The 131533-nt window shown below is 41.9% G+C and overlaps 2 protein-coding genes across 4 annotated transcripts; both read left to right on the forward strand.

Annotated features, from left to right (window-relative positions):
• The first annotated feature begins 38227 nt into the window (after positions 1-38227).
• Positions 38228-104795, forward strand: shisa6a (shisa family member 6a). 3 transcript variants are annotated; one of them, XM_071896107.2, is made up of 8 exons: positions 38228-38790; positions 43264-43421; positions 56277-56372; positions 58462-58530; positions 95352-95414; positions 96515-96535; positions 99169-99327; positions 104194-104795. In XM_071896107.2, the coding sequence occupies exons 1-8, from the start codon at positions 38228-38230 to the stop codon at positions 104793-104795; spliced, it is 1731 nt and encodes a 576-aa protein (XP_071752208.1). The 3 variants fall into 3 exon arrangements, with proteins under 3 accessions (XP_071752208.1, XP_071752209.1, XP_078140789.1); XM_071896108.2 differs by having other exon boundaries at positions 99169-99297; XM_078284663.1 differs by lacking the exon at positions 96515-96535 and having other exon boundaries at positions 99169-99297.
• Positions 104796-129805: 25010 nt separating this feature from the next.
• On the forward strand, positions 129806-130776 carry pirt (phosphoinositide interacting regulator of transient receptor potential channels). Its single transcript, XM_071896105.1, has 2 exons — positions 129806-129883; positions 130335-130776. The coding sequence occupies exon 2, from the start codon at positions 130369-130371 to the stop codon at positions 130774-130776; it is 408 nt and encodes a 135-aa protein (XP_071752206.1). The 5' UTR covers positions 129806-129883; positions 130335-130368.
• The last annotated feature ends 757 nt before the right edge of the window (positions 130777-131533 follow it).

Here is a 131533-nt window from a genome sequence, read left to right on the forward strand (position 1 = left end):
AAGAGTAGTCCTTTAGAGCGATTGGTAGAGAGAGAGATGAGGACAGTGAAAGGCAACTTCTTTATAGGTTCAGAAAACATACAGCGGATCTAATAATGTATTCATCCCCCTTTACCTTTAGTGCATACTCTAGTGCTACAAAATTACCTCCAATTGGCATTATTTGGGATATTTGGTCTAAAATCTACACAAAATACTCTTTCATCAAAGTGGAATGGAGAAATTTATGCAAAAATATAAAATTCCAATAACAAAAACATTGTAAAGTTATTCCCCCCTTTACTCGCTTCAGTGAAATTGTCTCACACTATTCATGATTCATCTTTAGTTTTTAGTGGGACATTTCGAGTCCATTTTCTTTTTCTAAATCGCTCCAATTTTACTTTTCTCGCTCGAAAGTCTCGTCTACCTGGATCCTTCAATACATCTTACTGAGATTGCAGGTTGTGATGTGTTTTCTGCTTCAGGATGCTGCTGGAGCACAATGAGGAATGTCTTTGTCGCTCACGGTTCACATTTTGATTCCAGTTTCTGTGGTTTCAAAGAAAAACGAAAACACCGTCCTCACATCCCTCCCTGTGACTTAGACAAGCTGTTTGTCTTGTAAATCAGAAGTCTTGTAAAAACGCTTGTTCACGTTTCATTATGCTGAAAAGAACATGCACATCATTTTGACTCTTTTAGTGTCTTAATGTCTTAATCCAAAGTCTTACCAGGATCAAATGAAGTTAATGTTACTGTTACTCATATTTGAATTCCTTCATGTTTTAGTTGCTTTTCAATAAATTCCCAACCCTATGAAATAAGATGAACCCCATTTGAAAACGCTAATAATCCAACAAAATTTGCTTCTTTTTGAATAGCTATTCGTCACAGAGTTAATTAGTTACACCCTCTTTCACCTTGCATAGAGCGCTAGTGAACTATTATCAGGTGATTTAGCTCAGTAACATTAAATATAGAGACTACAACAGGCTGGTGCTCTTTCCAGTGGGATGTAGAGGCACTGTCGATACAGATAAATCTACACTAAACACGTCAGCAGTTTTACCGATTAGAGCTCTCAAGTGGGTTTTTTTTTTAGCGCTGTTAAACTTTCATGTTTTGGAACTTTCTGCAGCACGTCTCAATACATGATTCATGTCTCGAAACAACAAACCCCCCCCCCCCCCAAAAAATGTTTTCAGTACACTTGAAATTGGTCTGTCAGCATCAGCAGTATTCTGGTTTCCACTCTCCTTCAGCTGATTGCCATCTCTGTTTGGGTTTCACAACATGTTCATTTGAGAAGTGCTCCGGCTCTGATGTTACACAGACCGCCCACTGTGCATTCTGCTCTGATTTGTTAGCGCTGTGAGAGGATCCTGAAGCACAATTACAAGTTTTTTTTCCTTTTTTATTATTATTTATTTCTCCTTCCATACTGTTGCTTTGTTTTCCAAACTGACAAACGTATTAGAGCTAATTGAATACTCCCCACTGACAGCTGTCTGAAATAATGAAGCCTCTTTTCCTTGCATTTTCTCGCCCCGGACGGCCTCTCTCTCCTGCACTTCAGTCCACATCAAAGTGCCTTATCAGTGTGGAATCTGGGGCTCAAGGAATTATTGATCAGGCTGAGTGCCCAAGCCTCCGTGTTTACTCGCGCCGCACTGAGAGATATGGTATTATGGAGACCAAAAGCCATGCTTTCAGAGTCAGGAGACCAAAATGATATGTGTTTTGTTTTTTTGTGTGTTTTTGTTTTTAGATGATTCTGTCCGAACATCAGGCCGCATGAAAAGGAATATTAGCCTACTTTCCAAATGTCATCCATCCCACATTACTGCTTAAAACTGTAAGTAGTAATGTAATCCAGTTGATTGTAAATATTTTTGATTACTTGGCCCTAAAATAATCTGAACTAAATTGACAATTTGCTCCAAATCGCAGCCTGTAAATTGGATAGAATTGGTATCAACCATTATTTCAACATGTGTGTAAAAAGTAATCTTAGTAATTCTACAGTCAAAATTTTAACTTGTTTCTGAATGATCAAACATGTTATTCCACAGTCTCAAAAGTATCTGTTATCTGATTTCTGTGATGGGTTTTTTTTCAATAACTACAAACAAACACCCATATCTGTCAGCGACTCACAATAGATGGGTGCAGCTACCAATTTCTGTTATCAGATTACTGTGATCCTGTCAGGGGGTTTATTTCTGTATAATAGACACAGAAAGAATAAGTGGCACTTTAGGAAAGCTGCTCTCTAGCAGACTGTTTGTTTGTTTTTTATATCAGACCAAACAGCAGAAACTCACAGTTACTTTGACAAAGTTCCCCTTTACCTGAATCTGTCAGCAGCAGATGGACTCGAAGAGGCGGTCAGGCCAAGTCAGCGGCGACTTTGTTTCAAATCGCTGGAGAGATGTTTGTGTTGCATCAAAGATGTTTTTCTCGTTTGATCATCCCTTCAGACGATCACAACCACACGGTTGCCAGAACTCAATCCACCTAAAGAGGTACTGATTAGTCAAAAGTCACCACTCCTGACCATTGTAATCCCACTGAACACTCAGCAATTGGAATATGCAGGTGGCTGATCTTTGTTTTTCTCTGTGGTATTACATTACATTTGTTCATATGTACACAAGTGATGTTTCATCATCCTGCAAAAAGATATCAAAAACAGTAAAGTGGAGTCAATATGAGACGCTGTTATAAAATTAGAGTTTGACCAATATGGGTTTATGAAACCTGATACCAACACTGATATTTTGGGTTTGAAGCTGCCAATATTCAATATCTTTAAACTTGACTAATTTCATGCCAAAGAATTATAAGTATTCAGTGTTTCTCCCAGAATTGTGTTCTTTCAGGGTGGAAAAGCCTCTGAAACAGCATTTAGACCATCTTGGGACACTAAAACTCTCCATTAAAACCCAGACTAATGAAATTCTTTTAAGTGGGTTGGCAGCTCCATAAGGCAGGGTTAGGCCACCCAGCACTAATTCAACGGTAGGGTAAACTGTGGGATACATTAAATGAATATAAATGAAAATATAAATGAAAAAATGAATGCATAAATGAATTGTGCAAAGTTTTTCCGGACTGTTTTTCTGTAGCTGCGGTCAGGGAGGAACTTCCATCACATCAGAGGTGGATGGGCGATATTTGCTGTTTAATAAAAAGCCAGTATCAGCCTCATTGTATTGGCAAACGATATAAACGCTACTCATGCACCAGAACTCGAAATGGAGACCAGATAGCTGTTACTCATTTGGCCAGAGTTCGGCCAGATGGTGTGCTGTTCGCTCCCCCTGCCATTCGGCCATGCGTGCCAAACAGCATCAACACTGGGGTCAATGATCTGTCCATATATTCCGGTTCGCCAAGACATTCATAATGAGGTTGACTGATGCTTTCCTGTGTGCTGGATTAATGTGTCCCAGTGTCATTTGTTTGTGAAGTGGAGATTCTACACATGATGGAGCTTTATAGACGGCTGAAGAGGCCCTTGACATCTTACAGAGTAATGAAAATGTAAATCTGCAGATGATTAGCTATAGTGCTGGGTGACAAGGTATTATAATGGCCTTCATATCGTAATGAGATTATGTTAATGGCCTGCTGTATACGCAGCTATACCCAGTAATGATATACTGTTTCTCAAACTATGCAATATATGATTCAGGCAGTTCCTAAACACAGACACGCACACACACAAATTGCATAAAGGTGGAGATATCTTCCAAAGTAGGACAGTATGGTAATCTACTAGTCAAAGACACTGTGAATGTGTGAGTAGCACCAATTCCAACACCGTCTCACAAAATTTAATGAAATGAGCACAAACTCTGTTGTGGACATGAATAATGTGAAGAGAAAAGTAGAACCTGCACACTGAAGTATTATTTAACTCTTTAATGCATGACAATGATCCATGATGGGTATGGGATAGATGAGTTTTACATATGACATTACATATGAAAGTACTGATAGTGATTTAGATTTTTCCTATGTGTATTTTGTCTATGTAATTTCTATATATTCTATGAGCATCCTGGTTACCATGTATATACCTATAAATGCCTATTCACTGCAATGAAAAAGTTGAGTTTCACCTGTCCTATTTACTTGTGGTGACGTCACATACCAGGTGGACAGTGAAACCTATATACTGTATAGGATGAATGAACAGGTGGTTCTAATTTTAATTTGACCGGACAAAGCTCCTTCATGGATCAAAACATACAGTACAGCCTAACAATAAACACTCTAACAATAAAGTTAGAGTTAAATGATACTTGTGTGTGTGGGTTCTACTTTTCAACTGATGTTCGGAGCTCAACCCGGCACCCACTGTCGATGTGCGTGTAGTTAATTCTTATCTGAAGATTACGTTCCTTCACGACAAATCTGATTATGTGACAGCAGCATGAATTGGACACACCATTTTCATACGATCGTCATGTAAAAAGGTTAACTAACGGTTAAGTTTAGGCAAGTAAAACAACTTTCGTTAAAGTTAGGCAACTAAGGCAATTTAAGTTCAGAGTGCGGTTTTGAAATGGAAACTGAAATTAAAATGGAAGCTTACTCAAACGAGCATGAGTTGGGAATTGAAGCAGAGCTCCACCGTGCTATTTCAATATCAAACCACCTCCTGTTTCTAGTCATGCCTCCTCCATGTAATCATAACCTGGTGGGGAAATGCATTTCTCTCATACACAGAATACATTATTTGCATTTTAACACATCATTTCACAAAATTTCATGAAACCAGGCTGCCTGTTCACACAGGATTCAGGGCTTCAGACTAACATCCACACTGGTGCAATCCAAGTCCACATAATACTATATTATGTAATATATAAAGATAGGGGAGAAGACTCACATTAGATACCATGGATTTTGAGTCACGAAGATAGAAGTGTGTTAATAGAAAACGTCCATAAAATTGATCTAATCCATTCCTGAGCTCACAGGAGAAAATGTCAAACGCCACCTTGCTCTTCTTCTCTCTATTGTGTTGGAGCATATTATTTATTGGCACTCTGGGCAAGAGAGGCGTGTACCATGAGAAATACAACCCCATTCTTTACCTTTAAAACTTGAGAAATGTCCCTGCCATGCAGCAGAATTACTTAAGAGAAACCCCGCAGACCATGAAGTGTGTCAGAATGAACAGCAGACGCTTTCTCGCCCGGGAGCGTTTTCAAAGCACTGTATCTTATTTTTATCGATTTACAATAAGACAAATCATTAGAGAATCAGCCTGACTTTCCACTACCTTCATGCCTGGTACGCTCGGTGCAAACATTTGTTTTCGTCCGTCAATAGGACGAACCTTTCATCAGTCCAGATGCCTTTCACAGAAGTTCATGACCGTGTCCCTCGGAAGCCATATTCCTTTTTTGTTCTCATTGCTGTTCACTTTGCTTTTCACAGAGATGATTTTTCTTTTGCTCGGCAGATAACTTGTGCTGCTGCGGAGGGGGGAAAGCAGGGAGGCAAGTGCATAGTCTGAAGCATATGTCTGCAAACATGGCACTGAACTTTAAAAGTAATTTATTCAGCAGACAGGAGCTGAACAAGATTGATGTTCATATTTCATCCATCAATGGTTTTCATAATTCACTAGCCTGGTGCATTGGTGCTAGTCAGAGCTTGTCAAGTTATAGCAAGTACATTCTGAATAGCTGGCTTATTGATAATCAAATCTTGCCAGTAAACATGCCTTGTGGCCCAATATTACTATCAGAGCGAACCTTGGTGCCCAGGGACCGCAGAGGAAAAAGGCAATGATGCCAACGCTGCAGTCAGTGACTCTTCCACACTCCGAAAAATATCGGTTCTCAACTGGTTCTTTAAAAGGTTGTGTGGTTCCACGAAGAACCATCAGCTACTAAAGAGCCACTTTACTTAGTGGATGGTTGTTCAAGATTCAATACTTTATTGACAGGAAGATGACAGACCATACACAAAATACATAAAATACGTACACTACCAGTCAAAAGTTTACTATTTTCCACATTTTAGAATATTAGTAAAGACATCAAAACTGTGAAATAACACAAATGGAATTATGCAGTGACCAAAACAGTGTTAAACAAATCAAAACTATCTTATATTTTAGATTCTTTAAAGTAGCCGCCCTTTGCCTTGATGGAAAGGAAAAGGCTTTGGAAAGAAATTCATACATAGGATCAACTTCACTATTTATATTTGTCTAAGAAACAAATTTCAAGCATTTAAGCAGAAGCCTTTAGATCAAAAAAGCTTTAAGAGAATGAAAAACATAGTACATTCAGTCAGGGGTGTCTGAATTTAACTTTTGACTGGTAGTGTACAAAACAATGGAGATAGATAAAAATAGATAAAATGTTAAAACAATAAACATCCTAAAACATGGAATAAAAAACAGCTGTATTGCCACTCAGTTGGAAATCAAAAGCTCATGTTCCTCTTCTGGTTCTTTGGAATATTAAAAGGTTTTTAATTCTTTTAATTCTTATTTGAGTTAGTTGATGGCATCAATTTGGAAAATAACCAAACCCCTCCATGGTCTAAGACTGGGTACTTACAGTAACTGCCTACTTGCCTATATAAAGTATATATACTGTGCATTTGCAAATGAGCCTATATACAATGAAACAAAAACACAATGCAGGTGTCTAAGCAAAGGATTGTAGAAATGGTTCTTTAATGAACCTTGGTCTTTGTGGAACCAGAAATGCTTCTTCTATTGCATCACTCTGAAAAGCTATTTTCGGTTCGAGTTGGCGCCTTTATTTTTTGATAAAACAGCCTTTACAGCAGCAGAGCGCTCTGACGCCATAAGCCTCGACCACCATACTGTTAATTCTTACCTACAGCAACATTCCTGTATCACTCAGAGCCAGGAATCGCTCATTTCAGGTAAATTGTAAAGTAATTATAAATCAGAAAACCTCTCATTAGTTATTTTTCTACTTTTCAATTTGCATCAATTGAAAATCCTCTTATTGGCATTCCGCAGGCTGTTTGTCTTAACCCGTCAGCCATAAATAATTATATAAATAACAATAATCCAAATGCAAGGAAGCTCAGGCCTGTCAGTTAATATTTAATGAGCAATATGCAGTTTGCGAAGAGGAAAATGGAATTACTGATGGAATTGTTTACCCTCTTCCTAATTTCATAAAGGGCAAAGAAGGCAGGCGGGAGATGACGCTCCACAACAGAAACCCGGACGTTTGGAAAATGAGAAAACTTTGCGGGGGAGTTGTACTTTTTTTTTCCTCCGCAGGACTCCGGACTCTCGGAGGTCACCGTTCAAACTGGAGTTGTCATTAGTTTGGCACAGCCCTGGACACAGTTTCATATGCCCACCGGCCTGCGCATGCCGGTGGGGTCTCTTTTCCTAACAACCAGCAGGTTTCCAACTATCTGGGGATCCTCACACAGAAACATGCCTCTCTGCAGTGTTCAGCTGCACCTTTCTTTGACACTCTATGACTAATTGCCGCCCAAACGTTCTGCATAAATGCTTGTTTCAATTCGTAACAGGGCTGATAAAGTCTCCCCACAGTACAGGCTCAAACAGCACGCTGCCTATAGATGACCACGGCTGACAGCTTATCATGGCCTGCGAGTTTTTGTTTTCCAGTTGTTCACAGTTTTGACAGGAATGGATGTCTCACTAAAGCATGGAAGACAAATGATGACAAATTCTGTCCAGAAAATTGAACGTCTTGCAAACTGCCAAGCTTTCTCTGGCTTTGCTACCCAGGTCTTTTATTTGCTTGTTGCAGACTAAACTTGATCTCTTGCCATAGATAAATATTCTTACCTCACTCCACTTGTAAGAGACGGCTTTTGTAGGACAGCTTTCTATGATAATATCCCTCTAAATGTAACTATTACACTCAGAGATATTTAGCGTTGGTTTGCTCAACACTGAATCTCTCTTCTATCAGCTACTATTCATTTTCAACAAGGACTTGAGAGTGAAACAGCTATAATACGTTCCACATAATCTTTCTCATTCTCTAGTAATAACCATTTGAAAGCCCAGTCCATTCAGAACCGTTTGTAGTTTACAATAATACCATTATGAATACACCAACTTTTCTATCAAAATGTTCAGTTGTTGAATACCATATGCAAGCTGCCTTCCATATTTGACTTTGTTTATCAAAGAAAGAAAAGCAAATTGATTTTGACAGAGGCTTAAATCTTTTTCACTACTAAAACTGCCATAGGGCGGCTGTGATAACAAAGTAGCTTAGGCCAGAGGCGTGATGGGATCCAGCAACAACATGTTTGTGCTTGTTATGGTCAAATAGCCTCCATTACAAAGCAGTGTACAGATTGGAAGCTTCACAAAGCTTCATTTGCACATTCATTCTGGCTGACAAGCGTATAGATATCCTACTGGAAATGGTTCAGAAGATTTAACCCCTTGAATTTCTTAATAGGCCACTTGCATGTAAATATTGCAAATTATTCACCCTTCAGTACTGTGTGTTTCTCCCTCTCAAGCTATGATGCAACATCCAAGGCCTCCAAAACCCTTTACAGAACAGGTGGAACAAAACAAGTGTGTGTGTGTGTGTGTGTGAATGTTGTGCTGCGTGTCTGTTTGTGTCAGTCAATGTAAATAATACAATTTATTGGAAAGGTTTGATTCCAAACTCTAGCAAAAATAAGAAATAAAGTAAACTTGGGGGCCATGGGGCCAAAACTTGTTGGGTGCAGTTTTTAAATTACAATTATGACTAGACAAATAGAATATTAGCTTTTCTACAGATTTTTGTCTTGGTCCTCTCTTTTTTCCCCCACATGATTACCACAGGACACTCTGAGAAGAATTCCAGCCTCTTATCTGTTGATCTGAAGTTTCGTTTTCATTATTTAAAGAAACACAGAAGCTTCATATCCTCCAAAATATGTTCAAAGTTCTTCAGATGGCTAATAATTCATGGTTGGTGTGCTGTTCAATGAATGGTGAAGGGTGGATTTTGTTATTTTGTTTGGAAATTAAACTCTGTCTTGGTGTATTTATCCCTTTTCCAAGTTCTCAGGTTGAGCAGCAGTTTGGACCCCGGGGCTGCAGCCTGTTCATGGATCTGGACCAGACTGCACTTCTGTTTGCACAGTGGCGACCGCTGCAACACCAACATGAGACTCACTGCAATATAATGTAATTATTGCTTCATAATTGAAGCGTAATGTAGTGTGTTTCTCCTTTTCTTTTTAAACTGTCGGTAATTTATAAACTGCGGCACATATTGTGCAAAAAGCCATTGTATTAGCCATGCTTATTACGCCCACACATTACCTATTCATAATTAAACTGCATATCATAATAGCTCCAGTGCATTGTCTTACTTCACTCTGTGGGTTTTTTATGGGAGCGGGATGTGGGTTGGGGTGGGACTTCCTTTATGTTTCATCAATATTTGCTTGTTTGATGACTTCAGTGAACTGGAACATGGATGATGAATTTAGCCAGTTGTGTGTGCATGTGTGCATGTTAACAAAAAGAGGGAAAATAAAAAAAGAAAGGTTGAAAGATTAAAAAAAAGAAGAAAAATGTGCATGTTAGAACATTAGAAAGACGAGGCGAAACGGTTTTAGTCTTTCAAAATGAAAAGCTGTCATGAAATTCCTCTTTCCCTCGATTTAACATATTCAGGATTCCTTTCTGCTGATAAATAAATCAGCGTGTTTTCCTGCGGGGTGCTGAGGGTGCGGCGGTGCAGCACACTATAACAAAAAACCCTATTGTAAATATGGACTGTTTGAGAGCCTCTCCTTTATTTCCCTGTGGTTAAAAATTTATCTGCGCTTGTTTGTTTGTCTACCTGCAAAGTCACACTGAATAGGCTTTTTCCTCGGCGTGGCAGCTGGAGAGGCATCAGCACAACAGTACATGAATACTACGAGTGAAGTAGAGATTTGGGAGCGGAGTAATAGTGTAGGAGGGGAGCAGCCCCGGGCCCCATCCCCGCATTCATCTCTCCGCTATCAGTCTTTGGAAGTTGCCCTTCAAAGCTCTCAGAGGGTGAAGCCGAGAAGACGTACCGATAGATAAAGCCGGCAGCTCTATTGCACCTGTCATCCACGCCCATCACCCGTGTGCTTCCTGGAGCAGCGATAAAGATGGATGAGGTTGCCACGCGCGATCCAAGCCGGCCAAATCACACGTCAGGACGAGGCTGAAGGGAGTTTGTGGAGGAAGATAGGGCCTCCGCGTGTCTTTTATCTCTACATCCCCTGGTCTCATATGCATACACACCAGCTGGAGCCTTCCTGGATTGACACCAATGCTTTTGTTTGTAGCTTCCCCTTTCTATGCAAAGGATCTACTGTAAATGTTGGGTGTGTTTCTAAATTGGCACCCCATGCACTGGTCTACTATGGCGGCAAACTGGATCATTTATCAATTAAGAGCGCCGTATTCTTGTTAAGATATTTACAGCAGCATACTCTTAAAGCAGTGGTTCTCGACGTGGGGCCCGGGGACCGCCAGGGGTCCTTGAGGGGGTTCCAGAGGGTCCCCAGCAAACTGATGAATTGTTAAACTTAAGTGTTATTTCATTTTCAAGAGGTTAACACAATTAGAGAATGTAGAAGAAAAGAGTATTTTCATCATAGTTTCACTGTGTCACTTTCACTTGTTACCCAGTGGGTTGATTCACTGAAATGTATGACTGACAGTAATTTAACACTTTATCACTCCCGTTTCAGAAATTCCAGAGCACTTTTTTTTTTTTTTTAGAAGCATCATCAAACTGAATTATACAACAAACTAGTTTTAACCCAAAACGTTGAAGGGCCCTTGTTTCATTATGAGATGAGCCTGGAGGGCTAAAAGAAGCCATCAAGTTGGGTTGAAATGTGTTATGACACAGCCCATTAAAGTGATTCTTTTGTGACTGAGAATCACAGGATTTTGTTAACTTGCCAAGTAGTTTTTGATGAACAAATATGTAAAATTACTTTTCCCGCATTAGTGTCCTCCATGTAGCTGAATGCATTTATCCAAAATAACCTGGAGCGCTCCGTTTGTCCTCAAATCAATCAGCTCCATGGGGAGGAATGAAGCTGAGTGGGAGTCAAAGGCATTTTTTGTAAATATTGTAGCAATGCTAGAGATGAGCTTATTGTTTTCCAGGAAATAACTCGATACTAATTAATCCAAAAGACCTTAATCATGACTTGGTTGACTGAGAGTAGCTTTAGTATGCGTGTCTGTGTGTGTACAGCACATTCCTATCTAATAATGAGAATCCACCACTATTGATAAGCTGCTTTCTGTCCACTGAACATCTGGCCTGACCTTGTATTGTAGAACCAACTAAATAAGACTGAATGATAATGATGTTTTACTGGCCCCAATATCCACATTAATCTTTATGAGCAGGTGTTCACACAGGCCTGTGTTTACCTTCATTTTGTTAGCATTGCCCTATGTGGTCTAACTACCGTCTTGGGGCAGTGTTGTTTATTCTGCTCACATAATACACTGTGTAAGCTGCACTGTGGCACTGTGGAGCAAGGAATAAATTAGAATCCAATTCTTGGGAGGGAGAGAAAGCGGTAATGAGGAGAGAGCTGGAAAGCATTTCATTCACTAATTTCCAGTTCTATGTAGGGGTGGAAAAAGTACAAAAATATCCTGTGCTATTACTTTGCTGAAATTTGAGTGAAAATCTATATAAGTAAAAATAAAAAGTAGCTTATTGAAAATGTACTCAAAGTTACTCAGTTACTTAAAAAAAAAAATGACATTGCTATGATCTTGAATGATAGACATGAATGATCTTTTCCATGCAAAAATACACTAGGCCTAGTGAAGAGAATTCAGTAGGCTACCGTAAATCCTCTAATATTGGCCCGGGCCTTTATTTACCTCTCTACTGCAGAGGGTACCAGGCCTTTATTGGAAGCAGGCGTATATTAGAGACAGGCCTTTATTTCTAATTCCCTCTGTTTGATAAGTACATTTGCTCATATTTTAGTACGAAGCCTCCTTGTTTTCAGATCTGCTTCTGTTGGGGTACGTTAGGTAGCCGTTTTTTTGTTAATGCAATGCATTACGATAATTACGGTAATCGACGACAGCATGCTCCAGAGACTTCCGCCGGCCGAGCCATCTTGTGGCACTTGTATGTTACTACAAACTACAGTTACAAACAGGCACCAGGAGTTTACCGGTATCCACCGTTGTTTGCATGTAAGCTGAAGCTAACTGAAGCTAACTGAAGCTAAGAATAGAATCTATACAGTTATATCATATCGCCGTTTATTTCGATGCATATGCGCGAGCTCAGTCCACCTGACAGCCCTCTGTTCTGTCGGCGGAGAGAGAGACACAGACAAGCATGGAGGTTTCGGCGCAGTGCCGATAGCTGGGCGCCGATGTGTTCCCAGTGATCCGGCCGAGATTTCGGCGGGGGTCCGGGTCTTGGATCGGGAGGATCAGTGCGGGCCGTGGACGCGGTGGAGAGGACAGCGGCGGAGAGAGGAGACGGACACGGTCCAGCCATATACTAGGTTTTGACCTCTTGTTTCCTTTGTTTTTTTTGTTTTTTGCCTGTATTTGAGGCCGGCCTTTATTTGTTTGTGTCGACCACGGCCCCGGCCATTATCAGAGACCCGGCTTTTAATTGACTACCGGCCACTATTAGAGGAAATATGGTATGTGATATTATAGGTCTACATGTTTTCATAGACTATGTTGAGCGTTATAAAAATAAGATTATGAAATTCATGTAATTATTTTATCTGTGATAGAAAAAAGAAAATGTCCATTCCCATTACTCAGTAATGCAGTACATTGATGTTTATTTTGCTATTAGCAATTCAGCTAGCTAACAAAGCTAGCAAGCAAGCTAGCAACAAGACAAATGCAAACCAATAACCTGTGGTTACAAATATAAAGTCAATACATTTTTTCGACAAGAGGTTATGGTCAGTAGCTAATTTCATGTGTTTCATGTGTGTCCTTACGGCGAGTTTCAATCGGGATATAATGGTTATAAAACAGGGTTGTTTTCCTAGTTATTGACAGGTCGCCTGTCCAGTGATTGACAGGTCGCTGATTACGGGCCAATAGCAGGCGGAGCTGCGGCTCTCTGGACGACCCCCGGCTTCTCTCTGGCTGCACTGGCTCCAAAAATAGTCAACATGGCAGCGCTCGTAAACCCGATCTTTTGGCTTCAAAACAGCCCTTCAGAAACCAGTGGGTGACGTCACACTCACTATATCCATCTTTTAAAAAAGTACAAGTGCACAAAAAAGCTACTCAGTTACAACAATCAGTCAGTGAAATTGGTTACTTGCACCCTTGGTTCGGGTTCAGGAACCAGCGTCAACCAGAAGCCTCCAGTGTGTTGGGAAAGGGAGAGCAGGGTGGAACAGGATGTGCCTGTCCTGGTTCTGCCAGCTCACTGTGACAAGGAGCCACATTAATCAACCCCATCCAGTAGACAAGGGGAGAGTCCAAAATTAACATGTCACCAAATTTAGCCCGGCAGAGAGGTTACTACCCCCTCCGCAGGAATACCCTGCCCCAAATTTCCCTCTCTGTCTCTGGCGTGCGCTCTCCCTCTCCACTGCCCCCTTTATTGAAGAAACCCTCTTTTTAATGCTAGGTTAAGCTAAGCAACAACAGCCAAAATATGAATTTGGCCACAATGGACTATGCCACTGTGAGTAGAACTGTTGGAGCGCCATGGTTAAGTTGTGCATAATACTGTAAATTATTCAGCACTTAACCATTTTAACAGGAAAGACTAATTCATTTCATTCTGAAGAGTCCATGAAACAGAAATTAATCTACTGCGGCTCCTAGTTTGCCTGGCTGATTGTTGTGGGCAGATAAGGCTCAGGCTTCTCTGCAGAAAGCAGCCTCTTTTCATACAAGGAGACAATGAAGCTCGCTGTATTGATTTGGTATCGATTCAAGGGCCAAGACAGAAGATCTCCGCCCTTAGTTCCCTACTTTTTTTCTGGGAGAGCGTTGCAGCAAAGCAGATAATATTGTCAAAGAGCGAGACAGGGAGATAACCCAGTTAAGATGCAATAGAGAGGGGTTTTGCGCTGGTGATGCTGTGGTTTGGCTCTCATCTGCAGGCCACTGGTCTCATCCCAATGGCTGGTGTGAGATGTAATTTTGTCACACCAGATTGAGCACCTCTCTGCCGACCCTACAGGCGGCCGGCGCTCTGTTAGTTATGGTGAGAGAGTGTGTGGCCATTTATCGGCTCGGGCGATTTCTTAAATGAGGACATATTGGCAGGTGCCCGAGCAGCACGAGAGGGGGATTAGGGTTTCATGTCGGCTGCAGCCTGAGCGCCGAGGTGACAGCAGACTCCTCTCTGGATCTAATGGGACTGGCTGGAAGAAGGGCAGCGCTGGTGGACAAAGACTGATGCACGTGTTCTCAGTGTATTCATTCATTGCACTGTCATCGTACCCTGCATGCATTTTAATGGGATATGAAAATGAAGTCCCGAAAAACAGGTAGTATAGAAAAGTGCAAATGATAAACAAATGATAAACAAGGAGCAGCAAATATTTCACAATCTGCAGGCCGTGTCTCTTCAAATATGATAACAGGACTGTTTTCGGTATATCAATAAAGTTGGTATGTTATCAATTATAATTCATTTTGCCAAGGATGCACTATAGCTTAAGTCAAAAAACAGCGCCTTGGCCACATAATGAGAGATGGGACAAGCTCACTGATTAATTTATAACAAAAGAGTCGACAAAGGAAAGAACATTGTATATTACCTTGTAGAGACAAGATAAGTATGGGGTCTAAATTATATTTGTTGTGATACAAACATAGATGGATTACCTCTGTTCCCAAACAGTAAATTAAAATGCAGTATATTCACTTCAGCAAGCACCTCCTCTGCAAAAACTTTTTTTTTTTTTTTTCGTTTAAGCAGCCAGGATGGAATAATAAATTGTCCTCTTTGGTGGTTGGTTAAGACTCATTAAGAATCTCTATAAAGCATTGGAGCCAAGTGAGGCTACGTACCGTGTGAAGCCTGCAAAATAAATATTGTGCCTTCGCCATATTTTCTTTTAAGGGATTTACATTAATAAGATAGTGGGTGTGCAGTAATCAGCTAATGGCAAGCCTGGCCACAGAGGGCTAATAGTGGTGCGGTTGTGCTACAATTAGCTGCTGATTGCAGGCAACAGCTGAGACGTTGCAGTGGGTTTCTTCTGAGGAGGAGCTAGACTTTTCCTTAATGAGAAACCTTTTTTTTTTTTTTTTTTTTTAAATGTCTGTTCAGTAAAATGTAATATAAATTGTTGTAATTGAATGCACCCTAAAATAGAATTCACAAATATTACACGCTGCAAAAAACATCCATCTTAACCATTTAGTCTCATATTCAGCCTTCAAATCTTATTTTTCTTAAAGCAAGAGAAAATTTCTGCCAGTGAGGTGAGATCACTCCACTTGTTTCCAATGCAGCTTCACCTGTTTCAGGAATTTTCTAGAAATGAGTGTCAGTATCTTAAAACAAGTCAGAATAAGAAAGATCACTGCTCAACTATCAAGAAAATGACACTTGATTCTACAAAATTCTTGAAACGAGTTGATTTGCATTGGAAACAAGTGAAATGATCTAAACCCATTGGCAGACTTCTTCACTTGTTTTAAGAAAATTGTGATTTTAGGACTCAATAATAGACTAAATGACTTGTTCAGATGGAGATTTTTTTTACAGTGCACCTGACAGTTCAGTCTAGATGTCTGAATGTGTGCTCTCTCAAAGCTAGAAACAAGACATTCAAGACTAGTTTCTTACACTGAACAGAAGCCTAAACCCACTGTGTTGTCAAGTTTGAGTTAGGCGTCTTGTTTGTGTGTTGTATGTGGCAGCAAAGTAACGTAAAGGTTGCACATTTCCAGCCCTGTCACTTAATTCTAGTCCATGCAGACGTTTCATGCAGCACTTATAACAAAGAACTTGACTGTAAGCAGAGGACCTGACCTCTATTCAGAAGGACTTCACATGAGCCCTTACAATAGAACAGAGCGCGTAAAAATAGCAGCCTCCTGGTTTTGATATTTTCCATCCCACAGTGCCATGTGCACCCAGCGTTTCTCATCTTCCCAGTGCAAAGTTGGTCAGAGATGCAGAAAAGGTGGAATCCTGCACTCTGCCTTCACCTCATTAGAACATACTGCACACACACAGCAACGCATGCAGCAGCCAAACTGTTTACGCTTCCAAAAGCCAAAACTAATGGCATGAAACGTACAGTTACAGGTATATAATACAATATAAAATGTTTTAAATTTAAACTTAAGCATTACTTGATATTATTTGATGTCAAGCTATTGTGGGAAAATCTGAGGTGGAATATGGGTATCGTATAGAAGGTGAAACATTGTAAGTAAATTATTATGTTATATATATATATATTATTAGTCTTATTATTATTATTGTATTGTGTTTTCTGTTGTTATTTTTGAAGATATATATATTTTTCTATTGTAGTTATTTATTTATTATTATTATGATTACCTGTCGTAATTACATGTGATATTTATGTGTGGACCCCAGGAAGAATAGAGGCTGTTTGCGTAGCAGCTAATGCGGATCCTATTCAATAAACCAGTAAACCTAGAGTATAATCAGGAGTTCATGGAGGAACAGTGCAGGACGATGCCAGAGGTTTATTCTGACCAAATACCCCAATGGCTAAAAAGTGTAGTAGGCATTCTGAGCTAAAAATCATATTGTTGTTTTGCACCAGCCCTGACTGGTTGCTATGTCAGCGTGTGTTTACATGCAGTTTGAGCAGGAACTGGGGTTTACACAGCAAAAAATCTCCATCTTAACAAGTCATTTAGTCCTAAAATAGAAATTTTCTTAAAATAAGTGAATACATCTGCCAATGTGGTTAGATAATTTCACTTGTTTCCAATGCAAATGAACTTGTTTCAAGAATTTTGTAGAATCAAGTGTCATTTTCTTGATAGTAGTGCAGTGATCTGCCTTATTCTGACGAAAATTCCTGCAACAACGAAGCTGCATTGGAAACAAGTGGAGTTATCTCACCTCACTGGCAGAATTTTTCTCTTTGTTTAAGAAAAATACAATTTGAAGACTGAATATGAGACTAAATGACTCGATAAGATGCTTGTTTTTGCAGTGTGCTGTACCTGTGTTAGTGGATGCCGACACGATCGTGTTTTCTCCGTGGAAAATCAAGTCGGTGAGCAGCGGTAGGGGTGATGGGAGCCTGGAGGCTTGAACAGCTTCCACTGTTGAGCCCTTGAGCAAGGCACGTAACCACCAGCTGCTCCGGTGAAGCTGCTCAGTGGAAACCAGTAGAAGCTGTGGTTGTACTGGGCAGCTGCCAGGTGGGAATGTGTCACTGTGATTGTGAAGCAGGACGATGCTGGAGAACAGCATGGTGCTCACTTGACTTTCCCTGGATAAATAAAGGTTGAGACAGATTAACTTACTTTGCACTGAATTACATTTAGATAATCAAAACAAGACTCCAACATATAATTTTGGGCAGCATGTAAATACATTTTACAGATATCTAAGAATGCATCTTATGACAGAGTACTATCAGAAAATCCAACTAATTCTTTATATGTTTGGGTTTCCCACATGGGGATTTGTCTTGTAATGTGTTGAGAAGAGGGGGATATTTGTGTCATGGCATAGAATAAATGCTCAAAAAATCACCAAAATTCACTTGAATCAAATGGAAATATCACAATGACATTCATCTTCCATATAAACGTATTCCTATTCAGGATCACAGCGTGGGTGGAGCCTATGCCAGAATGCATTGGGCAGAAGGCAGAGAAACGCCATGTACAGCTCAGGGCGAACACAAACAAACACACTCCCATTCACATCTATGGGTGATTTAAAGTCTTCAATCCATATCACATTGCATCAAATTGTATATCATACAGTATATCATATCATATCTCATAACGTTTAGTCAAGTTGAAGGAATTAGCTTAATATGAACTCCTTTAACTGAAAAAATCTAAGCCAGTTATCTTCAGTGTTTTAGAAAAACATCTCCAGTATATTTGTTTTGCTTCACTATAAAGAATTGACAGCATCATTTATAACCCCAGCCTGTGTTAATAAAAAGGTTAATGAAAAGTGTCACTGGAAAATTATTTTGTTCCCTCAATTCCTCAAAAGTTTCCTTTTTTATGTTATTCAGGCAAATTTACTCAATCAACCAGTCATATCTGTTCAATAATATTGTGTGTAGATTGTTGATTATTGACTTAAATATGCTATGCTGTGATTTTATGCACAGCGCCTGGATTTCTCTGGTATTAAACCCCAAACGTGGAGTGAATGGTTAATCAGTAACTTTGTATCTGATGTATAGAGTTCAGTACACTGGGAAAAGGGTTAAAACCGTCTCCCTCATCCCGTCTCCAGGGCTTCACAGTCACACATCCAGTTTCCTCATCTAACCCTCGCTTCTGGCCACAACAGTCTCCTGCCATGGAGCCGTCAGTCGAAATTCCTGCCTTTCAGAAGCATATGCAAGCTGTTGGATGCCCCCAAGTGTGTTTGTTTGTGTATGAATGTATGTGTGTGTGTGTGTGAAAAAGAGCGAGAAGACTGACAGACAGACAGACAGAGGTAGAAAGAGAAAACACGAACGAAGAAAAGCAAAAATGAGGATGTGTCTGTTTTTGGTATAGCATTTTCCTTTCTTTTGCAAATCAAAAGCTGGAGCGCACAAGGACATGGCGAAGGGGCTGATTGCTGCTCAGCACATGCTGTCAATATGGAGGACGAGAAGAGTCTGGTGTGTCTGGTAGAAAGGGAGAGGGAACTGTTGACCTTCTCCTTAATCTTCAATTTAGCTTTAAAGATCTTTTGGCCCTGACCTCTTGGACCCTACACATTAATGCTGATCATGAAGATGGCTTAAAAACCTTTTCCAGGTACGCGGTGACAGCTTGATTTAGTGATTAATATAATGAGTGCATGAGGGCATGTCTTGATGATAATTTTCGGTCAACAGAGTTACAGATTATACAGATTTAAAACCCTGGAATCCGCTTCGTTGTGGCTCCGACTCAGTGTTATTCTCAGTGGTAATTGAGGCCAGGGCAAAGTCATTTTTACGCCAGACCTCCAACTCACAGGAGTCGAGGCTGGAAGGGAATTAAAACTATTAGCTTTGCATAGATGAATTATTAAATGGAAAAAAGTTCATTTTCCAGTATTTCAGTGTGCACGTTCTTTTTGTTTCTTTCAGTTTTGGCTTATGCAACTAAGATTGTTTCACCTAAAAACGGTATCACTGATGACAGTTGAGGGGTATGAACACATTTTGTCCTTTTGGGGTCAGAAGCAGGGTTTTGACTGCCTACCTTCACTGGGACCGCTGCTTCCAGTGATGAATAAGAAGCCGAGACGGGGTTATGACCTACTAACACTCAGCCCACATGCTGGTTTTTGCCTTGGCCCGCTCCTGGAGAGCCCTCTAAGACGTTTCAAAAAGGCTCTCTTTGTGTTGTGTTCCCCCCTGTCCAGACTCTGTTTCCTCGCCTCTCTCTTCCTCCAGCGGGCCATGCAGAGGTGCCAGGGATCTGAGCCCCTGTGCCATGAGCCCGGCTGGGTAACTCACATGAAAAGACGTTGCCTTTCCTCCTTCCCCCCCTGCGGTGGATTAATGATTTATTGCTCAGCCTTCTTGCTCTTCTCATCTTACTTGGAAGGGGAGAAAGAGAGAGTTTAACAAGCATGCTCATTTTCTCCCCCAGCCTTCAGATAGTCCCCACTTATAGAGAAATGTGCCATGGTGCCACTGTGTGCAGCACAGCTGTGACCCAGTTCATAGACTTTCACCAGAAAAGCCTCAGCGGGGAGGAGAGAAATCCAGCAAGAAAACCATACCCGATGGGCAGAGCTCACTGATACGCTGCATGTGATGCTCCCCAATCTCAATCCTCCCTCTCTTCCATACAGTTTTATGATACCAGTCTACCACTGATGCACAGAGATTAGCATTGCCTAGGATACTACTGTATATATCAGGTAATTTAAGCAAAGCAATCTGATTGGTCAAAGCCAGGTTCCAGCCATGCTGATAATTCCCATAATGCATGGCTAGCAGGGTTTTATTGGTTGCCATGCCAAGTCTTGAGGTAGCAAGGGAGGTGCGATCTTTCCTGCTTTCTCCTGTTTTAATTTGAACCAGAGGTGTGACCAAGTCAACTTTGCTCGAGTCCCAAGTCAGTCTCAAGTCTTGAGGCACAAGTCTCAAGTCAAGTCCCAAGTCTAAATGTAGAACAGCAAGTCAAGTCAGAACAAATCAAGAGTCCAGTATCAATTTAATATCTTAAAGAAAACTAAATATCTAGGACTTTTCAATGCAATATGGTTTTAATAGGATAAAGGAAGAGCATCATGAGTTTGATTTCTATAATTAGTTTGAACTTCAATAAATTCAATCATTCCATACAAATTCAGAAAACAGAATTTAAATTCAGTCGTCTGCTGGAACAAATCTCATCACTTTCAATCTAAGTCATTTACACAAACACAAGATCTCAAGTCCAGACTTTAGAAACCTTTTCAAGTCATCAAAGCACAAGTCAAAGTTGAGTATTCTCTTCATGCATCAAGTCAAGTCTCAAGCAATTAAAATTGTGACTCGAGTCCAAGTCATGTAACTCGAGTTCCCACCTCTGTTATGTACACTACTAATATGCATACTGCTCTATGTTTACTACTTGGGAGAAAACCTTTCTGACAATGCTCACACATTAGGAAATCCCAGGAGAGAACAGCCTCATGGGTATTATTGCTATAAGCAATAACAACCCATAATCAATACAATATGTGCTTATACTACTAGTTTGCTTCTCAGACACTAATAATAGTAAAAAAAAAAAAGTGAATGCATTTGCTTTCAAATATTGTGCAATGGTGAAAATCTCTGCCTCGAGAACCAAATGTGCCATATTTATGCTTGGATCAAATCCGTCTAGCACTCTCTTTTATGTTTACCCTTTATAATCCCTTGCATCATACTGTATCTATGAAGGGGAAAAAACATAGAGATTGAAGTGCTTACTCTCCATTTTAAAGTGTATTTGTAGGAAGCTTTACTGTTGAATTTGTATATTAACTGGAAGACAAACAGTATACTATATTTTCATCAGATAGGTAGCAATCGTCTATGATAAATGTGGTAAATGTTTTGTGTCCAAAGAAAAAATATTGAAATCGGAATAAGCAACTACACCTTTACATGAATTGGAAAGCAATACATATATGTGTAAGTTTTAAGGGCTTTCGTGAACTTACATCTACAGTATGATATCAAATATATAAAAAAAACATGTAAAAGTGTCATGTACTCAGTTTGTCATTCTAAAATTAGATTGAAAGAAGAAAATTCACTTCTACCAAACCTCACTGTCTCCCATTATAACTATTCTGAATGATAGTTCCAAAGCCGATATTGAAAATTAATTTCATGACAGCAGCTGATAGCAATCTTAATCCTTTAGTGTCATTAGATCTAAATCAATTAGCTCCAAATGAACCGCCCTCTGTTCCTTTTCAAAGCAATGGGGCATTTTACTCTACTGGATATTTCTCTCTCTTTCTCCGGCATACAGATGGTTTTCCCCTCGCTAGTTTATGGTCTGGATTATTACAGCCTTAGAAATAGCTTTGAAACCGCTTTTTATTAACTCATTTTATTCACAGCCCTTCAATCTGCACAATAACTTTACGACTTAAACTGAAAAAAAAAAAGAAATTTCGGCCCCTTGAGATGTCACATTTCATTTTTGAGGGGGTCCTACAATACACATCAATGTCCAGCCAACAGTTCAGGTGGTTCATTGTCCAAAAAAGTGAACATAAGAGAAGCATAAACAATATATATATATATAAAAAAAAAGCTATAAAAAAAGAACAGAAAGATAACAAACAAAATCAAAAAGTACAGGACCATGGTAAAAAATATACAAAACTTTAAAAGCATGAGCAAGTCATTTTCAGATGTGAAAGTAAAGCAGTTTTGAACAGAACAAAAGAGGTAATAGATCGTAAAGGAGAAGGTAAATTATTCCAATCTAATGGTGCCTTAAACCTGCAATAAGTGATATCAGACCTTCTAACCAATCACGAAACTAATGTGTGCTATGTGGAGATTTCATTGAGACGTAATGATATAAACCAATATCCGTTTTCACCTCTTTTCTAAAGCTTGTTGTCAAATTCTGCTCCGGAACGAAGCTCCTCCTGCTCCATTCAGTAGCTTTTAATTTTTTTTAAAACTAGATTGGCTCCTCCCTCGCTGTTTAAAAGCGGCGCTCTCTCCCTACCATTCCTGAAAAAAATTAACATAATGGCGGAATCGAGTAAACTTGTTAAACTATAAACCTGCTACCTACCTCTTCACTTGTCATTGTGGGACATGTAACCTTAAGTTCTGGCAAAGCGAGACTGGTAAGCGGTCAGACTTCTCTGTAGGTACGGTTAGCTTAGCTGTTAGCCTTTATGCACAGTGCTTTGCAATCTTTTACCTTAGTAGGCCTCCGTAGTGCAGTGGCTTTGCTGTGCTTTATTTACAAATGTGTTTCTGTCACCGTCTAGTGGTCAGAAAATGTTGCTTATTACAGCTTTAAATGAAAAAGCTTTTTTTACCGACATACCGATGGTTACTATAGACCCCTCGCTTCTCCACTTGGCTGGCTTTCTGTAGCAACCAGCTGTCAGTTGGACTTTTTCCCCAGACTTCTGTACATTTCATGTTTTGAGAATGAAGACAGAGAGATTTTTGCTCACCATCCTAGATCAACACATCAACCTCTGTTGTTTTCGGCTGCTTTTGAAGCTTCTCCAGTAGCTTGGTGCCGTTCCACCTGGACCATAAGCTCAGTCGAACCAAGCTGGTCATCCGCGCCGATAGACCTGTTGATGCGATTGTCAGATGTTCCCTACCCGCATGGGAAAGATGCCATCGGTGTGGGATAACCTGGTTAGGATTCATGTTCAATCACCGCTCTTGGCTGCTGGTCTTGTTGCCTGTGGCATTTTGATTGAATGTTTTCCATTCACACGCAGAGCTCCCCTTAATGGCCCTTTTTATGTGACAGTGATCTATATGCAGGTAATTACAATTGGCAATGATGGATAGCGCTCTCAGATTTACCATGATTATATTGAGATTAAACATGTTTCAGAAATCCCAAATGTCAAAAACTATTACAAGGTCACAGGAAGAGCTGTTTCTCCAGTTCCTTGGATGGCAATTTATTTGGAAGTGAATAACTGCCGTGCTTAATGTTTATGCTCGCCGCACTTTCCATACTCTCTTGCATTTCTCTTTGTGTCAAATACAATTTTGAATATGCATGATGGGATGTTTGTGAATGGCAATGCGCCTCATGCCATGAAACCTGACAGTATTTACCTTCTAAACCATGCGCCTAGTTTATGATGATTACATCTCTTAGCATGCCTTGCCCGCTACAGAGTGTGAAAATACACTTTAGACACTTTAGAGACTCGTTTGATTTTTAGTCAGACAGGTTTCATAGGCCTGTCTGACTGATTGAAACCTGCCAAAACTGAAACGGATGTGTTATACTGTAGGCATGATGAAGAAGCTAGTGATGTGGAGTCTGAAGTTCAGTGTCCCTGAAAAGAAAAAGGAGAGAATGGAGAAAGTATTGTCCAGTGCCCTTATCTGTTAGTGATTTAATTGTCTTGCTGGCATATATCTCTGCTGCGTGATCTTTTATTTTAATCCAAGTCCCTTTTAGCCCCCTGTCATCGTAAACAACAATTTGTTCTTAATTGACCTCCCTTGTTAAATAAAGGTGAAGTAAAATATGAAAAAAAAAATGTTCAAGGATGTTCACTGAAAGCTTGGCTGGGCTTCAGCCAGCCGGTCAGGAAAGACTTCAGAGGAAGCCAAAGAGTTTCCTGGACTGAGAGGACATCCGCTGGAAAGACAAGGCCTTAAAGTCTAATTGGTCTGATTAGAAAGAGTCCTAAGCCAGCACTTGTGATTAAGTGGAGTGATGGAGGTGATAAAGGCTGACTGGCAGGTGGCACCGGGCCATTACATAGGCACAGGGAAGCAGAGCTCCTGTTTAAATGTCTTGGCTGGCTGGCTGCTTGGCTGGCTAGATGACTGGCTGGCTGGCTGCTTGGCTGGCTAGATGACTGGCTGGCTGGCTGGTTGGCTGACTAGATGACTAGTTGGATGACTGGTTGGCTGGCTGGGTGACTGGTTGGATGACTGGTTGTCTTGCTGGAAATACAGGTTAGTTGGCTGGATGACTGACTAGATGACTGGTTGGCTGGCTGGTTGAATGACTAGTTGGATGACTGGTTGGCTGGCTGGTTGGCTGGCTAGATGACTGGTTGGCTTACTGGATGACAAATTGGATGACTGGTTGGCTGGCTAGATGACTGGTTGGCTGGCTGGCTGACTAGTTGGATGACTGGTTGGCTGGCTGGATGGCTGGCTAGATGACTGGTTGGATGACTGGTTGGCTGGTTGGATGGCTGGCTAGATGACTGGTTGGATGACTGGTTGGCTGGCTGGTTGGCTGGCTAGATGACTGGTTAGATGACTGGTTGGCTGGCTAGATGACTGGTTGGATGACTGGCTGGCTGGGTAGCTGGCTGGCTGGCTGCTTGGCTGGCTGGTTAGATGACTGGTTAGATGACTGGTTGGCTGGCTAGATGACTGGTTGGGTGACTGGTTGGCTAGATGGCTGGCTGCTTGGCTGGCTGGTTAGATGACTGGTTAGATGACTGGTTGGCTGGCTAGATGACTGGTTGGGTGACTGGTTGGCTAGATGGCTGGCTGCTTGGCTGGCTGGTTAGATGACTGGTTAGATGACTGGTTGGCTGGCTAGATGACTGGTTGGGTGACTGGTTGGCTGGCTAGATGACTGGTTGGGTGACTGGTTGGCTGGCTGGCTGACTGGTGGCTCATTCTGCCTTATATTTTGCCCTCAGTGAGCAGGGACACAGGACCAGATCAGCTTTATCAAAGCCCTGTGTCAGTTTGATGCATCACACTGCTGCAGCCGTCATAGACTGGTTTATAAGTGTGAACAAATCCCAGCAAGAACAGAGGAAAGAACATTTCTGCTACAGGAGTTTCAGCTTTTCCTATTGAGCCATCACTTAATCATTTCATTCTTTCACCATGTGTTTGTGAAAATGACGATTATGCTGCTAAACCAACACATTTTCCCTGCACCTTGGTTTATTGTTTATTGTCATTCCACATATGCATGTCATACATACAGGGAACGAAACATCGTTTCTCTTGGACTACAGTGCGACATAGAACACGTAACATATATAAAAACATTTAATTAAGAAAGTATCTAAAAAATATGTCAAAAACATGGTACAAACACAGCATAGCAGCAGGAGACAGTAAGTGCACTACAGTGTTGTAAACATAGTGTGTAGTGCAACGGGTTATAATGTGGCAACGTGCAGTCATTCATGTGTCATGTACATGCCATTGTTCATGCGGTGTCATGTACAGTCCACAGTGTCATGTACAGTCTACAGTGTACAGTCCACAGTGTCATGTACAGTCTACAGTGTACAGTCCACAGTGTCATGTACAGTCTACAGTCTATTAGTTCATGTGGTAGATGTTGGGATGTTCTGGGGGCTCCGGCTGTTGAGGATCCTCACAGCCTGGGGGAAGAAGCTGTTGCACAGTCTAGCAGAGGTAGCACGGATGCTCCGGTACCTTCTACTGGATGGGAGGAGAGTGAAGAGACTGTGGGAGGGGTGGGCAGAGTCCCCTACAATGCTGGTAGCCCTGCGGGTGCATCGTGCATGGTAGGTGTCCTGAATGGAGGGGAGAGAGGCACCGATGATCTTTCCTGCCATGTTGACTATCCGTTGTAGGGACTTGCGGTCTGAAGCCTTGCAGTTCCCATACCAGACAGTTATGCAGTAAGTCAGGACGCTCTCTATGGTGCCTCTGTAAAATGTAGTGAGGATGGGTGGAGGGAGACTCGCCTTCTTCAGTCGCCGCAGGAAGTGGAGACGCTGGTGGGCCCTCTTCGCGATTGCTGTCATGTGTGGGGACCACGCGAGGTTTTCTGAGATGTGTACGCCCAGGAACTTCGTGCTGCTCACTCTCTCTACGGCAACGCCATCGATGGTCAGATGGGTGTAGCCAGCCCGGGCCTTCCTGAAGTCAGCGATGATCTCCTTTGTTTTCCCTATGTTTAGGGAGAGGTTATTGTCTTTACACCACCTCGCCAGTTGGTCCACCTCTTTTCTGTAAGCAGCATCATCGTTTTTGCTGATGAGACCCACCACTGTCGTATCGTCAGCAAACTTAATGATGCAGTTGGAGCTGGATTTTGCAGTACAGTCGTAGGTCAGCAGTGTGAACAGCAGCGGGCTGAGCACGCAGCCCTGTGGAGCGCCGGTGCTCAGTGTGATGGTGCTGGAGGTGTTATTGCCGATCCTGACTGTGGCCTCCCCACAAGGAAGTCGAGAACCCAGTTGCAGAGGGAGGTGCTGAGGCCGAGCTGGGTCAGCTTGGCAATGAGGTGCTGTGGGATGATTGTGTTGAAGGCTGAGCTGAAGTCAGTGAACAGCATCCTGACGTACGTGTTTTTTCTCTCCAAGTGGGACAGAGCTGGGTGGAGAGCTGAGGTTATTGCGTCCTCGGTGGAGCGGTTGGGACGATATGCGAACTGAAGGGGGTCCAGTGTGGGGGGGAGGCTGGCCTTGATCTGGTGCATGACCAGCCTCTCGAAGCACTTCATAATGATGGGCGTCAGTGCAACAGGACGGTAGTCGTTCAAGCAGGACACAGGAGACTTCTTCAGTACTGGGATGATGGTAGTAGACTTGAAGCACATGGGGATGAGTGCCTGGGCCAGCGAGAGATTAAAGATGTCTGTTAGGACATCTGTCAGCTGGTTAGCGCAGTCCGTGATTACCCGGCCTGGTATTCCGTCTGGTCCTGCAGCCTTGCGGGGGTTGACTCTGGAGAGGGTCCTCCTCACACTGTCTGCAGTCACGCGTAGAACCTGGTCGTCGGGGGCGGGGTGGTCTTGGTCGCCTGCACGTTGTTCAGTCCCTCGAACTGTGCGTAGAAGTCGTTCAGCACGTCTGGGAGGGAGGCATCACTATCGATGTTCAGTGCTGGTGTCTTGTAATCAGTGATGGCCTGGATGCCCTTCCACAAGCGCCGCATGTCTCTGTTTTCTGTGAAGTGGTCCTGGATTTTTAGTGTGTCCTGGTGCTTTGCCTCTCTGATGCCACGGGACAGGTTGGCCCTTGCTGTCTTAAGGACTGCTTGCTCCCCGGATCTGAAAGCCATGTCTCGGGTCTTCCACAGCGCATGGACCTCGGCTGTCATCCATGGCTTCTGATTGGCTCGTGAAGTGATGGTCTTAATGACTGTCACGTCATCAATGCACTTGCTGATGTAGGCAGTGACCGCCTCTGTATACTCCTCCAGATCAGTGTGTTGGCCGCATGAATCTGCCTCTCTGAACATGCCCCAGTCTGAACATGCCCTAGTCTGTGCACAATTCAATATTTGTACTTATATACAATCAGCAGATTGGATTTCATTTTCCCTGGGAGACAACAAGTTACAATTCAGTTTAAAAACAATAACGGAGGAAAGGAGAGAGAAAAAACACCCATGTAGCTCTGCGGGGCATGTGCTGTAACTCAGTTTAGACGCCACAAAAAAGAGTTTGTTCTTTTCTTCCAGTTCTTCCAGTACGGCTGTTTTGTACTCTGCAACTTTGACAGTTGTGCCCCAGTGCATGCAAGTTCACTTTGGCATCTTGAAAGAACACATTTTAGCAATGTCAACACTCAGCAGAATACATACACAGACATATACACACACACACATAAAAAATAATATATGCACACTCACACACACCTACACACATACACAATGTTAAACACAAGGGGCACGTTTCTGTAAAAAGCTTATGCCCCTGTCAGCCTCGCAGTATAATTTTGGGACACAAGTCTTGACAAGGAATTAGGTCGTTGCACTGGTGAGGAGGGGTGAGGGGGAGGCGTGTGTCTGGAAACAGGGATATGATAACTGTAGGTTATATGTGCCTCTCACACTTGACTGCTCGAAACTGTCTACAATTTTCAGCATGGACAACTGGAAATGACCTACACATGCTTCAGCAAACAAACTATTCAGCAATCAAGGTCACCAAAGACTATAAATAGTTCTGTGATCACCCTTAGATCACCCTGTTTTCTTTGGTCCAAACCAGAGTGCAAAAGTGTATTACATTTTTGTATTTGGTTTGTTCACTATAGGTTGGCACTGCCCAGTTACAAGAGAACCAGGGCTTGTAAACAAAAGTCACATGGACTCATAAGAAGCTTGTTTATTGGACAGTTTCGGTAACCGGTCATCTTGCGAGGTCAGAGATTTTGGCAGCAGGGGGAGTCAAAACAAATCTAATTCCAGTTCCTGAAACTTTAACTGAGCATGATGGATTTGTCTGCGTTCTTTGCCGTAATTTACATTTTCTGGTGTTCATAGTTAAGAACACATGAAGAAAAAGATTAATATGAGCATCAGTCCAGACTGCGGTTTGCCCTCGGTTCATTTTGTTATGCTAGACTTTCCAAGCATGAGGAGCCGCTGGTATTAGATGTCAACATCTGTCTTCGGTCGTTTTGGGGTTGTTTCCTGCAGTTTGTATGCATGTTCTAACAAATTGCATTACATTTCTCTTGGAAGAGGACAGAGACTCACATTTTCAGGCGTCTTGGTGCAGTTATTCAGTGCCACCAGAGTCTGGATGGCGTTACTCTCACTTGGCCAAATGAACCGAACTAAAGGAGTAAACGCTCCAGAGTTCAAATAAATCACTGCGAACAGTGTGTTGGTGTGAACGCACCCTGAGACCTACTCTCCGCTCTTCCCAGCACAGCTCCTCTTTAAATGCCTTGTATAGAAGGGGAAAAAAACGAAATAATACCCTGTGATCTGAGAAAGTGGGTGTGGGGATATTTTCATAAGATGATGAACTTGTCAGGATTAAATGACGGGCCTGGCATCTGTATGGGCCTGTATATAGAAGCTGTTCCACATGTCATGATAAGACACTCTCACATGAACCAAGTTACACAGCTCCACTCTCCGCTCCCGAGGCTGGGTATAACTCAAATTGACTCAAATCTATTCCAAACCGAGCCGTCAGAGGCCACACCGAATGCAGCACAGTCCCTACTCTTTTAACAAAACACTGCTGAGCTAAAAGACCCTCTTGTGAGTGAATATGTGAATGCCCACTAAAACAAACTGCACAACACACACACGAGGGAGCAGGCTTAAGAGATCCCCGTCTCATAAAGCACATCAAGTTCTTATTGCCTCTAGGTTATTAAAACTAAATGTTATATTGACATTTCAATCAGTCAACCTCACTGGTTTCTTCAAGGCATCGACGGTCAACGCCTACATCTTAGGGAATTTTCTTTGGACTTGTGTCTCTGTTTAAATACAGAGCTTGTATTGCCAGACCAAAGGTCATCTATAGCCTCTTTGTAGGTTTATATAACCTGCATTTACTGCGCGTAATTAGTTTTTCATAAGAATTTAAGATGGAATTCACCTTTTAATGTCTCCAGAGAGATTAGAGCAACCCACTGTAAAATCAAGTTTGACGTTTTACCATCACAACCAAAAAAAAAACAAAAAAAAAAACACATACCATGGACTGTAACTTAATAACACAACAATGTGGGCAGTGGATTTTTCATTTCCTATTTTCTGCCTCTGCACTGCATATCCAAGTGTAAGTCGATGGCTTAATTGGAAATATGCATTTTTTTCTTTTACTTGTGAGAAAGTGTGTTTGTGAAATTCCTCGGCATTAATCTCCATCCATCCTTAATAAACCACTGGTTTCTCTCAATCTCTGCCCAGTGACAGTTTCTGCTGTAATTCCAAAGCTGTGACATTTATATCCAAATGGTAATTGATTCAGAGGAAGCTGTTAGTATGCAGCTACAATTTAACAACTCTTCTCTTGGGGGGGGGGATCAAGCTCTGGAAAGGAGAGACAAGATTTTTTCGCCGTTGCTGTTGTTGTTGTTGTTGTTGTTGTTTTCGGTGTTTGAGGCAGCTACCCGTGTGGCAACCCCCGGAGATGGAGGTAAAGATTGGAATGCTATGAAAGAGGTTGCTTGTTTTTCCCATGTTTTGCTTCACCAACATACCTACAGTAGTGCAGCTGGATGGTGAGGCTGTTATTGATTGGCTGCCGCCGACAGAACGGACTTTGTCACAGGTAGTACACTCTATTCCGGCTGCAGGCTGTGTTTACTGGTGCGTCATATAGTCTTACCTGCGAAGTCAAGGCAGCAGCAACAACAACAACAACGACGACAACAACAACAGGGACCGACAGGCAACAGTAATCCTCCCCAGATGCTGTCAGGCCTGGTGAACAGAAATAATGGCATCACATCCAGAGTGCTGACGGCGTGCGGTGCTGCAGAATTACAAAAGTTGTCACTCATGATTATCGCTCGTGAGCATTTGCCACGGACCGTTACAATTATGACACACTAAACGAGAACAAATGAAGTAATGATTGGGCATGTAATGTGACCTCTACCGACTATCAGCGGGGGTCATTGTGCGCCATCATCCTCATGACGCTTTTCCCTTCAGCAGCTGCTAACATGGATGAAGGTAATCACTTACCATGAAAGGCACTATTAGCAAAAAATACATCGAAACCCCCGCAGAAAATGAGGAGTTGTAGCACTCCGATATTATTCTGTTCATTAGAGCAAACCAGGAGCACAGCTGAAAACAAACAATATTCCATTCATTCTGATTTAAAGCAATATTCCACTTAGTTTTTACATGGGGGTTGTTTGACACTTGACCGCCATGAAAACCAGAATATAAACTAATGATCAAAATCGGATGCAGCCGGACGAGTTTGTAGCGTTCAGATTTTTACTTCCCATTCATTTGAATGAGCCACGAAAATGGCCTGAAAACTGACATTTAACACGTTGGTGAACAGATTCAACAACAGATCCCCGTCCACAATCTAAGCTTAGCGAGGGAAATGTTCTGTATTCTGCAGTTTATTTTGTCTCACACCCTCTTATTCCCCCAAACCTCGCCCTGATCATTATTGTTGCACAAACTGAGATTAATTGACGACAAGGAGGAACTCTCATCCAATTTGTGGCACCTTACTTTTTTATTTCCTCAGTTATAAAGCCACTGTTTCCCGTGGCATCTTTCATTACACTCCCTTTTCTCTCAGAACAATGGTAACCAGCACGATGAGGATGCACCCCAGTGACAACCAACCTCTCACCAAATAGTCTGTTTTGTTATCAATCATTATTATTATTATTTGTTTTCACATCCCTGCCTGCGATACCAGTATTTGGTAGAACAGAGATATATCAGTGTGCTACAGTGGTCCTCTTAAACCCTGGAGTTATCGCTATTAAAACTGCACTTCATTTGCCAGCCAGCTCCGACTGCCAAATGTCTTCTCATAAATGTTTGTTCTTCACAAAACACCTGTGATAGTGTGATGCACAAACACACACACAAACACACACACAGTCTGCTCTCTCCCTCAACTTGTGTGCATATCTGTTTTGATATTGACTTTGCAATCACTGAGCCTCAGTCTCCTCTGAGTAAGTGTTTTGCGATTTTCACTCCTTTCATCGTGCATTATGTTTCTTCCCTTAAGTTCATACCCAGTTTTTTACTCAACATTTCAAAAACGTACATTCCCGGAAAACGATGATGCTTAAGCTTTAATTTCCCCCGACCCTCCTTTTCATTCTTTAGGAATTCATTAAGGATCCTATAAGGTGTGACTCATCAAGTCGTTTGGGGCCAAATCAGAGGTGTCAGTGTGGCTTGTACGCTCCTCTTCTGCATCACAGAGCAGTGAGGTATTTCAAATAGATGTGAATTCAAGGAATCAACACACAGCACACCAGCAGGCTCTCTGTTCATAAAAAGAGCACTCCAGCAATCAGAGCGCTGGCTGTGCAGCTTTGCTAGGGTTGATGGAAAGAGAGAGAGAGGGGGGGAGAGAAGAGGGGAAGAGCTTCTGAAGCTTTTCTCTCATTTACCCTTGTCTGGCTGGTCCTGATCCCTCTGTCATTCTCAGACCAGCCATGTTTGGAGAGGTTTATTTGAACTCTGGAGCTTTTAGTCCTTCAGTTTGGCTCGTTTGGCCAGGTGAGAACAATGACATTCGAACTCGGGTGGCACCAAATAACCGCACCGAGACGCCTTGAGTGTGGGTGTCAGTGCTGTAGCAAGAGCACTGCAGTGCGGTTCGTTAGGAGTGGAAACGTAACACAGACCAGTTACGGGAAAGTACCCAAAAATGTTTGCCTGGTGTCCAGCCCCATGAATTGCAGTCTTTAGCACTTTTTGAATTTGCATGGTGATTCATAGCGGTCTGGACACAAGCCTATCCACGACCAATCATGGCGGCGTTCACTTCCGAAGCTTTTAAGCATGCTGATTGTTCCTGTTTTAATTCATCGATGCCATTCCGTTTTTTAAGGACTGACGAAATTGCTAACTCTAGCTTGCTATCATCCAATTCCTTTGCTGGCACTGCCATTTTGGTAGTTGTTGTCACGCTCTGTAACGCTACATCGACCGTTCAAGTTTGACGGACAGTATCTGTCCGAAATAACTGCCGGCTTGAAATTTAAAAAGCCTTTATTGTCATGGCTTAGAGACAATGGCCATAACGACTTCATTGATTGAAACGGTTCTATCTTCAATAAAGGCTTTTTACATTTCTAGCTTTTAGTCTCTTCCCTCCTTACTGGACTTTGAGTGCCTTGACCTTTGTGTATACTGCTATTTTCTCAAAATGACATATTCCCAGTATGCAAAAAATTGTTTTTACACTTTAGATATGGCCACCAAATTTGACCTGCTGCTTATTAACAAACATAACTGGTGATTTAAGGAGAATACTTTGGATATTTTTTGGTCATTTCTATTTTAAGGGGTATTTTACATGAACAAAAATGAAATTTTCACCTCATACATAATATTTTGTAGATGATTGAATAAAAAACATGTTTTTGGAAATCGCTGTGTAAATTACCATTCATTGTCATTCATCTGAATGAAATAGGAAAATGCACTCTCATAAAATACACTGACTACACTAAATACACTGAATACACTGACTTTATCCACTGAGGAAACACCAAATTTGCACATTTTTTTAACACTTGCTAATTTCTCATTTGAATGTGCTAATAACAAAATGAATAAATATCCTAATACAAGTGTTTGTATTTGTGTCCATATTCAACATGTAAAATGTAATTCTGATAGGATGAAAGGAAATTTCCTATTCACCCATGGTGCCTGGCCTAAATTTTGAATTGTGAGATGAGCAGGCAACACAGGATCTGCCTCATGTGAAGTCAAGACAAACCCTGATCATTTCAGGACAGTGAATATCTCACCAGGCCTGTTTGTGCTTGTCATGCAGTAAAGAAATGCCAGTGTTGCATATGATCACTTTAAGCTGAGAGGCACACTGCCAGTATAGAGGTTCAGATAGAAATTTAGATAGAAATAGAGACAGAGGACGAACTCTTTAGTGATTCCATGAAGACTGATGATGTTTTGGGAAACACAGTCACATCAACATGCTTTTTAACATTCACCTTGCGTTGGGTGTTCAGCTTCGGCGCAGAAACACGCTGCGACTGCCTGGCCCATTAACAAAGGCAGCCGAACGGACCCTTGAACAGGGCCGATGTCAGAGGAGAGCAATTCCCCTCTGCATGAGAACTGGGGCAGGCATTTTGGTTGGTGCTCTGAGCTAAGCCAAATCAAGACCCACATAAAATCCCTGATTGAAAGACAAAATATAGACCAACCGGATACAGAGAGAATGTGGGGCATATTCGTGATACTAATCAACGTGACAATTACAAGACAAGAGCTTTCGAGAGCCTCTACGCTCCTACTTTGGCGTACGAGAGCTATATTACTTTTCCCGGCGTGAGGTTGTTTTGCACTGTTGGCGCAGAAAGCCGACTCGGAGCTTGAGATCTCTCGCCGTCATTCATTATTTCATTCTTGTGTGGAAATATGGTCTCATTATTCTTCAGCCAATGTCGACCTCGTCGTTACCTGTCAGCGCTTTCTGCTGAGGCCAGCTTTGTGCGCGCTAAGCTGTTAAACGCTAATGGACAATCCCTCTTCCCTTTGTGCTCAACATGCCATCTGATGTGCCATTTTGACTGACAGAGGAACGCGAGGTGGGGGGGTGGGGGGGGGCTAATTTGCAAATGCTGTCTTCTGGAGCATCCGGTGTGGGGAGACATCCATCAAAAGCATTGTGCCCTTTTCTTGTCTCCTTGTCATATTATCTGCACAAGACTGTCAGGGGGGCTGTGGAGTTTATCACACTTGATTTCAAAGGCCTCCCTGGGTAGATCACATAACTTGTGTAACTTATGAGTGTGCAATTAAGGCCCGGCTCTTCCCCTTCTACCTGTCAAGTGCAACAGTGTGAGATTAGCAGTGTCAGGTTAAGACAAATGGGCAACTGATGAGGCCAAAAGTAATATGAGATGGGTTTGATTTGGAAATTTGGAGACGATCATCCAGGAATCTCTACTGAAATTACCATTTGAATCCATTTGTATAAGGCAGAGTACAAGCCAAATTAAATGACCTACTCAAGTATCTAAAATCATTCATATTTTCATTGATCCTACAGGTTGCTATCATCATCATCATCATCACCAGTGGTTGAATCGTAGCCATTTTCTAAAATTATGATATTCTATGCAAACTGACAGGATGGTATACCTCTAAGTTAGTACTGTTTTCACCTTGTTTATTAAAATTGGCTCTACCATGGTTTGGATAATAACAACATTATAGTCTAAATACAAAAAATGTCACTGTCTTCTCTTGTTACCTACAAAAATAATGTATTGTGATTACAGACAGGATTACTTCTGGGAATACTTTTAAAGTGAAAGCAAGAAACTCAGAAGGCCATTTAAGTAGTGGCAGCTGTTCTATGTCTTTATAAAATATGGCAAAATTTGTGTTCGTGATTTTTCATTTTTTTTCCTTATCTGTACCTTTACACCTCACATATGGCAAAGTAATCTGAAAGTAAGACAAAAGTAACACTCGGTGCTCTTGTGGAAAAAAGTAATGAAGTCCTGAAGGTTTATAGGTGATCAGTGGGAACAGGAATCACATCTATAGAAAAGTGAGATACTAGCTCTAAGACTGAAAACCTCCAAAGTCCAAAGGCTCTCCAAGTCCAGTAAGGAGGAGACAAAAAGCTTGAAATTTAAAAAGCCTTTATTGTCATGGCTTAGAGCCAATGTGCTTCGACCATAAGGTCTTCATCAATTGAAAAGCATTGGTTCTAAGCCACGACAATAAAGGCTTCTTAAATTTCTTCTATTACTTCTCTCTCTTTCTCACTGGAGGTTTTCAATCTTAGAGTTTTCTATAATCTGAAAGTAACTCAAAGGAATCAGAATACATTACTGAGTTTGGGTAATCACTTGGATTTCATTACCTATTACAGTTTTGATGAAGTAACCAGTAACTGTAATGGAGTACATTTTTAAAGTAACCGACCCAACTCTGCTTACCACAGAGAATACTTTGATAAAGAATACCTTTAACATAACTGAAGGATCGCTGTAATAACTTCAACGCAGATCAATCTTAAATGTTGCAAAGTGCTCCAATAAAGCTAATCGCCTTGTCCCACCGGAAGCTTCATTAAACTCCTCTGCTGTAAAAAGTAATAACAGCAGACCTTGGCCAAACAGCATTCACCTTGATCAAATAGCGCTCAAGCTGGCTAAAACAAATAATTCTTAGTTTTATCCTGCGTGGATCATACCAGCTGGATGGGCTTTGACACACGGAACAGTGACTGAGCGAATGAGGACATGTGGACTTTAGACAAATGACAGGAAAGTATTTGAAAGTCAGTTTAAATATGGTTTCCTCTCATTGACAACTTCCCTAACAGACGGATTGTCTTAATGCGGTAATTCCCATCCATCTGTTACTGAAACCGGGTTAAAACACACATTTGGCAAATACTATTAAACCAATCACTTGTTTCTCCTTGTCTGTACCTCCATGTAGCCTCTTCTGTGGCAATGGGCTGTTGCATCATGGGATATTTCAGTCAATTCATGCATCTACAATTGCGGGAATCTAGCCTGAAAACAATATTGGGATGGAAATCAAGACGGTATATTGACTCAGTGGTGGAAAGAGTACTAGAATATCATACTCAAGTACTTTTACTTTGCTGATATTTTACTGAAGTGCAAGTAAAAGTAACAGTACAAAGCTAATTTAAAATGTCGTCAGAGTAATCAAATAATTACTCAATTACAGTAACGAGAGTAAATGTAATTAGTTACTTCCACCCTTATGCCTCTCAGAGAGACACAGCCAAAAAAGACACTTTGGCTACTACTACAGTTTACCATGATTCTATAATTAACATTTGACATGTTTGTTTAGAATTTAATTATAACTTCCCCATTGATAAAGACATTTTCAAGCAGCCTCCTAAATCCCTTCCACCTTTCCCCTCACTTGCAAAGCCCTTGATTTATGGTTCTAAAGTAAAGCAGGATAAGCATGTTTTCACATAATTTGCTTGAACGAACACACACACGCACACACACACACAAATACACGCACGCACGCACGCACGCACGCACGCACGCACCACACTGCAACACAAGACGTGATTGGTGACTTGTGAGTGGATGCAGCTTGTGTGTGCAGCGATGCGTGAATTTACACCGGCAGCGCCTTGCTTCTGACAGAGAACTTCTGATGCAGTGTGTGTGTGTGTGTGTGTGTGTGTGTGTAGGTGTGTGTAGGTGTGTGTGCGTGTGTGTTTTTACCTCAGAATTATTATTGAGTGCAGCCTGGAGGTATGACCAAGGAGGACGAGATGCCGATTGATAATTAACTGAGGTACCTGAATTGGTGACGTGGGTATAGGGGCGAGGGGGGGGTGGTGAGGGGGGTGGGGGGACGAATGAGAGAGGGAGAGAGAGAGAGAGAGAGAGAGAGAGAGAGAGAGAGAGAGAGAGAGAGAGGGAGGCGGGCCGGAGAGGAGAGAGAGGTCTTGCCTCTTGTCTTGCTGAGGCTCTTTGATTCAGTGGCAGTGGCTGAGAGACAACCCCGTTACTGGACACTGTTAACCCGGTAAGTGCTCATCATCTTATTTTCTTTTTCTTTTTTTTCCCTCTCTTTACACTTTTATGTTTCTCTCTCACTCGAAAAAAAAAAAAGTTAATTCTCCATTCGGTGGCGAGAAACTTGTAAGATAAAGGGGAATGAGAGTGTAACACGCCCCACAGCACTGTATTTGTGGTTTCTTTGCTGCTGTGTAAAAGGGGATTGTGCGGGTTTTTCTAGTTGAACCATTTGATTTTGATTTGTTAAAGGAAATTAGATGAAAAGAAGCATGCATGGGCCCTATAACTTGGAGAAATGACTTGGAGAATACTGTATATGCGCTCTAAGCAGCCAAATAGAAACCTGTCGGCGCGGCGCTGTCCATGGTGCTGAAACCGCTCACTGCTTTACATTAACTGGATTACCGTTTATTGTTAATTATCGATCCCAAATGGGTTCACCTCTTCCCCCCTAATGCCTGTCTAATGATTAAGTTTCTCATTTTTTGCTTGATCTAACGTAAAGTCCCATTATTATCGACTAAATCTCCCTACACATGCCTCCCTTCTCCACAGGATAACTCCGAATAAGCTTTCACCTCAAGAACAAGAACTTAACGAGAGCTCATGGTACAGTGAAGGCACATTTCTCCTGGAGGACATCAGCTCTTTATCGCGTCTCAAAGAGGACACTTGGCCAAAGCAAACTCCTGTAAGAAAATATATACTGGATGACCATAAAGTCGGAAGATGCACTATGTCTGATCGGTGCGAAAGCCGCCCGTCCAAGTCCCTCGGTGAAAGAGTGACACAGAAAGGAGTACCCGCAATGAAAAACCCCGCAAGAAGCTCCACTCGGTAAGAAGTGGACGAGTCATATTTAAAAAAAAACTGAAGTGGAGTGGAGGCCAAAAAAAAAAAAAAAAAAAAAAAAATCAGCAGTGCGACCTCAAACGATGGGGATAAAACACCTTCTGCTTCTTTTGATTTACTTAGACCCGCTGAATGTGCTGTGCGCCGCCACCAACAAGAAGAGCAAAACGCCGCCGAGGAGGCACCCAAAGGTGAAGGAGGTCAACGGCAGCACCACGGCGGTGCCGCTGGCCGTGGCCGTGCCGGGGAGGATCACCCAGGTCCAGGCGCCCTCGATCGGCGTCGTCTACCACGACACCTGCCTGGGCTACTACGACGTGAGCGGCCAGTACGACAAAGAGTTCTCGTGCAACAACACCGACCACCGCTTCTGCTGCGGCAGCTGCTTCCTGCGCTTCTGCTGCGCGGACCGGGGGAAGCGGCTGGAGCAGAAGATCTGCACCAACTACAACACGCCGGACTGGATCAAAACGCAGCCCCCGTCGCCCGCGCCAACAGGTGATACGTACGATCCGGAGCTGGACCAGACCAACACCACGGTCTACATCACCTGCGGGGTTGTCGCGCTGGTCATTGCCATAGGGATTTCTGCGAAAGTTGCCTATGATAAAGCAACCAAGCCCCCTCAGGAAATGAATGTGCACAGGTAAGTCAGTCAGTCAGTCTCTCTCTCTCTCTCTCTCTCTCTCTCTCTCTCTCTCTCTCTCTCTCTCTCTCTCTCTCTCTCTCGCTCTGTTGCCATACAATTTGCACTAAGTGCTATGCAGTGATGTAGTAAATGTAAATGTAAATAAAAAGGTGGATAAACTACCCCCAGTAGATGACCAGCATCAGGCAAACAACCAGCCATATAGGGAAAAAAGTCAATTATATTTTCAGAAAAGCATGATTTTTTCCCCCTCTCCTCCTATCAGTTTGATACCACTTACAGTATTGTGTACTGTCAATTTACATCATAAAGATGTATGTCAGCCTGAGGAAGGTGGGTATGGTGGGTTTAGGTGGGTTTACCCTCCACTTTGCCCCTGCTGCTGTGTTTGAAGGCCGGTCACTTCATTATCGGCTTATCATTTTAGAGGGAAAAGTTGATGTAGCCTATAATTTGCCAGCGTTCACCTTCGGAAAATTAGGAAAAACAGAGATCTTCAGACCTTCATATAACCCCGAACAAATCCCCAGTTTGGCATGCAGTTAAGTCTGAAAATACTTAAACCACTGCTAACAACCCATCTGTCTGGGTTGAGAGAACATTCAGCATATTTTCCTCTTAAAATAAAGACTTGGCTGTTAAAGACCATGAACTGTCTTGAGAAATTATACTCAGTTGTTATCCTGGTGGCTCAGTTGGCTAAGGCACATACGATGTTACTGCGATGTCGTGGGTTCGAATCCGGCCTGGGACATTTGTCGCATGTCATCCCCCTCTGTCTTCCCCCGTCTCCCCTGTCTCTCTCTACTTTGAACTGCCTAATAAAGGCAAAAATGACAAAAATCATCTTACAAAATGAAATTATCATCACTCCATTCAGTTAGAGCTGTGTGTCATGAACAGCCTTAAAAATGCGCAAGGAAATGAGCTGCCCTATCAAAAAATGTCAAGAATATATGATTTTCTATGGTATTCCATTGTGTATGGATGGGGGAGGGGAGGCTCCTGGCATGGTTTAAGTCCGTTCAGCGCTAGAGGGCAAAGTAAATGCCAATAAAAGCCATGATGAGCGATCACCTCCATCCTGCTTTCATCCTGATGGGAGTGGTGTCTTCCACAATGACAAGACTTTCACCCACAAGGCACCAGTGGTCGCTGAATAGACTGATGGGCATTAAAGCAATGTAAAAAAAAAAAAAAAAAACATACCCCATGGCCATCTCAGTCACCAGCTCAACCCCATTTGAACACTTATTCTGTTTGGAAGTAGTGGAGCAGACCTGAGGCACTTTTCCACCATCATCATCATTACCAAGACACCAAATGATGGAATTTCTCATGGAGGAATGGAAGAAGTCCTGACAATAATTGTAGAATCTGTGACAAGGTGCAGTAAAGATGCTCAGGAAGCGAATGATGGCCCAAAACCTGATTAACACACTTGATTTTGCTTCTTTTTTGACAGTTACATGTGTTTTCTGCCATGTTTTCCATACAAGGAACTAGTGTTTTCTACAAGGAACTAGTGTAGCTTGAAGCAAAGAGTAGATTCCAAAAAGCCACTCAATAAGCATCAAGATTACTGATCCACATCAATGGCTATGTATGTGTAGTATGGCAGACTGTGCATTATGGATGGGACAGTGTGCTTACCTCACGATACAATTCGATACGCAATATGGAGTTCACAATTCGACACAACCACGATACGATGTGATAAATAAAGGTTCAGTGACAACAAAGTCTGACTGTGCAGAATTATGTTTATTTCTGAGCCACAGATCTTTCTAGCGATGGCATTGCCTTGCTAGAATGTAAATAACAATGTAAACACGATTCACTTTCTGCCCCACGATATGTATTGTCAGATTTTTGTATCATTATATATTGAATTTCGATATAACATCCCCTCCCAACTGTACATGAGAGCAGTATGCAGATGACGCCAGGAGCGCTCTCAGCTGCCAGCTGCGTCAAAGCAACATAGGCTGAGTCTTGGTAAACATCCAAACAGCTTCCTAATGAATCCTATAACATCTCTTGAGCTAATTAAGCCCAGAGTTGCTCTCCTCGCTCGGCTTTTTTAAGGTTAGAGCGTTCTGAGAAAACCCCCCCGAGGAAAACTGTGATGTGGAGTTTTTTTAACATGATCTTTTAAATTTGTGATGCTTGGTTTAATTGGGGTTAAATCTGATTAAAATCTTGTGTTTTTTTTTGTTTTTTTTTTTTCTCCTCCCCTCTGGTCACAGTCGCTTAGTCATTGCTGTTATCCAATAGTTGAGCTTGATTTCCATTTGGGCCAGAGCAGAGGAGGATGTCTTGCATCTCAGGAACTTGAGTAAAGTATGTGAAGATAACTGAGCATTGTTATACCTGGGTCATGTAGCTTTGGTGCCTGCTGCTTTTAAAATGTCAAGGGAGATTACTCAGCTTCGTTGCTCAGAGACACAATGTGGCAAGTTTTTGGTGTGAATGTCTAAATCCTTGGACTGACATCAAAGCAGAGGAGCTCTTTCAGTGGATTGATTAATTCCTTGTTTACCGATTGAATATTCTTCTCTAAGGTCAATAAAAATGTGACAGGCTGATGTTGTGAAAATGTACAAGGTAAGCTAAGCAGTGATCAACAACAAATGTCTTTTCAAAAAGGTAGCACACTCAGCTTTTTTTTATATCCATATGGACTCATGAAACTTTGTAATACACCGTTTTTATTTGAAACAACAGACTTGGACCACAAAAAAAAAAAAAAAAAAGGCAGCGAAACTCATGATGCAGCAGTTTTCCCATCTCTCCGCGCGGAGAAATGAAGAGACGGTGAAGTTTATGTCTTCTTAATGCTCTGCTATCGTAGCCATGGGGCAATGCTTTCAAGTGGAGCTGCTTAATGCCACCACTTCAATATGAGCGGTGGCCACGAGAGTTTAGAGAGAGAGAGAGAAGAGAGACAGAGCAAGGACAAACGAATGAGGAGGCTTGCCACAGTGGGCGCTCAATAGCTTTTTTTATGATGTGTTTATTTTCGCCAATCATTCGGCATAGTGCTGTGGTAATGATGTCTGCTGGAATAGACCTCAGTGGCTGGCTGGAGACATTCACGCTGACAGCCGTGACCAAAAAGAAGTGGTGGAACATGGGATTAGCTGCATACTTGGCAAGGGTTCGCTCCCAAAAATGTGGAGAGCTCCTCTGTGAATTTCGCTGAAGTGATTTAGACTTCTACCTCGCCGGCTGAGGAAGGATTGTGAGCAGAATGCTGAGATGTTGGCAGACCTTTGCTGCTTCGTCGGTGACCTTCACCAAAAAACACAAGAAAGGCCGAGTGAGAGCCGGAGCCAGTGATTTGAGCGGGGCCTTATTGATCACCTTCTCCAGAGCAAACCAAGATGCAATTTATGCCCTGTCGGTCGGTCGGTGGGCGAGAATAATGCTTTGTTCTCAGATTGCACAAGTGAGAAAGATGAGGTTCATGGCAAGACGACTGAATATGGGCAAAAAATAGCACTAGAATCGCTGAAAGTTCAAAGTAAAAGGGGAAGAAAAAGCCAAAAGTTTGAATAATATGCCTGCTGTTAGTGTTTTACTCTAAAATAGTCGTGGCATTTATACGTAATGCAATACCAACAGTTCCCATGCAATTTAGCAAAATAGCATTCAAGTGGCCTGATATTGAATGACAACAATCAAAAATACTTTGGTGCCCTTCCATGGAAAGCCTTAGGAAACTTTGCAACACGTGGACGTTTCATATTAACTCACATTTTGCAAATCCCCCCCTATTCCTGCACTGAGTGGAACTGGGCATGCTGCTGTAGCTCCTGCTGCACAAGACTTGGCAGCCAACTGGGACAATTTAAAATCAGGTCGCCTCTGTCTGTGAAAAAGATATGGTTAAAGTGTGCTCATCCTGGAAGGGAAATGCTATTAATATACTGTATATCTCCCAAAGTCACAGAGTTATGGAAAAGTGGACTGTGTGGTTGCTTTAGGTTGACATTGACACAGTTAAATTACCCTTTCGATTCCTTTAAGAAACAAAACGGATGGCACTTCATTTTGCCAACTGACACTGTGCTTCCAAAAGTTGAAAATAGTGGTGGAGTATATGACAAAAGTGGAAAAAAAATCAGTTTGAACATTTCTATTTCATGCCCTCAAAGAAAAGATATTGATTTAAGTCTAAGAAACGAGGCCTTGCGCTTAACTCCAGTCCAGCATGAATAATACGACTCCTCTGTACCTTCTGCACGCTAGTATTGAAAATCTAACTCTTTTGTGGCTGTGGGTGCAATTAGGATTCCCCTCTGTGCCTTGCTCCAAACTCCCATTCAAATTGAAACTGTAGCTAAATAAATTACGCAGGCCTTTCGGGGGGATTGCGAGCACAACAAATTTTGGTGGTGATTGCGAAAGGGGAAACGTTCTTGCTTAAACTGTTTAACACTTTTCATTTGTTTGTTTTCTCTTCAGAGCCCTGGCAGACATTTTGAGGCAACAAGGACCTATTCCAATATCTCAGTATGAGCATGAAAACATGGCAGCGATTGATGGATCGCCCAAAGACGAGACACCGGTTCGAACCTCCAAGAATCATTACACCCCTGTTCACAGCAAGGCATCAAACCACGGTAGGTAAACCCGCTCCGCTTTTATACACATTAATAGAGTATTTTTGAAGGCCTATATCTCTTATTTTATCAAGAAACTTGTGTATAATCGAAATACACCCATATGTGTGCAGCAGTTTCTAGTTTGGGAGAAGGGAGATCTCCTCGCTCTCTTAATCTGTCACAACCTCCTTTGATTGACACCCACTGAAATAGATGGACCGGCTGTGATCCTTAAGCTTTTTTTTCTTCTTCTTCTAAGCTTTCTTAAGAGGAAATATATAAGGAAATATATAGCAAATTAAGCGCAGGGCCTCGGCTGAGTTGTCCTCTCCCTCACGCCGGGGTCCCATAAGCCTACTCAGCATTGGCTAAAAATTGAGATGCAAATTAACATCTTCTGCGGGAGACGCGTGCTTTTTGTCCAGAGATAATTCTGTCTTGCAACGCTGTTCCTCCTACTTTTATCCGGTCTCCAGATCCCTGCTCCGGGGATCAGCTCGTTTGCTAAGTGCCCTAGTATGGTGTCCCAGATTCAACAGTGTTATGTTTCACTCTTGTGTCAAAGTTGCCCCCCCACCACCACCACCACCACCACCACCCCCCCACCCCTCTCCCGACTGCCACCCACCACCGAGGGATTGTGTCAGAGGAGAGCTGATATATACTGTACTGCACCGCGGGATGTGAGCCGCTTTTCTCACATGGACTTCAGAAAGAAAAAGACTTTTTTGCTGGTGTATACAGTTTATGTAATTTAAATGTAAGGGGAGGAGTTATTTTTGCCTAAATTCTTGCCAATAAGCATGAAATAATCTTCTCCTTATCTCAAGCCTGCAACATTTAATGTAATAATCTGCACTATTTTCATATAAATAATGTCCCTTTTTCTACTCTCTATTGATAAAACACAGTAGTGGTTCAATCTATAGCCACTTCAGGAAAGCTTTCACATTTGCTCTAAACACCTTGTGTCTGGTAGCTCTTTCCTGGGTGCAAAGGAAGTGATGTGTTTTACATTTCCAGCAGTTGCAACAGCTGTTCAATAAGTAGAAGAAGAACTGAGTAGTTAGCATGGATGAACAGACAAAGAAAAGAGCGCCACCTACAGAAACTGAAACTGCATCATCAGAAAATCCAAGGAAAAAGACGTCACAGTACTGGACACACTGTTTGATTGACAGGTGATCTCTGGGAAGAGCAGTGCAGAAACACCACAGCAATGAGCGCTTAGCAACAAAGATGTCAGCAAAATCAGGTCAACAAGAATCTAGCAGATTGGGTTTTGAATTCCAGTCCTCCAAATTATCAGTCTAAAGCCAAGCAGTCTTGAGCAAAGTTTCACCTCGACCCAGAAGTGATGTCCACTTATCCACCAAACCAAACCTCAATGTTATGGATGCTTCCAAGTAGCTAATACTTTTTCTTTGACCAGTGCCAGTCCTGGACTGGACCTGCATGCTTTGTGCCAATCGCTCTGACTTGGGTCATTTTTCAGATGTTAAACAAGTGAGTTAAGTGCTGTTGTGCTGCTGTGAGTTTGTACCGGCTGCAGCAGAGTCTGAGCCTCAACACTGATGAGGTATGAAAAGAATCAATCGATTTTGTTATTCAAAATAATGTCTGTTGGTGCTACATGGCCTGTTTTGGGAAAAATAATCAGTTATTCCCATAGGAATTTAAAAGAAGACTTTAAACAAGCAGTCAATTTGAAGAATGCGTTCAGGCCCAGATCTACTGAAGGTCTGGGCCAGTGCTAATTGTTTTACGCTCATCAAAATGTAAGATTCTAATCTCCTAATCAGCCGCACAAGGATTATGCATTTCTAAAACATGGAGGAAACTGGGGTATCTTTTTTTTTTTGTGTGCTTTTAACCTAATTAATATGTATTTTGAGGTGTATCAGTTGTAAAGTGCAAAAATGGAGTAGGGATTAATCCAAATGACTCCCACCGTGGGATTTACTAAGACAGAAGGTGTTATTTTGTACAAGCACCCAGAGAAAAGATGTCTTAATTTCCCAACCTGTGTCTTACCAGCCTATTATTGTGTGCTGCATGTACCACGGCGTTGCCCTGCATGGAGGAATGCCTTTCAATGAAGAGAATGGACAGCGGGACGGGGAGGAGGAGGAGGAGGGTGGATGATGGATGATGTCCAGGCAGGGATGGAGGCGCACCAGGGGAGATGTGATTCAGAATTATTATTTTTTTTACAATGACAATGGGAACAATGCTAACAAAAAATAAAAAAATGCATCTCTTTTCTCAATGAAGAAATGGCCAAAGCTTATAAAGTTTCATAATTAATTCATAATTAATCCAATTTACCGGCTTAACGAAATAGATGGATAGATAGATAGATAAATAGATAGATAGATAGATAAACAGATAGATAGATAGATAGATAAACAGATAGATAGATAAACAGATAGATAGATAGACAGATAGATAGACAGATAGATAGATAGATAGATAGATAGATAGATAGATAGATAGATAGATAGATAGATTAGCAAATAAATGTGTCTGGGTGTGTATGTTGTTCTTGCTAACAGTCAAACAATTGAAACACTTCAAAAATAAGAACATGGACTGCAGAAGCAATGAAAATATCAGATCATGACTAATGAAACCAAACATTACTTTAACTTTTTTTTTTTTCATTTTATGAAAAGAAAAAGTACATTTTGGGGGTCAAGGATGAGAAGTCCATCAGTTGGTGTTACGGCTGCAGGTTTTCCTCACAGACTTCCTCTGGGATTTCCTCTTGATCTTCAGAGCCGTTGCTCTGGTCTCCATCCTGGTTGTCTGCCAGCTGAAGGAAACCTCTCTGCAAGCTGAAGACCTGAAGTCCTCTGAGTCCAGGACAGTTGAAGACAAATAAGCATCATCCACCTTTTGGAGCTTTGAGCTTGTGTAGCTTGGATCATCCTCGGTCTCCAAGTTCTTGAGGTTTTCATCACAGCCCCATTTAGTTTTGCTGCTGGTTGGCAGGATACAGGTGCCTTGATTTAAAGGATAGGTTTGGTGATTTTGGACCTATATATAATTTGTCTGTAGTACTTGGACCCACAGAGAGTATTGTCGGGATGGACTGGGGCAAAAAAAAAGCCCTGGACTTTGACCCAGACCAGCCCACCACAACCGGCGCGTGGATACTCCACAGTCCCTGACAGGGTCACGATACCTTAATCTTACCTCACGATACTATATCAGGCTATCATAGGCTATCATAATAATATGATATTACTCTAAAACTGAACAAAAATATAAAAGGAACATGCAACAATTTTCAAGATTTTACTTGGTTATAGTTCATATGAGAAAATCATTTGAGCGAAATTCTGGGCAAAGGAGAAATGCTCAGTAACATCTCTGGTCTGAAGACGTGGCCTCGGGCTGGGTGAAGGGAGGCTATAGGCTCTGATGACAGAGTATAGAGTCCTGCTGTCACAGTGAACCTCCAGTGGACTGTAATGCCTCACCGTTCGGTTTGGGTGTTTCACAGGATTAATCCACGCAGCCTGAGGTGATTCTTTAGGCTTGGCCACTCTCATCCTCACAGGTTTCACCTTCAAATTCATCGTCTTTCCTCGGCAGAAGTTTCATTTCAAAGAACTTGGCTCTGAGCCTGTAGAGCCTAGTGTGCACAGGAACGGTGAAGAAGTCCGTGCGCTGCTCCTCTCAGACTCCCACAGCCAAACCTGATCTGGTTCTCCACAACTTTGTTGTTCCCATAGATGTCCTTTTGGCCTCTGACGGCGCTATAGGCATCCTGCATCTGGTGGGATTCACTGAACTGCAGGCTCCATGGGGAAACGTGGCATGTTGTGTAGTCCACATATTCTGCTTCCTCTGGAGAGAGTCTTGGTTTATAAGATGGCCCTAGTGACTCCAGGCAGAGGGAAGCAGGTTGGCTGCAGTTGTAGAGATTCACTGGAGTAAAACCATCTACTGGGTCACAGTAACAAAGCACAGAGTTCATGGGAGATGTAGGAATTATTTTCATGGGATGCAGTAGAATAAGAAGTATAAAATATACTCGTACTGTCAATTTTCAGTATGCTGCATGTAATTCATTCTCTCTTTCCAATCCTTTTTGTTACTCATCTCAATATATAATATAATTAATACAAAAATGCCATTAAAATAATGATTAGAAATACGCCAAAGAGAGCAGTTTTACAGCATTTCTACTAAATGGGACAGTGTTACGAGAAAGGCAATAGAAATAGAATGATGACATGCAACATTGGGTGTGTTCTGGATTTGAATTTAAAATTTAAATCACCAATATATGGCATGCATTTAATTCCACTATTCCACTTAATGTTTCAGATCAGATATAATACCCAAATTGAATGATAAGTCTGTCGTATAGTGTGGATAGTACTTTCTAGACTGTGCATTGTCACTTCATTTTCCTTGACCAGACAAGAGTTCAATAATCTTGTTCTCTGTCCTTTCATTTAGTGCAGTAAAGCGTGTGTGATGCTGTGAAAATAGGCCTACCTGTGACATCCACACTTTGTAGGCAGAGACATTGAGTCATTTTTAGTATTTGGGTTAATTTTTTGCTATAACTCCTTTGGGAGTAGACACTAAAGTGACGTCAGAGCAACTTTAGGACGATGTTTTAGAAGGATGTCAGTCACAAAATGACACGTCTGGGTGTCTCAGTCCACGTAGTGCAACAACCTGGGATGTGTAGCGGTGCCACTGTCTGTATCTGTATCTATTCAATCAGAAAAAAAATATTTGTATCTGTATTTGTATTCAAATAAAACCAGAAGAGGGCGTGGTCAAAATTACAAGCGATCAAGACTGCTTAAAAATCATTTCTATCCTATTTGCATTCTGTCTGTAAAGTCCCAACATCAGCTCACTTGACACAAGGACAATGAGGATTCATTATAAACTGAAAAGTTGATGGACATCCAGGAAATTAAAACTCTTTTGAAAATGTTGATGAATTAATTAGGGGACACAGAACAATTTTTTTTTTTTTAATTATTATTAGGGTTAGGGTTAGTTTTCCTAAAATGTTATCAACAGAAATAATAATAATACTAATTATAAATATAGCCGCAAGTGGAATTGAGGAGTCCAAGCACACCTTGAAAAAGACCCCAAAAAATTCAAAGAATACATTTTAACACCAAGAGCAGGTGAAGCCCATGTATGGATCACAAAGCAAGGCTGGAAAGAATATCAGTTAACTTGACAAATGACTTTAACAGATTCAAATGGATAATATAGACACAAATCATGATTGTAGGGTTCAAGTGCAAAGAGCAAGCAGAAGAAACAGAAGCAGAAGATAAAATGTAGTTGGCATTTGTGACATTTGGTTCAGGACATTCAAAGATATGAATTTAACATATTTAAATAAAAATGCATCAAGTAGCAAAAGTCTAATAGCATATCTGAATACAGATTGAAAAGATAATTTCCCATGACAACCCATTTAGTTCTAAACTGGTGGACTGGTGGTAACTGAATACATTTAGCTTACGCATGAAGTTTGGTGGACAAATTATACAAACTGGGTTTTGAACCACTGATCAATCATCAGTCCAACTGCAGCTGTACATTTCTACTGTGCGCTCGGTTTTTGAGATAGCATCACAATTCTTGACATCATTACTAATGAAGGTATGAGGATTTCAGAAATCATATCATATTGGGTTTCAACCTAAGGTCTAGGAGGACAGTGCTATGGGATCATAGCTGGTATGACAAGTGAATTTCCATCCATGGGATCAATAAAGGATCACTCATCTGATCATTATAGGAGGATAACGCTGTGGGATCACAGTCAGTTTGAGTTTGGAAGGCGATTACAGCTCCACCTTTTTTCAAACCACGGTCATATTCAATTATTTAGTGTTGAGTCGAGCCTGTTGGATGCGTTTTCAGAGAATTTCAGAGAGCTAGCTTCAACAAGTTCACAGGAATTTTTGTGCAATCACAGGATTGTGGCGCCCCCTTTTGGCCACTTTTAATTAAACTTGGACATACAGGTTAAAAACCACTTAGATTAACATATCTATCCAACCAACTACCATGGAGTTCTGGCCAATTACATAGTTGGCCACAATTTTTTGCAAATTTATTAGGCCAAAGTAGCCAAACGTCCATACAGGCACTGACTATCCAGAGTTCAAGACCTTGTTAGCATAATTTCTGATTGAAACGGATAACGCAATGTTGCTCAGTTTTTTTAGTCGTTACTCCCAAAGGACATTGAAAAATTTAATAGAACTAGACTCAACTGCTGTCCATATTTTATTAGAGTGGATGAATGATCCATTCCCTGACTTCTTATGTTATCTAATTGAATCCCCTGGTAAGGAGGCACTCACATAGCTGAGCTCCATGAGAAGTAGCCTAATTAAGCTGTCAAGATGTAAGGTAATAAGCCAGATGAGCTTGTGATGCTAAATCAGGGTTGGCTTTTTAAAAAACAACATGAAAATGCTGCAATCAAAGACATGCCAGGTTATTCCTCCCTTCTCTCCAATGACTGTCAAACTCATGGCACGCTCTCCATTACAATATGTTTTCACAGGGATATAAATGTGGGACAACATGGAAAACCATAGATCCCTGGAGGTCTCCACAGGCGTAGCGTGTGTGTGTGTGTGTGTGTTGGGGTGTGTCTGACACTTCTGTGGGCGTTCCTTATCTTGCTGACAAATCCTAGCAGCCACAGCTGGCTCCATCATGGAGGTCCACTGAAGAACTGGCTATGCGCAAAAAATGCTAAACCGGTGTCAGAAAAAGATAGCTGTGGTGTGGGTGCAGGTCCATTCAGTAACATTATAAGAAAAATTGAATGAGGTTAAGTTGATGAGGTATGTTTGTTCCCAAATTTACATTCCTGTGATACAGTAAACTGTCTTGTCTTTAGCCCGAGCCTCTACTGCAAAGCACTCCTGAACAAACAGTTGGTTTTTGGCATAGATTATTTGTTTCCAAATTTAGGTTACTGTTGTCTTTATCCCTAGACCATTTAGCCAAAGCCACTTTAGGCCTATAGTACCTTTATTCCTAGCCTCTACTCCAAAATACTCCAGGTTGTAGCTTGAGAAGAGTTGGCACAGAAACCGGAACAAACAGTAGTTTTGGCTTTGTTAGGTAGATTAAGGAAGATTTGTTTCCAAATTTAGGTTACTGCTACATGGTATAATGCCAGTCAACTAAAATTCGAGCTACAGTGAAGAAAACGAGATCTTCATGGCCACAACCCTAGGCTCAAATGAGGAAGACATGCTAAGACATGCCAGTCAACTAATGCGTTGTGAAAATATTGTGGCTATGTAAACGAGAAGAAATGAGAAGAGTGTGCATTGTAAACTGTCCTACAGCCACTCCAATGAAGTAAGGTATTACTATGAACCCATTTCATCATTTGAGATAGTACCATTCTTCAGAGCACGCAAACTGTGAACTACTGCAGTCCCAAACAAGTGCTGGTAGTCGATCCCCAAGAACAAGTACAACTACTACAACAAAATGTGAAACTCTGCATCGTGACCCTATGAATTCAGGACAGTCCAACTCTGACAGGCTGGCGGGTGCGTGTGCATTAGACGAGCATGAAGGCGACAGTTTCACAGGTTTGAGTCTGCTTGACACTCTGCCTGCCAGACTGCCCACTCGCCTCTCATTCAAAATGAATGACTTCAGGGCAGCTATCTTGTTCTTTCTGAAATGGCCATCACTCAGGCTTGTGTAACAGCTACTATATGGATGTGCAGAGGTGGCACTATCTGTGACTGTTCAATCAGAATAATTATTTATGTCTGTATTTGTATTTACATAAAACCAGAAGTGGATGTGGCCTAAACCACTTTTGATCAGGAATGCTTAAAAATCATTTCTAGACAATGTATTTACTCTCTGTGAATTATTACTGTTGCCTCACTTGACTTGGAGACCACGAGGATTCAGTTATAAATTGAAAAGTTGATGAACATCCAGGAAATTAAACCAAATTCTTTTGAAAAATTGTTGATAAAGAACTATTGGTATTCATTTTACTTCTTGAATACTTTCAGAAAATTGGAGGTAGAAAAATTGGTAGGTAGTAAATTTTTAACAGCAACAATATTATTATTATTATTATTGATATTAATGATCATATACAGTATAACTGCTGGCAATATTTAAAAAATAGATATATGAAAAATGGACACTCAAAAGATTTGTTTTCCCTTTCCTTCCAATCCATTTTGAATGGATGCACCATTCACCCTACTGCACAAGCATCATTCTCCATGTCTCACATGCCAGCACTGCCTGTAGTGCACCAAGACCAAATTTCAAAATAAGTTATGTGGAACAAACATGCAAATCGTAATACATAAGGTCGCAGTGTTGCATCATACAAAACTATTGCATTTGTTGGGTTCGTTTGATCCGCATTTCTTTGGCTGTTTGTTTGTTAGCCATCAGTTGCTGTCATGGCTGCAGGTCTTCCTCACAGTCTTCCACTGGGGAAGGAGACTCTTCTCTGGGATTTCCTCTTTAGCTCACCCAGCTGGAGGAAGCCTCTCTAGCGCCCTCTTCAGTCCAGTTCAGGCTCCTACTGACAGCATCCTCCACCAGTACAGGGCTCACTCTGCCAGAGTTGGTTAGAGGCAAGATGCAAGCTGAAGACCTGATGAGTCCAGGACAGTTAAGCAGAAATTAATGTCATCCAGCTTCACGAGCTTTAAGCTTTTGTACCTGAGATCCTCCGCGGTCTCCAAGCTTTTGAAGTCTTACATCATGGTGTCATTTGGTTTTTCTGCTGGTTGGCAGGCTAATGGTGCCTTGATTTGTGGACATAGAGGCCTTAACAATCTTGGAATAGCGTTGGAAGATGGTGCTACTTTTGGGTTCCTCATGTCACTGTCTCCATCACCTCTTCATCATCATTCTTGCAGCGCTGAGTTTCGGGGCTCCTGTTACCCTGTGCACCTCTCTGACCCGAGGATGTGGCCTCAGGCTTGATTATAAGAGGTTATAGGCAGTGATGACAGCAGAGGACGGAGCATACATGGCAGAGTATACGTCCAGTGGATTGTACTGATTGACACTTTGGTTTGTCTGTTTTAGGGAATTCATACTTGCAACTAGAGCTGATTCTTTACGGTTCGGCCCCTGAATGGAGTAGCTGACTGGAGTAGCGGTAGTCTTCTGTGGACTTGTAGCTTTTCCCTGGTTTGTCGGTCATATTTAGAGGATTTGGAAGTCCTTGAAGTGGATTGTTGAGGTCTAAAGATTCCTATATAGAGGCCAAACATGAGTTCTTTGTCTCACTGAAGATGTGAGTTGGCCGACTTTGATGTGTACAGTCATTCTGTCGTCTCTACGGATGTCCTTTTTGCTGGTGAAGGAGCTGTAGGGATCTTGCATAAGTTCAGTTCCAGAGTATTCAGGCAGCATCTGGAGGCATTCATTGAGCTGTGGGGCTCCATGGAGCACTGTGGCATGTTGGGTATTCTACATATTGTATTTCCTCTGGAGAGAGTCTTGGTTTATAAGCTGGCTCCTCTGACTCCAGGCAGAGGGAAGCAGGAGGGCTGTGGGTGAAGAAGTTCATAGGAGTGGAATCAATCTATTGGATTACTAATGAGAAGATATAGACAAGAAGATATAGATAGATTTATAAAATGTATAAATGTATTGGTGCTGTCATGAGCGTCAGTCAGTCTATGCTGCGTATTAATTCATTCTCTCTTTCCAATCTTTTTTGTCACTAATTTCAGTATGTAGGCAATAAATGGATTCAAAAAATGCCAATTAAAATAAAAAACAAATCAAAAGAGATCAATTTTACAACATTTCAGCTAAATTGGACAGTGTTACAGCGCAGACTGATGAGAAAGATAATAAAAAGAGAGTGATCAGATGCAACATAGGTCATGCACTGGATCTGAACTAAAAACATCACCAGTATATGGCATACACTTAATCCCATTGCTCCACTTAGTGTTTCAGAACAGATATTATGCCTTAATTGAATGGCAATTAAGTGTGTCTTTTAGAGTGGATAGTACTTTCTAGAGTGTGCGTTGTCACTTCAATTTCCTTGAGACTCCAGAAATGAATTCCAATAATCTTTTTCTTTGTTGTTTCATTTTGTGCAGTTAAGCTAGTGTGATGCTGTGAAAATAGGCTCTTCACATCTGGGAATCTCATTCAGCCTATAGTGTAACAACTGAGGATGTGCAGAGGTGGCACTGTTTGTAGTATCATTTCAGTCAGAAAAAAGTTTTTGGCCTGTAAAGTGGCCTAAACCTAAAAAATAATTACAAGCTTATTTGTTTTAACATGCTGTTTGTCTGTATTGCACCTTCACTGCCCAAATTTCCCTATTGGGATAATAAAGTTTACCTTACCTTACCCTACCTTATATTCTGACTTACTGTAAATCCTCACCACCCCCTCACTTGGCTTGGGGACAATGAGCATTCAGTCATACATTTATCATAAAACAACTATGAGTCAACATATTGTACATATTGTACACTAAAATGGGCCCAGGAACTGCATTCCTCAAAGCACACTTGTTGCATCGACTAAATCCAATGTGCTCACACTTTATATCGAATATAAACCCCCAAACCAAATCTTACTGTCTCATGCAATTAACCAGTCTACCAAGACATGGAAGGGAGGACTGTTTACCCCTGTTACTATACTGCACTGTTACCCATACTGCACCTAATCCTATCTCCATGCATCTAGTGCCATCCGTCATCAGGGAGCTGAACTCTGCAGATCAAAGATGACATTTTTCTATCAAGCCATATAGATTATGTTAGTGGAGTGACTGTGCTAACGTAGAGAAATTGCTTTCATTTAAAAAAAAAATATCTGGATACTGCTGATGATTTTCAGACGGATTAATTATTTGTCACAAATCCATTATTTAGATATGTGGTAATATACAGTAGTGTTCAAATTGGGAAACACCTCTGATTCAAATACTGTCAAAATATATGAGTTTCTTGTTTGGATATTTGAAATTTGAATGTTTACTTTTTGCTCAAGGGCAGTTAAAATATGAAATTGTAAATTGCACTTTCGCTAAAGGACTTAAGCTTTGATTTTTTTTATATCAATAGTATGGTTATTCTCTAAAAGGACGGTTAGATCATTTTTCATTGCACAGTGTAGATAAGGCTATTTCCAGAAACGTTTACTGAGATAATAAGGGACTATAGGCTCGTCTTGCCACATGGGAGCAGTTTATATCACAGTCAGCATCTCAAACTGCCTGAATCCAGCCCCAGGGTTCTGTCCTTGGAGGATGCTAAGGTTATGAATCATCAGCATTTCAGCCTGTTAGCCATCAGATAGATACAGGTACTGCGCTGTATCATCTACATAGATATTACACTGGCACGCTGTTCCAGATAACTTGTGTACAAAGAAATTGACGCGGGGAAACATGTTAATTCCTTGCTTCATGAAGTATTTACTAATTTTCTAGCGGCGAGGTCCCAAATTAACAACGATGGCCAGAGTGTCTCAGTAATCAGTTTACTGTTATCCTTGGGGCTTGACAGAAAAAAAAAAAGAAACAAATGAGCTTTAGAGTGCAGGCTTGTGTCAAACTTCAATGCAATGAAGACCAAGGCTTACGGTCCCAGGTGCTTCTTCTCATTATGATAATTTGAAATGCTGTTCGATCTTGGCTTCCAAGGGCCCAAAGGTCTGAGTGATGCTATTGACTTTGAAGTGGCTCCTTGGAGATGGAGGCGTTTAACTGTTCGCCAGTTAAAGTAGACTGGGACTAACAGAGAGAGAGAGAGAGAGAGAGAGAGAGAGAGAGAGAGAGAGAGAGAGAGAGAGGGGAGTGAGGAAGGAGGGGCGATTTGACAAGCCAACTCTATAGACCCAGGGCTTTTTCTTTTCTTCTTCCCTGGTTCCTTTACGCGACATACCATTATTTCGTGTTACAGATTTTGGGACATGATTGACGGGACAAATGGAAGCCGTCAGAGCGCTGGCAGGCACCTTGTCTCGCTCCATTGTGTTCATCCTGCACTCTCAATTACAGGATTGGTTTCTAGCAGAACCAACAGTGATCCGGGACAAATTGTGTTACAAAGTGATCTTTTAACACCTGGGAAATCCAAAAGGACATACACCTAAAGTGGGAACGCGAGCTGGAATCCTTAGATATAGTGCTCCAATATCTCTATCCTTAAATCTCAATCTATTTTAAAACAAACTCAACTCTATCAAAGGCCAAGAATCTCCCCTCTGAATGTTAGAGTCAAAAGCCCTATGCCATTTTGCTGTGTGATTAAATGTAATAATAATTTCATAGAAAGGGCATTTGATAAATCACATTAAAGTCCTAAATCCTGCAGCTTGTACCTCTGGGATCCCTAACCGAGATGAGAGTCAGTTTAGGTGTCATTTTAGTCTCGTTTTGTATTCTTGTCGTCTGTGGCTGCTCCTTCATAAGCTGTCTGAAACAACAACAGAGTGAAATACAGATACTCGTCAGTGCGAGGCCACCTAGGTCAGCCAGAGAGAAAAACAATCCCCTTAATATCCAGTATTTTGGTGAAAGACCTAACTAAAATATTTACTTTTTGATATGGCATGGTTCTCTTGAACGTTAAAAGAGAACTGTGATGCATTTCAGCCACATGCCTTCGTCAGGGAGAATCATGCCATATCAATAAAGATATTTTTAATCTAAAAGAAAGTGCCTTGGTCTTTTTGCTTTTTTCGATTCTACTGATAACCCCGCCACCAAAGAGCACCTTTCTATCAGTGATTTTTAACCTATTTGAATCCCAGCAGCGCTCCCCCTTCTTCTTCTAAAATATTTATTTGTCACAATATTTTTTTTCTCCACAGGGCATTATGGGAAAGAGAACTTCCGCAGCGGAGGCCAGGACCTGCACAACTTCATCTCCTCTGGGTTTGTGACGCTCGGACGCGGCCACTTGAAAGGTACGGTCCATCCTCCTCCATCCGTTTGTCCGGGGGATTCATTACTGTCCGAGCTTTGGGACCAATCAGACACACGGGCCTTTATACATTTCCGAAATTACAGAATAAAAATTATTTCATATGCAATCTCATCTTTCTGCGAAATCATTCTGCTGACCAATATAACAGCTTAAAGTATCAAACCCAATCATATAATTATACATCGACAATTTCCAATAAACCCCCCCCCCCAAGAACCCCCCAAAAAGCATTAACTGATGCTCTCTCTCTCTTTCACACACACACACACACACACACACACACAAAAACCAATCACAGAGAACATAATGCACTTGTCAACCCAGACAGTTGGATGCCACTAGTAAAAAGATGAGAGAGAGAAAGAGAGAGAGAGAGAGAGAGAGAGAGACGCAGGGGATCGTCATCTTTCATTCAGACCTATTTTCATATTGAACTTATACTTCTCAACAGTAGGTACACAGACCCACTGTCAGCTCTGCTCCACTTTTCCATGTTTGAAAAGCAAGTAAGTCGCTCAGCCGACGAGGCTGCTGTGTTAATCAGAGCAGACTCCTACTTACATACTGAGGAAATCATCCATTCGTGCCTCATATCTAGAATGCCATGCAAAATGCATTGTGTGCTCTCCTTTTGCTAATAAAAAGTTACAGATTGAACTGGAAAAACGACATGTTTTGGGATTCCTGTTTATCTAAGACTGCTGCTAAAAACCATCCCAGTATTCAGGGATTCATGATTCAATGTTTCACATAAGAAGCTTTTACGCCTGATCAACTAAGACAGATCAATCAGCAACATGCCTACAGCTAGACCCTACAATAAAATGTAAATGAATCGCCCATGTAAAAAGTTGTTCCTGCTTACTGAGCAGGTAAGCTCACCAGCGCAGTCAGGGCTCAGTGGGTTGTCGCTCTGCATTACGGGCTTTACTTGAGACTCTCTTACCGGAGACGACATACTTGCTGCATAGGCGAGAAGTTAGCAGCTGCTAGCCAACTAACCAACTCTCTTTATAAGTGAGGGAACGATAGAATTTCTCCCCCTCTGTTCCGACAGTTATTACAACATATGACAGGCACAATAGCCACAGATATAAGTGAATGAAACTGAATAAATGAATGAAAATGAATGGAAGTCAATGAACACTGACCTCCCAAAAAGTTCCTTCTTGCATTCTTCTCTCCAAATAGTGATGAGCTTTAAAAAAAAACATAGTGACTGACTTGCTTCAGCTCACTAGAAGCTGAACATTACAATACATAATGGTTTAAAGAAATATTCCACTTAGTTTTAACATGGGGGTTATTTGGCTTATTTGGTTTGTAGCGTTCAGATTTTTTACTTCCCATTCATTTGAATGAGGCCATGAAAATAGACTGAAAACTGACATTTAACACGTTTGTGAACAGATTCAACAACAGATCCTGCTTTTAAGACAACAATGCATCCTAGGTCCATCGTCATTTTGCATTTCTATTCTTGCTTTATACTAAAATTAGTATTTAAAAAGTAAAAGTAGATCTGGTCTCCCAAATAGGAAATATCTCTCCTAAATGGTATTCCTCCACTATGTTCTTTTCTATCAATATAAATGCTATTCGGCGACATTATGTTCTAAAACGTTAGACCCACAGTGAGTTGAAAATCACAGTAGCGGGATCGGTTGTTGAATCTGTTCACCAACGTGTTAAATGTAAATTTTCAGTCTATTTTCGTGGCTTCATTTAAATGAATGGGAAGTAAAAATCTCAAAGCCAAATAACCTCCATGTTAAAATCAAGTGGAATATTGCTTTAAAGTGGCATCTTGTCAGATACACAAATAAATGTCTATACTAATTTAGATACTGTCACATTTCCACACACATATTTATTATGTATGATTAAAGCCACGCTTCCAATGTGAATGTTACATTTCCCTACTTGGTAAGCTTCCAATGTAACATGGTAGCACATTTCCTTGCTGATTCCCCTACTACTGCCCTAGTTAATAAGAGTTTTAATAAGTAAGTAGCCGAGCTGGCGTGAGAATAAGCAGTAAACAAGTGGCTGTTCTTGTGTTTTTACAGCGCAGCACTCAATAGACGATTTAGGGCAGATGTCCTGGCAGGGCGATCTGGACGTCCCTATCTCCTACAGTACGTATTCCAACTGTTCTGCTTCCTGCAGGAGAAAAGCCACACAACCTGCTTTCTGTTCGCACCTGATAAGAAAACTCTCTCACACTTCACACACCCAGACGATGGAGTGGCCTTGGCTGATAATCACACCACGGTCATTGGATGCAGAGTGCAAGAGTCTTAATACTTTCTGTAGCCGGTACAGTTTTCAGTAGGCGGCGGCTTTTGTGGCCCAAATATATCGCTACCGGCATGGCGGTTTGAAAGCAGGTTTAAATGAATGTGTTGGTCTGTTCTCCATGTATGAAGCAGTCAAGGCTCATTTAGATGACTAAAGTGAACAGAGGAGGGAGGCAGACATAGAGTAAACAGAACTGCTGTCATGATTAACAGTGTGGGTGTAGCCAGCAGCGGTGTGAAGGTGTTACTGTGCATGCAAACTAATTAATATTTCTTATGCTAGGTGTCTGCAAGGTAAGTGAAATTTGATTTAGGCATTTAAATTGAAGCATTTGCTCTGATTTAAAGAGATAATCCACAACGTTCTGTTTTTTTTTTGTTTTTTGACATCATACAAAGCGGTGCAGTGCTGTGACGTCGATTTTCTGTTGATGAAGTTTGAAGCTCTTTTCTTCTGTCTGTTCAGCCATGGTGGCTATCGCTGCTCACGCTAACTACCCAGTTCTTCTTCTGTTTATTCCAAAGAAACCGCTGTTGCTTCTTCTGGTATCATAAAACACGTTGCCTCCTGTGTGCCCGGTGTCGTGCCAAAAATGTGGGTCTAAAGAAATGATCGTAGGGGGAGCGCGCTTAATAAATGACAAGTTCTATCGTTTGAAAAGCCAGCGATAGGAAAACAATCCACAAAAATTGAAATGATGTTGTCGTTTTCTTCTGATGGCATGAAATCGAGGCTATCACACACAGGGAAACAAATTTTGGTACAACACCGGGGAAGACCTAGCAGACACCGGGTGTTCAGAACAAATGTAAAAGCTTTCATCAACTGGGTGGAGGTTGAATCACTATTCAATCGGCAATAGAGAGTAGCAAAACCGAAATCCATGTAGAAGAAAATGTCACAGATTATTGCTTTAAGTGTTGGATTTGAAGCATTTTGAACTCCCTGTTATAAAACTAGATTGGTATTTTAACAGCTCCATGGGGGAACTTCACCAAAGAGTAATATTTTACAAGTAGTGCCAGAACCAACGAGCCTCTCCCGGCTGTACCTGTCACCCGCTCACTGCACCTATTAGGTGACATGCTTTAGCTGCCTGATGGTGGTAGCTGTCACTTCAAAGCGGAGGTCCTGTCAGCCTCAATCGTACATGTCTTAGTTTAACAGCTGGCTGTCAGCAGGCTTTCTGCTCCCTCCACCTCCTGTCAGGACCAGACTGACAGATGCGCGCTGTGTCACCGCCAACTGCATTCTGCCCTTGCTCCGGCGCTGTTGTGCAAATAAGTCATATCTCATATCTACACTGGACAGGTCATGTCTTTCATCCACCCGTGGGTTTCACAGCTCCACATTTATGGGAGTGATATGCGACTGACAATATTGGCCCGTTCTGGACGGTCATATTTGTCGCGTCTCACAAACGTCGGAGGATATAGACGGGCGACATCAAGCTAGCCGCTGGTACATTTGAGAGCGCATCAATTATTTACAGCCATGACTTTAAACATCCACTGTTCTCCAAGACGAACCACTGCTGGGCATAATGACCTCAAATCTAATTGTGTGCAACATTTCTTTGTTTGTGTGGGAGCGACGCAGCGAAAGGAACTAACAGTACAGACAGCACAGATTTGAATGTGCGTCAGGGGGTAACAAGCCGCTACACAGAGCTCCCAGCCACGCTCTCATTAATATTCATACATTAGTGATATAACACTACAGACTAAGCCTCGCCTTGTACGCACAGAGCTGCACAGACTCCATCACCGTCGGTGTACCTGCTTGAGTAGCCGGCTCATGTCGAATGTGCGTCTGGCAAAGTGACTGTATGAGGCCGGAGCCAAGGGCATAAGGGAGTGATTTATATATATGATATCAGTGAGCGGTGGAGGAGAGTGGCGTGCGGATCGGCCCTGTCTGTCCATCTCCATTCTCCATGATGGATTGGCTGTGCCAATGTGGCAATTTACTGCCTGTGGTCCGCCACAGCTTTTTTAGACGACAGGCCAGGCAGCTAGCACACTCTAAATGTTTCAACAGAATCCCATTCCTTAACTTGATAAACATTGCATTGATCAGGAGTGGTGGAGATACATTGCGTTGCATTGAGATACGTATCTGCCTTCTGATTTACCAAGATTTGCATGAAGCAAGGGAGGGATTGCTGTTTTTTTTTCCCCTCCTCAACCTTCCTGCATGTTCTAGAGCAGTGGTTCTCAACGAGGGGTCCGGGGACCATCAGGGGTCCTTGAGGGGGTTCCAGGGGGTCCCCAGCAAACTGACAAATTGTTAAACTTCAGCATTATTTCATTTACAAGAAGTTAACACAATTAGAGAATGTAGAAGAAACACTATTTTGGTCATAGTTTCACTGTTATCTCTCTTCCTACAATACAGATAGTCATGGGATTCTGGACAAAATCATATCTGACAATAAAAATATTTTCATATTTGGGTTCAAGAGACAAAATCTCATCAAATAGGGGTCCGTGGTTGAGAATCACTGTTCTAGAGAAAGAAGAAATTCTTGTTTTGTCCCCCAAATGTTCTTTTCTTAATTATTAGTGAGCAATCTCAACTCTGATTTCCGAACTTCAGAGCTCCCGGCAGTTCACAGCCCGGTGTTTATCACGCATCTTGGGACATACAGTAGCTGTGAACTTCTGATATCTTAACCGTCAACTGCCCTTTTCTCTAAATTGGACTTATATAACAAAGCCCAAAATGTCTGAGGTTAAACGATTCCTCCTGTGTGCATTTAGCGAACATCGCCCAGATATCTTGTGTACAAACATCCCCCCCCGTCCTGAGGGGTTATTCATCTCTCTCCTTGCCTTCTCCGCCTGTGGCATCCACTGATGTGCATCCTGCTTAATTACTTTTTCATGAGTTGCTCCCTGTTTTCATCCTGGGGGAATTGCTTTCCCCTCATCCCAATCCACTTAAGGTGACCTTGTCTTATTGGGACGCACTGCTGCAGCACTCCCACCTCCCTGCGCTGTAATCCCTCTAGGCTGTGTGTCTATGCATGTGCGTGTGTGTGTGTTTGAGTGCGTGTGTGAGTGCCAATGGAATGAAGCGGAGTTAAAGTATGGCAAGTAGGTATCACTTGCACGGTTTACCTCCATTATCGAGCCCTTTATATGTCTCAAGCGCTAGGCGACTTTGCACACTGTCGGCTCTAAATGACAGCAAGAGGAAACTGTTTGAAAAATCTGAACTTCAATACCCAGAAATCCTGTAAGGTGAGGTCGGTAAACTGCACACAGCAGCAGGCTCATGTTTACCAACCCGGCCGGTCTGTGATGCTTCATACTAAAGGAAACCAAAGAGACGAGAGAGGAAAAGATCTGACGTTGGTGAGTCCAGCTTTCTCTGCTCACTGCTGTTTAGGAGACAGTTTGGATTTCACTCTTAAGTTTAGATTTGTCTCTTCCTGTGGGCGGACACGTTTTTCCAACAGTGACCATACCCACCAAGAGTATTTAATTTGGACAAATAGGGGGAATTTATGGGGTCTCAATTTTGGGGCAATGGGACACTCTATTTCAGCCCCATTTTGTGATTTAGGCTGATAAGACTTATTATTTTTGCATAACAATCTCACCAAGTGCAGCTTTAAGGGACATAGAGCTGCTGCATGACACCACTGGCACCAAGGTTGGGGGCCTGTACTTTAATTGAATAGTGGGTAAGAATAGACAACGAAAGACGTATTTACTTTGTCTCTTCCAAACTAAGCCCCGCACAAATGACGCACTCATTTGTTTTGTGTTTTTCAAAGGCTGATGTTCATGTTAGCTGGCTAATCAATGAGGATGCAAACCAAGGCACAGCTAGACCCAACCAGGCTGAACATGGCTAACGGAGACAAGGCTCTGAAACAGTCTTAACAGTGTGACTGAGCCAAAGTGACTGGGCTTAAAGCTACAATATGTGACTTTTCGTCTTCAGGCAGCGGAGCTTTTGCAAGTCCTGCCTTCCTCCACCTCAGGTGGTCAAGTTCCCGTCCCAGCAGTTGTCACTCATCTTGATGGGCTGTCTACTTGAAACAGCATCTAGCCTGAGGCGGAGGGAACCGAGAGCCATAAAGCCACCACAGGCGTTAAAGAAACAGACGACAAACGCAGCCAGTCTGCAATCAAAAAAAGCAACGCTGATGTTCACCATGTTTTTGAACAGGCCTCGTCTGCTGCACATTTAGCTTTGCTGTTCTTCCATTTCTTACTGCTTTCCTCCATTGTTGTTGTGGCTATGACTTCCCTCTAGCCTCACCTTGATAGCCACACCCATACGAAACACCCAAAGAAAATGGTATACACCCCAAAAGATCCTGAATATCACCGAAAAGCCAATTTCAGACACAGATGTGAGGCATGAACACACGGTCACAGACCGACACAGACTGATCATGTAATATATCACATAATATATCCTATTTTTCAATGTCTAAAAAGTTGCGTGTTGCAGCTTTAAGTCTTGTGGCTCCGAGAGGATCAGAGCAGAAGGCTGAGAGACCAGAAGGAGCATCAGATTGACTCGAGACTGAAGCAGCACTGAAAGCTTCACCCCTGCAGCTCGCCCTCGCAGGAGTGTGAACCATCCATCCTGACCACTTTGTGTGAGGATGGAGGCTCGTCACGCCCTGCCCCGAGCCAGCTGAACCCTAATTGGCAGAGATGAGAGCCCAGACAGACTCAAATCTTGTAAAGCTGGGCATTTTGACCATAGCACAGAAGTCTCTCCAGCCTCTCATGCACGTAGCGTTTTTCATTTTCTTGGAAAGAGCAGGAAACGAGGAGAGAAAGAAATATCAGAGTTGTACTCTATAGTAATAGTCATGGGGAGACTGCTTTTCTTCAGACAGGGGAGCAGTACAGGAAAGGTGGCATTTGTGCAGTAGTTTACTGAGATTATTAAGGGAGTAGGGGAGAAAGAGGTAAAATGAGTCACTTTCTACATTTTGTGCTACAACAGCAGAATAAATGTGTATTTATTCCAAACAATAATTGGTATCTATACATAAGGTTGTTTGGCATCCATGGAAATGATATTTTCTGCAGCTAATACATTTTTAGAAGTACATCGTCATACTATAAAGCAAGGAATCTCTGTCTGTGTGTCTTTCGCATATCTCGAGAACCGTTCGTCCGATCTACTTCACACTTGGCGGGTGTATTGCTGGGGACCCAAGGACATGCAGTGTCGGATTTGGTGCAATTTGGACACGCGACACGTTCAATATTAATAAACTTTGAATAAACAAGCGAACAGCGCTCTGTGCAGCAGCAGGGCGAACGGGCACTGCACTAGTCCCATTAAAACAAGTTGGTCTCTCAGCACAACTTGCCCCTAGTGGCTAGTGGCACACCTTACACCACAACTATATTGCTTCACACTGCTAATCAGGCCTACAGTTATGATACGTTTGTGACCTCATATTGCACCTCAAACAGGCTTAATGTAATATATAATAAAGCCTCACACATATCTACTTCTATTTAGATACAAGAACCATGACATCTTTACTATGATGAAATCACCTGACAGCAAAAATCTAATTTTCTTGACCTGGCCCTCTTACTACTTTCTCTATATGCTCTCCTCCATCACAGATTCAAGGAAATGAATTACTCTTCTTAAACTTATGATCACATGACTCATTTTGTATATGGTTGCCTAGATACAAGAGGTGGCTCATTTTACCCACAGGTTCAACTTACCCCAGTCTTCCCTATAGTCCTGAACTGTGGTGATAGAGTCAAAACAAATATGAAACATACTGGATATATGTGACCTTTTATATTCAAATCCGTGGAAATTAGAAGCTTCACATACTGCACATAGCTAGGCAGGTTAGCGAGCAAAAACAAGACTGTGATTGGTCTTTATCGGGTTATTTTAAGTCAGTGCAATGTTCACGGAAAAGGCAATTTCCTTTTTTTTTTTTCCTCAATAAGCATGATTCAGAACAGTGGGAAGGCAGCGCTCTCAGGGTGCACAGATTTGCGACAGCCAAATGCTCAATATGAATTGATTCCGCCCCTTATCTAGCCTGTCCATTAAACAGGAGGCTAATGAACGTGATTAGGTCGGCTAAATGAGTCTCGCACTCTGAGTATCCCACAAGCCTTTCCTTCAGTCTTCCCTCCACATGGCCAAGAGTGAATATATTGAGGTTCATATATCTCCTTCTGCCCTCTCACTTCCTTGCTACCTCTGACACACAGACAGATACCCTCTTAACACCGCTTCTGATCCACCCTCTCCTCATGCATTATGCAGTGCTATTGTGCGTGTTTGTACATTGAAATCACATCTGAAGTGCTGGCCAGCGTAGAAAGACTTTGTTTATGTATGTGTGTGAGTGTGTGTGTGTGTGTGTGTGTGTGTGTGTGTGTGTGTGTGTGTGTGTTTACCACATAAGACTTTGCATCTTGAATTTGGATGGAATGTCAACCTGCACTATCTTGCATTAATTCACTGCTTACCTTTCCCAAAGATACTTTATCTCAAATTGGAAATATAGTCATTTTTTTCCCATCTTCATATCAAGGCTACCATATATCTCTTGAGGGCATGTTTGTGTCAGCCACTTCAGAATATCTTTAAATGACTCCCATGAATTCAAATATCAGGTGTAGTCAGATCCGCTACCTCATTATTCTGTCTGACAGTGTTTCATTTCAGTCAATATGATTTGACTCTGCAGCTGCAGGACGGTTTCCAGTCTGTGATTATATACAGCATAATTGGTAAAAGATAAAGAGCTCTCTACTTGAAGTAGAAAGGTGGTTATTTACCTAAAGTAGTAGTTCCTTATTTTGTCTCCATCTTTGTTGCTAAGTGTTCATTGCTGTGGTGTTTCTGCACTGCTCTTCCCAGAGATCACCTGTCAATCAAACCGTGTGTGACGTCTTTTTCTTGGATTTTATTTACATGAAGATATCGTGGATTATTACTTTAATTATCCACTGTACTGTATAGGACATTACTGGAACTATTTTTGTGGTGCAGGTTCACACCGCTATTATGCACCTAAACAAATTTATTTGAATGAGTGTTTGCAAGTTCAAGATCTTCTAAGTCTTCTAAACAGTATCCTAAAAATGATCCCATCTCCAAGTCTTTATTTTTTAAACACAACAACCAAGGTAGAAATACAAAGTTGTCATTACTAATGAACAGTGATATAAATTATATTTAATCTCAGATAGCATTATACCTATAATGATAAGCATTTTCATTAAGGCAAAATAGGATTTGCAATTCCCTCTCATGCAATGATTAATTCATTAGTTGTGCATCTTAATGATATGGTATAAAAAACATTTTATGTTAATGCAGCAACAGTCCACATGCCAAGGATAGTTGAGACCACTGAGCCTGAGTGAGTCCAGTGGAGGACAGAACAGTTTACCTGCTCAGCCGCAGCTCAGACAGCAGATCCTTCCCTCTGAAGGCTGTGGGCTGTGCCACCATGAAATGTTATTAGTGGCATAACAAAGTTGTGAATTGAATGCAGTAACGATGAGAAAGCACTCTTTGACATGTGAAATCCTGTTAGGATGCAGATTAGTGCTATCTGCACTCCACCTGTCAATATCTATTATGAGTGGAGAGCAAGGACAGGGCAGCGCTGGCCATGGAAACGCCTCAGTCAGCACAGAGCCTGGACCCACAGGACCGCAGCAGCACCGGCCACAGTACCAACACTTGAAAGAGGAGGGCTCATACAGTATGCAAAGCATCATAGACCTGATACACTGCACAGCTCGCTCTCTGGCAGCGTTGTTGTTTCATAGGGGAAGTTATCCTCCTTTACAGTGTGGAGGGATTGCATTCAAAACTGAACAAAAGCTGACTCAAAAAGCTCAATTGGCTGAACGATAGAAAGACAAGCTGACAACCAAGCACAGAAAAAGCTGCAATATGGTTAAGTGTCGGGGTTGGGTGTGTTGACTGTGATGCGCAGACGAAGGACAATGTCCTCATTTGAACAAATAGAGCTCAATTTCAGAGCACACACACACTCAAACGCACACACACACACACACACACATACATACACATTCAGTCATGCATGCAGATACTGACAAACACATAGAAACATGCATGCACATCCACATTTTTTGGATATTTATTAATTTTACTCATAGATTTCAATGCAAAAACTTGAACCTGCATTAGAATATTAAGTCAGAAAACACTGCAGAACGGTCGGTATTGGCTTTCTGGAAATGTTTCTGTTGACTGTGGTGTGCACACGCAAGGACAATGTCCTAATCTGGAATACACATAGTGCTCAAATTCGGAATGCACACACACACACACACACACACACACACTCTCTCTCCCTCTCTCACACACACACACACACATACACAAAGGGCTTGGTAAAGGCACAATGAGCTCATCAGAGAGACAGAAAACGGCAGTACAAACAAATCAGCGCCCAGTTGGATAGAGATGTGATTTTAGTTCCACATCAAACCTCCCTCTCTCTCCCACTCCACTCCACATAATACCGGCGGTGAAGTGTCAAATTGCGAGCGGCGAGCTCTCACTCCGGGCACAAATGGCTCGTAATTGTAGCTGTGTAAAATGTGCATCAGAAATCACAATTGCAACTCATCTGTAGGTTGATGACACCACCAGAGCGCTCGTTCCTCTAAATGCTTCATTAGTCAGCTAGTCAGCGCCTCTGAGTCGAATGTTTTCTGTGAATGGGAGAGGCCGAACACTCCCACCAGCCTCCGCCGCCAGTTTCCTGTGATCCTTTGGGCAGCGTTGTATAATGATGACTCTTCCCCCGGACCTGCAATCTCGAGTGATGCATCTTACACACACACACACACACACACAGGCAGGCCTCATTCATAAAAATCCAGCACTTTGCTTTCACATTTCAAAAAAAAAAAGCACAGATGCGAAGGGAGCCCTTGCCTGAGAATTTAGAAAAATTCAATATCCGTCGCACCATGCTGTGAAAATAAGATCGGGGGAATGCAGGCTTACTATCGCGCGCAGCTTTTGGAATAAGATAGAGGTGTGAGAGCTGAGAGTGGGTAGCAATGATAGGCCTGTGATTAGCACCGTCCCCCTGTGTGTTGTCCTGGAAAAGCAACCAGCACTTGTAACCCTGCCTGACAAAGAGAGAGAGAGAGAGGGAGAGAGAGAGAGGGAGGGAGAGAGAAAAGACAGGGAGGGAGAGTAGAGTGAATTCTGGGGTTTTGGAGATTCTAATGGGGGCCATCGCCTGTAATGCGAAACATCAATCAGAGACGTTTCAACGAGCTGTGCAGCCACTTTTTTTTTTTTTTTTCTTACTGTTCATTAAGAGTAGACACCAGTTGTGTGCCTGCAAGAATGCACAGTCTTTCATTCTAATATTTACCCGTTTTGCTTTCATTCATCATGGGCTAAAGTGTAGGTTGGAGAGTGCTATCAGCGACAGGCGGCTTCCATGAATGTGACTACAGGGAGAGAGCAGAGGCTCTGAGGCCATATTATATCTGGAAACCTTTTTGTTTTTTACATAGCACAAGGCAGAGGTGGGACCGAGTCACTCTTACTCATACCTCAGAAGCTGAAATAGGGCCGGGCAATATATTGTATAGTATCGATATTGTGATATGAAACTAGATATTGTCTGGGATCGTAATAGTGTGAAATAACTTAAATGTTGCTTCTTCCTGGTGTTAAAGGCTGCGTTACAGTAAAGTGATGCAATTTAAATTTCTGAACTTATCAGCCTGTTCTGTCTGAGTAAACTGTCTGAGTACCTGCATTTTAAAATTTTTCTTGTGTATAAATATCTTCTGAAAGCACCAATAGTCATCCCCAAAATATCGATATCGAGGTATTAGGTCTAAAATATTGTGACATTTGATTTTGTCAATATCGCCCAACCCTAGGCTGAAAGTATGAAGGTGTTGAGTATGATTTGAGCAGGAGAAATTTATTTGTGTTTTCAAAACATGTTCAGTACAGTCATACAGTGCCATTCAGTAACTAATGGCACTGTATGACAAAAGGTGAAGCAAAGGCACAAAACAGCATTTAAAGAAACCACATGTGCATTTCTGATGGTGCTTTCAGTGTTAATGCAGAAATGTGACCCATTTGGCTTTCCATAGTTACCATAAACCACATTTCAGTAGCAGTATAGAGCATGCTGGTCAATGAAAGCCAGATGTGATTGGTTAAAAGCAACAGGTCCAACCACTCCATTCTAGGTCTCTGTTTTAGCTCCTGTCTCCTTCCTCACTTGCATATTACTGATCACACACTTGCACATCCTTGCTTTACACACTTGCAAATCTTTTTGGCAGACGCTGGGTGCCGAAACACTGTGGAAAGCCTTTGTACGCGTGAAATTGACATGTGCAGTTGTAGTACAAATGCAATTGAAAAGTGTTAAATACACAAACTGTTAAAACACAAATCCCATTATTCTTGTTCAAATCTTTTTACTTCTTTCACAAATCATCCGTTATACTTTGGAGAATAGTTCTTTGCAAAAACAAATCCATTTTTCATGCTCAAACCTTCACATTAACGTCTCAAGTTCCAAAGCAGCTCAGGTTTATTCACACACAAGCAGAAAGTGCATCAAGTCATAAATTGTTTTCTCTAAAATGCTTGTGTAGGGAAAAAATATATATTTATCATAAAATCACACCATAGACAATCTACAAACCAAGTACAGTATGCAGAAATGTTTAAAAGTTTTCATATCACAAGTCAACTTTAGTCTTTAGTCATAGTGGATGGCAAGTCCGAGTACATCTCAAGCACTTTCCTCTCTGTCTGGTCTGACCGGTTGAGTCCAAGTCAGATGTTTTGTATCCCCAAGTCTGCAAAGCTCGCATTTTTATTTATTTGGAAGTATTGCAAACTGTTATAAATTGTCTGTAGACTGCCAATTAGCCAGATTTTTTTCCCCCAGTTCATTGTGTTAAATTATGAGCTGTATTTTTTTAATAAGCTCAAAAGTTTTCTGCAGAGTGAGATAGAAAAAAGATGTCTTTATGGAGCAGTAATGATGCATGCGGCTATCTCATCTCCGCCTTATCGTTGTGATGCGAGCTGTAATATGCCGGAAAGCAGTGGCCCTATCAGACCAGATCTCGCCCGGGGCGAGTGGAGTCTTCATGGGTGGAGGGGCTGAAGGGAGGGGGAGGGGGGGGTGGGGGTGGGGGGGGTTACTGCAGCTCAGGGTGCATCATATTCTTCCCATTTCTCTCCAGTTCCAGACAACAGGCCCGGCAAAATGACTGTGGGTGCCGCCAACTGTGAAATTAATTGAACTTGTGATCCGAGGGGTAGAGACCAGCATCCGCCCCGAGGAGGCGAGTGTGCATCCACGCTTACATTAGCCCATGACAAAGGAACAGCCAAGCCCAGGGGCGCTGACTGAATCCTTGGTCAGTTTCCTCTACAAGATGTCTCCGGACGAGGCTGAATTACTGCTTCACTTGACTTGTGTGACATTGCAGCCGAGTGTGTGAGAAGTGTTGTCATGCTGTTGGCTCTTGTTAGAGCCATTATTTTGAAACCCCCCCAAAAAAATCTTATTTGTTCACAGATCCATCATGTTGAACAATCCATATACATTTGACATCTGCGGTTTCTGTGTTGGGTATGTGTGCCACGATGCCTACAATAGTGATTATTGCTAAAGGGACCGACTACTCCCTAGTAAATCAATGGAAACATGGAAGACATGGAGGAGGAACGCCATCTGCTTTTACGCTCACAGTCGTCCATCCAGCCTGTACGAGTGTGGGTCTAATGAAATTTAATCTGTGGGGAGCCAAGAAATCAATTACAGCAGCGCCAGATCTTGATAAATGTTTGTAGGGTGCAGTTACACATTAGTAGTTTATAATCTTTCTGCTGGCTCCCCACCAGAGACACAGAGGATGGAGAGAGGCAGAGAGGAACAGACTGAAGACTCTCACAGCGAAGAGAGTAGGCCATCCCTACCAGTGTATTGCTTTAAGCACTTTCTGTCCCTGAAGTTTCCCAGCTATGCGGTCCCCGGCCCCATGGATACAATGCAATCTGCGCTGCCCCACATTAGATAAGTATCCTCAAGCTCTCATCCAGGTCACATTGCACCACGGAGTGCGGCAAGGCTGCGAAGACTATCTGCTCCGAGGTGATGGAAACACTGCGTACGTGCCGAAGCGCTTTCAGGTCAAAGTGTTTCAGGTCAGCTCGACTGTATCACGACTGCACACAGATTTGCGTTCGCTCGCTTGTTCTCCATCAAGAAGTCTTCTCTCGTTCGTCCGATATATCGTTTTGACGATATTGGCCTTTTATTAAATATCAGATATCAGCCAGTCAGTGTTGTGATGGAGGTTCCTCCCTGACCGCAGCTACATAAAACTAGTCTGCATTAAAATGTATAAAAAATTTTAAAAAAATCTAATTAGCTTTATTGGCATTACAGTGAGACCTATGCTGCCAAAGCAAGACAGTGCTTCAATTATAGTAACATTCCAAACTATTCTTAACTAATTCTAACTATTTCTTAACTAATTCTTAACTATTAACGAACATTAATTATTATTTGTTTTCCTTCCTTCCTATTATTTGTTTTCCTTTATGGAAGTGCTAACCATCTAAAGTAATTTTGTTAGTATGAGCCCTAGTGGAGAGTTTTAGCATTGCTTGACACTACTATACATACTATATTATATTCTATATATACAGTATATATAGATATATAGAATATGCACACATACACTATATTAATGATGTTTCCAATCTGCCAAGGATAACATTTTCTAAATCCTTGCAATTTTTGGGAATTTCTTGAGCATGAAATTGGTAAAATTTTAAGAGACTGAATATCAGCACAAAATATCGGCTATTGGTAGCTTCAATACAGAAATATCGGTATTGGCCTTATCAGCCGAACCTTGATCCTCTCAGTGACCAGGGAAAAAAATGAGATTAGTGATAAGAGAAACAATATGAGCGATGGAACTGAGTTTCAAGCAGAGTACCAAAACATCCTGGTTACGGGATGCAAGATATAAAAGAGGCTATAAATCTCTAAAGTAATTTAATCCACACACACTAGCAAAGGGTAAATGAGCTGTGAGTAGTTCCAGGAGGGCAACATAATCTCTACGAAAAAATAAAGCATGAAGACCTTACTGCCTCCAAAAGAGCTTCTGAGGCTTTTGTTAGGAGCATAAAAAAAATCTTCCACACAATATTTGTCAAAAGGTGTTTTCACATCCCCCAAACTGGCTTGTGCATTAATGAAACATCGACTCTCGAGAATACATTTTGGAAATTTGGAACAAAAAGAGCTGTGGATGAATTGCTTTTCCAGAATTAATATGCCCTTTTCTCAGTTGTGATAGAATATCATGTTGCCGCTGCTTTTCAAGAATGAACTGCAGCTTGGCATTCATTTATATATAGAAATCAAAGCATAGTGATATTTAATTAGAATTCTTTGAATATGGCGTTCAAATATCATGACCTTCAAGAAAAACAGCCCTCTGTGTTACAAAGTGCTGTGGCTGCCTGCTTGCCTTAATCAATTAAATGTGTAAGCTTTTAAGCTCATTCCTCCTGATATCTGTGATATGCATAATAATGACCTCATTACTGGAGGCATGGGCATTGTGTTAGGGAGATTGGATGCAAAACACACTTTTTTTTTTTTTATCATTTGTAATTTATCCTTCAGAGGACTGAGAAAAAGAAACAAATGGAGAAGAAGGGAGATTGGGAGGCGGACAAGAGAGCGGCTGGCTTTCTTTAAGAAACCAGACACTGTGGGAAATTGAAACCAGTCTGAGTCATTCCAGGCACGAACGCAGCTCCAGCCATATGTGGCATTTGTGATGTGGTATCGTCCCATGGTCTATTGCAAGGTGCACAAAAAGTCACTTTGTCAAGGACACGTGCTTCCTCTGCAAATAAAATGTATCAACTGCTACTACTGCAGAGAAAGCCAGCAGCCAGCGGGGGGGGAAAAAAACACCTTTTTTTCAACTGAGAACAGGCCCTGGACATGTTCTTTGTCAACCTCGACTGTTTCCTCATGTAGATAATGTAGTTTTCTCTCTGCTTTCAAGGCTGCATCAATGTAAGGTTTATCTGTTGGAGGACAATTGCTGTTTTTCTTGTGATGATCGGATGGTTCTTCGGTTTTAGCACAGCCTTGAACCAGATAAAACTAGTATGCATGGCTCGTTTCTCTGCAAATATCTTTCCCTACTTCAATAAAATGCAGCCTCTTCTAAATAACTGGGTGAGAATCGTCCAGACAACAACATATATCAAGGTTTCCCTGCAGTTACGAGGCATTTCCCAGAGAATTAATCCACGCGTTTTATTTAATCTTAATGCTAGACTTTTCTCAGGCCAAAGAAGTGTCTGCGTGTCGCATAAAATAAGAATTATTCCTTAAAAGCTGGATAATGGCAAACAAGGGCATGAGAAACACACTGTGAACACAATCTTAAAAAGGGTAAAAAAAATTAAAAAAAGCTCCACATTTTCCAAGCACATTCTTATCTTACCCCTAAACATTGCACTGCACAAATATTTCTGAGCAGAAGTTTATCTAACAAGCTATTACAGAGATGCTCCGGCCGACGTCTACTAAGCTAAAATAAGGATGGAGTTGACCTCGTTACTAAAGATATTCAACCAAGTTATTTCTTGATAAGGGTTCTAGTGTTTGTTGCACCAGGATTTTGAAACAGAATACGGGGCAGAAAGTGAGTTTTGAAAAGCCAGAAATCTCAGCAGCTGGCCAAGTAATCATTGAGTGGTATTAATCAATAACCCTATATATCAACCCCCTACAGCTCTATTGGATGGTAGAAATCTGACTTATTGCACCTTCAAAGTATTGAGATTCCTAAGGATGTTAATCTTACAGTAATTAGTTAAGTAACAAGGATTGAGGTGGATTGTCAGACTTACTGCATCATTTAAATCCTTTCTTTTATCAAACCTTTATAGACTTTCCTTTATGTGATGCATTATTATTGGGCATCAGAGCATGCTGTGGCATCAAACTGGACTGTTTGCTAATTGAGAGCAGAGGTAGGAATACGTTGGTGCAATCACAGTGCGCCCCGGGCCGTCCGGCCACACAGGAGAGGCAGCAGAGCGTTGGCATGTCAACAGCAGCAGCCAAATCCATCAAGTTTTCCCACTAAGCTCTCCGAGCCACTCCACACAGCAGCCTTAACTCTTCCTCACGCCTTCTTCACCTCGCCACAGACGTTTAATTTACATGAAAGACAGACAATTATCGGTGTAAATATGTGACTAACAAGGACTACACCCGATGCTAAAGAGTTAGCATGCAGACAGAGTTATGTACCGGAGACACAGAGGTGATTTTGGTACTAATCCTCTCGTGACACACTGGGTAAATTGATCAATGGGCCAAACTCCCAAAAAGTCAGTGTAGTCCTTTAACTTTAAAGAGTAACTGAACCCCAAAACCAAATCTGTGGTGAAGCCTGACACCTAATGGTGAAAAGTAGGGTACTGAACTGGCCATCTGCTATTGGTTGGTCTTTGTTGTACTAGAAGGTGAGACTTTTCACCATTAGGTGTCAGGCTTCATCACAGATTTGGGTGGGGTTTAGTTACTCTTTAACTTTGATTTCAATGTATCTGCTATCTGAACTTGCAATTCACTTTAATATTTGTCATCCTGTGCCAATGGAACCAGAAGAGAGAGCACTCATCATCATCATCAGCATCATAAATTGAGCATGGATACAAACGTACACAAAAAAATTGTTCTCCTTTGCCCCTAATTCTATATCATACACAGTAATGTAATGATAAATACAAAGATGGGTAAACTACAACCTCCAGTCAGTGACCATCATAAGGTAAACAAAACAAACAAAAATCTATTAATTAAAAGACTAATATGACTTGCATCAGTTTTACACTACTTATGATGTCCGCTATGAATTCACATCATAAAGATTTACTTTATCAGCCTAACAAAGTGGTAAACTCTATCCTGCAAATAAAAAGGTGGGCAGACTGAGTTTAGATGGGTTTAGCCTCAACTAAATCCCTGGATATGCATAATCAGTCTGTAGTCACAGAAGTGTTTGTTATATCTATTTTCAGCATGCTGTGCCTGTTTCCACTGGCTGCTTGTAATATTGGTGATAAAGAAATGTATGTTTATTGTAATGTTGCACTCACTGTAAGTTGCTCTGGTTAACAGAATGAGCTAAATGTCTAGAGTGTAAATGTAATCCTTGGGCCGACAGTCTTTATGAATGTTGGATATTGCACTCTTCATGTCAGACTCGCTCTGCTGCTGTGCACAGATGGTGTTTCCTCCATGTTGCACCATCAGGGATCCTCACTGGCCTGAAAAACGGGTTTGTTAGTGAGTGTAGGAAGTATTACTTTCACCTGCTCTTTCTACCTCATAGTCTGAGTATAGGTGAATCCAGGTGAACACTGTGACTCCTTATTGATCGCACCTGTTGAACTTCAATCACGAAGGGGAGATACTGTGTTGATGAAGTTGATACTTAGCCTGTAACTGACATAAATAATAAAGTCACATTTCCATAATAGAGAGGAGTAAGCTAGCGAATTAGAGCAAAGATCAAAGTGAGTTTTTTGTGAGAAAGTGAGTTTTAAAAGCCAGAAATCTTCGACCTCCCTTTACACCTATTAAAATGCGTCTTGGGTGATCAGATCGAACTCGAATAGCGCTCAACTACATAAAAATACAGGTGTAATGCACCCAAGACGCACTGAAAACAGATTGTAATCCAATCGTCAAAACCATTGGTATTGATTTACAAAACTATCAAATCCTTGCAGATATATTATAGTCATTTTGCAGTAAAAAATCGTACTCATTGCACCTTTAAGCCTTGATACAATTATGATATGGCTTGTGAAAAAGGCATTGCATCTCAATAGCAGAAAGTTTTGTACTCTCAGTGTTTGTCATGCTTGTGGTATCCGAAGGGTTTTCTGTCGAGGCAACACAATTATTTTTTGAGTAATGCAACAGAAGGGAATATTGAGAAAGCGGCAAAGTAATGACTAAAGGGTTTGATTCTCACAATCACAATTATTTTCTACCTGGTATATTAGAAAGGGCTGTATGCAGGATTTTCGACCTGATGGGGGGGGATCTTCTACCCAGAAGCCCTGTGTACGGTGGGAGCTTCTCCTATTAACGCCCATATTGCTGCACTCGATCATCAGCGATGTTATTTGAATTTATGTATTAGCGTTTATTACGTCGGGAAGGGAGCGATCCATCTGCCCTGTTTTCCTCTGCATTACAGTGTATGTAGTGTACCAAGTGTGGCGCATGCTTTTTTTTCTCAGAGTTCGTGTTTGTGTTCATCTCGTGAAGTTCGAGTCTGAATTTCAGCATCCGTTTTTTGCTGAATCTAAGAAAAGACGGCAGTATCGCACTGAAAAAGTGTCATCCACGTGAAAGTCGTTAGCGGTTTTGCTTCTCACTATCCTAAATTTTGTTCATATTCCCTCTGTAGGTTGCACCCACACCTAACAATGCACCTTGTGCTATTGTGATTAGGTGAAATTTATTCACTGCACTAAACTACTGAATAAGATACCTCGGCTTCTTAATTACACCCATCCAAGGCACACAGGTATACAGTGAGACTGAAGTCCTGATGTACACAGCACACGCAATTACACCCAGCTGCCATAAAAACACACTATAGTAAAGACCATTAATTCTTTACACATTTCTAAAGTCCCGGTAAAGTGTTCATAAACATTTAATTGAGCTGCACAGTGCATGCCTCATTTAAAGTGTGATCGGTTGTTATATCGCCCTACCCATTGTTTCTCCTGTACAGCAGCCTGTTTAAATCTTCATGGTGTTTTTAGCTGGTCCTCATACATTTTGAATCCACCTGCTGAATTAAATGGAATATAAATGGGTGCAGCTGTCGGTACCCATTGCACGTCTGACCATCTTCCTTTTTTTTTTCCTAATGAGGTTTTCATGGGAGTTTTTCCTAGTCCTCATTGAAGGTCTAAGGCTGGGTGGTGTCATGTAATTTCATATAAATGAAACTTAAATCATATGACCAGCTCTACTAGATCTCTCTACTGGATCTCCAATGTGAATACTGTTCTTGTGTCATTCAGAAAAGCAGAAAAGCAGGATTTGTCAGATCTTTATTCACCACCCACACGCACCACTCCAAATGATTGGGTCCATTGTTGCCTGAGCGTTCAAGTTCTTGTCATTGAGGGAAACGCAATTAGCTGAACGCAGTCGGCGGGGATCCAAAAACGACATTTTGTTTTATGAATTTGTTAGATTTCAAAGGAATGCGCCGCAACGTTAGAGCAACACTTTGGCAAACAACTACCGTACGAGTAAATATTTGAAGGAAGATTAGAGAAAGGAAAACAGATGCCACTAAGAGAAGCTCCACTGGCTTTTACAGGATTAGCCAACCACTGACTTATGTACAGTCGATCTAATGTGTCGTATTCTTAGTGAGGGAGATATTTGAGAGATTTTTTGCAACAATATTGTATTCTAGATCTAGATATTCATGTGTGGTTGTCAGAAAGAAGAATGTCCTCCACATACTGTAGTTAATTGGTTTTCCCATCAGCTCTCAAAAATGATTTTTGACTCATTAGTTGATATTGCTTTTACTCGCTTTTCTGTTTCAAGACCTTCGCATATCTGTATGATCATAAAAAGAACATGTGTGATTATCTTTTAACACGTTGCCTTTGATTTAATGACGTAAGCCTAATCCACCCATCACATTTTGTTTACCAAAGACTTTGATGCTGGGAAAAGCGATTCCCCAAAAAAAAAATTCCGGGGAATGAAAGCTATTTATTCGCATTTTATGAATATTATGATTAAAATGAGTCGTGATGCCTTGCTAACCGACGTTGCACTGGCAATAATTTTATTCAGCGGAGGTTGATGCTAACTATTGCGGCAATTAAAATGTCACAGCGAGAGAAAAAGGGCTTAAGAACACAGGCTGCCAATAAGATGCGATGCGGCCCGAGCTCAGATAACGAGATCAGAGAGAGAGAGGAAATGAAATTTAGTATGAGAGCCGGCATATTTAACACTTGACCCCATTATGGAGAGTGAGCAGAGAGGTGTGTCTCTGCTTTATTGCCCTTTGCACCGACTATGTTCATTTCAGAAAATTACATGATCTTTGGTTAGTATTCATGGCCTACTTTCTGCTGTGATATTCACAGAGACTGTCAAGATCAGACATTGAATTAATAACTCGCATACTTATTAGATCGCGACTCTCCAGCTCTCTTCAGCCTTCTCATATATTAAAATATCTGCGTGTGTGTGTGTTAAGTGTGTGATTATGCGTGAATGTGTGCAGTTTATGTAGCGTGCAGGCACAGCACAAACGTAGCTTTACACTTAATGAACAGTGTCGTCATCGCCGGGGCCGTATGTGGTTACCATGGCGACATACCTCCGTAAATTGAGATGCCTGTTACTCTTCTGGACTAGAGGGAGGTCGGATATGATGCGCGCTCACGGTGTGATGTGGACATAAAGCTCGGACTCTCCTCGCATGCTAATGTCCTCCTGGCCCGTGGGCAGCGGATGCTGAGAAGCCCTGCGGCGGCCCGAGCCTGGTGACAAGCTCCTGGATGTCGGATTCCTTTAAAAACCAGGGGATTCAAGGGTAAAAAAGGGGTGGCGAGGTGTGTGTGTGTGTGTTGGGGGGGGGGGGGTCCCTGAACACTGTCATACAAAACAAATGCTCTGCGGTCAGAAAGGTTTTGGTTGTTTTGTGTCTGGAATTACCTGCACAGGAGGGGAGGGGAGGGGAGAAAAAACATGTCAAAGCACACAATGTGAATCACTGAACAAGCGGTTATCATCTCAGGGAGAAAGTGCGGCTGGTTGAAAATGTTTAATACATGAAACACATTCTCATTACCTCAGGGTTAAAGGGGCAGGAAGTAGTCTGTGACTTTTAAGTCCCAGTCGCTGCGGACGCGACTTTTGATGCACTTTGGAGAGTCGGAGCGTCGATAACAAGGCATTTGCACTTCACCAGGTGATATGTTCTGACAGAAATTCTATAATCTGGTATATTATACTTGGAAGACTAATTACAGTGTTTATATTTTGTCATGAAATCTTACAACATCTTAAATCTTATATAGAGAACATATAAACAATCTTAAATTATATATACAGAATAATGCACATAACTAATGTTACAGGCACATTCTCCTTCCATCAGTTTTAGACTCTAGCTTGATAAAACACCCTGTAATATATGACTGCAAATCGTAAACGTATCAAAAAATATGCATTATAAGATGGACATACCTATCAAGATAATTATAAAGTTGAAAAATTGCATTATCTTACCTTTTTCTTACCTTTTTCCTTCTGCGCTTTGGTTCCAGAAACCATGCAACCAATCAAACCAAGTTCGGAAAATGAGTTTTGAAAGCTGGAAATCTCAGTACTTGACCAAGTAATCGCTGAGTTATTGGTATTGATCAACAACTCTATCAACCCGCTGCAGATATATTATAATCATTTTGTGCTATGAGGCGGTAAAAAACGTACTTATTGCACCTTTAATGGAAGATAGAGCGAAAGGATTGATCTTACAGTATATTTCTGTCACTTCTGTTCAATCGGCTGAACGTGGGAATGAGAGTTTGGCAAATATTTGGTTATTGGGTGAACACGATTCCACTTAAAGTCTCCAATCAGCTGAACTGGTTCCATGTTGAACCAAGTCTCCAGAGACATCCAGAGCAAATAAAAAAAAAGGAGCTGATTCTGTCTAACTTAATATTTGGGTGAGTCCTGCCTCAAGTCAGAAGTAATGTCTAAACTTTTCTGTTCCATTTCAGCATCAGACTGGATGATTATTGTGTTCTGAAAGATTTGGAAAGATAAATCACTCTATTATTAAATCATCAACATTTTCAGTCGGGGCTTCTCTCAGTCTGAATTGTCTTTGCAGATATATTGTACACAAACACGTTTAGTGAATATTTAAACAGGTCATTTCGACTCTTTTTGGTTCTATTATTGCCTCGATCCTCCTACTTTATTCTTCTCGAGATAATATTAATGCTGTTATACTGTGGAGTCACTGACTACATATAGGAGCAAGGTGAAATGATAGAGAATGGCTGGTATTGCGTTGTATAATGCAGACCATTACCTGGGCCTACGGGAGCCTGAGAGACTATCATGACTCACATTAGATTAGACCAGGCTTCCTTCATTGTTCCCCAGGGACACATTCATCTTGTGGCAGTCACCAAATATTGGCTGTAATGGTGACAAATGTGGTCTGCATAGTACAACACTTTACAATTTATATTGTACTCTCCTGTATAAGGCCAGTTCATTACTGGAATTCATTATATGCGCTGGACAGACCGGGTAATATTGTGAGAATTGAAAGGCTCCAATTTACTTTTAACAATATGCAAGGCTCCCGTAATCCCTCGCTATAGACCTCATCAATGAAACGGATGGCTGTGAATACAGGGCCCATGAATCTTTAACCAGCCCCGCTCCATCAGGTTGTTTTAAAAGGCCCGATTACAGAACTTGCTTCGCTGGCAGTGCTAAAATGCAAAATGGAAGCTCCGGCTTTCTAATCCCCCGGGGCTCTGCTGTACCTGCTGTGTGTGTGCAGCCCAGTCGTCCGGGTTGGTGTGCGGCAGGTCGCTCAGGTGGAACCGGGCCTCTATAGGCTTCGGCCTGAGGAGACAATGACATGTCAATCACGGCTCTGATCGCTCGTATTCCCTCGCCAACGCCTCTGTGTCGCCCCACCCCCCACCCCCCACCCCACCAGGCTGAGTCCTGCGGAGTCCTGTGCTGGTTATGCAACTTGTGTCCCATGTACGTGGACAGGTTCACCGCGCGACGTGCACAGTGCTACACCCCGAGCCTCCACGCTCTGCCCTAGTTAAAGGGGTATTTTAAGACTTCCCAGACGGACCCATTTGCCCTCTAACGGAAGCCCGTCTCCTTCTCAAGTTCAGCCTCTTCCTTCCTTTCCCTTTTCTGTCAGGCCGGAGGAACGAGCCCAAGACAGCTGCTGCACCTCGTCTTGTTATAGTGAATAATGTCCTGCCCACTCGGGTCCAAATAAAAGACGAGAGTTTTGGCTTTGTTTGTTAAGCTGTTGGAATATTGTAAGAATTATGATAAATCAGATAAATCAAATAATACTTGTTTACTGTGAAATACAGAAAGCAATGACTTGAATCAGGTTTCTATACAGCTTGTTGCAGGTCTTTATTTAAGAATAGGTCACTGTTTGAACAATAGTTTTTCATCTGGAAAGGGATGCATTACGTTTCATGATGGAAAAGAATAAAAAATCTGACTCGATGATTCGACCCAGCAGTGGCTCTCAGTTGAATTTTTTTTTTTTTACTTATCACCATTTAATCTTTTGATGCGTTTCAGACGAATGCAATTTCAATAACGCCACATTCACACTGAAGTCATTTTAATAGCTTTTGCCAGACTTATGGAGGAATTTAATTAGCATGATATTAGTTGAAATCGTGTTTCCCACTGTGCTCCGTTATTTGTGCCTCTCTCTATGACCGGTGTTTTAACAGCTTGATGCGCTCTCCTCAGATTGGCTCCTTTTGAATGATGATCTCCTGTCTGTTTTTATTCGTCAAATATGGCAAACTGGAAACGAATGATGAATTTCCGTATCTGCGCTTGATTGTTTCAGTCCGCCAAAGTGATAACAGATTTCTAATCGTGTCAGCAGGAAGGAGGCACACGGAGGTTCATAATAGAGACTCATTATTTCATGTACTTCTGATCAGCATTTCTGGGAAGTTGGTGGAGACCTTGTGTAATTGAGTTTAAATCTCCTGCTCCTTCGATTGTTTGATGTGTCAGCTACAGTATTTTAAAGAGGCATGAAGCTAATCTATGACTTTTATCAACCTATATTTCAAGATTCAACATTTTCTTTTTATTGTCATTGTACAAGTACAACGAAATTGCGTTCGCAGCTCCCTGAGTTTAATGCATAACAAACTAAACGATGATAAACAAGTAAATTAAATGAAATAAATAAAAATTGAGTGCGAAAACACAGTGAGCAAAGTGTATTGTTAACTGAAGAGTAGTTATAGTTATAGTTTAAAACTTAAAAGCAGTCAGTATCATATACACTACCAGTCAAAAGTTTGGACACACCTGATTGAATGAACTGTGTTTTTCATCCTCTTAAAGCCATTTTGATCTAAAGGCTTCTGCTTAAATGCTTGAAATTTGTTTCTTAGACAAATATAAATAGTGAAGTTGATGCCTATGTATGAATTTTTTTTCCAAAGCCTTTGCCTTAATTTCCGTGTGGCTACTTTAAAGAATCTAAAATATAAAATAATTTTTTGGTCACTGCATAATTCCATTTGTGTTACTTCATAGTTTTGATGTTATTCTAAAATGTGGAAAATAGTAAAAATAAAGAAAAATGTGGTGTGTCCAAACTTTTGACTGGTAGTGTAAACAGTCAGATACCAGATCAGTAACACACTGTCAGTTTATTTGCCATAGGGGAGGGGGTGGGTGTATATATATAAAGATATATATATATATCTATATATATATATAGATATATATATATATCAGTGACCAGCAGGAATTGCAGCATCATCAACAGCACAAACCCCTCCACCCCCGTGTCCCCTTGACATACAGTGGCCTGTACTTGACACAAACATTTTCACAATAGAGAGGAGTAAGCTAGCTAATAAGAGCAGAGATCCAACTGAACCGTCTAGTGAGGAGGTGATATATCACCGTGCTAAATACTAGAACAATGATACTGCTTTGTCATTTGTTTTTTTGGCTTGAGAAAGAAGCTTTTTAGCCTTCGTAGATGAAATGTCTCGTGACGCTGGTCGCTCGCTCGTAGCACCGTCCTCCATCGTATTAATCAGCAATACTTTAAACCCCCTGCAGATATATTATAGTCATATTTTTGCTGCGGGGGCAGCAAAATTCTTACCTATTGCTCCTTTGGATGGGATATTACTTTAGTCAGAATGTACCGCCAGCCTCTGGCTTGGACATCATGTTCTGTTTCCATGTCAAGAGCAGCGGCTAACACACATAGCAGATTGAATCACTACATGGATTCCAGTCATGTTATGCCCACTAGGATTTCATCTCCAACAAGTCATAACCTCCCGCAAACCCACAGACGAATGTGTCTCGCACCCAAAATGAACAAACGGCGAGAGGTGGAAAAACGAGCCACTCGGAGGGCTTGTTAGTGCAGCGCTCTGTCTTGTGAGAAGTGCCTGCATGTTGTTTGCTCCCGCAGTCACAGAGGTGTGTTTTAACTCCCTAGTAGCCCAATTCCTGCAGCCTTCTCATCTCTCACTCTAGGCTATGCTCAGTTTTCATTTAGTTTTCATCTATCAGGTCTTAGAAGTGCAATTTCCTGGTTTTTTTATATAAAGCGCTGTCTCTGCGATCGTCAAGATGTATTAGCCACAGGCCCGTATTTGCAGTAAACACACTGAGACATTTTTGCCCTGGTAAATGCAGTCTCCTTTCAGATTGAATAATGTATTTTAGATTCAACAGAGAGAAAAAAATAAAAATAAAAACATGCACAGGAAAAGTGGAAAAATCTTTCCCTGAGTCTAATTAAAAAAGCTAGATATGTTTGGTTGGAGGGAGAGAAAGAAGTGAGAGAAAGAGATAAAAGAAAGGATCAAGATGTGGGTCGCGGAGGCTCAGTGACAGCAGGAGTCTTCAGATGGAAGACAAGAGGACTGCTAAGAGGTATAGCGAGGACTTCATTTATTCCAGCATGTGAAACACTCGGAGGCACGACGCCGCTCCAAACAAATCAATCTCGCAAATTGTTGTTTGATTTCTCCTATTCATCTCCACCTGTAAATGAACGCTTTAAGGTCTCCCAGCGTACGTCGCTTTCATACGCAGATATAGGTAATGCAAATCACGACTATAGCTGAAAGATTGGGTTTTGTTGGGTTTTTTTGCCACTAGCGACTGCATGTGTGAAGATTTCATTAGAATTCAGCGCTCTTGTATGAAGTCTGCAGGACGCCTGGTCCAGTGCAGTAGGGGGGGAAACCTCTCGAAAGTGCTTTTCTTTGCCACTTCAGTCTGAAATTTAACCAGTGAATCTACACATTAGGTATCTGACGGGGGCAAAACAGGAAGCTTTTGTAGTCGGGGGGGGGGGGGTAATGGTAGTAGAAATGGCATTACTGCAGGAGGTGTAAGTGTTACTCATTTACTGCTGCTCACAAAAACAAGGCTTCTCAGAGGGTTTTGGTGTCCGATGGGTCGCATTTGAGCAAGCAAAGATGGGAATGAGAGTGAGACGGGTTAAAGGGAACCATAGTTTTTGGGGTAAGTAAAGCAAATGCAAGACGCGCTCTTCATGAAAAATGTTTAAAAAGCCTTTAAAGAGCAGCAAAACCCTCAAACCCAAATCTGTGCAAACTCTGACATCAAATGGTTAAAAGCATGCTACTGAAATTGCCATCTGCTTTTAGCTGATCTTTGGTGCCATGCAGGTGATGTCGCCATCTGTTGTACTCTATAGTGGGTGACATCACCTGGCACCAAAGATCAGCCAATAGCAGATGTCAATTGCAGCAGCATGCTTTTTACCATTAGCTGTCAGGCTTTACACAGATTTGGGTTTGGGGTTTAGTTACTCTTTAATCCGTTGACTTGTTCAGGGTTAAAAAATAAAAATATGCATTGGCTTTCATTAGGAAGCACAGCAGAACATACAGAGTAACAAACAAATCCATGTTCCATGCAATATGGCTGCAGTAGGGGTGTGGTCATGACTCCCTTTTTAATTTTGTGCCTTCGATTTGTTTTCCTTCTGATATATTGACCCCACACCAAAGAGTACTACTCTAAATGTTCGCTCAATATATCCCTATGTAGCGCTCTCTTCCCTGTTTTCCTATTTATGTAGATTTTGTCGGAGTTTACAATGTGAACTGACCTCAGCATGCTGTTCCTTATTTGTGATTTTTAAAGAGCAACGTAGGCATCAAGCCGAGAATTGATTCTGAGAGTCGGTCTCATGTATTCTCATTTCTGACCTTTTCGTGCATATTCAGTTTGTTTTCCTTACTCCCTCGCTCCATCGGCAATATATTCTCGCTATTCATCTTCACCTTGATGTCACGTAGATCAGGAAATGTCTCGCGTCCCGTCGAGGGTCGGATCCCTCCGCTGTCACCTATTTCTCAGTCTCTTTGTTTGGCGTTGTGGGATTCCTTCGCCGCTGTGTTTGACCGACCGCCCGTTCTATCCTTATCTGTTCTCTGACCTCTCCGCTGTATGATCCTGACAGCTCTTCAATGCCGCCATACAAAGCCCTACAACCACTCCGCTGTGTTTCATGCACTCCTATTCATTCCTTTTCAATGTTCCCTTTCATCTCCAGCCTCTCACCTGTTTCTTATCTCCCTTGTTCCCTCTGGCTCCTATCTGATCTCAACCTTTCAGATTCAACCTGTCAAATTTTGGCATAAAAGTCTTCTGATTGACTGATGGTTTCTCTCCCCAATTCCTTAAACTGCTATGTATTCAGAAATGTCCCCAAATATCCCAGACTCCTCAACAGCTATTCTTCGTCTGTGAATAACAAGTAACTTTTTCTGTCGGCGTCTCAGCTTCGCTTGCGCCCATCGGGATAAATCCCATCTCATGTTGTGATAATCTGATTTCACCTCACATCTTGCCTGATAGGTTACAAAAAACAACACTGCATTTGATCAGCGTTTCCCAGCATTATATGTCTATTTTCATTATCATCTCCTACTGGCTTCATTTCTTCCACCTGCATCGCTTCAATATTTTATTTCAAGATGAAGATCCTATTTCATGCACAGGCAAACAAAAAGAATGGGGATTTTTTAAAAGTAAATTTACCAAGTTGTAGTAAGTTACCCATTCACAGTGTGCTTCCTAGCTATCCTGCTGTCGTATAATTAGTTGTCACTCCTGCAGTCAGTACCATGGGGGGTGCTTTGAGTGCTGTGTAGGCGACCAACTGTGGACACCCATAGAGTGCAAAGACCTCCCTGAAAAACAAGTCAATTAACTCGCTTCCTAAAAGGACTGCTGTTTAGTTTCTTGTCACTGTGACTGCGCAGTAGTTATTACCTTGATATATGCGTGCCGTAAGTGGTTGGAAAAGCGCAGGGTGGTGCCGCCATTGTACAAACAGTGAGCGTGGCGAGGGAAAGGCAACAAGGCCCTCGTCCCACGGCGCCAAAGTGACGGGGGGAAAGAGGGGGGGTGGGGGGTGTTGGAGGCAACTGCAGGGTCCTACACACACCGCCGCTTATGCTTTTAATAGGCTAAGTTTGCTAGTCTACTGCTGTTACATTTTAAATTTTATATTCATACGATAGTACGGCTACCTGTTCCACTATTATTCATTATTGACGTGACAGGACAGACTATTAAAACTATAGATTTCTCTCTCCCATGTAATGCATCACAGGCTGTCAGCCAGGTGTGATAAATCTAACTTTTACTTTTACCTACCTGTTGGTAAACAAGCCATTACGTCCCTGTGTTGGAGCTAAGAAGCTGTAAAGGCTTCATCGACTAGATGTCGAGAGCAACTTCTGACGAAACAGAAGCAAGTCTTAAGTCGAAGTTTCATCCATTTTTATCGTTAGCGTAGCTAAACTAATAAAGGAAAATAGAGGTGCTGTTTCCGGGGTATGTCATGTGTTTTCAGACTTTGAGCCAATCGAATGGCTCCTCTGGATCCACAAGGTCTCGATATCCAACATTTTCTGACGAGAAGTTCTCCAGACCTCCGTTAGTTTGAGACGGAGGTCTGGCTATGCGAGATTATACCACATTTGACTTGGTTTTGATGTAGGTAAGGTGTCGTCTTTGTCGGCTCTGTAAACTGAATAGTTCCATATTTGGCTCCTGGCTCCAGTTTTATCAACCAGTTTACATGGACTGGGATTCATCTCCAGACTGTTTGAGACTGTTGCCATGTTTTCTACTGTTTGAATTTTGCACTGACTGCTACCAGACTGTGACTCTGTCTATTCCATTTTTGTAACTATTTCGATCCACGTGCCATCCACACGTTTACGCCCTCTGGAGGTGACGTTGAAATCTTGCAGAGAAATATTTGGTGAAAATCAATGTTTACAAAATTCAGTATTGAATTCAATCTTTTGCAACTGTGTTGAAGTAGTGTTGAAGTTTTGGTTATCGTGACAACACTAATATCACTTACACACAGTAAAATAACTTGTGAAATTGTGATGGTCAAGCCGTCTCATTTGTGATTACTACAGCAGAATAAAATGGAGCTAATATCACGATTCATTTTTCTGCCTCACAATACGTATCGTCACATTTTTGTATTGCGATATGTTGAATTTCGACATATGGTCCCATCCCTAGTAATAGCTGTCAATCTTTAATCTCCTTTGGCAAACCCTCCGCAGCTGCAGCCCACCAGGAAGCTCCAGGCGCATCACCAGCTGAAAAGGAACCCAGGGACTTTTGGGGGCTTTAAGCAAAAGTTTTAATAAGCAGTCTCAATATATGGAGTCTCTGCATATTAGCTTTAGCCGGCGTCTCTATATATACCTGTTGGGGCCCTAGCAACAGCAACCAGTGCCATCGTCACCTGGCTGCAGGGCATGTTGACACGGGGGGCCCACAGCAGCACCTTTTAACACCTCGGCCCAGAGGCTTTTAGTCATAACCGCTAAAATAAAGAAGCATAGCGGCAAGAAAAGATCAGCACACTTGATGATGTGCTCAGCGGCTCAGTAGACAATATGTTTCAGTTTGACTGTTTTAATATTCTTCACTCAGGGTTTTCGCTATGCCATATATTGTTTCTAGCTGTTAGTGGTGTCATGATTAATATTATCAAAAGCAGCGATTTAAAAAGGTCCTCCTGTTTTGGGACCAGTTGGGTTCAATCAGCCATTTCCAACCGTCCCACTGTGCGCAAATTTTAATGAAGGTTGGCATTACCGCTCGAGTATTCATTTGAGATTCGTGGCAGGGCGGTCAATATTGTGGATGAAAGCACCTAATCAGCCGGGCCTGTGGCTTCTCAGGCAGCGTGTGGTACAGCTGTCCCTCCATCTCTCTCAGCCTGCTGCCGTCGGAGGCGCAGATCGGGCTCCGGCTCTTCATGGCGCCGTATTAATCATAAGTCTCCTAATAAACACCATTAGACAAATGCAATAATAGCGTCTCAACACGTACCGCCTCACAGTGTTCAGCCACTATTAATTAGCATCATCATCCCCAATTGTTTACTTGTCGTGAATGATCATTTAATTAGGTAACTTCATATGGAGGATCCAAATATTATGGATAGATTATAACAAGATCAACGCCAAACAGCTCCTGCGGTGGCTTAAGGAAGCTTAGCTCTGTACGACAAGCATCAATCACATTTATATGTAAATAGATACAATTATCTGTTCTAATTATCACACACACTGCTCGCGAGGCCGGGGGAGAAAGGGGCGCTTGTTACTTTAATTCTGCCAAAGTGCCAGAAGTGTGAAGGAGACGAAGCAACTGATAAAGACATGTGGTACCGAGCCAAGAAATCCTCCACTCCCGGAAATGGCTGTAAAATAACACCCACTTACTCAAAGCTTCCTGATAAAAGATTCTATGAGTAATCATTAAATGGCTAGACAAGGAACATCAAGGTTAGCGTCGCCTTATTTTAGAAAGAAAGAGGGCTAACACTTCTGCAAAACTCCCATTAAAGAGAGGCTTCTAAGAATTCATATTAGTCATGAATCCATTAGGCGCTGCTTCTAATACTGCAGCATCTCACCATTACTTGTATTATTCCAAAAAAAAACTGGATTCCCATTCAGTTTCCAGCACTTTCTCATTCACCCATGTTTTCAATGTTACTATATTTTAAAAAAACTTTATTTTCTTTCTCTTCTTTGTGCCTCCACTCCTGTCTATATGTGACCGTCTCCTCCCCAAGCACATATACAGTCTCCATTTATCCTGCTCCCAAGGTCTTCAGGGGTTAGTTAGAGTTTGCTGTGGGTTTTCCTTTTAAGAAGTCACAAGGTCGGCCTGAGGGGGGAAAACAATGGGCTCTGCCTTCAGTTGACTGGAAAAAAAGCATGTCACCAGAGCATGATGCGCCCAGGAGCCGCAACACACAATCCCTAATCGATAAAGAGGAAACAAAGATCCTCAGGCCCCCGGTGGGAAGACGTCATGTGTAATGCCAAGCCGGCCGCCCCAGCCCTCCTGTCTCTGTTCTCTCTGTCTGAACGCCTCACAGCTCCACACACACACACACACACACACACACACACACACACACACACACACACACACACAGATCTGTCAGCATTATAGATGGGGCTGAAAGAATAGAGCTTTAGATGGTGGGGACAGTGACAGCCACACAAATAGGAACATTTTGAGAGAACCTGGCTCAGAAAACACCGTCTCCTCTCTCCTCTCCCTGATGTGTTGAGATGCACATTAGAAGCCGAACCGTCTTAATAAGCAACAGTCATCTGCATTTGGTTCAGTGTGAATTTTTAGTTCACTATGAATTTTACATAATGCATGACTGCACAGTTTTGTCTGATCAAAGTGTGAACTCCTGCGTGAACTCAAATTAGCCGAGCCGCACTGAGATGCTTTCCCAAATTGAACTGAAGGATGTAAACATTTAGATTTTGCATTCTGTATACTTTCAATTAAATGCCAGCAAGCAGCCAACCTCGACTCATAATTGCAAAGTCATTAACAGATCTCACTTGTAATTTTCCAGTTTGTGGTGTCTTCACAAAGCCTGACATTTCTCCTTCATTAAACCGTTTCATCAGCTTGCTTATTAACAATTGCTCTGTGCCAAAATACCAACATAATTATGAGAAAACACGGAGTGTAATTATTCACAAAAATCGTGGCAAAGAACTTATTTGATAATTCATATTCAGAATACTTTATTGCTTCTCTTTTACACCAAACATAAAAGTATTAAAACGCTTGATGCATCTTCACTGAAATAACATTACCACATACTGAGTGTCTACTCTTTATACTATGAGCCTTATTGAATTCTACTTTTTAGCATTGAACCATAAAAGCCAAATCATGAAACTCTCCTAAAGCAAGTGTTCTCTTGTGTAAGTAACAGACAGAAATGCAAGGATATCTTAAAAACAAGATATTTTCCTTCAGTTGCCATATGATTTCCACAAATGTCTTGGAAGAAAAGGAGACAAAATGGTTGTTTTACTAATTCAAGAAGCACTACAGTGTCTGTTGATGTTTGAGTGAGATCGAATGTTATTGTTATTCAGTCCAATGAGAACTGAGCAATATGAGAGCCAAGAACCAAGCCATCCATCCATTTTGTTTGATACTGTTTATACAAATACTGTGCTTTAGCTCTATGATTACTGTTGTGCAAGGTTTTATATCCTGGAGTCTAACTGGTTTCATGTGGGTTTTATAAGGGAACTGCATACTGATAACGAATCAAGACTCCTAGCTCTTCTTTTCCTTGCCAGCAGATCCCTCTCATAGTGCAGGCTTTTCTCCCCGGACCCACACATGATTCCTGGCTCGGCCGTTATATTCGACCTGGATCCTTCGGCGTTCCGCTCTGTCTTTGCTCTCTTAAGTCAAGGAGTCCTATATTCCACGGCAAGGATAACGGCAGCTTTGTATGATGTTACTTCTGACATATTGAAGAAGACATCAGATAAATCTGTGCTTATCCTTGTTAGCAACTCGCAGACTCCGAGAGGCTCTGCTCCCCGAAAACACCATCGCTCAAGCTTGTGACGCTGGGTAAGACTGAGAGACTTTATGTTTATGTGACTCTTACAGTTCCATGGAGCAGCGATACTTTCTGTTGTACAGTTTTGAAAATGTGCTAATGTCAGCCAGTCCTTTTTGCAGCATTGAGATAAGGTACGGTGACTTTCTCTCTCACGGCTGCAGTCTGTTTTGAGTTTGTGATACGGAGAACTAACTGATTTGTCACCACAGGATGTCAACAGCAAATAAGTAAAAAAAAAAAAAAATGGCCTAATCTTTATAGGATGTGTTGATTTAGGGCAGACACGGTTAATTTCTAGACCATAATTATGCTTCATTCAAGTGCTGTTGAAACTATCACAATTATGAGTTGAGAGATGACACATAAAGTTCATAAAGTGGTATGGGTAATTTTCTATGAGTCACTGAGATGTGACGTTTAAGGGGTTTAAGTCTTGATGGAAAGATGGCGGACAGCATGGAGGCGGTGTCACCAATTGATGACAAAAGAGACATATAAGTTATTAGATTAATTAAAACATAAGTTACATGCCTAATTTTACATGCCAATTTTTTTCCTCTTCATTCTGCTGCTGCAGCACATAGTAGCTCTGTGCCACCTGATTTCAGCCACTGAAAAACTACTTTTGGGTCAATAATGTTATTATTTCTGAGCAAAAATACTTTATGCATTAATTCATAGGTTTGTCATTTGCAGCGTTCATGTCATATTGGAAGAAACTGACAAACTGGATGACATCTCATTGCTACAACTTGGAAATGTTCCTGTGTTTAACTCGTTGGAACGCCCCACATCCAAGATATCGATCGTCAGGTCAATTGTTGTGCCGCTCCTTCTTGTTGTTGTGAGCTACTTTTACGATCAGCCGATATCATTCAATTATTTCGAAAGGCCTCGAGGAGCAAAGGAAACCATCATCATTCTGTGTTGACACACTTTTAACACAATTTATGACCCCGAGCGAGAGACGCCGAAACCCACAAACAATTCCCACATATCCGGCTTGTAATTAGCACCGTGAGGCTGACGTGAATGCTTTTTTTCCCAGTCAGCAGCTCGCATTTACAGTAAATCCGACATGACGTGAACGCGGCATTAGCGCTTCTTAAAGCGACGGTGATGAATGTTAGTCCGTACCTCCTGCATTTATTTTGGGTAAAATGAATCAGAATGAGTCAGTTCTTCAGATCGTTTGGTATTGTAATTGTTTTTGTGATGTTTGGTAATTCAGCTGTAAATCTCTTCAGCGGGGTTTGTTGCATGTCACAGATCAGTCGTGTGTGGTTGGGAGACACAGACGAAACACTTGAAGTGACAGCAAGCTCCCACCTCTCTCTCTCTCTCTTTCTATGTCTCTCTCTCTCTCTCTCTCTATCGCACACATGCACATGCACAAGGGCAAAACGAGGTGAGCTGCCCCACCGGGTCCACATGGTACTTCACACTCTGCCAGCATAATGACATGGCGTGGGCTCTCGCCATAGCCAGCGTCTGTCCATCAGGTTCCCCAGAGCGAGCCGTTTAAAATGGATCTGGGTCACAGTGGGATCCCCTCTGTCCGCCCGGTGGAACCTGGAAGCATTTTATTCATTTGGGACAGAACTGCCTGCATTATTACAGCCAATCCACATGACACACTTAAGTGATAGCTGCTGCATTATGTATTACGCTTAGCAGGTATGTTCTTTGGCACACTCTCGAGATGCCGCTGAGCACTGTGTCAAATGGATTCACGATAGCGACGTCTCACTTTGCATGATAATACGTGCAAATACTAAACGCTGATATCGAGAAAATGCCAAAGAAATCCCATGAAATCTGCTCCACTTTCTTGGTCAGTGTTGGTGCGACTGCAGCAGCAGCAGCAGCAACAGTTTAAGGCTTTTCGGACATCAGCCGCTGTAAGGCAAATCGGGAGCTCTAGCTACAGAAATATCCTTTTGCATTCAATGAAAAACTAAACTCGCACTAGCCCTGGATGTTATATAACGTCAAGAACACTCAACAGTGGTTTGGGAGACATGCGTACAAGCTGCAGGCTGTGTCTGAACATTGTTTTCACTCGTGGCTGACTTCTTTTCCCCCCCCCCTCCTCGACCATCAAGAAATCGCGTGCCGTTAGATGTATGTTCGTAGATATGCGTAGGGGTGGATCGCTACAAGTGGTGGCAACTCCAATCTATGATTCAGCTCACTTCATGTTAACATAAGCTCCTTCACGGACACTCTGGAGTCCGGTGTGAGCGTCTAGTGTGTATAGTGTCTGGTGTCAGAAGCCCTCCAGGCATCAGGCATCATGGCTGCACATGCCTGCCCACATCCATCGCCGCAATCACGCCTTCGGTTTTTCCTTTGGTCCGAACAAGAGTGGAAAAGTTGACTTTGTTGCATTTGGTTCATTCAGGTTCATACTGCCCAATTAAAAGAGAACCAGGGGCTTGTTAACAAAAGTCACATGGACTCATATCTCGTTGATTGGAGTTTTGATAACCTGTCATCCCACCAAGTTAGAGATTTTAGATGCAGAAGGGGAGTCAAAACAAATCTGATTCCATTCCCTTTAACTTCAGCTAAGCATGATGGACTTGGCTGCACTCTTTGCTGTAATTTTTCCCTCCTCTGGTGTTCATACCAGTTAAGAACACATGAAGAAATAGCCGAATACGAGCATCAGTCCGGACTGTGGTTCGCCCTCAGTCCATTTTTCAACATCCATCTCCTTACACCCGTTAAACTGAGGCTTGTTTCTTGTTGCTTATTCTGATTACATTCTCACTCCTCACAAGCCGCACCGCAGTTTGCTTGGAAGAGGACTGAGACCTGCATGTTCAGGCGTCTTGGTTTGGTTATTTGGTGCCACCCAATTTTGAATGCCACTGTTCTCCCCTGACCAAACTGAACTAAAGGAGTAAACGCTCCAGATTCCAAATGAACATGCTTGGTGTGAACGTGCCCTCTGACTGCTCTCAGTTTAGCAGATTCCTCAGATGACAGCTCTGTGCTGTGTGACCGCTCAGTGTCCCTGGTCCCTGATTCATGCCTGTTTACATTTATATATCGACAGCCTGGAGAGTCCCGGGGCCGGACTTTTCTCTGCAATCCACCCACCTAGCTGCCTCACAGCAGCCACACTGGGGCTTCTCATGAGCAAACTAGAGATCTTTTTTTTTATAATGTTTCCTCAGTTTAGTGCCAGTTTTGGAGCTAATGACTGTACAATATCAGCAATAACATTCAAATATCTTACACAGTGGATAATTGGATCGCACACAAGCAAGCCCTGAACCAGAGTTAAACTCAAAGGAAATCATCTTAGCAGGGTGATTACCCCCAGTCAACTTTTGAACCTCGGTTAAAAACTAGTGGAACATTTTTATGTGTGAAATTTATGAGGTGTTTGGTTTCCCAACTGGTAAAAGGGATGCCTCTGCAATTACACAAATAGTAAAAGGTTGTTATTTATTTGGTGCAAAGCTGCTTTCATTCCAAGTTCATAGTAGGGTAATTTAGCTGAGCTTTCTGTAGCCGGTATAATTGGTCCCTTGATAAAAACCTGTGTGATTGGAAAGCAAAATACAGCTGCAGGGAGAATGGACTAAAGCCTTGTTTTATAATTGTAATTATGGTATATAGCTACTTAAGACCATTTAACTGGAGAAGCCTTTGTGTCCATTATTCTCCTGTATTGAATATCAGTTCAATTGAGGTTAACAAGGATTTCCAACAACACTGAACTGACTTCTTTTAGGTGAATCTTAATAGCACTAAGAAACTTTCCCTCCAACTGTTTCACATGCAGGATCTTATCAAGAGTCAAATTAAATTTCTGTTAGTAAATGTCACATCCACTCACTGGGAAAGCAACATAACTGAAAGACAGGCACTGGTCTTTGACAAAATAAGAGCACAACCCCCTGTCATTCATTCAAAGCTTTCTAAAGAGCTCATATGAGTCTTTCCAGGTATCGGTGCTCTGTTTTTCACTGTCTTTAGTCCGTTAATAGGATGATAAATGAACATATTTAAATGCAAATAAGGTTCGGCTATCAAATATCCACGCTTTGTATCATTTGCTGTTGGGAAAAGCTCTGCTTTGTGACAGTGAACCAGGCGTAATTGAACAAAGGGAATTATTTTCCCTCTCTGAAATGATTTAAATTCCCATTGCTGTCCGGTGATGGAGGGCTCAGATTGTGTTGCTTTGTTCTTTAACCATTTTAGTGCAAAATAACACAGCGTAATGTCACTAACATCAAATGACTTGTTAAAGTTGATCCTCATAGTTATAGCTACGATGGATTACTGTCAGGTATACTTGTGTGTTCCCATCTTAAAAGACTATAATCCATCATTTTAGCACAGTAATGGCCTACTGTGAATTCTGTCAAGGGGAAGAAATGCACACAAACCCAGAATTGAGCAGTGACAGTGTTTACTGCTCACTTCAGACAGGCAGGCTAAATCAAAGCAGCTCATATCTGTGGACTCATAACCACCGGCTGGATTTAGTACGGCAAAGCCAACTGACACTGCGCTGTCGACCAGGAAGATACGATCTGTCAGGCAGAGAATGCGATGTTCAACTCACAGAGAAGAAGCCTTTCTGTAAAGTGCTAAAGGATTAAATATACAGAGTGCAAAAGGAGAAAGTAGCAGCTCTATGTCCAGTTATTTCCTGCCATCATGTCATCAGAACTAGCCATGTTGGTTTTCAGTGTTAACTTTATTTGTTATTCTCACAATAGGTAACCACCAACATGATTACCAACACAGCCACCTGGATCTTACAGCCCTCACACCCAAATTGGGTAAGCAGACACAGTAATGAGATATTACATGGAGATAGTATTTAATTGTAGATGTAACACTGCATGTATAGTGCATGGATTTGCTATCTGGTACGATAATGTGAATTTTGAATGCATGCCACAGAAGTAGCGTGTGCTAGATCTCATCATGTCCGTATCTTTATGAGTATCTTTATACAGTATCCATGCTAAAAATCAGCTTCTTGTACCCTAAGTTTACGGAAGATTCAGTGATGGTGATTGGATCTGACTTGTTTAGCAGTGCCAAAATGATATATGAACGACCTCTAAATGGGACGTAAGCCAAAAGATTTTTTTCCCAGATCTGACTGAAATGATAGACTATTTCCAATTGCAAGGACGAAAGTATTCCTCTCGGAGGGAAATTAAAATGTGAGAAAACGATAAAGAAGGCCTTGGAGAAAATGAAAAACAAAAATGTACGATAATCAAAGGATTATCTGTGCAGTTTGCTGACGTTATTGAAAAACCAATTACTGTTATTGCGCCCCATCTATTTTTCTAAATGTGATTTTCTGTGAAAGGAGAGTAGCTTTTAGCATGGAATTACTGAATGGTCATACCTCTAAACTGCAATGAAACACCATGTAATTAAAGAGGGAATCAGCCTTACTTGTTTCCAGACCCCCTTTCCGACATTCCAGAAATTGCCGAGGCCGATGTTTTCTGTCAGTGTTTTGAGGGTAGAGCTAAGAGGTTGTCATTGAGTCATTATACAAACTTTTTCACCATTAATGGAGCACTGCAGTCTACATCCTGTCAATGCTTCTGCACCTCTTAAACAGGACGGTCCTTTCAGTGGGAAAATGGGTTTCGAAAGTACTTCCAGCACCAAATAAAACTCTTCAAATAAACCTTTTGAAGCCTATTTAGTTTTTAACGCGGATTGTAGCTGTAATGCATAATTCGAGAGTATAGTTGCCACGTTAGACTTGTGTTAACCCTCATGGCATTGCTTGCAATATTGCCGTTGAGCAAAGGCAACCTCTAGCGTAGGCAGTTTGCCATACTTGGTTTGGTGAAGCATACTGTGCACATTGTTTGTTATTGATCCTTTCTCTCTCACTTGGATTTGTTAGCCCACAGACAAATGAGATACGGTAAGTAATACACATGCACTTGGTGTTTATGTGTATCTTTTCTTGCCCTCTCATGTTTTCTTCCACATATATGATGTATAGCATATATTCAAAATTGTGTATCTGTATACCGGGGGTCATGGCAGGAGGGCATTTTTACTCTCATTTTTTCTTACATACTCTCTCTCTCTTTCTTTCTTCTATATCTCTGTTTGCTGGAAAGCATGCACTTTTTGCAGTCACAAAATCTCACACGGTTACACTCCCTGCCAATCCCTGACCTTTTGTCCAATCTCAAAATCTCTTATACACACCTTGATTCACTATTTTTTCTCCTTCACTCCACCTATCGGGCCTCACCCTCTATAACCCACACACACCTTTTCCAACTGAATGAATGTCTCCCCTCTACACCATATGTTGCTCGGTGTTGTGTGTCCCTGTCCTCCTTGCCGCAGTAGTCGCCCAGCCCTATTTTTAAGTCCCTGCTCCGCCCCGTCCCACCGCTGCTGCTTGCGCCTCCTGACCCATGACTGGGCGTCCCATATACTGTAGCCACAGGAGCGCAGGAGCAGCGCAGTGAACCACAATGGTGCCACACATACCGCTGACAGCCATAAATGTGAACTGTCATTCAAACGCATTCCAGGACCGACCACATGTCACTTGAAATGCAGGTTTGAGGAGCTGATTTGGTAGACGACAGTTAACAGAGGCAGCTCCCAAATCTCCTTTCTCTCCCTAATGCTCTGTAGAGGCTTTGCAACTGTGTCACAAATCTGGCAGCCATGTCTGGTGCCATCATGGAGGTCCAGAGAACTGGCTGTGTGCAAATAATGGCTAAATATGTGACAACCACGCTAGAAAAAGGATTGATACCTGAAAAAGATAGTTGTGAGGTGCATATAGATCCATTCAGTAACGGTTTAAGTAAATAATGAAGTGACATGATGCCTGATAAGGTCGATTTGTTTCCAGATTTGTCTTTAGCCCTTTTGGGCCTTGACCCAACTCCATAGTACAAGTTGTAGCTTAGAGTCAGCTCAGTTAACGGATCATTTATTTTCAACCTGGGCCTTTGTTTCCTACTTTTTGCCATCATGACGATCGATTGTGTTGAAAATTTCATCACTTACTTCACTGTAGAGCGGCCATATCTGCAGATCGCACACACACAGGGCCAACGGTAATCTCCAACAGTTAACTGAAACACATCCTGATTAAATTAATGAATCAAAAAACTGATTAAAAGCAGTTTTAATCGCTTTTTGAAATCAGCTGTTTGAGATTACCGTTGGCCCTGTGTGTGTGTGTGTGTGTGTGTGTGTGTTGGGACGGCAGCGCTCCTGGCAACCTGGAGGAACGCTCTGCAGTGAAGTAAGTGATGAAATTTTCAAAAAGGAAAATAAGGCTCAGATTGAAAATGTTTTTTGGCTTCATTAGCTAGCTAACTAGCCAGCAAAGTAATTTAGCGAAGCAACCAATGTTAATGTAATCACACAACTACTAGCCACTACTAGCGCTAGCTTCTACTAGATACATTAGCCAGTGTGCAAATACTGTTGCCAACTTGGCAACTTTGTTGCTAGATTTAGTCACTTTTCAGACTCCCAAAATCCCCCAAATCTAGCAAGTTTTTCTGACCATGGGTAACAATGTGTTGACTCCCAAAGCATTTGCTGATTTGTTTGTCTCCAAAGAGTTTTGATGATCACATGGTCTGCATGTGAAAATGTGCATTTTTGGAACAAATTGTATGTGGCTAGTGGAATCCATGTGTATTTAAAACAAATTACATGTGATTCATTCATTCATTTCATTTTCATGTGATGACATACCATAATATTTATTATTTACTGAATAATACATAACAATCATACCATAACAGCAAATATTTCTACTTAGAATTTTATTTAGATTTTAGTCCAGTACACTAATGGAGCCAATATACTGATCTTAGAAATCTTAGCAATGATGGAGCTGGCCATTGTCAGTCTGCATTCTTTTCATTAGATTTCTGCAGATGTATATTTTCACTTTTATCCCCATATATGCTTAAACAAAACTTGACAATACCAATTACAATACCTTCACATCATCTTTCCAAAAGCTTAATATGTTCAAATGTGAAAACATGTCATCACATGTAATCACTTGATTCCAGATGTGCAATATTCATGGTGTCACATCCAGAACATGTGCTTCACATGTGATCATAAACCCCTGAAATGTGACAACATGTTATCACACACTGTCACATGTGAGCGACATATTGTCACATATGAAATTCATATTTTTATTTGCTAGCTAACAGACAGATCAGACAGCACAGAAATTATCCATGTCTGCTCAATTCCAGTGAGACAGACGTTTAAAAAAGCAACCAGCTGTTCTCAGCCATTGTTGCCCAAGAGCTGAAGACCTCCAACATGGCTGCCAGAGAGTGTGTTACATCGCCTTAAAGCCCTCTGTACCCTACTCAGTGTTTTTTTATTTTTTTATCTTCAATCTTCCCAGCACATTGCCCCTTGCCCTCACACTCCCCGCCTCTCCTGCAGTCAGGACCCCCAGTGTATGAGCTCCATCTTCCTGTCTGCTGATTGACTGATTGTGTTCTGATTGCACTGCACCGATTTCTCCCGTGTCCCCTGTAGAGCGACCGCAGCGGATGAACAACATCCTGACCTCGGCCACGGAGCCCTACGACCTCTCCCTCTCCAGATCCTTCCAGAACCTCAGCCACCTGCCGCCCTCCTATGAGCTGGCCATCAAGTCTGACTTAAGTAAATACTCGTCCTCCCTCCACAGATTAAGTAGGTGGTCCTTCATTAGATCCACCGTCGTGTTTTGCTTGATCGCCTGCCACTGCAACCGCCTGCCACTGGCAATGCACCAAAAGGCGGGAAATGAGATTGCCCTGTACATTAAAGGATTGCCACATGCACCATGACCGCTCTGGTGATGCAGCAGCATCTGAATAGCAATGTCCATTACAGAGACATGCATCATGATAAGTATTTCCAGATTTTGTCAGATCAACACGCAGAGTCGTCTCGCTCTCTCACCTCTCACTGAAATAAACTTCTCCTTAAAATGCATGACCACACGTTAGAGCCTCCATACTCGTTTCCATCATCACCTCCATCTATTGGCCCATTGATTGACATCTAATTGGCGTGTAATTTGGCTCCATCTGCGGCCCATGTCATGTTGCTAATGTCTCTTAATGACATATTAAGAGCCATTTCTTCAGCTGAATGGCCCCTATATGCCAACAAGATGGCGCTTTAATGTCTCAGCAATGCTATCTGGGTCAGCTCCATTATCTTCATTGTGACATTTTCGGCGCAATGATGATGTGACTGCTACCATTGTCTTTCTCTATCTCAGGACAGTTGCATGCTCTGTGGTCTTCAAGCCAATTTGTGATTGGTTGCACGTGTTTGGCTATAGCTACGGCCATTCTTTCCTTCTGGGATGTTGATGCAGCTGCAGTAGGAAGGAGGCCTGTTGTTCTATTGCAGCTTTGTTTGTCTTTTTCTGCATAATCAAGGAGTGCAAACATGTCATGTGAGCAACACTGATCATGTATGTGCTTCTTCATACTCAACACTGTGCTGATTCTTCAACCCGAATGCTCTGTTGGAATATATTGACCAAGGCACACTCTTCAGTAAATGGATATATTTGGCTTTCCTTGGAGGATCCTCATATGTTTAATGAAGAACTGAAATTGACGTTGAGCTCCAGAAGGTCTTGCAAATACGGTTCAACTAGAACCTTAAGGGCACAAGAAAAAACAAATATAAAATACAGCATTTTTAGTTTATTACCTCCGCTTTAAAATCCATTTTTCATGCATCAGTTTTTGGGATGAACCAATTTCAGAGAGAAGCTTAAAAATTTGAATTAGAGTGATGAGTGATCACCAGAGAGCGACTGTTTGGTTGCACCTCTGCTCCTATCGTTTGAGCATGGAAATTCAAAATCAGTGAACTAATCGAAACAGCACATTTTCCCACACCGCTTTTACTCTGACTTCACTTTCACACATGCATATTTTAATACGTTAAAGTACACAGACAATGAACGCGAGCTGCTAAGTGTGCCAGAATTTTTTTTTCATGCTTGTCAGCCGAATGATTTGAGCGCTACGATGGAAATAAGTCACACTGCATGCTTGCTGGTGTACTGTATTTGAATCTATCACATTTAACTGATTTCTTGACTGTGAATCTTTTATAAAAAATAAAAAAAAGAGGGAAAATTTCCTTTAGCCTCAAGAACTTTTTTCTGGGTTGTCTTTTGCAAAATGATTCCCCTATGAAAACACTGCCGAACCGATCCCATGTATCCCCATCCAGAGTGTTCTTGTGCCTTCAAACTATTATTAGCAGGAATTAATTGAATGCATAGCAGCTGTTTTGGAATTCTCTGCCTCCACAGCGTTATGCTCTGAGATATTCATTTTTTTATTTTTTCGTCTTACACTGTCATAGCAAGCTTTTAGCATTTGTCTGCGAGTTGTGCTGAACTCATGCGAAACTGTCACTCACTGTCCTTGAGTCTTTAGAAAAGGTTTCACACTGAGAGAATACTTCATGCAACGTGTTACTGGTCGCTCTTCAGTGAATGGTTGCGATGAGAAAACATGCAACAGTACAATCTCTTTTCAATACATTCTTTTATACGTTTGCCTTTTCTCTCCCTTATCAACTCTGGGCTTTGCTCTTATCTTGCAGGAGCCTTGTACACACACGGAAAATCACAGAGACGAATCACAGTGAACTACAAAGAGGCTTTCAGTTTGAGACAGGCCCCGCACACCCCGCAGAATTTTGTCAAACAAGCAAGTCCTCCCTTTGCAGGAAGCTCTTCCGCTCTTGAGTACCTAAAAAAAAAAAAAAGAAATTCCACGTTGTAGGTTCGAGCATGGGCGAGGTCTTTGGAAACGAGCCCAAAAGTAATATAATTAGTTGCTTTTTTTAATTAAACCATCTGGAGAGATGATGACTAAATCAAATTAGTATGGTTAATTTGCCATTTTAAATGCATGTACTCGTATGTGTGTGTGTGTGCGTGTGTGTGACTCCTCCTCTTTCATCCTGCCTGTCCTTCAGCGATGTCTAACAGGCAGAGATGGAGGACACTTCTCTAAAATAACCCGCTCAGCTCCTCGAAGGAGGCAGCAAAGGAGGAATGAGAAATCTTATTTGGCTCTGTCTTCTCCCTTCTTAATCACCCTAAAAGGGATTACAACACCCTTCAGAACAAACGAGCCTCCTTAATCCTCCCAACGAGAAAAAGCAAAATGATATTACTGCGTCTCCCCCTTTTACCTTAACCACGCCTCTTCCAAATCCTCTGTAAAGATCACTTTGTAATTGATGTTTCACCAGTTTCACAAGTGTTTGTGCATTGTATGATTACAGGCCTTTCTGCTCTACGCTGCCCATTGCGATCAATAGCTGACACATAAATATCCTCACTATACTGAATCTAATCTAGGAGAGTGGGAGCTGGGGTTTAATTAGCCGATGTTAGCAATTTCCTGTGTTTGCAGTTCCACTCCACGTTTGGGACCCTTTGGCTTCTTGCAATCATGTTAATTGTAAAGTGCTACATTTTCCCTTCTGCAGATAAGAGATCAGGCATTTAAATCATTTCAGTCACTTAAACTATAAACACTGAAGCATGCGTGCAGTCATCAAAACGCAGCCCTTAAATCAAATGGCTACAAAGGCAAAGTGACAGGACGTGCATTTCGAGATCATTGTTAAGCCCAGAAACCTTCAATCAAAATGATTGTTTAAGCAGACGTAGTTTAATAGTGTGTTTGTCTTATCATAGCAGCACATTATGTATTCCCGCCACATTACCATTTGAGTGCATAATCCTCACAAATCTCTCACAGTAAAGGGATACTTGAGATTGACCTATTAATGGAGCTATGGGGCATGGCTTGTCGATCGTCTGTATGCTTGTAGCCTCTGGTTGAGTTTGGTTGACATTTTCTACCATAATGTCACATCTAAACTAACCCTTGGGGGAAAAAATGCTAGAGCACATCGCCACAGGCCAAAGTTGGGCCTCCTTCATTAGTAATGCACCGAGCTGGGGAGATGAAACCCCTTATGGAGGGACAATAAGGTGACCTTCTGTATCCAGGCATGACATCTCTCCCAGGGAGATAGTATTGCGCAGGCATCCAGACAGAAACAATTCCCATCTTCCCTCTCCACAACTCAGCGAAGCATGGTATGGTCCTAATACGGCCATTCGACCTCTGTGTTCTTCAGTAATTAAGTACCGCAGAGGTAACGACCCCTCAGCCATAACAGTTAATCAGAGTGGTTCCAGGGTGCCATTCCCCTATGTGCCAGCTCTGCCACAAAACAGGTAGATGTTTCTAAAAGTCCACAGAGAGGTGATTGCTGCCTGTGGTTAATACAGTTGTAATGACTTTACCATTAGAGGCATGTTGGCACACAGTGAAGAGACCCTCCTGCTTTCTGGCAGAAGAAATAAATGACCGGCTACCCATTCAGGCACCACTAGCGGCTGAATTGTTCAGGATTGCGGCGTGCTGATAGTCCTCTCCACACTGAAGGACAACTACGCTGATGAGAGTCACTGGTTCCCCGTGGAAATAAAGGACAAAATAAATTCAGCGGTGTGAATAGGGCTCTCAAACCGCTGGTGTGTGTTTATAGTCGTTATCGTGCTGGCCCTTCAACAGCAGCCGGAAGGTATAGAATATGCATAACGAGAAGAGAATAAAGTGTCAAAGTGTAAAATTCCCTCCCTGTCTGCCTCTCAGTGGCTACGTTTACCTTCCCAGACACTTCCATTCTTAACCCGGCTACTCAGGTAACCTGGTTTTGCTTAGACTCGGGTCTTGTACTCTGAGAAACCCCATTAAGATGCCCGCACAGTGTAATGGGTACATTTTGAGGTAAAAAAAAAAGCAGTACCAGTTCTTATAGCACTATTCCTGTTGGGATCATCATTTCTCTCCCTTGTATTCGAAGTAACCTACTGCTCAGGCAAAGAGGGAGGGGGAAGCTCGCAGCCGAACCTTTTCACACTTTTTGCGGGCGTACCGTTCTATTTGTGGGTGGGACATCACAGTTGGACAGGAACATTCTGTTAATTGGTTTATTCATGGAAACAGGGATACAGTTTACCTGACGGTAAAGGTCAGGTTTTTTGCACCGATCATACAGGGAGAAATCCATCGTAGAAGAGGAAGAGAGACCAATTTCTGCACTGACAGCAGCCTCAATAGACCAGAATGCAATGCTGCTACAAGATGTTGTGTTTTAAGTAACGAGTGCTGCTGTGATCATAGACATGCCCCAGTGTTCACGAACTAGCTGACTAGCTAGCTATATTTATATGCCCATACAACTACCTTTGAAAGCAACAAGTTCACGCCCCATTTCGGGGGATTGTTGAAAGGCATTTTGGGAAACGTAGGAAATCACTAACTGAAGGCAGGTTGAGGGAAAGTGGATACACCAAAAACGTAAATTAGAACATTTCATCACAAAGTAACTCCTGTAGTACATTGAACATCACAGATTGATGAGATCTAACAGTATACAGCCTAATAGTATAGCTGGGATATACTGTCCACGTAATCATCGTTATCTCTGTCTCCTTGCTGCCCCACTCAGGTGATAAGGATATCGATGAGTACTACATGAGGAAGCATCATCTTCCTGACTTTGGAGGCCGGGGACCCACCCACATGGTGAAGCTGAACGCAGATCCCCAGCAGCAGCAGCGGCAGCGTCCCCGTCGCGTCCAGAGGGCCATGTCCCAGGACCACGTTCTGTCTCCTCCCAGGACGCCGCGCCGCGGCGACTACGGCCTGTCTTCGTACGGCGACATGGCAGCCGCCGCTTACGGAAGCAGCCGCCACCTCTCAGAGGAACAGTTGCTGTCGGCGGACCGCCTGCACTCCCAGGATCCCTTGCTGTCCCCGGCGATGCGCCGCGACAAGTTCCGGGAGAAGGCCATGGCACGGGCAATGTCTCACGCCGACATGCTGATGCCCACCACGCCTGTCATGGACCGCCACAAGATGACCAAGATGCACTCTCATCCCAGTGCCTCTAACGACTCCTACAACACGCTGACGGTCAACCACCAAGCGACCACCTCCAAGAGGCAGGCGTTTGCCTCGCGACGAACACACACGGTGGACCACCTACAGTACATCCCCGGCCACCACCATAACTACCGCACTGCCAGTAAGAACGAGGTAACTGTTTAACCCCACAGTGGCCGGCCAAAGGATTCCTGTGACGGACCACAGCGAGAGCAGCAGAAAACCCCAAAATCAGCAAGTTTCCTAAGCCGAGGTGTTAGCTCTTCTTTTTAAAGTAACCTCCTACGTTTAAACTCTTCTTGCTTTTTAGCACAAGCTTCCTGTGTCATCCAGATTTGGGTCAGCGTAACTAGAATCAACACTGGCAAAGACATATGTACTTTTCTCTCTTAGAGCAACATAAGGGCTTTGCACGTTGACACATAAGGAATGCTTCATGTCAGAGGTTCGACAGCGCAAAGAAAATATTTTTTAAACCGGAAATGGGACTGGAAGGGAATTGTATCAACTTTATAAATATATAAATGTACTATATTTACTATTTGTATTTTCAGTCCTTGTTATAGCTTTAGAGATTCTCATTGAACTTGACTGATGTAAGCACTTCAAGTGGTGCCTCTTAAAATTGTCCCATTTCAACAATGAAGTGGATTTGTGGGTTAAAAAGCACAATTAATGAATTCCCTTGGTTTTGTTTGTTATTTTACTCTTCTTCTTTGATAAATGGCCAGAACATATCAGCTTATTAGTGAAAACTGAGGCTATTTCTGTTGCATACAATAGATGATTGTAAATAGGCTATATTAGCAGCATTAAAAACAAGAACAGCTGGCCCTTTGGCTTTATTGGTTTTTAAGTTTTTTCTCCCACCCAGAATCTATCACGGATTCACAAATAATGATCTTGATCTTAGATAAGACAAAGTTCCCAAATTAATACTATTTCCACAAATGTCTGCAAAAATGTGTGGACATATTATCTATATGGGGATTTTTTTTTCTTTTGTAACTCGTGGTATGCTCGTATCGTAGAATGACTGTGTATGGCTATGGTTGAATCAACCTCTTACCACTGTCAATTGGCAGCTTCCGACTGTAGGCACTAAAATCCACAGGTGAAAATGTAATCTAATGGTTGTTTGAATTAGCTTAATTTCCGTTCACACGTTTCCTTGCTTTATCGTCCATGGGGATGATCCCTGTTTTGTGTTTGGCCAAGAATAGCTGCTTCCATCTCTACATATCAGGTACTCAGTGTTGTATATTTATGGCGTCAGAGCTGAGGAGTATAGTCGTAGTTATGTGGTTACACTGGTTAACTTGTTGCAGCTGTGTTGATGTAACTAAAACAATCAGTAAAGAGGACATCATCGTCATAATCACTAGTCAAGCAAGGATTAAAACTGTGAATTGTTTGTCCAGACGTTTTCATTAAAGCAATGCCTTATTGTGTGGAATCCCATACGCTCTTAATTGAACAATCATGCTTTTGTGTCACATGTCTCGTGTCTCGGCTTTTGTGCAATATTTTGATTATGATTTACCAGCAGAACCAGCAGTAAAAGATACACAGTAATAGGTGATACGGTACATATACCTCAGAATCTCTCGAGACTAAATTCAATTGAAGGTGGTGAGCCTGAATTCATCTAAAACTTTCAAAGGAAAAGGGGGAATCACAATCAGTTGAAGGATGCCATTCCTATCAAAATTAGGGAGTGTTGCTGAATTTATTGTATTTATCTGATTTAAATTTGTTTTAGGCCTGTAGCATAGGCTTTTTTTTTATACAGTATCTTTATTTTCAGCTGTTCAGTCAGATGACATGGGGAGTCCAAAGACCGCAGTATGAAACATGACAACGTGCTTGTATTGTCAAATAGTGTGATGGATAAAAACAGTTTCCGGTATGAAAATCTTGTCTGTATTTCAGTAGATCCAGATGTTGAAACATCATGGTATCCACTGAGCCAATGCACTGTCCATTCCTAAAGTTGCAAGAATTGTGGGTAGCATTTCTCTTTGTGATAACACTCTATAACAGTCTGAGGGTATAACACCAGATTGGAGATCAATGTTTTTTTACAAACTGACCTTATTGTACAGATAAAACATCAGCAACATTGCTGTTGCAAATATTCAAATACTATCAAATATTTGAGTTGTAGGCTGTTGTATATAGAGACTTGAATACAATGTCATTTGCAATTTGAACAGTCTCATTTCAAAGGCAGAAAAGCAATGTATCATTACACACAATACTACGATTCTGTTTAAATAGGCTCATGTCATGTTGCACGTCTTTCTTTAGTTATCTCAAATGTTTTTTATGACGATGTAGGGATATGGACAGTGTGGGTGTGACAAATGTTGGCCAATGTATCTTGAGTTCACCAGATTTATTTCTTTAAATTGTTTTAACTTGATGTGCTACTTTACTTTTTTATGTCAGGCCTGCATTAAATGATGTCAAACAGAGATTTTTTTTTTCCAATATTATGCTATTTGTACATATGATAGTAAATCAAAATAGAATGCAGGTTTTTTTTTTTTAGTGCTTGCAGGTAATGAAGTACATTTGATAGCCTTTGCTCTTACATGGGGGTGGGGGGGCGTGACAACTGTGGCAACCATCAGTAGACTGGTTAAGACAGGTCTCTGTAACCATCCTTCTTGCTCAACTAATCTTCAACGTTCACCAACTTCTGGTCCTGCTTTTCACTTAATCAATGATGATGTCATCCCAAGAGCCTTTTTCTCTATGTGCAATATTTCCTACTCATGCAGTATAATGCTATATAGCCACGTATTATTTTTTAAAAGGTTGTGAGGTTAATTTGCTGCCATAAAAGCTTTGTTGTCCTTTTGATGTACTGTATTTGTCTTTCATAGTCAAAGGTTTTTTTTCTAATACAGCTTAATGTGGTATGAACGAAAAAGGTGTCTATGTAATTGCACAAACAATGGGAGACTAATTTAAAAGCTTCGAAACAACAACATATATGACTGTTCCTTGTGCACTGTTTTTTTTGGTTTGTTTACAAACTATTAAAGCACATCACATGTGTATTGTATACATCTATCTGATCGGTTCATACTTTTTCCATATTTGTGAAATGATATTACTGATATTACAAACAGAATGATTTTGTTGGTTATTTAAAGTTGCTACCAGAAGAATTTGAAAATTGATGACTGGTGACCCCCAAAGTCGTCAAATTAGTAGTGTTTTACATCACTGTCGCAATGATGATGCAGCTGGATCACATTAGCTAAGTGCCGCAGCTAACTTTAGCTAATGCATCAGTTTGCCTAGTTTCTAACATCAGTGTCATACCATTAACTAGTTTGTTATCGTGGGAATTTGATTGAACAGATTTTTGGGGCTTCAGTGTGGACTGCCAAAATCTTCCTCTTCACAAGCTAATTGCTAACCCTAACCCTAACCGATAGCTAACAAGCTAACACTAGCTAACTACGCCCAGTGTTACTATTCAGCTTAACAGAGTAACATATCATCACTCCAATAAAAACAATAGTTAATGTAAAATGTTTGTAGTTACATGTTCACTCAATTATTGGCATTGTTTCAGCTCAAACTAGCTAATGTTGGCGTTAGCGGCTAACTCTACCTTGCTATTGTCCAGGGCAAGTGATAGAAAGCAGCTCAGCGTCGGTCTTGAACCCCTTCAGCTCTCTCCAACTACTGAACGCCCGTCCGAGGTTCACTCATGGTCTTCCCCCGCCTCTGTCTCTCTCATTCTTCGCTCTTTTTGCCTCCATCAAAGCCTTCTTTTAGCATTTTATTGAAGAGGGAACAGCTGTTGGAAGTGATGTTCTTTCAATGGTTCCACCATCTGCCATTTTGAGTAGCTTAATGCTGTTCATACAAAGTGAGGCCAGTGATGCCACCTCTCTTCCAAGGAAAGAAGCTATTGGCTGCTCAAAAACTCGCTAGAAGTTGCCAGATGACGTCACAAATTAATTTCCATATGAATATATTTGCTACAGAACCCTTCTCTTAGCAGAGGGAGGAGCTACGTTGTGTATGGGAAGTGATGTGATCATGAGAACACTTTGCATTAGACAAAGCAAATAGCGGCAGCGTTGCCAACTGTTTTCCAAGGAAAGTAGCCATTGGCTGCTCAAAAAGTCGCTAGAAGTCACCGGATGATGTCATACACTTAATTGCTATCAATATATTTGCTTCAGTCTCTCTCTCATCCGACTCTCAGCGGATGGAGGGGGGCTGCGCTGTCATTAGACATTTTTGGATTAGACAAGCAAGTAGCGCAAATCAGCATCAACCGTACCGATTTGTCGCCCTTTAACACCGTTCTCCATGGTCCAAAAAAAGTAGCTAGATTTGTCGCTGGACGCTTGAGAAATAAAGTCGCCAGGAGGTCTGAAAAGTCACTAAATCTGACAAAGTCACCACATTGACAACAATGAGAGAGGCAGTCTTCTCCCTGTTTTGGTTGAGGCACTTCCTTGGTGCCATAAATTAATCCTGCGCAATTTGCTGGCAATCGTACCTGGGGACACATCAAATAAACACATGAGAGCAAGAATAAACAAATTTTCTTTGTGATCTCATATATCCATTATACGATAGTATCAAAATTAATTTGCAAATGATATATTGAGGTAAATACTCTACACACAGCAACCCTAACCCAATAAACTGTTCATCTGTTATGCTAATGGTTAAGTTCAGCCAACCAATTTGCTTGCTCAACACGGTCTGTTTTGATGTGCGATGGCAAAATTATTAGCCTTGATGGTTTCACCTTTAGCTGGGTTGCACTTTGCATCATGTTTCTACAAACTTTATTGTAGAAGTCATGCCACATGACGATGGTCATGAGTATTTTCTGCATCATAAATATACTACTGCTAGCTGACTTGTGTTGTCAGTGTTGAACCATTTGAGAACTGTTTGTGTTTGTTTCACTCAGGAGGTGAGGAAAGGTATAGATCGATATATTGGCAATTAAGCCAATATATCGGTCTAATCCTAATTTACATAGCACACTGTAGTCTGCAACTGTTGGTTTTCTCAAACAGCTTCAGCAAGTTAACTGTTGTTGGGGTCTTTTTAATTGTTCTAATTAGGTTATATAAAACTCAACTTAATTCAAATCAGTACAGATGTGTCTGTCTGTTTATTTTTCTCCAAACAGGGCTTTGCCTAGCAGGCTGAATCTATTGAAGGTCTGTGTACATCTGGTCACTGACACCATCAGCAGAGAGCATTGAAAACCACTATTACTTTTATGACACATGTATTAATACCCACTGTTTCCATCACATCCCAGGCCATCTCAAACCTTCTTGAAATTCATAGAAGAGTGGGTGGGAAATGCATTCCTCACAATACGAGAACAAAACCTTGTAGTTACAATAGTGCACAGACAAATGGGCAAGTAGGAAATGGCAATGGTTTCCACTTCCTTCAAGACCCTGCCATTTGCATTTAGATGGAAAAAAGAACACGGCTATTTGGACAAGTGTGGCACAAATGGAACAGTAGTGGTCAAATGTTTGGTCATTAAACCGCCTCACTCCATTATCTCAGCACCATCATCTGCCCTATTAATTCAATATACTGCTTGAATGATCCTAATCATCAACAATGACCATAGCTATAAGAGTGTAAGACTGAACAGCCATACCAAACATAAGATAGCATGTTGTAATAGATCGGTCGTCCCATCAAGATGGCTCTGCCTCCAGGAAACAGGTGGTAGGTCCATTCAAACCAAATGCCACAGCCAACATTGTAAAATATCCATGTTTGGCCATAAATCTTACCATTCAGTCACTGCGTATCAGTAAACTCTAGCTTGGAGGTCAGTTATTTTGATAGGATGACCTTTCCATCTTGTAAGAAGAAGAAAAAACACAGGCCTCCGGGATGAAAGTCTGGCACCGCGACTCTCGGAGTATGAACTTTCCGCCTTTATTTCATTTTCTTTTATTATTTGTTGGAATTTGTTGGCCGAGCCGACTTGCGGAGTGACGGATTTCAAAAGGCTGCAGCTGACCTTATGCATCACCACCTACCTGATCTGATCAGAAGCCGCGGCCCCATGAAGGATAAGTTTCTCTGTGATTGATTGATTGTGCCGGGGCGAAGAGTAACAGGATGAGCGGGGAGCCGGCTAGGCGGCGGAGTATTCGGTACACTCACCCACCGCACCGCAGAAACACAGGCTGACCGTCCACCGGGGGAAGAAATAAGAGCCGTTACTCCAGCTGCAATTACACTTTAATATCCAACACGTCCAGAAGTTGGACAACGGGAGCTCATGTAATTTATGGTTCACCGCCAGAGCTCCCAACCCCAGGGGAGTAATGTATGGATGTGGGCAACATGTAAATGCAGGGAGTAAATAGGGCAGGGTGCTTAAGGAGGCAGTGTGTGTGTGTTTGTGTGTGTGAAGAGTGTGTAAACACCGTGACATTCACCGGTGACCATTCTACCATGGGAGTCTGATGATGAATGCACCTAATAGGCCCAGGCAGTTCTCCTTGCACTAAATACCCCCCACACACACATACACACACACCACACACAGCACCCGCAGGCGGCTCATATCGATCCCTCCAGCACACTGCTTCACCACCGCTTAAATGAGAGCAGTCAATAGCGTAGCCGAGTCTGAGATGGCCCCGAGTGTTTCCTCTCTGGAATGGATAGTTGTTGGATGCAGGAAGGGGAAGGGAGGATAAGGAAGGGGGGAAAGGGTTGGGGGGGGGGGGGGGGGACGTGTACCTACAGCTTACAGAGAGGAAACCCATTGAAACTGACTGTGATATTCTTATTCTGCCAACGTAGAATGTTTCACAATGCTGCGATTTTTTTTCTCGTTTTATGAGTTTTGAGTTTGTAAAATCAAGAAAAATGAAATTCTGAGATGCTGAGATGCTTGAAAGAAAATATTGACAGCGATGTTCCTGTACCAACATTAAACATCTATATACTTTTTTCCAATGTCTAGATTCTTAAAGGGGAAAATAAGTACGATTTTTACTGCCTCGTAGCACAAAATGACCATAATATATCTGCAGGGGGGTTGATGATCAATACCTATGACTTTACCATTACTTCACCGGGAGATTTCTGGCTTTCAAAACTCACTTTCCAGCCTGTACTTTGTTTTGGAACAAAAATTCCCCCCAGTATTATTATTCCGGTACATTGGGGGTGATACATTACCTCTTCATTAGACGTTTCTATTGGATCTCTGCTGTAATTAGCTAGCTTACTCCTCTCTATTGTGAAAATGTGACTTTATTGTTTATGTCAATTACAGGCCACCGTAGAACAAGAGGATGGTTGGTTCTATCAGTGTTGTTGCAATCCCTACTGATAACGCTCACAGATCGCTTAATGCCCCTTTAACATACAGGAAAATGACTATACATATAAGTCTTCTGAATATCTCAGCCAATGCACTTTGACTGAAAACATTTGATATTCAGAACACATAACTCGAAGCAACAGAAGAAATGGGGCACTTTAGATAAATGTCTACATTTTGCAAAAACGACCCAAAAGTCAAATTTAATGGAATTCCACTTTAAAGAGGTAAATTGCGAGACCCTTGTTTATTTTTTTGATATCTGCGACCTTTTTGGTGCTAAGCGGTCATGTTGCTGTGGAGTTTTTTTGTCTGTTCAGCCATGCTGGCTATCGCTGCTCATGCTAACTAACCGGTTCTTCCTCTATTTATTCCAAACAAACTGCTGTTGCTGCTGCTGGAAACATAAAACAAATTAAAAAACTTTTATGAACTGGCTATAGGTTGAATCACGATTGTGTTATATCAATCAGCGACATAAAGTAGTAAAACTGACATTTATTTCTATGAAAATGTCATGGAGTATTACTTTAAGACGGCTTGTTGCTGTGGCAGGTTACTGACAATACCATCATATATTATCCCTATTCCCTCTCCTGTTTTTACAAGCCAGGACCTTTACGAATTAAGAGGTGAATGATCATGAAGTGAAGCGTCTACCTACAGGTAATGATCCATAATGTGGGTGCGATTAGAATAATTTCTTAACGAGGCTCGGCAAAGCGCCGCTGGACCGCAGACGATCGGCGATTCACCGTCATCTCAGTGCGCTCAGGCCTCATCGCCTCGCCTGGTTTTACCCACAGAGCGAGGTTACAGGCCCACTGCGCCATGCAAAGTGCCAGGGATGGGGAATCTGCCCAGGAAATGATGATGATACTTTCCATCATTACCGTAATTACAACAATTATGGGAGTGATTATGAAATCCTTCTTCACATCATCTGAGTAGTGCCACACTGTGTTCAAGGGAAGCACTGTATTTACAACACCAGCGACAGAGTTTTCAAACAGATCAGGACGGATATTATAAGCTACATGGGAAGCTCATGCATCAGATACACCGCAAAAAATGTCCATATTACAGTCATTTAGTTTAATATTCAGTATTAGTCAAGTGAAAAGTTCTGCAAATGGGATTGTTGTTTCCAGTTTAGTTTCACGTATTTCAGGAATTTCCTAGAAAGGAGTGTCAACATCTTGAATCAAGGGAGAGAAAGGCAGATCACTACACTAGAATCAAGAAAATGAATAAAATGCTTGAAACAAGTTGATTTGCATTGGAAACAAGTGAAATAAACTCAACCCACTGGCAGGTTTTTTCATGTTTTAAGAAAGACTTTAAGACTCAAAAAGATTTTGCTTTTGCAGTGCATGTTTTTAGAAAACTGGAGACACGCAGGTAATTTGATACAACTGTTGCCAGCATTTTAAACATGCCTGATGAATGGAGTTTGCTTGCACCATTTTACACTGTGACATTGAATTGAACTCATCCTCATTCCCTGCCGCAGTACATAAAAAAAAAACCCTGTGAGTGTCCCATCTCTATCCACTTCTCCACTCCCTGAGAGAACATTCTTCAATTATAGTCAGCGCTTCCTGCCAAACTGATGAATTAATATCCCACCTGCATTGTCTTATTGACAAGCACCTTCATTAATCACCAAACATACATACAATTCACTCTCCATCTGCTACCAAGATAACAATGGCATTGGCTTGCTAAGTTCTCACTCCCTCACACACACACTCTATCATTTCTCAGTTTCTTCTCTCAGCCTCTCTCTCTCTCTCTCTGGTTCTCTACCTCCTCCTTCCTTCCTCTTTTCACCTTGAGTGTTTTTTTTTATTTTTATCTTCTGGTCAAAGGCACTTTGAATTTCCTTGCCTGCACTTCAAGTCTTGAAGCCGAGCACAATTCCACACTTCAGAGGGGTCAGGCCACGGAGCGGATCAATGCACAGCACACTGGAGATCAGGCCCTCCCCAGAGCCTGTGATTGGCAGATATGTCCATTTGATCAAATGCCAGCAGAATATATATATAAATATATATAATAATCTGAGAGAACGCCCTTCTCACCTTGTGACAAAATGAAAGCACCGGGGGTTTATCAAACCGCTCACGGCTTATTTGCTGTCAAAAAATGGGCTCCGCGTTGAAGGATCTTGCATTTTCAAGTTAAACCTTCACAAAGCGTTCTTGTCAACCTGTTGAATTTGCTCTTTAACTTTTCCTCTGAAGGACTGCAGCAATACAACTTAAGTTACACATTATTCTGGCACAACTGAACAGAGGATTGTTAAAACTACGATTCAGCCAATATGGGTTTTTGAAGGCAGATACTGATATTTTTGGACCGAAGCCACCAATACCTGATATTTTGTGACGGTATTCAATATATTATAATGTGACAACAAAACAAGTAAAAGTATTCAGTGTTTCCCCCAGAACTGTATTCTTGGAAAAGCCTCTGAAACAGCATTTAGACCATGAGACACTGAAACACTCCACTAAAACCCAACATATTCATTCATAAGCTTGTGTAGAATCGGATTTAAATGTCACGTTCCAGTCGATTCAGGTTAACGGCTTCCCACAGACAACCAGTGTAGTATTAATCAATTCTACGATAAATATGTGATCAATCAAACTGCATCATATCCATCATATCAGAGGTGGACCACACTGACTGGCCAACGTTTGATTTTTATTAAAAAGCCAATTTCAGCTCCATATACGTGATATGAAGTCTACAACTGCATATGCATCAGGCACTTTGAGGTTCTTTTCGACCACTGTATGTCTACAGTGGAGCAAAATGACTACAAAATGTTGTGTTTGGGGGTGTAAACAGATCTCATCGGGATTCTTTCAGTAAAGTCAGACCTTGCAAAAAACAAAAGAGGCCTGGGTGAAAGTGAGAGGAGGATCAGAGCAATAAAGTGCTGCTGCTGCTCCGATTGGAATTGGGAAAGACTTGCAACCAGCACATCATTTACGGAAGAGAGTAAATAAATAATTTACTTCACAGATTGTAGTTAAGAGGAATTGAGCTACGTTAGCTATGTCTGCTTTAGCCATTCCATCGCTGTTGGCTACGTTAGCTACGACTCACATTAGCTGCCATGTTAAAGGTCCCATATCGTGTAAAACAGGATTCCCCTTGCCCCTTTTATTATAAAGGAGTTGGATGTGCTATCTAAAGTATCAAAACGCACGGTCGGCAACTAAATCCACACAATCCATATTAGAAAACCGAGCCTCTAAACGAGCCGTTTGGACTTCCGCTCATTATCATTTTTGTAAAAAATAACAAACTAACAACGTGTTTTTTTCAAAGCGGTTGAGCGGTTGTCATTGTGTATTATCGGAGAGTTTTCCCTACCTGTAGCTGCCTGTTCTGCTGGCGCTGTGGTGTCTCACGTTTCACTCTTGAAACGGTTAGCCAATCAGAACAGAGGGGTCGTTAATATTAATGAGCCTTAAAGGCACAGCGACAGAAACAGCCTGTTCTTGGTAAGGCTCAGAGAGATGCTGGAAAATTAACGTGTAAATGGATTAAGAGTGTTTTTGGTTCATGACACCACACAAACAGCTTTGAATGGACCTCAAGAGGTGTAGAATATGGGACCTTTAACTGAATGCCCCTAACCTAATTTATTTAGCTGACTAAAATGTAGCCATCCATCTAGGTTAGATTAAGCGGCAAGTTTATCAGGCCAGCAGCATTGCTCTGGCTCTTCCTTTTACCTTTTAAATCTTTTCACCCAGTCCTCTCTTTGTTTTTGTTTTTTTGCCTGCTTTGACTTTCGTGATGGAAACCGAAAGCATCCCGATCCATTTCCCCTCGCAAACACAACATTTTTTCCTCATTTTCCTCCAGTGTAAACTTACACCAGTTTCAATTTAGCGTCCCAAAAGAGCCCAGAAGTGCCTGAACGCGTCGTTGTTTACACTAGGTGAATATCATATATTGGTCTAACCCCGAGTTAAAACCTCTGCCCTGCTTTCTGGTGGCAACACAGGAACATGTGATGTGGGACCTCCTGTTTCCTGTGAGGTGAGGTGTGAGGCTCCCCGCTGTTTGAACATGATGAAACTCGGATGTTCACAGCCCCTCTCTCTCTCTCTGTCAGCAAGATGCTGCCGATCTGACTGCATCCTGCTGAGAACTATCTGACAGAAGCAGCCACCAACAGAGACCTCTGCTTGTTTGCAAAGAAGTTTGCGCGTGTGCCCGCTTGTGTATATGAGCGTATTCCTGTGTGTGTCTGAGACTGTTTCAGGTTACATAATATCGTTTCCTATTGTTCCGGATGTGACAAAATATTAATGAGGGGTTTAAAGCCATCCATACTGCCTGATAGTTTTCACATTTTTTCCATTTCAGAAATGTGCAGAGAGGGAAATTCACTTTTCTGCTCTACTAAAATTCGCATGCCTGCTCACCACCACCACTTTAAAGGCAGAGATATTTAATCTGGGCAACTAGGCTGAAGTCTCTCAGAGGAATTCACTGCAGGGGCACAAAGTAAGCACACAATAGGAAAAATACTCATGGTCCATAAATTTCTCGGAAGTAAACAGCTCAGAAAGGCCTCCAGCAGATTGGCAGTTCAAGAGTTCACACCGGCGATCCATTAATCAACGGCGCTGCGGCGGAGGGCGCAACGCGAGGCCCGAGCTCCTTCGCTGAGCTCGCTAGGTCAAGTTAGCACGGAGACGCGGAGACGCAGAGACGCACGACGAGGAATGCATTTCGGGTTTTTCGGGGGTCCAGTCGCTGTACTCGTCTGAAATGATTACTCAGGCGTTTGATGCGTACGGTAAACCTCCCCGTCTGAGCGCTGACATCCGTACTGGAGGTGCACGCCCGTGTAGAGCAGGTCGCTGTGCCACCTTCATAATAGGAGGTAGATGAACAGCACGTCTCACGAGGCGAGCCGTCCTAGATTTCCAAGACGCTCCGCGACCTTGATTTCTGCCGGAGTGAAACCCACGGAGCACAGATTAAAAAAAAAAAAAAAAAAAAAAAAAGCCTAAATGCCATCTGTAAAAAGCAGCACCTCGTGTGATTTGTTCAATCTGTGGAGCATGCAGCTTGATCTGGTAAACTGTCATTTGTAAGCTGGTAAGGGAGGAGTGGAGAGCGCCTCGCAGGAATTTTTTATTGACAGTACAGAGAAATATGCTGCACACATACAGTGTAGCTCCGGTCTGCTTAACATTTGCAGCGGCACTATAACACAGTTGTGCATGGAAAACGTGGGAGATACTGAATTATACCCAAGGAAAAACAATCATATTTGCATGTGTAAGATCTAGAAGAAATTATGGGACAAACTGTTTTGCGGTGCTAACCTAATTATCATGGCTTCCTCCTTTGTGATTTGCCAAATCAGAAAGTGCTAATTTCACCCAGGACTGCACATGCTATCTAAAGCCTAGAAAAAAAGTATGTCTTAACTTATCGTCATGTGGCAAATTACTGCTGTGTGTACACGTTCTGCAACATTGCATAGTGCTGCACAACGCTTTTGGCTAAAGAGAACAGACAGAGTGATGAGGAGGAGGAGGAGTAGGATGAAGACAGTCAACTGAGCACTTTTCGAGCAACATCCTGCCTCACATTCATACAATTACACACATTCAAACCTGGGAGCTGCCCAGTACAGTCGTCTTCTACTGTTGTTCACTGGAGCAGTTGGGGGGTTCATATATACATGAAAAAATGTTATTCCCATGGTCTAGGACAGTGGTTCTCAACGTGGGGTCCGGGGACCACCAGGGGTCCTTGAGAGGGTTCCAGGGGGTCCCCAGCAAACTGATGAATCGATAAACTTCAGCATTATTTAATTTACAAGAAGAATGACTGTTTTGATCATAGGGATTCTGGACAAAATCATATCTAACAATAAAAATATTCTCAGATTTGGGTCTGAGAGACAAAATCTCATCAAATGGGGGTCTGTGGCTCTAATGTGGACTAAATTAGGGACCTTGATATGAAAAAGGTTGAGAATCACTGGTCCAGGACAATCCAAACAATAGCTCTGGACATGAATAACTCCCTCCCAAAGCCAGAAAACAAAGATCTACGACACAAAACAGCCCAGTCCTCAGCTGTATAAAGTCTAGAGCTGCTCCATGGGAAATGAATGGAGGACTGACTTTGTGAATGTTTTTGTTTGAGGTTTTTCTTCTCAAATAAGCTTCATTCTTTAGTAGTGTCGTCAGCTCTAAGCCAGACGATGTACACTCATATCTCCGGAAAATAACCCTGGAAGCTCTCCCACTCTAGTTTACTATCTCTCCTAATTCACTCTCTGTGGAGCAGCTCCGGGCTTTATACCTGATCGTATCGCAGGTTTGAGTCTTCGTTCTCTGGTTTCTGTGGCTTTGGGAGACAGTTGTTCACAAATATTAATTTGGCTGCGCTAAACCCCAGGAATAACATCAAGAAATGCTTAAATTTGTGCCTCTCAGTAGATGTGTGAGCAAAATGCTGTTGAGCCAGACAAAAGAGCTGTGAACCTAAACTGCTGTATGCCACAGATACAGAGAGAAACAGTGAGAAGAGCAACAGTGTCTTTTTGCAAATATACTTTACACTCGCCTTTCAACTGTCTCTCAACTACAACTAGTATTCTGTTGAAGAAAAACAATAAAGCAACTCATAAATGTTTTGATCTCAAATGGCAAAAAGATTGCCCTGTTAAGGTCAAATCCCTCTGCATTCCCCCCAAAGTTTTGAGAGGCTGTGCAATAATTAAAATGCAGCAAGACAGTTTGTAGCGAGCAAAAACAGATGCAGGAGAAGAAGAGCACACACTCATGAATAATTCATCATGTTAGTTTCTCAGCAGACACCGCTTTATAATGAACTATGAATGTAAGAAAATTAAACCTTCCACGAATGTGTTGATACTGACAATGTTCGAGCCAATTACACAAACACAAACATGAACTGCTTCTCATAAAACAAATCCCTCACATGCAGGATATCGGATAGCATACACTTTGAGACGGTTGTATCTTGGAGTGTTTGCGCAATAAAGATATCGAGTCCAACATTTTCTGAGAAAAATGTTTTGTTTTGAATCTTTGGACAGCTGAGGAGCTGCTGTAATTAAATTCCTGTTCCTCTTTTGCAATGAGGCAAGAAAAAAAAAAGAAAATCAATTGTCTCGAAAGAAAGATGAAAATGAAGAGAGGGAATCAATCCGATCGACGTGATTCGAGGGAGTAAGCGTTCCTTTGGTTGTTCGGAACAATGCTGAACGGGACCAGGCCGCTGCGCTCAGAGTCTTTAGACCTCAAGCTACACAGAGGAAGTGACACTTCCACTGTCAAAGTGGAATTTTACCAATAAATCACATTAGCCAAATGTCTGACGGAGCAGCTCATTGACAAAACTGTCACCAACAACTTGACAGTAACGTATTAAAGTTTTTCTTTTAACTTGGTATTTAGATGGTGCTGAAGACGGCACCTCGTGCTCTCGCTGTCTGAGAACTGGATCAAAGTCAAATGCATGGTTTTGTTCTGTGGTGATTGCCATTCAAACATTATGCAACATAGTCATCCTTAATGCTAAATCAACCGAAGAGGGGCAAACAATTCATAGTCAAATCATATTAAATAAAGTTAAAGGGGTAGTGAGTAAGGTTTTTACTGGCCCATAGCTCAAAATGACCATAATATATCTGTGTGGGGTTTGATAGGGCGGTTGATCAATACTCAATGATTACTTGGCCAGGTGCTGAGATTTCTGGCTTTCAAAACTCACTTTTTAGCTTGCACTCTGTTTTGGAACATAAACTCCCCACCCACTGAGTTTTAAGACCCTCACAGCCTGAGATAATAAACCCAATATGCAAAAAAATCGGGGGCGTTGAATACTTTATGGGGCAACTGTATAGTTAATGAAATGATATTAAGCTGAATGTGATTTTCTGATGTTTGTCTGATGATTGTAAGAAAAGCTTATCTGTGCTTGTAATGAGCTACTAATCTGCTTGCAATACATCACAATGCACTTCAAATAAAGTGTCATCATTCCTTCCAACAGTTTGAGATTGTTAGAGCGTGTAAGTATTGTAATGGAGAAAGTCTAGTTCCTCTGTAGGCTACTTCTGTTTTCAAAATGAAATGTTCACAATGCAAAAATACAGTGAAAACAGTGCTTGCGATTATGATCACATGCCATAAATAACACAGAGCGACTCATCGGCTCAGGACCAATAGTTGCTCTTCGCCTTGTCCGAAGGTTACGCTGAAGCGATCGCTGCAGCAAAGAAACAAACAGACGAAGCGATGCAAAAATAACAGCAAATTCATACTTTTCTCAGACTCTGACATATAAATTGACTGGATTGAATAGGTGGCTTAACTTCATCTAACACTGCGGCGTCTTGACAGTGTGGGAAAAATTAATGAAATCACTTCATAACGGCGGCGGGCGCAGAAAGCGGCCGGAAAACAGCCCATCATCTTGATTGTTTGTGAGAGCCGGTCCCCGCGGTCGCAATTCACGGCCGTAACAACAAATGGCAATTTTACCTCACGCTTTGAAATCGAGGATAATACACTGCCTGACACGCGAGATGAACCTTTGCCTCGGGCTGGCAGGAAGAAGCCTCGCTGATAAACAACACATTATCATTCACCTGGAAAATTCAGGGAAACGTGGAAGAGGCTAAGTGATCCATACAGACTATAAAAAGTGTTTGTTTGGAGAGATTCTTGAAAGTGGTAATCCGTGAAATCCTGTTTCTGTTTTTGGTTTCTTTTTTGGTCTCCATCTTTGGTGCTAAGCGCTCATTGCTGTGGTGTTTCTGCACCGCACTTCCCAGCGATCACCTGTCAATCAAACGGTGTGGGCGGGACTGTGACGTCTTTTCCCTTGGATTTCCTGTTGATGCAGTTTGAGTTTCTCTTGTCTTTGTCTGTTCAGCCTTTGGTGGCTATCGCTGCTCATGCTAACTACCCAGTTCTTCTTCTTCTGTTTATTACAAACAAAATGGAAACGTAAAACGCATCACAGGAAAGAGCTACCAGACACCGGGTGTTTAGAACAGCAAATGGAAAAGCTTTCACGAACTGGGAATAGGCTTATTACTTTAAAAGTGGAGTATTATCGTTGTTAAATCATGTCCAAAATCCTGTTCTGCAACGTAATAGTAAAAGCAAATATTGTGGGATGTGGCACTTAAGCAGAAATTGCGGAATCGATATACAGTAGAAGCCACCTTGTTCTTTTGCAATTTGCTGTGAGAGCCCCAAACTGTTTCCTCTAAGTAATCTAAAGTCTGTAAGGCCACAGCGCTCCACAGGGAGTTTCCCCAGGTAACGCAGCATGGCCACCATATTGAATTTTCAGCATGCAACAAAATAGCCCTCATTTATCTTGATTAGGCCTCAACATCTGTACAGCCTCGGCCATCAAACTGTCACTGAGCGTTAGACCCGGCGAGGACGCTCTGCACCGACTCAGTATACACGTGAAATATTGAGGTCTGTGAGGGGGAAAAAAAGAAAGGGACGGTAAAATACTTATCCATATGACCGCGGGACCTTCTCCTTACTGCTGATGGGCATGCCGGATCAATACCATCGATCGGCCCCGCCGCTCAGAGAGGGGATTAGCATTTCAAAAGGATCTCTAGCTACAGCTGTGATATTACATCTGCCGGGGGGGGGGGGTTTCTCCATCAAAGGGGCGCCGTGTCTCCTACGTACGGCTTCACAATTTTCGAGACAAGCCGTGACCTGCGACCTTTGAGCTCCGGTGAAGACAGACCCTTCCAACGCCGCGCACCTCCCAGATCAACCCGGTCACCCCCCGGACACCTCGGCATAATAAAGTGGCGCTTGTCAGTGAGCTCGGTCATATTTACGGGCGAGGGGTGGCGGTGTGGCTGCACCGCTTTTATTCCTTTGACCCCTGGTAGATTGCTCTTATTTCCCATGGTTCAGGACGCCCCGGACCCCTGTGATACCGTTAGTCTCTCTCTTGATATCTGAAATTAGATGTCAGAGTCTCTCTTGTGAAGCACCGTCATAACTTGCTGTATATTGCTTTACTTGGTTTGTAACCTCGACGAAAGCCTCTCACCCCCCGTTTCAGGGCTGACATCATTAGAGCTTTATTGCTTTTAAGAGGATCATACAGAACCGAAGATGGCACGCTGTAAAAAAAAAATTTTTCCGAAGCAACACTCAATCACCTGAGTTTTTGTTTATGGACTGGAGTTTGTTTCTTTCTCTCTCTCCCTTTCTCTTTCTCGCTCTATGTGTGTGTGTGTGTGTGTGTGTGTGTGTGTACAGTACAGGACCTCCTGTAAAATACCTGAATCTGTGGGGTGAAGGATGGGTGTAATCCTCTAGAAAATCCTAAATAGTATCGACACATTCTTTTTCTTTTTATATAAAGTCAGGGCCAGTACTGGTCGACAGAAAAAGGGGCTTTCACACCTTTAAAGCCTGATTTGATCTCAGATGGCATCTTGAAGATTTGATATTCGCAGCAAGAGGTTAAGCTGTCTGCTGCCATTCCCTCTAATTTCTTCTGCAGACACACACACACACACACACACACACACACACACAGGCCACTGGGGTGTGATTACACACTCTGACACAGGCTGACTTATGTTAAGTGACAGAACAAGAACATAGTTTTACATGAACGCCCCTTATACACTACCAGTCAAAAGTTTGGACACACCTGATTGAATGTTCTATGTTTTTCATTCTCTTAAAGCCATTTTGATCTAAAGGCTTCTGCTTAAATGCTTGAAATTTGTTTCTTAGACAAATATAAATAGTGAAGTTGATGCCTGTGTATGAATTTCTTTCCAAAGCCTTTTCCTTTCCATCAAGGCAAAGGGCGGCTACTTTAAAGAATCTAAAATATAAGATATTTTTGATTTGTTTAACACTTTTTTTGTGTTATTTCATAGTTTTCATGTCTTTACTAATATTCTAAAATGAGGAAAATAGTAAAAATACAGAAAAATGTGGTGTGTCCAAACTTTTGACTGGTAGTGTATAGAGACTTTCATATAACTCATGTCAAACGGTTATACATGGTAAGTACACTAATGCTATACAGACTTTTATACAGCTTCTGTCTATATGTATAAGTATATATAAGGGGACTTTTACATATGGTTCCAGTATAGAAGTATAGGTCAATACACCTCTGATGCTCTTTAATGTAGGTTGTATGATTGTCCATATATAAGTCTGAATAGAAATGTATCCATTATTTATAAAATGTGAGTTTTATCATGCTGCAGTCTGTTGACAGCGGAGATATCCAAACATGTAGAAATCATCCTAGCCAACATCAAGACAGATAAACAAAAATATAAATACACACAATTTCTTTCACCAAAAATGTGTCCCGGATGTATTCCACTTTCGTTTATTTTTTGTCTCGGTTGTCCTGCTTCTTCTGTGTATTTGTCAAAACAGTGCTGGCCATCTAATCAATGCCTTATTCTCATCCAAAATCGGGCAAATACATGAATCATCACAGACTCATTATTAGATAACGCATTACAAACTCGTCAAGTTATTCATTTCAAGTGTGAAGATCGCCCTTTGAGTGTATTCTGTCCAGTGTGATTCACCCACTGGGACTTACAATAACGTACGAAAACACAGGCTCTGCCATCAGTGTCTTCTTCGTTTCTGATTGATTTCTCACCTAAAGCACTGTGTTCACGCAGAACGGCAGCGGCAGTCCTGGAAGTGAGCCGGCACCCACAGGTCACGTTCCCCGCAGTTACCTGAGCAGCGCTCTTGATTTAAGAGGCTATTTAAAATTCCTGCCGTTCGCACCTGTTCCTCGCTCTGAATACAAAGCTGTTCTTTGCATCTTCCCTTTCCTGCTTGCATTGTGATTCATATCTCCCCCCATCCATTCATGGTGTTAAAAAAAACCCAGTCTGATGGTTTGGTTTGATTTGGGTGGAAAATGTTGATGCGCTTTCTCTAGAGTCGTGTTTAAGCTGCACTAGCAACTGTGCGCTTTGGCGGCCCCAAGTGGCAGCGAGAGATAACGGTTTGAATATTTGAGATTTTGAAGAACTTCATTACCCAGGAATCCTGTAACGCGTGTCCTCAAACACTCCTCAGAGCTAAATTTCTTCTTCTTAGTGGCTGGTAGGAGGTGCTGGGGGTGGATTTTGCTCTTACGTTTCAAGTCGGTCATTTCGGCAGAGATTTCCCGCCAGCGACCATACCCAACACCAGAATTTAATGTGGGCAAATAGGGTAATTGTACGGCATCTCAATTTGGGCAAATGGGACACTCCTCTCTGCTGCAGCCCCAATTTGTGATTTAGGCCAATAAGATTTTTACATAAAAATTTTGCCTAGTGCAGCTTTAAATGCAATAATTACTCAGATAAAAGAAGTGTACACAGGTATGAGGTATCCTTTGATAAAGTGAAGCCTTCTGAAAAATCTGAAGGCTCAATCAATCACAATCTACCTCTAGCCAAACAGCTAACAAGCAAATCTAAGTATTGTGAACATACTGTACCACAGAAGATTCCCAAAAAATTGTGTGTAGGGAAAAAAAAGAAAATGCTTTCCCTTCACTTCCATAAGGGCTGGGGCAACTTCTCAGCAAAGATCTCAGCAACATTTCCTTTCCTTTCCTTTCCTTTCCTTTCCTTTCCTCAGCGAGCCAAACCAAGCTGTGTGTCCAGTCTCAGTTCAGTGAGAACCTATCAGCACCCTCCAATATTCCCACCCTGGAGGAAAAAAAAAAACCCCGGCAGTGAGCCCAGAGAAGCCAGACCGAGAACCATCAGATCAACAGGAGGAGTGTGGCGCACTTTGTTCTCGCCCAATTATCAGACTGGGAAAACAAATCTGTCAGAAATGAGACCTGGCTGAGCTATTGATCTGTTTATACACTCCACACCTTTTCCTTTCCCACAACATTTATTAGCGCTGCCTGTCTTTCTCCATCTCTGACATGCCACAGCAGGGGTGGAACCGGGCCGGCAAATTGACGTCACCGAGGCCCGAGGTCCAGAGGCCAGCAGCATCGGGGGATCGCAGATACCTTTCCTTTGACTGGTGCAAGCATTATGCACTCTATTTTTATTCCACTGGGGACCATAAACTAGTTGGCCACACGTAACAGAGAGAACACGGTGATCATTGAAGCAAGGAAATATGTGGGAGCTTTATTTTCCTCCCTATAAAGAGGTAGTTAAATTAAAGGAAAAATCCACCCTAGGGCACTTTAACACTGTAAAAAAAAAAAAAACAGCTATTGGCGATGCACCTTGCATTTCTGGGCCCCTTTTCTTGTTTGATGGTGTATTTTTTTGTTTTTCCCACAGATAATTGGCGTAATCATCTTTTCCCATTATCACTAATTGACACAGCATTTAAAATGTGGTATAGAAATGGTCTTGTCTTCTTTGGTGATCGTTTTATTGATGGTGTATTTGCTTCTTTTGACGCTCTAGGTAAAGACTACAGTATCCCCAAATTTCATTTCTTTGGATATCTACAGGCCCCCAGTTTTGCCAGCAAACATTTCCCCTCATTCCCACAACTTCCCACCAAGGGCCCAATTGAATTTTGTTTAGACCTTAATCCCTCTCTTAAAGGTGCAATCTCCAGAGTATATGACATAATCCAAAATATAAACCCTCCATTGTGGTTGAAAACTAAATCTGCATGGGAACAGGACATTGGCTGTGAATTACCTGACGACACATGGCATCGCAGTGTAAGACATATACATGCTTCGTCTTTCAATATAAGGCATGGTCTCATCCAATTTAAAGTCCTTCATCGCCTTCATCTTTCCAATGAGAGACAGGCAAAAATATATCCATCAGTAGACCCCCAGTGTTTGAGATGTCATCAAAGCCCAGCTACTTTGGGTCATATGTTCTGGTCGTGTTCATCTCCGGTTGATTTTTGGACATCCGTCTTTGAGTGTTTTTCAAATATATGTAACATTACTATTGATCCAAATCCAATCACAGCTATTTTTGGTGTATGTCCTTTGGAAAACAAGGTTACCACTCATCAAGCAAATGCAATTGCTTTTGCCTCACTCTTGGCTCGTCGTCTTATTCTTTTTGGTTGGAAGTCAAAAAAACCTCCATCTTTCTTACAGTGGGTGAAGGAAGTTATGTTAAACTTGAAACTTGAGAAGCTGAGGTACACCATGCATGGATTTCGCAAAACCTTTAACCTGGTATGGCGCCCCTTTATGGAGTTTGTAGAAAACCTATCCTTTGCATGACCACAGTCATGATTTTATGATACTGTGATTGTACTATGACTTAAAGGTGGTAACAACAGATATGGTACTTACTGGATGTACTTTTTTTTGTTTTTTTGCTATCTTTACAATAACAGCTGTACATTCTTTTTCTTTCATTTGGGAGGACCTTGTATTTTGGTCCTGTCTTCTCCACATAAGTTTCTTAGGTCCTGTCTCCATCATTTTGTTAATCTGTTTGTTGTTGTTGTATTTTTGTATGTCTGAAAATCTGAAAATAATAATAGTTTATAAAAAAAAAAAAAAAGAAATTTCCAGCGCTCCAACAATGGAGTTTAATACTGTAGCAGAAAATGTTTCTAAAACGGTAAATGTCAGGTTTTGGTGTCAGTCCCTCAGAATCAAAGAGCGAGAGCTTCTTTCTAGACTCACCATTTTGCACCGAAATCCATCGTAGAAGAGGCAGAGAGACCAATTTCTCCAATAGACCAGAATGCAATGCAGCCACAAGACATGTTGTGTTTTGGGTTTTGAGCAAGGGGTCGTGGCCGCGAACATAGACTCACCCTAATGTTCACAAACTAGTTGGCTATCTAGCTGTATTTATATGCCCATACACCCACGTCTGATTGAAAGCAACAAGCTCACACCAGTTCTCTACGAGTTGTCAAAAGGCATTCTGGGAAACATAGGAAATCACTACCTGAAGCAGAAGTAGACAAGACAGGTTAAGGGAAAGTTGGCACACTAAAAAAGTAAACTACAAAACTTCATCACAAACTAACTTCTGGAATGCATTGAACATCACAAATTGCTGATATTTAACAGTGTGAGAGTATCCGAGGGTGGATTTTTTTTTTTTCTTTAAGGGCTGAGAGTGAAAGGTGAATATCCAAAATCTCTCTCTGTATTTGGGTGGATTAAAGAACCTATACGCTACAGTTGTTTGCATGCAGCGCTCGCCCCATGGGCCTGCTCAACAAAAAGCTGTAAATATGCAAAGGAGATTAATTAGTATCCCAAGGTCACTTATACCGAATACGGCTCCGCTGTGAAAGTAAATCAGCAATATATTACCTCAAATGTGATTTGTGTGCAGATGAATGACTGCAGAGGTGTTATTGATATTTGCTCAGGAGTTAACGAGGCCCTGTGTGAGGCTTCATTTGGCCAAAAGTATTTCTCTTTAATCCTCAACCTAGAAAAACAGTGAGGGTTGGAGTTGTTAGAGCATCTTAGTTCTGGTGGCTTTAACCGCAGGGTGTGTGCACCGCACCTCAAAGTCCACAGTTCATTTGAATCCGGTCTTAATACTGTTTTCTAACCCCTTCCAAACCAACAAACTCAGCATGCTGACTCAAGACGAGGCTTATTAGCTCTAATCCCTGGCAACTCTCTGTGTTTGTATTATCAAATAGGATTAGACCGATGTATCAGTTTGCCGATATATTGGGTCGATTTTGACCTTTTCTTTAATACTGGGTATCAGCCAATCAATGTCGTCTACCTCTGATACGCTGGAGGTTCCTCCCTGACCACAGCTACAGAGAAGCAGCCTGGAAAACCGGAAATGAAACTTGCACATGCTATTTGTTTAACTGTTTAATAATGTTTTTTACTGAATTAATTCTTCATTTAACCCCCGCTGTTGAATTGATGTGGTGAGTCACCCTGCATTAAAGAATTTCATTATCCTGGGTTTCGATGGAGAGTTTTAGTGTCCCAGGATGGTCTAAATGCTAAGAGGCCTGACAAGAAACAACATTCTGGGGGAAACACTGAATACTTGAAATTTTTTGGCATGAAAATGGTCAAATATGAAGATGTTGGCCATCGGCAGCTTCCATCCAAAAATATTGGTATTGGCCTTCAAAACCCCATATATCAGTCGTATCCTAATTAATGCAGTATAGTATAGAAACTTTGACACTTCTTTGTTATTCAAGGACTTCCTGCACATATCACTACACTGGAGTTTACTTTTTCGCTGACTTACTTAACTTCCCCTCTCGTCTTCCAAGTATCTTATGACCAAGCTTGATCAAACCTCCTGTCACATGCAGGTCTGCAGCTGCACCTTATTTTTCATTACGTTTATTCAGCAGTGGAAAAATTACCCCAAATGACTATGATCAAGCAAAATGGATGCAAGCAACTTAAATGGACCATTAAGGAGAATTAAGCACATCATAATCACAAGCTGGCACATTACATGCAATGGATAATTAATTTCTCACATGTGGCTGCGAGATAAAAGACATTGATCTGAAATGCACCTCAGAGTGAACAGGAGCCTGCAGTTTATTAAGGGTGATTACCAAAATACAGAATAAAACAATGTGTAATTATCTCTGTATGAAATACCTCACTAAAAGTTAATGATACACCCAAGTTGAATCATTTGCCCAAAACAAGAAGTCACATGCCAGTACTGCCCTCTGCTGGATTATTCGATTCATTGCATGTATTGACAGGTTGCATCAAATGTGTGTGACACAGGGTGTTGCCGTGTTACCATGGTGCATTTCAGAGAGATGACAGTGATAATCTAATAAGATCGGGGCGAGGGCTGTTTTTGGGACATGAGTTGGCTAAGTAGTAATCCTAAAGAGCCATTTCCCCTGCTTAGGAGCCCTCTGTAGAGCGTAATTGTATTAAAGTGAGGGATCATGTTCGGATCAATGGCCACAAACTGACACTTGTGCCTTTCCAAAAGAGCACACGAAGCAACAAAGTCACAAATGTAATATCCAGGCAGTTTAATGGAAACATGAGTATCATATTGCAACAACATCACAGTGTGTTTCCTCTCTTGAGTCTGAGGCAGGAAAATGCAGGAGGGCGGGGTCGCAAGGTGGACAAAATTCTCAGTTTGTCCAGGAAAACAAAATTCTATATGCTTTCCTCCACTTTCTGAGGCTTGATGATGCTACACAGATTTCATTGATCTCATGTTCACAGAACAAAACTACAACTTGCAGATAATTGCTCTAGGGTACTTTGTGGTCGATACTATACCAACATATCAGGCTGTATTGGAAAGTCTGTACGGGTGATTGCTTGCTACATCAATCTAGCTACAACAGAGAGCCATTTCCTAGCCGCTGCCCTGCCCAGCTCTTCTTTGTGTGGAAAGTATTTCAGCCATTTGAGACAGTTATTTCCCCAGTCATGGAAACTCTCAGGCGCTTCCAACAAAAGGCAACGTCCGAGCCGTCCGCAGAAGTTTTTTGAAAGCGCTGTACAGACCAAGAGGGACGTCCGCTTGAGTGGTTTGAGGTCTGAGCTCACTGCAGTGGAGCTTCTATGGATATCCTCTGGGGACCGGAAGGCAAGCTCCTCGCCCTGGATGCACCATCAGGACTGAGTGCTGGCGATGGCAGATGATGGTAAGGGATGATGGTCAAAGGACACTCTTGAGGAGGTGGAGAAAGCGGAGGAGGGTGGGTATCTGCAGCACTGCATTGTACTGGTTTCACTGGCCGGACAGCCTGCGGGAGTTTCTGTCAGCTTTTCCTTCAGATTTCTGGATGTTTTCTGATGGTAAAGAGATTTAAACTTATTGCCCATTCCTCAGAAATACATCCAAAGCAACGTGCTCCAGATTTTAAAGGTAGGTGCTCATCTACTTTCCATTTTGGTCCTGGTTTGAGCTATATCGGGCTTTGCCTAAAGCAAATAAGTGGAAATATTAGCATTTTTGTTAGAGCTAGGGTGATTTAGGAAAACATCCATACGCAGCCATGACAATCTAATAGAGACAATTTATCATTCCATAGTGTTGAGAAAATATGGACATGGAACATTTTAACACTCATTTTGCAAGTTAATGTGTCTTACTGGCATCAATATAATTGAGTGGCTTCCGGATCATAGTTATCATGGTTTATTGTGATGTAAAGACAATATTATTCACTATGTGATATGCTAATGTTCAAATCAAGATATAACTTCATTAGCTATCAGTCATAACTCGCCTACGTCAGTTTCCACACAGAGACTGAGACTTCAGAGAGGCTGCTACTCCCTCACAGCATAATTCGTGTTCCACCTTTCTCCGACAGAGGAGTGACCCAGGCTGAGGCAGCAGAGGAGGCCATGCCAGGCAGCCCGGAGAACATCCCTCTGGGGGAGTGCACGCTCTCCCAGTCCAGGGACCAGCTGACCCCCCCGAGCCGAACAGAGAGCACCGTGTTCAGCCTGTCGCGGAGCGAGTCCCTCTGGACCACCGAGACTCCGCGCAGCAACTGTGAGATCTACTGGTTCCCCATCCATCTCATGTCCACCGGGGGCAGCTTCCTGGCCTGCGGCTTCATCATCAGCGGCCTGTACTTCGCCGGCCACTGCAAGAAGGTCACCAACATCCTGGGTCCGGCCCTGCTGTCCATTGGCCTGATGGTGTTCGTGGTGGGCGTGGTCCTGATCCCCATCACCAAGGAGAACAGGAAGCAGCCCACCGTGAAGAGGCCCCTCAGTTACTACAGGCCTCCGGTGTTCAATCTGTGACGACCAGGGCGTTGCCATTTTGTCACATCACTTTGGGAGGGGAAGTCTGACGAAGCACGCTGTTCCGAATGAGGAACTTTTCCCGAAAGCACACTGGATAGAGGGGTTAACCTTTCGGGCAAGACGACTGTTTAAAGACTCTGCGTGGTGATATGTTATTTGTTTGATTCAACAAGACTGGCAACACTATGTGCATGAAAAGATTTACATTAGAACTAAATAACCATAAGAATGTGAGCGCACAAGGACAACAATGTGCTATATAAAAGGCAATTACTCACGCATATTTACAATTTGGCGAGAAGAATACTGGAAAGCAAACTGTCCTGATGAATATTTATGAAGGAAAAGGGGTCGGGGGGGGATTTCCTAATGCTTTGTGGTACAGTATATGTGGATTCATGAATAATTAAAGGCTGTAAGAGCTTATAATTGTCAGTGCCCAGTTTACTATGTGTAGTTGCATCCAATGCATTGAACACTGTATACTGTGACTCAGTCGCTGGCAAGGAAGGGCAACTGTAGGTGTTTTTACCCAGAATGCATGGGACGTCCTCAGATGACCAGGGCAAGAATTTGACTAGTCTGACCTATACAAGACGGAAAGTTTGAGCCTCGAATACAAAGCACATAACATTTTCATAGGATTTAAATATGCTGTTCAAACAAACTTACATTATACCCTCACAGGTAAGGGTTAGAATAGAGTGAACTCTGGGTTACAACATTGTTTTCTGCACAGATATTTTGTGCTATA

This window comes from Centroberyx gerrardi, chromosome 7, assembly GCF_048128805.1.
Source record: "Centroberyx gerrardi isolate f3 chromosome 7, fCenGer3.hap1.cur.20231027, whole genome shotgun sequence".
NCBI classification, from domain to species: domain Eukaryota; kingdom Metazoa; phylum Chordata; class Actinopteri; order Beryciformes; family Berycidae; genus Centroberyx; species Centroberyx gerrardi.

Bases quoted from the DNA above. Each gene is read 5' to 3' on its own strand.
- shisa6a (XM_071896107.2), top strand. From the start codon at position 38,228: ATGGGGATAAAACACCTTCTGCTTCTTTTGATTTACTTAGACCCGCTG. The intron at 58,531-95,351 runs GTACGTATTCCA...TTCTCACAATAG, and splicing joins GGACGTCCCTATCTCCTACA to GTAACCACCAACATGATTAC. The intron at 95,415-96,514 runs GTAAGCAGACAC...TGGATTTGTTAG, and splicing joins AGCCCTCACACCCAAATTGG to CCCACAGACAAATGAGATAC.
- pirt (XM_071896105.1), top strand. From the start codon at position 130,369: ATGCCAGGCAGCCCGGAGAACATCCCTCTGGGGGAGTGCACGCTCTCC.